This window comes from Rhinatrema bivittatum, chromosome 6, assembly GCF_901001135.1.
Source record: "Rhinatrema bivittatum chromosome 6, aRhiBiv1.1, whole genome shotgun sequence".
In the NCBI taxonomy this organism is placed as follows: domain Eukaryota; kingdom Metazoa; phylum Chordata; class Amphibia; order Gymnophiona; family Rhinatrematidae; genus Rhinatrema; species Rhinatrema bivittatum.
Window position 1 is genome coordinate 209,220,827 of NC_042620.1, and position 144,179 is coordinate 209,365,005.

The window sequence follows — 144,179 nt, forward strand, 5'->3', positions numbered from 1 at the left end:
AGCAGAGCGTTGCAATAATCGATTTTTGAGAATAGAATTGTTTGGAGGACTGATCTAAAGTCCTGAAAATGGAGGAGAGGTTTCAGCCTTTTCAATACGTGTAGTTTGTGAAAGCATTCCTTCGTTGTGTTTTTGACAAATTGTTTGAGATTCAGATTATTGTCGATGGTGACACCAAGGTCTCTGACATGTGTGGGTGGGATCCAAGATGGTGTGATTAGATTGCTGGCGGCCTGAAGGTTGTCATCGAAATTGATCAGCATAAGTTCCGTTTTTGAAGTATTGAGAACTAAGTTGAGGCTAGTGAGTAGGGAGTTTATGGACTGTAGACATTTGTTCTACTAATGTAGAACAAATGTCTTTATGATGTCTTTATGTCATAAACATATCATAAACAAATGTCTTTATGATGTGCTGGGGGAGTTCTCACCTCCAACGGAAGGAAGAGAGAGTGCAGTTTGCTGATGTGGTGGTGGGATTCCCACTCTCATCAGCAGGAAGAGAGGGTGGCATGGCTTTATGATGTACCAGTGGGGTTTCCCACCCTCCTGCAGGCAGAGAGCTCTGCACAGGCATGGCAGCACAATTTGATGACAGGCCTGTGGGAGTTCCCATCCCCCACCAGCAAGAAGACTGGTATGCCGGCAGGGTTTCCACCCCCACCAACAGAAGGGAGAAGCATGAGGGGGGTGGGGTGGAGCTGAATGAGAGGAAAGGGAAGAGAAGAAGGTGTGGATGAGTTGAGAGAGGAGGGGAGGAAAAGGGCTAAATGAGAGGGGAGGGGAAGGAAGGGGATATGAGTGAATGAAATAATAGAAAAGGGGAAGAGAGTGCAGGTGAATGAGGGAAGAATGAAGAAAGGAAGGTGGGATCAGTTTCCACTGTACTGTTGGCAGGGAGGCCAGGTCTCACCAGGAAAAGAAGACCTGGGTAGACCCAGCAAGTGAGGAAGGGATGGAACAGTAGAGGGAGGAATGAGAGGGAAAGGACGGAAGAAAGAAAGGAGAGTGAGAAGGAAGGGAAGGGAAAGGAGTGAATAAAGGAAGGTGTGAGTAAGGGAGTGAATGAAAGGGATGAGTGAATGGAGAAGATGGGGTCAGAGAAGGGTGCGGAGTGGGGTGAAGGAAGGGAAGAAAAGGAGGGGAGAAAGATGAGTGAGAGAGAAGGGATGGGGTAGCACACCTGGGCACCAGAGGCAGCGGCAGAAGATAGGGAGAGACCCAGGGGAGCCACTGTGACTGAAGAAAGGAAGAAGAGAGAGAGAGAGAAACCCTGGCAGGGCTGCTGGTGGAGCCCATTCAGACGGTGGTGGAAGAAGGCAGGAGGCCTTGGCATGAGTGAGAGTGTGTGTGAGAGAGAGCATGTGTGAGAATCAGAATGAGAGGAATGGAATGTGTGTGAGAGAACTCTAATAGAATGATGCCCTCGTAAATCATAGTTGTGAAATCAATTATATGAAAAGACTTTACCATCTCCTACACTTATTACATGTGAACCATACCTCAATTAGCATTCTGGATGTGTTTTCTGTCCCTTTGTCTGGTCACTCATATTTGTGAATGTTTAAACTGTAAAGTGTTGTGATCTAGTGATTCTCACTTGGAACAACGGTATATACAAATTTGAAATAAATAAATAAATAAACATGTGTAAGAGTGAGGGAGTGTGTGGATAGTGTGATTGTTCATTAGTATTTCCTAAATCAAAGTGGATGCCACCTGGTACTATAGATGCTGCAATAAAGACATTTATTGATTTAGTTATGTTAGATTTAGAAAAAATTGAGCAAACAAAAACATCTCCACGATACAATTTAAGCCGTGCACAAACAGAGGCTCTATACTCGTTGAAAATGGAGAATACCATAATTATCAAAAAAGCTGATAAGGGAGGATCAGTGGTCATTCTAGCTAGGGATAAATACGAGGCCATGGTCATGGAACACGTGCAAGACACGTCCACGTATGAAGCACTACCTCAAGATCCGACTGCACAACTACAACTTAGAATTGATCAACTAACAGAAGATGCTTTAGCTGAAGGTTTTTTAACCAGCAGGGAACTTAAATTTCTGCGAGTAAAATTTCCAATTTCACCGACTCTGTATATGGTTCCCAAAGTTCACAAAGATATGCAGAATCCGCCGGGGCGCCCCATTGTAACCACGATAGGTTCCCTCCTGGAACCACTTTCCACCCTCATTGATGTGATCATACATCCAATGGTAGAAGAAGCATTATCCTATTGCAAAGACACTAAGCATATGTTATCAAAATTACAGAAGATCCGAGTGCCAGATTCAGTTATATTAGTCACCTTAGACATAAAATCTCTGTATACATCGATACCGCAGGAAGACACTTTAGTAATTTTAGAAAACTATCTAGAGAACAGAGAACGTCCACACCGAATACCAACTTCTTTCCTAATGGCTATAGCTAGACTGGCATTATGTGAGAATTTTTTCGTCTTTTTGAATAAGTGGTACAAGCAAATCAGTGGCACAGCAATGGGCGCAACAATGGCCCCAAGTCTGGCCAATTTATACGTACGACAATTTGAAGAAGAAAAATTGTTTTCTCATACACAGTTTGAACCAGTCTCTGATTGGACACGTTACATCGACGATGTATTTTCATTTGGCATTCAAGTGTACAGGAATTAGAACTTTTTTTGCAGTGGTTAAATACCCTTGATGTACATTTACAATTTACCAGCACTTACCATTGTACAGCCATTAATTTTTTGGATATAGCTATCCGCTTGGTCAATGGACGTTGCATTACCACATTATACAGGAAGGAGTGCGAGAGGAATACCCTATTACATTATTCTAGTTTCCATCCTCAACAGTTACGTAATAATCTTCCGATTGGGCAGTTTCTCCGGATACGGAGAATTTGCAGCACAAAGGCTGAATTTGTTCGGCAAGCAGATATTCTTAAAACACGCCTACTTGTACGAGGCTATCCAGCGCGATATATTAAAAAAGCTTACAAGCGTGCATACAATGCGGAACGCCAATGGTTACTTCTTGATACACCTAAAGAAAGTGAAGGTTTAAGGGTAGTTTGCACCATCCCTTATTCTAATTTATCAGATAATATAGCTAAGTTGATTCGCTATCATTGGCCAATTTTGAGGATTCATAATATTTTTAAAGAATCTCCAATCATAGCGTATAGTAGAAGTAGAAACGTGGGGGATTTGGTCACGCATTCTTTCTTGTCTATTGATAGCCCAATTGATATGAATAAAATCTCAGGGCATTGGCCATGTAAACACTGTTCTTTATGTAGTCAAGTGATCGAGGGGGTAGAATGGATTGATAAATATGGTAAGGTACATAAATCAAGACAGTATTCTTGTTGTGATACATCTCACGTGATATATATCATAGTGTGCCCCTGCAACCTGTATTACATAGGACGTACAAAACGTCAAATCCGTGTGCGCTTGATTGAACATCGCAGTTGCATAGCTACAGGTAAACTCATGGCTCCAATGGTGGCCCATTGTTTAGAGAAACAGCATAGTTTTCAACAGCTGACATGGCGAGTTCTGGAAGTAGTAACTTTACAACAACGTGGGGGTGATCCCAATACAGTGCTTAATTTAAAGGAGCAACAATGGATATTCTGGATGCGGACAGTGAGCCCAAATGGTTTAAACAGCATGATCGAGTGGTATTCTTTATAATGATTGTGAAAAACGTGGTGACGTTACGTATGCAAGGGGTTTAAAATGGTGGCGGGAAGTGGTAAACCGGAAGAGAAGATCAAAAAAAACGCCGAGACGTTACAATGGTGGAAAGACTGAGTAAGTAGTTCTGCAGGTGAGGACAGTGTTAATACAGTTATTTCAGCGTTTAATATAAGTTTGTTTTGGCGCAGAATGTTGCCCTTGAAGAAGGACGATCCCGTCCGAAACACCGTACAGTGTCGGGCACAGACACGGCAATGTGGAGAGTCATCACGTTGCCATTTATTTTCGGATGAGTAACCTGGGCACAAACAGCTTGAAATATCGGCATCACAAGTTAAGTGAGACTTTATAATTTATCAAGAAAAGTAAAAGCACGGAGCACTTTAAGTTTTAAGCACAAAAAAATTTTCAAAAAATATGGACTGACCGATGATTAAAAATAAGGCAGAGTGAAAAGCTGGTACAAGTTGCCGCACAAGGATGCCTATTATGAAGGTCAATTAGAAAGAGGTGGCGCTAATTAGTGGTAAAATAAGAGCAGGAGGGTTGTGTTATGAATACAGTAGTGTGTATGTATAACAGAAAGCAGAAAGTTTGTGTGTCTCCCTATCTTCTCCCAGAAGTCAATGACAATCTCAGGGTCATTGGAAACCAAAAGTTCCCAGGTGTGGAGAACATGGAATATTTTTTATCTTTATTAGTTGTAATTATTGGGTATTACTTGATGTGTCTTCTGTTTTTAAATATTTTATTGGTGCTTGGGAAATTTTTTAAATAACTTTATGAGTTTTTTTATTTCTGGAAGTTCTATTTGTCACTTGTTTTAAAATATTTATTTTTTAGTACTTTGGTTTTACTGTTATGCTTGATGTTTTATATTTCTTGATTTTATTGTTTGATATGTTATGTGGAATGGTAATGTTTCAGTTTTTCCATTGTTGCACTGCATATAGAATCTAGCTTGCTGTGGTTTACAGTTCAGTTTTTGTCTGCACATTTCTATTTATACTTTATGGTCTCTTTATTCTGTATTTGATGAGGGTCTGTCTGTGTTCTGCATATGTGACTGAGGTGAGATATTTGGCTAGCATATAGTTTCTGTGTAGAGTTCTGTAGCAGCTTGACTTTTCTGTTTTCCTAATAGGTGTATTGGTATTTTAAGCCCTGGTATAATCTTTGCAGTGTTACTTTTTGAAGGCAGTTAGTGCTGTTTTGGTATAGGAGGTTTATTATATTGTCATTTAGTCATGACTTTCTGAGAGCCAATTCTACACCCAACTCTTTTTATAATAGGCTTAGGGCTTCAATTGTCTTTTTTGCAGGGTTTTGTGGATGGCATCATAGCATAATATAATATATATTATTGTGAGATTTTTACCTCAGAAGACTGTACTTTGAATGTCCCTTTTCATGTAAACTATTATTAATGCTGCTTAATTTTTAAATGTATGTGAGAAGGGCCAGGGCCGGGGAACTAAGCTTTAAGGTTCACCTAGAGAGCCTAATACCCTTGCACCAGCCCTGAGAAAGTGTGCCACACACAGACCCTCACAATTCACCCATCTCCCATGACCCCAGGGTGCAGATGCTGAGGAAGTGTGGGAGACTACTACTTTTAACAGAAGGCTTGGGTGTAACCTGCACAGGGTGGCAGTTACTATCCTAAAAGATTTGCTGGTCAGACAGGATGGACCATATTGGTCTTTATTTGCCATCAGGTGGTTACTGTTACTATGTCAGGTGGTAGATTTCCTTGGAGTGTGGCAGGATTGCCAGCTTCCTAGAAATATTATCACTGGCACCCTATCTGCTACTTCTTTGGGAAACCTGACCCCTGTCTTCTCCTTTTCCTTGACATTTCAAATTACCAAACAGGCCATAAGAAGAACATAAGAACATGCCATACTGGGTCATACCAAGGGCCCATCAAGCCCAGCATCCTGTTTCCAACAAGGGTCCAACAGTGGCCAGATTCCAAAGGGGACCCCTTTACCTTCTCACTGATCTGATCTGCGCTGTGCTTCCGGGTGGGGGCACTATCTCACCCCTCACCTCAGGCAGCAGATTGCCTTGAGCAGCCCCTGGCTCTGTGATATAGTTTATTTTTAAAGTCATCCATTTGTCACAAAATGCATCTAGCAGTTTCATATACTGCTGCAAACACTTATTTTACAATTTTAAATTTGCTTCTGAATACCCTTTGTCCATGTCAACAAATGTGTGAAAATTTGCACAAACAATTTGATATGCATACATATTTTTGTTAGTTGTTCATGGAAAAAATGTACTGTGCAAATTAACTATCTTTAAATGTGAATGCATCCAAAACATTTGACACATTCCTCTGTCTGTTCATATAGTACTGGGAGAAGTAATATCTTTGTTAGAAGGAATGAAGGGCAGTGATATGCAAAGAAATGCTAAGGGTGAACACTGTTTATAAAGAAAGTGGTTCTCCGATGGCCTGGAGATCTGCTTTCAATTCCTGACTTGGCTTCTGCTCCTCAGGCTGGCCAGGGCTGGGGATGTTGCTGGGAAAGCATTCACAACTTAGGAGGAATTCCTGGTCATCACACATCAATAATACCTACCTACAGGTCATCCATAAAGCGCCAGGCTCTTAAGAGAGTTGTGGTTTGTGCTTCTTGGCCATGGACCGTGCTAGGGAAAGGATACAAGCAAAACTCATGACATCTGATGCCCTGGTTGGGCAGGGGTTAGTTTTGCTGAAGTCTAAAAAGTGAGCATCAGTGAAACTACAGGCTGTAAAATTAATTAGAAAGAACTATAGGAGAAAAGAAATAGACTTGTAGATGGTTTGATTCTGCTGTTAACAAAAAGAAAAAGTAGAATGTGTCTTTTGTGTCTAATCTAAGCCCTGGATGCAAGTGAAATATGAACTGCAAATTCTGACCCTGGAGTAGTGTCAGCAGATATAGTATTTTGCCTATACAGGTGACCAAATGTATGCAGTTAAGCCTAATGAAAATTCATGTAACGGGTTCTAGTAATGAGACCTGCTTGTTTTGCTCATAGATAGCCATTTACCATCTCTGACAAAAGAACTGGTCTTTAACGTGCAAGTTGTAATGCAGTCTACATAATTATCATTGTTACTTATGTCAACCCCCTCCCCTTCACTGGGCAGACTAAATGAAGAGGCCATGCAGTTCCTAGGATACTATAAATGCCCCTGACCTCTGATTCTCTCTGTCATAGCATTGCACCAGTAGCTCCTTGGATGCTGAAGCTCACGAGAGGGGAAAAGGCTTTTAGTGCTGTGGTAGGGATGCTCAATTCAGTCATTCAAATTCACCCACATCTCATTCACTGATACTCACTGTAGAAGAGTTCAATAGGCTGGCAAGGAACCAAATAATGCAGCAGGGAGCCAGTAGCGGTGTTCAACAAAAAAGGGAAAAAATGTGCAGGTCTTTGGTGAGACTTTACCTTGAGTATTGTGTTCAGTACTAGAGGCCGTATCTCAAAAAGGATAGAGACAGGATGGAGGGGGACCAAAGAAGAGTGACCAAAATGGTATGGAGGTCAGCATCGGAAGATTTATGAGTCTAAAGGATCTGAATGGGGCGGATTTTAAAAGGCCCGCGCGCCGGCGCGCCTATTTTGCATAGGCCGCCGGCGCGCATAAAGCCCCGGGACGCGCGTAAGTCCCGGGGCTTTCAAAAAGGGGCGGGAGGGGGTGTGTCCGGGGGCGTTCCCGAAACGACGCAGCGTTTCGGGGGCGAGCCCCGGCGTTTCGGGGGCGGGCCCGGGGGCATGGCGCCAGCCCGGGGGCATGGTCGAGGCCTCCGGACCAGCCACCGGGACCGGAGGACGGAGCGGGGCTGCCGGCGATGCGCGCAAAGTTACGCCTGCTTTCAGCAGGCGTAACTTTGCCGACAAAGGTAAGGGGGGGTTTAGATAGGGCCGGGGGGGTGGGTTAGGTAGGGGAAGGGAGGGGAAGGTGGGGGGAGGGCGAAGAAAAGTTCCCTCCGAGGCCGCTCCGATTTCGCAGTGAACATGCAGCTCGCGCTGGGCTCGGGCCGTGCAGGTTGCACAAATGTGCACCCCCTTGCGCGCGCCGACCCCGGATTTTATAAGATACACGCGGCTATGCGCATATCTTATAAAATCCAGCGTACTTTTGTTCATGCCTGGTGCGCGAACAAAAGTACGCGCTCGTGTATTTTTTAAAAATCTGCCCCAATATGTATACAATGGAAGAGAGGAGGTGCAGGGGAGATATGATATAGACCTTCAGATAGCTGAAAGGTTTTAATAATGCACAATTGTTAATCCTTTTCTGTTGGAAAGAAATCAGTAGAACTAGGGGTCATGAAATGAAACTCCAGGGAGGATGACTGAGAATCAATGTCAGGAAATATTTCTTCACGGAGAGGGTGGTGGATGCTTGGAATGCCCTTCTGGAGGAGGTGGTGAAGATGAAAATAGTGAAAGAATTCAAAGGGGCATGGGATAACACTGTGGATCCCTAAAGGCTAGAGGATGGAATTGAAGAAAAATGCATGGTGGTAACCTGCTAATACGGCGGTTACTAGCCTTAACCAATAAGCCTTCGTACTGTTGATGCAATTCCAAATAGGCTCTCTGCTTCAATGGCAAGGGAAAAAGAGGAATTGGATTCAGACAGCAACCCATGAGGGCCCAGACTTTTATGGTCTGGGGAACAAATAAGCATGGGAGTAACTTGCTGATGTAGCTGTCACTATCCTTAACCAATAAGCCAGATTCTTTTGATGCAACTCCAACATTGCTCTCTGCTTCAATAAGAAAATGCCATACTGGGTCAGACCAAGGGTCCATCAAGCCCAGCATCCTGTTTCCAACAGTGGCCAATCCAGGCCATAAGAACCTGGCAAGTACCCAAAAACTAAGTCTATTCCATGTAACCATTGCTAATGGCAGTGGCTATTCTCTAAGTGAACTTAATAGCAGGTAATGGACTTCTCCTCCAAGAACTTATCCAATCCTTTTTTAAACACAGCTACACTAACTGCACTAACCACATTCTCTGGCAACAAATTCCAGAGTTTAATTGTGCGTTGAGTGAAAAAGAACTTTCTCCGATTAGTTTTAAATGTGCCCCATGCTAACTTCATGGAGTGCCCCCTAGTCTTTCCACTATCCAAAAGAGTAAATAACCGATTCACATCTACCCGTTCTAGACCTCTCATGATTTTGAACATCTCTATCATATCCCCCCTCAGTCGTCTCTTCTCCAAGCTGAAAAGTCCTAACCTCTTTAGTCTTTCCTCATAGGGGAGCTGTTCCATTCCCCTTATCATTTTGGTAAACCTTCTCTTTAGCAAAGGCTAAAGGAGAATCAGATTCAGACAGCAACCACAATGAGCCCTCTGACTTTTATAGTCTGGGAAACTGAGAAGTTTGGATAAGCATGGGGGTAACCTGCATGGCGTGGTAGATACTACCATAAGCATGATGGGCAGACAGGATGGACCATTTGGTCTTTTTCTGCCATCATTTCTATGTTTCTATCTTGAAAAATTAAATCCATGCCAAATTGTAAAAATCATAAACAACCAAAGAAAAATCATAACCACAAAAGCCATAGTGTGTTTATCCATGGTGCAAACTCTTCTATTTTTCCTTTCCCCTAATCATTATTCAATACTTCTTCCCTGTAGAAGATGGGAAAATTACTTTCTTCCAAAATAATCTACAAGAGAATTGAGATACAGATTAAGACAAGAATATCCCTTCTTCAAAAATTGGTTACAAAACTCCTCTCACCCAGTAATCTCTGCCCCCCTGTTGACAGGTTGCAGGTTAAAACCACAGCATAAGCCGGCCTTTCCAGAATGGAGGGATAGTCCACTGGTAGTAACTGGTCAAAAAATGCAAAACTTCCCAAAACTTCTCCAAACAACTCTCAAAATCCTCCAATGGTGAGCCGTGAGACCCACCAAAAACCTCCAAAACCCCTCTCTCTCCAATACTCCATTGGCAGAGGAACCAGAAGGAATTACCTCTGCCAGTGCTCAGGAAGAATATATATATATATATATATATATATATATATATATATATATATATATATATATATATATATATATATATATATATATATATATATACTCCCTGAGCCCATCCCAAAAAGGGGAAGATCTAAAGCTGGGGGGACTATCCCCAAGAGTGCAAAACCCTCCCGTAGCTAGAGAAGGTTTGGCAATGGTTGCAAAGCTACCATTACACTTGATTCTAGTATTTATACTAGAACTTCCTACGGTATCTGTGCAAGTAAACTTTAACCCCCCATTTGTCTCTGAGACCTAAGGTTATCAGACATTTAACTTTAAGATACAGCTCTTCCTCTTACACAGCAGCACACTCATTATTATATTTTGTGATGGCGGGCATGTATCCATTATCTAGCTGAAGCCTTTCTCCTCAGCTCCTGGGGAAACCTGTACGGTAATAGACTGAGTACAGCTTGCAAAGAACTTCATTCGGAGCACTTAGTTTCAGTCTACACTTCCTGCCAATGTAATAAGCTGAGCATGAAATTCAGCGCACAGTTTCTTAATACACAAGTTACATTTTTTTTTTAACTCACAAGGCAGTAAACTAATGCTATGCACACAGCAGAAAATGTGCGCAAAGAAAAGCCTTAGCATGCAGAAAGCATGATTTACAAACCGTATTTTATGCAAAGAAAACATGGTTTACGTTCACAAATTGGGTTTTCTGTGCATAAAATATGATTTATGAGCACCCGAAAAGGCTCTCTGCACAGAAAATATGCTTTTTGCTTTCTGCGTATAAAATCTCAGCTAGTGGTCCTGGCACCAAAACTCTGGCTTCTGCCCAGAGACTAACACTAGCCTTGGAAACATCACTCCACCTCAGACCAGGAGAGAAAGTTCCAGCACCAAAGTAATGTGAGTTAAGCAAGTGCGGGGCTTAGCTAATGCCTTCATTATGTTATGCCTGTCGGTCGCAGACGGCTGTGACCGCGAGTTCTCACTGCTTGCACCATTCTGTCCTCCCCGGGTCTGCTCGCAGCTCGGGCCTGCCTACACCGCCGCGTTCCTCGGGGCTCCTCACGGCAGCATGGACGCCGCTACTTCCTACTTCGATGTCGGGCCATCCTAGGCACGTGCGCTCATCATCGGCCCCGCCTTTGCAGCCTCTTCGGCAGGAACCTCAGGGGCGTTCCTGATTGATGATGTCATCGGACTCCTGAACTTAAGCTCCATCTATGCCCCCAGCTAGCCAACTTGGCAACAAGTTCAGTTCCAGTCTCAACTCCTGCCTTGTGCTCCTGAGACTTCACTACGAGCCTTGCTCCTGGATCCTGGCTGGGGGTCAGTGTGCGCTCCTATGGGGACTTGCTCCTCTGGCCTACCCCGCTCCTCAGACTGGTCCTGTGCCTCTTGGGTCCTACTCTGCTACAAGCTTCTGCTACTCGGTTCTCCCTTGGAACACTGCGGCATCCTGTGAGTTCTTTGGCTAGTCTTCCCCCCTCCTCGGGGTTGTGCTTGTGTTCCAGCTAAACTGTTGCGCTCTCCCGCTCCTCGGGTCGCGCTCGCTACTCAAGAGACTATCTAGAGCCTCCCCGCTCCACGGGGCTTGCTCCATTGAGTTCAACGAGTATCAGCTGTCCCGCTCCTCGGGCCTGCTTCCCTACTAGACTGCCGTCATTCCTCTGTGCTCTGGGTTCCTGCCTATGTCAACAGCTGAGACCGGCTCTGGGCTTTCCCGCTTCGTAGGTGGGCCTGTGCCTCAAAGTCTACGCCCACTACGCTGCAGCTCCGGCCCTCGGGCCGTCCTCCCGGAGAACCTTCAGCATGGCTTATCCTGCGCCTGTCGCTTCGCAGCCTGACCGGCGCCTCTCTCCTCAGGGTCTCACCCCACATAACTACTGACTGTCAGTCACTCTCCAGGGGCCTCTCCCCTAGTGTGCTCATAGCTCCCTGCTGTGCCTGTACCTCGCCTCCTGACAGTGCGGACCTGTGGGGCTCCTCCCCACAGGCTGTAACAACTCGCACCTCAGGCCAAGGGTCCACAAACCATAACACATTAGAATGGGATTTCCATGTCAGAGTGCTACATAATAGGCACAGTTTAATGCTTGTAAATATGTGCATTCTCCTGCGTGAATCTTATTACAGCAGGCCCTTTGACAGTAACACGGTAAATGATAACATAATAAATGTTGACTGTGTTGTCAGTTTTTGAGAAATTGTAGATGTTCTGAGATGTCATTTTTTATGCAATGCTTTGAGCGATTTTATTTCTGGAAAGTGATTCCTAAATGTTATTAAATAAATAAGTGTGAATAGAACCATCCACTCTACCCGGGGGGGGGGGGGAGTGTCTTCCTCTCTGCTTCCTCATTGTTATGAACTCTCACACTTGACTGTCCTTATAGCTTTGGTCAAGAAGGGTAGTGCTCTTGCAATATCCTGGACTCGCATGACACACAGAAGGACATTAAGATGTGTTTCAACAAAGCAGAGAATAAAGCAGGCAAAATACACTGAGAATAGTGCTTTCCTTTATTTTTAAAAATATACATTTTTGCGTGACTTTGTCTGTGATCTCTTCGGACAGGCCTGACTGAAGGAGGAGCAGGGAGGGAGGGAATGAAGGAAATCACTTTTAATATTGTGAAATTGCTTTCTGCCTGTAATGTGCTATGCCCAGCTGTGAACCACTGCAAACTTTATGAAATGCTGTTTAGTAGTGTAGTTAAAAAAGATATTACCCTGCAATGTGTTATGCAATTTTCTTCTCAAGAAATCCTTTCAGTTTTAATTAGAAAAAAAAAAAAGAAACAAGTGGTGACAGGGATGAAGACTGAACATGGATGGGTGAGCTTGAATCAAACTCTTTCAACCCCTTTCTCCAGGACGTTTAGTCAAAAGTATCAAATACCAAGCTGTGACATGTCCCCAAACCGGACTTGCGCCAAGTCCACTCTAACTTGTTTATTGTTTAAAGAGTTAAAAAGTAACACTAACCAGTTGTCCATTCTTTCTCTCTTTCAGCATTGTTTTCACAGCCACAATATTTTGCTTCCTTTGGTTGGCTAAACCTAGTATTTTTACCTTGTTGCTGTCCAGCTCCAAACCACGGATCCATGAAGGCTTGCTGGATGCGAAAGGATACGCTGACACTGTAAATCAGCGGGTAATAGCAGTATTTGACTGTCAGAACAGCACAGAAAGCAGTAATACTGGAAAGGAAAATGCAGGCTTCGTTTTTTTGCTGCTGGTATTACAGTAAGAATAGCAGCTCTAATGGTTACATTGAAGCTGCTTTAAATAGCTTTGTTTCCCTTGGGTATTACTGAGGGGGACAGGGGCTGTTTATAATGTTTGCTTGGTTTTTGTTTTTTTTTTTAACAACAATTCTTGTTACCAGTTTCAAATCCTAACACAAGCATGGTCTGCAGCCTTCTGCTGAAAAAGCAATGAGCTAACTGATCTTCCCCTACTTGGCAGGAATCAAACAGAATCGCTCCCTGAAGTTATAAAAAAATACGTACTTTTCTGTGCAGGCGCAACGTGTCTCTGTAAGAAACACAACTTTTGAACTATTTTTGGTTTTTCTCTTCAAGATGATACCATAAACTAAAACCTAGTACTTTTTGAACTGTAACAAAGTACTGTAACTTGATTGATTGCAACACTGCAAGGCAGATTAAGCAGAAATCCTACAAACCATCTACAGTAATCCTGACCCATAGACAGCTGCATAAAGATTGCTCACTACCATACTCATGTGATGGGACGCAGTTGGTTATAGTGTGCAGTAAGCAAATGTCAGTGAGACAGTTATTCAGTGATGACTCAAGATCATGAAATTTAAAAAAAAATGAAGTTTTAATTCCCTGTCAGTCGGCAGCTTTCCTTCTTCCAACAGGTTTTTTTCCGTGGTAATAAACTCTTAATTTTACCTTCCCTGTATTGGCTCGCAATACAAGAAAGAATCAAATACAAAATTGCAATGCTAATTTTCAAGCTCCTCAATGCTGATTTTTCCCATTGGGCTAACTCTTTGCACAAAATTTATCAGTCCACACAAGCCCTAAGATCACTCCAACTTTACTTTCTTGAAGTTCCATCTCCTAAGACAGCCAGACTGCACATTACCAGAGGATGTGCCTTTTCAGTGGCTGGACCGACATTTTGGAATACACTTCCATTGAATTTGAGACAATCAGAATCACCCCAGGGTTCTGAAGGAACTAAAAAATAAAATTTCAGAACTATTAGTAAAAATTTGTAACCTATCATTAAAATCATCCATTGTATCTGAAGACTAGAGGATAGCTAATGAAACCCCAATATTTAAAAAGGGCTCCAGGGGCAATCCAGGAAACTACAGACCAGTCAGCCTGACTTCAGTGCCAGGAAAAATAGTGGAAAGTGTTCTAAACATCAAAATCACAGAACATATAGATAGACATGGTTTAATGGAACAAAGTCAGCATGGCTTTACCCAAGGCAAGTCTTGCCTCACAAATCTGCTTCACTTTTTTGAAGGAGTTAATAAACATGTGGATAAAGGTAAACCGGTAGATGTAGTGTACTTGGATTTTCAGAAAGCGTTTGACAAAGTTCCTCATGAGAGGCTTCTAGGAAAAGTAAAAAGTCATGGGATAGATGGCGATGTCCTTTGGTGGATTACAAACTGGTTAAAAGACAGGAAACAGAGAGTAGGATTCAATGGACAATTTTCTCAGTGAAAGGGAGTGGGCAGTGGAGTGCCTCAGGGATCTGTATTGGGACCCTTACTTTTAAATATATTTATAAATGATCTGGAATGAAATATGACGAGTGAGGTAATCACATTTGCAGATGATACAAAATTGTTCAGAGCAGTTAAATCACAAGCAGATTGTGATAAATTGCAGGAAGACCTTGTGAGACTGGAAAATTGGGCATCAAAATGGCAGATGAAATTTAATGTGGATAAGTGCAAAGTGATGCATATAGGGAAAAATAACCCATGCTATAGTTACACAATGTTGGGTTCCATATTAGGTGCTACAACCCAAGAAAGAGATCTAGGCGTCATAGTGGATAACACATTGAAATCATCGGTTCAGTGTGCTGCGGCAGTTAAAAAAGCAAACAGAATGTTAGGAATTATTAGGAAGGGAATGGTTAATAAAATGGAAAATGTCATAATGCCTCTATATTGCTCCATGATGATACCGCATCTGGAATACTGTGTACAATTCTGGTCGCCGCATCTCAAAAAAGATATAGTTGCGATGGAGAATGTACAGAGAAGGGCAACCAAAATGATAAAGGGGATGGAACAGCTGGCCTATGAGGAAAGGCTGAAGAGGTTAGGGCTATTCAGCTTGGAGAAGAGACGGTTGAGGGGGGATATGATAGAGGTCCTTAAGCTCATGAGAGGTCTTGAACGAGTAGATGTGAATCGGTTATTTACACTTTCGAATAATAGAAGGACTAGGGGGCATTCCATGAAGTTAGGAAGTAGCACATTGAAGACTAATCGGAGAAAATTCTCTTTCACTCAGTGCACAATAAAGCTCTGGAGTTTGTTGCCAAAGGATTTGGTTAGCGCAGTTATTGTAGCTGGATTCAAAAAAGGTTTGGATAAGTTCTTGGAGGAGAAGTCCATTAACGGCTATTAATCAAATTTACTTAGGGGCGGATTTTCAGAGCCCTGTTCGCCTAAATCCGCCCAAAACCGGGCGGATTTAGGCGAGCAGGGCCCTGCGCGCCGGTGAGCCTATTTTACATAGGCCTACCGGTGCGCGCAGAGCCCCGGGAATCGCGTAAGTCCCGGGGTTCTCCGAGGGGGGCGTGTCGGGGGCGTGTCGGGGGCGGGCCCGGTCGTCGCGGCGTTTTGGGGGCGTGTCAGCAGCGTTTTGGGGGCGGGTACGGGGGTGTGGCTACGGCCCGGGGCGGTCCGGGGGCATGGCCGCCCTCCGTACCCACCCCCAGGTCGCGGCCCGGCGCGCAGGAGGCCCGCTCGCGCGCGGGGATTTACTTCTCCCTCCGGGAGGCGTAAATCCCCGGAGAAAGGTAAGGGGGGGTGTAGACAGGGCCGGGCGGGTGGGTTAGGTAGAGGAAGGGAGGGGAAGGTGAGGGGAGGGCGTTAGAGGATTCCCTCCAAGGCCGCTCCGATTTCGGAGCGGCCTTGGAGGGAACGGGGGTAGGCTGCGCGGCTCGGCGCGCGCCGATCCAGGTTTTTAGCAGATACGCGTGGCTCCGCGCGTATCTACTAAAATCCAGCGTACTTTTGTTTGCGCCTGGAGCGCAAACAAAAGTAGGCCTATTCGCGGAGTCTGAAAATCCGCCCCTAAGGGAATAGCCACTGCTATTAATTGCATCAGTGGCATGGGATCTTTTTAGTGTTTGGGTAATTGCCAGGTTCTTGTGGCCTGGTTTGGCCTCTATTGGAAACAGGATGCTGGGCTTGATGGACCCTTGGTCTGACCCAGCATGGCAATTTTTTATGTTCTTATGTTTTTATGATTTATCACAAATCCTGTGTTGGGAGGGAAGAGAGGAGGGAGAAAGAAATGGAGACCCTCTGTGGAGGTGCACTGATTTGTGAACTATTTAAACCACTGTAAGAGGGGGCATTATGAACTCAGGTTGAGGTTTGTGGTGTGAGGTGGGTTTTGGGGGGCAGATTAACATGCACAGTCGTACGTAAGAACAGCACCATTACCATCAGTGAAGATTTAATGTGATTTAGAGTGATGAATCGTGAAAGAAGAGTAGATTTTACTATGTTCTCTCTTCCTAGCAGCTGCATGTCAAATTGACCCCCAGAATCCAACTCAGCCCCCAAATCTCACCCTGAGTTACTAGTGCCCCCTCTTACAGTAGTATAAATAGTTCTCTCTCTGTGTGTGTGTCTCTCTCTCTCTGTTATATTTATAGCAAAATGGTGAATCTAGGTCTAAGTTAGTAAAGTGTGTTTAATTATATCTTAAGTTGGTATTCACTTTCTTCAAGTGAGAGAGAAGGGAGAGAACATGTTATAGAATCTGGTGTTTATGCAATCACTCAGTGCTTCAAACTCATAGTAATATTATATGTGATAAATAAAGAAATCTCTCATTATTGGAACAGCTGGCCTTGAAAGTGCAAGTGTGATATCATAATTATTTTTCCCTGTAACAATGCCCTTTCCTCAACCAGCCTAATAACCTGGAATGGGGATTACACATGGGTAAAGCATGATGCAGCCATCCTGCCCATATTGTAGTGAGACCTTACATTAGAGTTCACAAACTCAATCCTTGGTTTTCAGAATTTCCACAATGAACATACATAAGATCTATTTGCATGTACTGCCTATATTTGCATGTGAATAGATATCAATCCTATTCATTGTGGAGATCCTGAAAACCCAACTGGGTTGTGGCTCTGGAAGAGGAGTGGGTTTGTGCACGAGTGGTGTCATGCTGTGACCCACCAACTCCCAGCAGGTGTTGAGTGTCCCATCCGTGGCAGGCCCGCGACCGGGCCTACTTACCTCCGGCGCCCAGCTCCTGGTCCTGGCCCATCCTCCCTCGCAGCTGTGGGCAGCCACCTATGCTCCCGAGTCTCCGTTGTCTCCTCGGCCGTTCCTGGCTCCACCGCAGACCTCCCCCCAGCTCCCAGCGTGTCTCCCCACGTGTCCTGCAGGGAGACGCCGCCGTCCAGTGTCCTTCTGCCCTCTAGGCGCGCGCACGTACGTCTCGCCATCTTTTAAAGGGGCCGCGATGGGAAACTAACCCGCGGCCCCAGATGATGTCACTGGGCCCTGCTACTTAAGGCAGGGCCCGCCACTAGTTCCTCGCCTTGGCAACACGTCTCCACGCTTGTCTTGTGCTCGTTGCTTGTTTCTGACTCCGTTCCTGGTTCCTGTTCCTTACTTGTTCCTGGTCCCTTCCTAGCCTTGCTTGGACTGACCTCTGGCTTGATCCTTGCTACGTTTTGGACCACGCTCAGGACTGACCTCTGGCTTTGACCCTTGCTACGTCTGGACCACACTCAGGACTGACCTCTGGCATTGACCCTTGCTATTTCTGGACCATGCTCAGGACTGATCTCTGGCTTTGACTTTTGCTATGTTTTGGACTACGCTTTGGACTGACCTCCGGCTTTTGACCCTTGCTCTGTTGAACGCCGTACCTCGCCTACTCAGCTGCCTGCCCTGATGCCAGCCTGTTCTTCATTACGCCTTTTGGTATCTTGCTGGACTTGGCCCTCTCAGGCTATTTGGCTGGCTAGAATGATAGCCAAACAAATGGCAATGAATATTGGCCTCTATAATTTCATCTATGGACAAGGCATTCAGTATTTAAAATCCATGCATTCTTTTAATCGTGTAATATGGATTAAAGCATTATTATTACTGTATATCTGCAGGAATCCTTCTGGGATCCCTTGCTGGACAGGAGATAAACCAAGGGGGAAGAAAAAGAATGGCATGACTGACTGGAAGGAATAAATAGCCTTTACCATTCTGACATAAACTTCCAATCATACATTCTCTGTAGCCACAAAGAATAATATTATCATAGTCAGTGTCTTCTTCTCTTGTATTGTTTACTTATTGAAATGTTTATACATTGTGTTGCCCACATATACATTGGCTTGACTTAGTTGAGCAATCTTCTAGACACAGGGGGGTAGATCTTGAAAGCTAGCCATGTAAGAAAGTTAGCCGGTTAGAACTTATCTGGCTAAGTTACGATGTATATTCGGAGGCACAGTGAAGCCGATTAATATAAGCGAATATACAACACACTTAGCAGAGTAAATCTACCCAGTTAAGTTATGGCACATCTAAACTTACATAAGAACATAAGAACATGCCATACTGGGTCAGACCAAGGGTCCATCAAGCCCAGCATCCTCTTTCCAAGAGTGGCCAATCCAGGCCATAAGAACCTGGCAAGTACCCAAAAACTAAGGGCCGGATTTTAAAAGGGTTAAGTGCATAAGGTACGCGCGTAACCCTTTAAAAAACCCCCTGTGCGCACTGAGCCTATTTTGCATAGGCTCGGCGGCGCGCGCAAGCCCCGGGACAGCGCGTACTTTTGTATAAAATCCAGCGTACTTTTGTTCGCGCCTGATGCGCGAACAAAAGTACGCACACGCGCTGTCTTTTAAAATATACCCCTATGTCTATTCCATGTTACTATTGCTAGTAATAGCAGTGGCTATTTTCTAAGTCAACTCAAATAATAGCAGGTAATGGACTTCTCCTCCAAGAACTTATCCAATCCTTTTTTAAACACAGCTACACTAACTGCACTAACCACATACTCTGGCAACAAATTCCAGAGTTTAAATTGTGCATTGAGTGAAAAAGAACTTTCTCCGATTAGTTTTAAATGTGCCACAAACTAACTTCATGGAGTGCCCCTAGTCTTTCTATTATCTGAAAGAGTAAATAACTGATTCGCATCTACCCATTCTAGACCTCTCATGATTTTAAAGACCTCTATCATATCCCCCCTCAGCTGTCTCTTCTCCAAGCTGAAAAGTCCTAACCTCTTTAGTCTTTCCTCATAGGGGAGCTGTTCCATTCCCCTTATCATTTTGGTCACCCTTCTCTGTACCTTCTCCATCGCAATTATATCTTTTTTGAGATGCGGCGACCAGAATTGTACACAGTATTCAAGGTGCAGTCTCACCATGGAGCGATACAGAGGCATTATGACATTTTCCGTTTTATTCACCATTCCCTTTCTAATAATTCCAACATTCTGTTTGCTTTTTTGAATGTCGCAGCACACTGAACCGATGATTTCAATGTGTTATCCACTATGACGCCTAGATCTCTTTCTTGGGTTGTAGCACCTAATATGGAACCCAACATTGTGTAATTATAGCATGGGTTATTTTTCCCTATATGCATCACCTTGCACTTATCCACATTAAATTTCATCTGCCATTTGGATGCCCAATTTTCCAGTCTCACAAGGTCTTCCTGCAATTTATCACAATCTGCTTGTGATTTAACTACTCTGAACAATTTTGTGTCATCTGCAAATTTGATTATCTCACTCATTGTATTTCTTTCCAGATCGTTTATAAATATATTGAAAAGTAACTGACTGAGGGTGCTTGAGCAAAGGTAGGCCGAAGCCTAATAAGTCCACGTCCAGGGAGTAGGCTTGGAGAGTTGTCCAATGACAGGCTTGGATCAGGGCTGGCGGCAATGCAAAGGTTGTGGCAAGCAATGTTGAGATCTGATCACGGAGAAGTCAATAGCGTTAGTCAATCGAAGCAATGGTCTGATCACGGAGAAGTCAATAGCGTTAGTCAATCGAAGCAATGGTCTGAACACGGAGAAGTCAATAACATTAGTCAATTGAAGCAATAGTCTGATCACGGAGAAGTCAATAGTGTTGGTCAATCGAAGCAATGGTCAGGGTCTGGAGATAGGCTATAGCATAGTCAGGCATAGCGGAGGTCTGGGTCTGGAGATAGGATGTAGCGTAGTCAGGCAAAGCGAAGTCGAAATCTGTGCAATCAATCCGAAGCATAGGCAGAACAGGAACAAAGAGAACAGGAACCAGGAACAACGAGGATCAGGAATGAAGGGTAGAGACAAATCTCTAGCAGCAATGAGTGCTCGAGAAGCGAGGAGTCCTGTTGCAAAGCCTGAGCTTAAATACACTGAAGAGTTTGATGTCATCATCCGGGGCTGCGGACAGGTTCCCGCCGCGGGCCCTTCATAAGGATCAGTGATGCGTGTGCACGCGCCTAGGGAGGTGCGCGGCGTGGGTAGTGGCGTCTCTCCGCAGACCACGTGGAGAGGCCCAATGAGCAATGGTATCCTGACCTGAAGCGCTGAGGACTATGGCGGAGCCGGAGGCACCAGGGGAGGCCTGAGATCGGAGCTGGTGGCCCACCACCGCTAGCATGGAGGAACCAGAAGCTGGAGTCCTTGTAGAAAAGTGAGGGGGCCATGCCACGGGTCTGCCACGGACAGCACGTGTAGCATTCAGCCCTCTCCTTCAACCCTTGGCAGCATCATATTCCCTCTGACTCCACCCCTCTCCCCCCCTCCAGCATCTTCAATTTCCATCTCTCTCTCTCTCTCCATCCCCTGGTATCATTGCTTTCTCTTCCTCTCCCTCCACTCCCTATGCCAATCACCTTCTGTTCCCTTTCCCTTTAATCCTGGCATCACTTGCCCTCTCCCTCACATCCTGGCATCATCATCTTCCCTCTCCCTCACCCCCTGGCATCATCACTTCCCCCTCTCTTTACTCCTCTCCCCCACTGACATTATCATCATCAATCTTCCATTTCCCTCACCCTCTGGCATCACCTTCCCTCAACCTCACATTCTGGTCTCCTTATGACCTTCCCTTTCCTTCCACCTTTCCTCCCTACCCCCTTGAATCATCATCTTCCCTCTCCCTCCTCCCTTCTCCCCCCAACTCCTGGCATCAATTTCTCTGTCCCCGATCTCCTGGCATCATCATCTTCCCTTCCCTCTTCCCCCACACACTGTAGCACATTCATCTGTCCCTTTCTCCATGCCACCCCCAATTCCTGAACAGCAAAGATCTGGGACCAGGCTTATCAAGTGCTGATTCTTCCTCCTTTGCCAGCCTACCTCTGCAATCTGAACTGCATGGGGCTAGCAGGTCTCACAAGTCTTCAGAGTTCCATGCAGTTTGTGTTGCACAAGAGAACTAGCAAAAGGGAAGCAGGGGCAGCTGCCAATAAGCGTTGCTCTCCGATGCCCCCTGCTGGCAGGAAGACATTCTGCAGGCCAGGAGGGAAACAGGACATGAGACCGCAGCAATGGGACACTAGTGTGCCATAGCACACCGATTGGGAAACAATAAGGCCATCGCGGAAAGATTAAATGATTTCTTTGCTTTGGTGTTTACTGAAGAGGATGTTGGGGAGGTACCCGTAATGGAGAAGGTTTTCATGGGTAATGATTCAGATGAATTGAATCAAATCACGGTGAACCTAGAAGATGTGGTAGGCCTGATTGACAAACTGAAGAGTAGTAAATCACCTGGACCGGATGGTATATACCCCAGAGTTCTGAAGGAACTAAAAAATGAAATTTCAGACCTATTAGTAAAAATTTGTAACCTATCATTAAAATCATCCATTGTACCTGAAGACTGGAGGATAGCAAATGTAACCCCAATATTTAAAAAAGGGCTCCAGGGGCGATCCGGGAAACTACAGACCAGTTAGCCTGACTTCAGTGCCAGGAAAAATAGTGGAAAGTGTTCTAAACATCAAAATCACAGAACATATAGAAAGACATGGTTTAATGGAAGAAAGTCAGCATGGCTTTACCCAAGGCAAGTCTTGCCTCACAAATCTGCTTCACTTTTTTGAAGGAGTTAATAAACATGTGGATAAAGGTGAACCGGTAGATTCACCTTTACTCCTCTCCCCCACTGACATCATCATCATCAATCTTCCATTTCTCTCACCCAAATACTTGGATTTTCAGAAGGTGTTTGACAAAGTTCCTCAAGAGAGGCTTCTAGGAAAAGTAAAAAGTCATGGGATAGGTGACGATGTCCTTTCGTGGATTGCAAACTGGCTAAAAGACAGGAAACAGAGAGTAGGATAAATGGACAATTTTCTCAGTGGAAGGGAGTGGACAGTGGAGTGCCTCAGGGATCTGTATTGGGACCCTTACTTTTCAATATATTTATAAATGATATGGAAATAAATATGACGAGTGAGATAATCAAATTTGCAGATGATACAAAATTGTTGAGTAGTTAAATCACAAGCAGATTGTGATAAATTGCAGGAAGACCTTGTGAGACTGGAAAATTGGGCATCCAAATGGCAGATGAAATTTAATGTGGATAAGTGCAAGGTGATGCATATAGGGAAAAATAACCCATGCTATAATTACACAATGCTGGGTTCCATATTAGGTGCTACAACCCAAGAAAGAGATCTAGGAGTCATAGTGGATAACACATTGAAATCGTCGGTTCAGTGTGCTGCAGCAGTCAAAAAAGCAAACAGAATGTTGGGAATTATTAGAAAGGGAATGGTGAATAAAACGGAAAATGTCATAATGCCTCTGTATCGCTCCATGGTGAGACTGCACCTTGAATACTGTGTACAATTCTGGTCGCCACATCTCAAAAAAGATATAATTGTGATGGAGAAGGTACAGAGAAGGGCTACCAAAGTGATAAGGGGAATGGAACAGCTCCCCTATGAGGAAAGACTAAAGAGGTTAGGACTTTTCAGCTTGGAGAAGAGACGGCTGAGGGGGGATATAATAAAGATGTTTAAAATTATGAGCGGTCTAGAACGGGTAGATATAATTCGGTTATTTTACTCTTTCAGATAATAGAAAGACTAGGGGGCACCCCATGAAGTTAGCATGGGGCACATTTAAAACTAATCGGAGAAAGTTCTTTTCTACTCAACGCACAATTAAACTCTGGAATTTGTTGCCAGAGGATGTGGTTAGTGCAGTTAGTATAGCAGTGTTTAAAAAAGGATTGGATAAGTTCTTGGAGCAGAAGTCCATTACCTGCCATTAAGTTCACTTAGAGAACAGCCACTGCCATTAGCAATGGTAACATGGAATAGACTTAGTTTTTGGGTTCTTGCCAAGTTCTTATGGCCTGGATTGGCCACTGTTGGAAACAGGATGCTGGGCTTGATGGACCCTTGGTCTGACCCATTATGGCATTTTCTTATGTTCTTATGGTATAGGTTATTCGTCTAACTCGCTCTGCCCCCAATCCACCCAGTACATGCCTACTTTTTGTGGGTGTAACCTTTAGTCATATAAGGGACTTTCGTGGCTACGCAGGGACTGCTGAACATAGGCGCATATTCAGTGGCTGCTACTTAGCAGCACAAGTTCTGCTTATCCAGCTAAATAGCACTGAACGCGCACTGAATATTGGGCCCAATCTTTTATCTTTTTTCAGAACAGAACATACTTATGCTCAGTGCTCATGCTCATAGTATATTACTAAGAAACCATCCCTAACTAGAATTTATACTTTCCCTTTTCAGTTTTTTTGTTCCCCAAAATGTCACATGGTAAGCCATAACAAGAGTTTTCCATATCATATATGAAGAGGAGGGGTTCTCAACCCAGTCCTTGGGACATACCTAGCCAGGAAGGTTTTCAGGCTATCCACTATAAATATGCATGAGAGAGATTTGCATGAACTGCCTCCATTGTATGCAAATCTATTTCTACTGCGAAATTTGTAGAATTTGAATTAAATGTGCATTATGAAAATACTTTTGTGAATCGCTTGGTGGTTGCAATATGGAAAGCAGGAGCTTAATTGTGATTTTAGGAATGAGATGAATTAAAGGGATTAGTACATTCGGGCCAATGCAATATTGGTGCACGTTAAAGGGGCGCGCATGATTGAGCACCCGCTCCCTTAATAGGCACCTATCCATCTCTCTGGGGCGCCCAATGTTACATGCAAATGGGCTGCCGCGGTAAAAAGGAGGAGCATGGGGAAATTGTGTGCCCCTGGTGCCTCCTCGGCAGTGGGCACCCGGGAGAGGTGGCTGTTAGCCACTTAGGGAGATGGATGCTTAATTTTAGAGCATCCGTTTTCCTAGCCAGGCCGCTGCCACACTTTTTTAAAAAAAAAATTTTGGGGGGTGGGGCATTTATAGTTTTTTTTTCCTCCGACTTAATATCGCCAGAGCTAGCATTAATTTTTGAGAGAGCCAGAGGCGCACTGTTTTTTTTTTTTGCATGGAGGGAGAATCGATAATAGTCTGATCAACATTCCTTTGCATGTGATGTGCGCTATTATCCACACGCAATAGGACATGGTTTTGGACACGCTAACCCCCGTTTTGCATCGGGTGATATGGATGCCCATCCAAAACGCGCATCCAGTTGAGGGTTAACCGTGTGCTGCAGCCAGCACGCGGTATAGCATCGGCCCGATTGTGACTCTGTAAGCAAAGAATGAATTCACTCCAACAAGCTGGAAACAGATATTTAGCATGGATTCAGTTATCTCGTTGATAAAGGTTAGAAGATGCACTTTTAGTAACAAGCTCTAGGGTCACAGGACTACCACTACCACGGCCCTATCAAAATGGCTATGGTACTACAGAGATTTCTGTGCCTGCAAATAGAATGATTTAAAAAAAAAAAAAAAAAAAAAACCTGATAGGGAATGTTTGTTAGCAAGTAGGGGGGAAAGGAGAACCAGAAGGGCTCCCATTCCCACATCCAGAATTTTATCCTGCATGCATATATCTCCCAGTCTGATGGAGTAGTTTAGTTAAGCTTGCAGGGTTTATTTGTTGGGATTTTTTCAAAATTTGTTTCTTTATTTTCCTGCTTATAAACTCCCAGAATACTTAAGAACCAGGATAGATTCACTTGTGCCTTAGGAACTGGTCACGCAACGCCAGGTATATTCTTAGACACTGCCAGTTCTTTAATAAATGTGACTGATTTTACTGCCTTCACATCTTTGACCTCCAGAGTATAAGTAACTGGGGAATAGTGGTGAGGTCACATTCATGCCTACTGATGTATTTTAAGAAAAAGCAAACTTATTTTTGGGACTGTTGAGGGTGGAGATGGAGGAAGAAGGCTGAACCTTTCCTTCTGGGGTTCTGTTAAACAGTCTGAGCCTCAGCTTCGTATAATTTGCAGCAAGCAGAAATGACCGAGTCTCTCCTGGAGGCTTATTTTAGAACTCAAGCCTTCTAAAAATGTATCCATTTAAACTACACATGCATTTAAGCATAAAGGACCATATGTTTAAATGTGTTTCTCTCCCATTCTTTGCCTATGGCAAACATATTTGAAAAATAGAGTCATAAAGCATTTTCCTTCCAGCCAGAGGACTGTGGTTTGTAATGCTGCACACAAACATGTACTTGTCTGAAGCAACCTAAATCCATTGTTCATAAAGGAAACAGATTGAATCAGAGGCATTAACTCTTGCCATATTGGAAGAACATGACTGCTGTTCCTGTAAGGTTATGTGGCGTCCAAAATGTCCCTCCACCCGTCGCGCACGGAAGTGAATGGTAATGTGTATTTTAACACCGAAAGTCATTTTTGATCTAGACTTGAAATGCTCCCAGTGAATCTCTATATTTACAGCTAAGTTTCCCTTCTTTCTTTATTGGCAAAAAGCATGAACTTTGAACTCTTGTCGCTGAACTCTAAAAGGGATTATGGCTAAAGGAAAGTGAACATGTTTATGCCTCTGAATCAAGTTCACAGAAAGTGAGGAACCGCAAAAATGACAACTGATAGGAACCAGAAGGGCCAGGCTGGCTCAGTGGCAGCGCAGTGCACTGCCGCGAGGAGAATCCTGGCTTTGAGTCCCACCCCTGCTCTTCTGTTCCCCGGGTCTGCAAGTGCCAGGGTAGCTGCAAAGACAGAATTCACAGCCCCTGGGGAAGGAAACATTTCATAATCATTGTGCAATGCCAACGCTAAGTGACTGCTGGATTTCGGACCCAGGATCGCAGGGTCCTAGAAAGAGCCCGGGTGCACAGCCCTTGTCTGAGAACGGTCGTTACAGTGACTGCCAAAGTAAGTTGGGAGGGGATATAAAATAGATCCAAGCCCTGATTCTAATTCAGCTGAAAGTCCACAGGAGCAGAAGGAAAGTGCTGAGTGAAAAAGAACTGGAAGACCTATATCCTCTGCCCAGTTTGCAATACAAGGAGTCTGTCTTTCCACACTTTCAAGGCTCCTCTGTGCTTTATTTCAATTAATCAGGGCCGGCAGAAGCACTAGGCAAGCTAGGCCTAGGCCTGGGGTGCCACCACTCGCAAGCCAATGAGGCAGGATGAGGCGGCCGCTTCAGGCAGCAGAATTTTGAAAGGGCAAAAAGTGCCCCATTTTTTTAAATGGCACTGGTCATCCATTGCCCCTACCATGTGACACGGGTTGGCCAATGGTACTGGTAGCCCCTGTCACATGGTAGGGGCTAAAGGCCACCAGCGCCATTTTGGTTAGTGGCAGCCGACGGCCCGGCAGTGACAGATCACTCCCGGGCCCCCCGCTGGACCACCAAGGGTTTTTGTGAGTCTCGGGGAGGTCAGGAGAGTGGAGGGTTATTTTATTTAAATTTGGGTGGGTGGTACAGGGGGTGGGGGAGTGGAGGCATGTGGTCCCCGCCCCTGGAGTCGGGGCTGCGACCAGGGTGGGGCAGTGTCAGCACAACCATGGGGGTGGGTGGCTGTGCAAGGCAGAAAGTGCCTAGGGCGCCTAATCCCCTTGCACCGGCCCTGCAATTAATTCATTCATTCATTGATTACTGCATTTAGCTCACTCCTTTTCATTGTAGCTCAAGCAAAGTTACATCCAGGTACAATAGGTATTTTCCCTGTCCCCAGAGGGCTCAAAATCTAAGTTTGTACCTGATTCAATGGCGGGCACATTTACCTGTTCTATTCCACTCACAATGCCACAGACCTCCACCATCTCCCCCCTCAGCCGAATAGACCCAACCTCTTCAGCCTCTCCCCACAGGGGAGCCACTCCATCCCTTTGGTTGCCCTTCTCTGTACTTCCTCCAATGCAACCATATCTCCTCTGAGATGTGGTGACCAAAAGTGCACACATCACTCCAGATGCAGTCTTACAATGGAACGACGATGACACAGAAACATGATGACACCATCCGCCGTACTTTCCATTCCTTTCCTAATAATTCTCAACATTCTGTTTGTACCTAAGAACATAAGGCTTTCCATACTGGGTCAGACCAAGAGTCCATCCAGCCTAGTATCCTGTTTTCAACAGTGGTCAAACCAGGTCCCAAGGGGTAGACAGATTCCAAGCTGCTCATCCCAAGAATAAGCAGTGGATTTCTGCCACTCTCCCATAATAATTATGAATGGACTTTTCCTCCAGGAACTTCTCCAAACCTTTTTTAAATTCAGTTATACTAACAGCTTTCATCACATCCTGAGGTGATGAATTCCAGAACATAATTATCCATTGAATAAAAAAATATTTTCTCTTAGTAGTTTTAAATTTATTACCTAATAACTTCATTGTGTGTCCCCTGGTCTTTGTACTTTTTGAAAGATTAAACAAGTGATTAATGTTTACTCGATCCATTCCACAATTATTTTATTGGCCTCTATCATATCTCCCCTCAGCCATCTCTTCTGCAAGCGGAAGAGTCTTAACCTCTTTAGCCTTTCTTCATAGGAAAATTGTTCCATCCCCTTTATCATCTTGGTCACCCTTAGAGAAGGGATGAGACTCCTGCTGAATATACTTGGATAAAGTTATGCAGTCCACTGGCTGGGAATTTGAAAATTGCACAAATTACATAAGCGGCATCCTCTGCCTCCCAATCCCCAAAGTTGAATTTACTGTAGCGGCTGAGCCAGCCCATCCCCTTCCCGATCTCCAGAAACAAACTGATCTAGCAGGCTGAGCCAGCCTTCTCCCAGTCAATCCCCAGTCCCTAACTCCCATAAACCAGCAGGAGGAGAGGCTTTCCCCCCCTCCTGCTGGCTTGAGTAGTAAATGCTGGTGCATCAATTTATTCACTTCTTTTCCCAGTAATTGGTCCCTTCACTGACAGCTGTATGCAAGTGTTTTTGGTAAACTTTTAAAACCGTCTTTACAGGCTCTCTTTCTAATTTTGATGGTGAACACTGTTCATATGGGGGGGGGGGGGGGCGATATTCAGACCCTAGCAAACTGCACAAGTTAGCTGGATAAACTTATCCGGATAACTTGGCTCTGCCACTGAATATGCTCGGCTATCTCATAGATAAGTTTATCCTATCTGGCTAATTTTAGGGAAGCCAAATAGCAGCCCTAGATTTATCTGGCTTAGCCAGATAACAATGAATATCGGTATCCAGTGAAGTGGTTCCAACCATGAATACCCCCGTCCTGCCTCTCACTTAGCCGGCTAACATATTAGCCAGAGAAAAAGTTGGCCAGCTATGTGGCAACCAGTAATTGTGCCCAGATAGTCAAAGCAGTGCCACTTAACCAATTAAGTCTAAACTTATCTGGCTAAGTGGTGCTGAATATCAAGGCCATGATGACCTGAACTGCTCACATTTTTCATCATGCAGATGCATTGCTGGCTAATTAAATTTCAAAACCATGAAGCAAATGTTTCTTTAACCTGGTTGCAATTAATGCTAAGCATATAACACACGCAATTATTTTCATTGCACAGGTATAACTTGGAAAATGCAACAATAGATATCTCTTAAGAGAATAAAGGCCCTTGCTTTCATTCATGAGGCCACGTGAAATGAATGTTCAGAGCGCAGGGATCTGCAGATTTCCTGTTAGGGATAAGTATGAATGGATATTTGGAAGATTATCCCAGGAACCTGTTTGAGAATTCAGCTGACTAGAAATTGTGCTTTTGCACCAGCAGGAATATACATCAATGAGGCTGACGTACTAAGCTGAGAAAAGGTTTGTACGCTAATGCAGGGGTGGCCGTCTCCAGTCCCCAAGAGCCACTGTGGAAATTTTTTATATTTTTCTCTAATTTTCTAAGACCCTGGTGATTCTTTCCACAATTTTAAAATAGACAAATATGAATCTATTGCAGTACAAATCTGCCAAGTTTATTTGACGTAATATTTACATAGGAAAAATATCAAGTGGAGAAAAGAACAACCTTTAACAGGCTCTCAGTGGGTCTTCTCTAAAATCCAGTGCGCGGTTTATTGTAAACCTTGCCGTTTATAACAATTGTGTGGGTAATAAAGTTGAAATCAACAAATAAACGTAAATATATACGGCCTGGTTTTTAATCCCCCACACACATAAAAAACGGGGGTTACGAGCGTGGCCGGGCCTTGCGCGTGCTGCGCGCATCTTCAAAGGGGCCCAGCAATGAGTGTAGCACCCGCTATGCGCTGAAGGGCCGGGCCCAGATAAAGGGGTGGTCCGGGGAAGGGACTGTCGGCGCGTGCAAGTTGCTACTGCTCTAACAGAGCAGTAAGCAACGAAATAAAATTTTAAAAAAGGTAGGGTAAAGGGTTTAGGGGGTGGGAAGGACAGGGGAAGAGGGAGGGAGTATGGGCAGGGGGATAGAGAAGTTCCCTCCCAGTCCGTTCCTTAATTGGAGCGGCTTGGTAGGGAACTGGGAGATGCCCATTCTCGCCACCCTGCAACATTTGCTATAATCTACCCCCCCCCCCCCTTGTGTATGCTGCCCGCATATACGCGCACGGATTACAAAATCCAGTTCACATGTGTGTGCGGCCCACCGATTTTTAACATGCGTGCACATGTTATAAAATCGGCGTGTTCATGTGTGCGCGCTGGGTAGCGCCCGTGCATGGACATGCGCACCCTTCTTTAAAAATCTACCCCGTAATGTTTTTGCAGAAGGGGAAAGAAAACTGATTGAGGCAAAGCTGCGGGTAGATTTTGGGCTTGATTTACTTTCCTCCCATTCTCAGAGATGCCAAAAACGTGGTCCCCCCAGTGAGTGAGATTGTCGCCCAAAGAGTGCTGTTTTTCAGGCAGTGTGTCTGGGGTATAAATCTGGGCTCTCTTGGTCTTTCTGTAAGCTGCTCTCTTTACCATGGGAGGCAGATTGTGTTTTCTCTGTCATGGGACAGTAAACACAGTCAGAGGTTGCTAGGCTCAACAGTTTGGGAATATATCACTGAGTCCCTCCCGGCTTCCATTCTCCCTCTCTCTCGGTTTCCTGTCTCTGCCCATGTGTGGCTCCAGGCTCTGCTCTCGCCTCTTTTTTTCTCTCCATGTGCACTTTCAATTGGGCCGATACAGTAAAATCGCGGGAGATCGGGCGAGCGCACGCTCTCCCGGCGCACGCACAGGCCACTCTCCTGTGCGCGCGATACAGTATTTTAATTTATTTAAATTAGGCCCGGCAGTAAAAAGAGACTCTAGGGACACTAGCGCGTCCCTAGCGCCTCTTTTTTGACGGAAGCGGCGGCTGTCAGCTGGTTTGACAGCCGACGCTCAATTTTGCCGGCGTCTGTTCTTGAGCCCACTGACAGCCATGGGTTCGGAAACCAGACGCCGGCAAAACTGAATGTCCGGTTTTCGACCCGCCAGCCGTGGGCCCATTTTAAATTTTTTTTTTAAATTTTTTACTTTTTTAAACTTTCAGGACCTCCGACTTAATATCGCTATGATATTAAGTCGGAGGGTGCACAGAAAAGCAGTTTTTACTGCTTTTCTGTGCACTTTCCCGGTGCCCGGAGAAATTAGCGCCTACCTTTGGGTAGGCGCTAATTTCTGAAAGTAAAATGTGCGGCTTGGCTGCATTTGCATGTTGCGGGCGCTATTAGGTTCGGAGGGGGGGGGGGTTGGACGCGCGTTTTGGACGCGCTATTACCCCTTACTGAATAAGGGGTAAAGCTAGCGCGTCCAAAACGTGCGTCCAAATGCCGGCCTGTATGTGTGGTTCTCACGCTGGGGTCAGGAGAGGCAGCAGACAAGAGGTACCGAGAACAGGCTAAGAGTTGGACAAGCATAGTCAGATCCAAGGCAATGGTGAGGTCCAGGCGTTAGGCAAGCGTAGTCAGGTTCAAAGCAAGTGATCAGTACCAAGAGATCAGGCCAAAGAATGGACGAGGACAGGTGGAGAAACACTGGATGATTCTAGCTGGGTGAAACAGGCTGGAACTCAGGAACAAGGCAGACTGTAACGCAGGAACACTGGAACAAGGAGTAACATGTATTGCACTAGGTAGGAGACCCATTTTAGAGGGTCTGGCCAGACCGCAGCTGGGTTTAAATGCTCAGTTGTATGATGTCACTGCAGCACGCCAGCCCTGGAGGTTCCCGCCACAGCACCGATTTAGGGTGTGCATTGCCGTGCGTGCCTAAGGAGAGACACTGGAAGGAATGGGATGGCGGCATTGGAGCCACATGGAGCACTGGGGCCTACTAGTGAGTGCAGCTGGCCCTGCAGCCAGCCAAGCATTAACACAAAATATCTCACCTCAGTCACATATACAGATCACAGATAGATTCTTCCCAATAAAGTGACCATAAACTATAATAAGAAACCTGTAGACAAAAACTGAACTGGAAATCACAAGTCAGACTCCATATACAGGACAACAATGGAAAAAAGAAACTGCTATTCCTCACGAAGCATCAAACAATAAAATCAAGACATATAAAACATCAATCACAGTAAAATCATACTAAACAAAACAAATATTTCAGAACAGATGATGATGAATGGAATAATATCCAATAATTTAAAGTTCATAACAATTTTTAAAAATTAACAAAACACCAATAAAAAATTCCATACCAGTTGACATCAAATAACAGACCATAATTAAACCTAAGGACAGAAAAACTCTGCTCCCCATACCTGTGAACTTTTAATTTCCAGTCTCCCTGCAATTATTGTGGATTAATTGTGAGAGGGGAAGGGCACACAAACTTTCTCCTCTGTCACACACACACACATACACCCATAACTCTGTCACACACCTACCTGCACGCATAGACTCTCTTTCACTCACACACACACACACATACACACACAGACATACGTGCACACAGGCTCTCTTGCACACATGCACAGGTTGTCTTCACACACATAGGCTCTCTTTCACACACACATAGGCTCTCATTTTCTCTCATATACACACCCATGCTCTCATACATACTTCCTCTCTCATACACACGTGCTCTCTCTCCCTCACACACACATGCAAACAGGCTTTCACTCACTCTCATACAACTTTCACCCTCTCTCATATATACCCATGTTCTCTCACACATTCCCTTTCTCATACACATAGGCTCGCTGCCCCTCACACACATATACAAGGCTGTTGCTAGCTTTTTTGCTGCTCTGTGTGAAAAATTACTGTGCTTCCCCCCCCCCCACCCCACTTCACTCAGTGCCTGTCCCAGGCCCATGAAATAAAGCCCAGCTCCGAAGTACAATCTATTTTTTAAACTGCCCCCCCCCCCCCCCCACACACACACACTCACCCTAAAACCCATGGATAGGGAAGGAAATTAGGTGCCCTTGGCAAACCTTCAAGCCTTGCACACACGCACCCCCCCCCCCCCCAACATCCTTTACGGACACATACAATTAAATTATGCATTTATAATACATTTTACATGAAAAAGAGCATTCAAAAGTACAGTCTGCTGAGGCAAAAATAACACTTACAACGTGCATATTATATTTACATGCACTCCTGTGGTGCCAACCAGAGAATTCTGCAAAAAAGACACTTTGAGCTCCTATGGAATTAGACTTTTTGTAATGCATATTGGGTGTGAGCTTGGCCCTCAGAAAGCCATGAACAAACAGAATTACCATTACAATATAGTAACCCTTCCATACCAAAATAACCTTAACCTTATGAAAAGGCAACACTGCACATATTGGGGAAGATTTTAAAAGCCTATGCGCATAAATCCAGGTGGATTTTATTTATTTATTTATTTAAAAACTTTTCTATACCGTCGCTAAGTTATATACCATCACAACGGTTTACAAATAGGCACATAGACTAAGGTAAGTAAATGTGGGATAACTTACATTCTAACAGGTGCCAATAAAGTTCGGTTACAATTTCATAAATAAAATCATTATTTGAGTAATGATGGTCACGCCCCGGGACACATGTAAGTCCCGGGGCTTGAAGAAATGGGCGGTCCGGGGGTGGGGCATGGGTGGGTGGGCTGGGAGCGGGGCAGGGGCATGGCCAGAGGCCTCTCCACTGCCGCTGGGCCGGGGGGATTGCGCACCGGCACTCAGCTGGTGCGCAAAAGTTACGCCTGCTTCTGGCAGGCGTAACTTCAGAAATAAAGGTACCGGAGTTTGGTTTTTTTTGGGCTAGGGGGCGGGACAGGTAAGGGAAGGGAGGGGAAGGTGGGGGGGGGGAGGGAACAGGGAAAGCCAGCTGGTCTCCCCGAGGGCTCAGCGCACACAAGATGCATTAATGTGCACCCACTTGCGCATGCCGACCCCTGATTTTATAACATGCGCACACATGTTATAAAATCGGGCATACATTTGTGCGCGCCGGGTAGCGTGCACAAACGTAGGCCGCATGTGTAGGTTTAAAAATCCGGCCCATTACACCAGGCCTTAGAACACCAATAAAATTCTTATTAGGAAACCAGGCTGCTATAGATCCCTACACAGAAATTACATGCTAGCAAAATACCTCACCTCGGTCTCATATGCAGATCACAGAGAGACCCTGACCAAATACAGCATGAAGACATCAGAAAGTATAAACAGAAACGTGCTGAAAAGAAACTGGAACCCACAACTAGCCAGCCTCTACGTGCAGAGCAAGAATGGAAAAACAGAAACAGAAATTACCATTCTTCATAAAAACATTAAATAATAAAATCAAGGAATATAAAATAATCATAATAGTAAACTCATATTCATAAAAAGAATATTTCAAACAATTAATGAATAGAATATACAAAATTTCCCAAATATCAAAATATCTGATGAATAAAAAATCCAATAATTAAAAAACTTTTTATTCCCCCTAAAAAATTTTATATTTCGAAAGAGAATTATCAAATTATACCCAATAATTAAAGCTAATAAGGATTAAAAAAAAATCTCTTGCTCTCCGTCCCTGTGATCTTCTGATTTCCAGTAACCCTGAGATTGTCGTGGATTGGGGGGAGGTAGAAACGTCCAAATTTTATCTTCTCTCTTACACACATACACAACAACAATGCATTCATTCTCTCACACACTCCCTCTCTCTAACATACACAGGCTCCCTCTCCCTCACATTAGGTATATGCTTGGTGCCTGTGAGAGCTTAGGCACATGAGCATACACATAGGCTCTCACACAGACACATACACACACACAGGCTGTCACACAGACTTACACACACACACACACACAGGCTGTCACACAGACTTACACACATGCACAGACACAGGCTCTCAGACACACACAGGCTCTCAGTCACTCACACACATGGCTACCTGTTGTCTTCCGGCTGTGGTGGGATGAGCTCCACCACAGCCCCGGGCCTCCTGATGTCTTTGGGCTGGCCCCACAGACCTTCCTGCTTGGGGGTGAGGGGGGGAGAGTGTAAGCTGTGTGCGCATGTGGGGCGCGCGCACACACAACCGAAAGATGGGCCTCTCCGACAGCTACCAGCTGCTTGAGCACCAGCGGCTTGTAGCCTCTCTGCTTTTTTGACTGCCAGTGGCCCTGTGGTCTATCCTGCCGCCGCCAGCTCGCCGCCTCCCCCAGGTGTGCTGCCCCGTGCAAACCCGGTCGCGCTGGGCCTGCACACACAGGCTTTCACTCTTTCACATGCACATAGGCTCTCATATTCTCACACACACTCACACATCTGGACCTCCCCCTCTGTCTTTGAGACCTGGAAAAATGGTGTCTGCTGCTGTCCTGCCATGCCGCTCTTCGGGTCACGGCAAGATGGTTCTGCAATTGCCTTGCAGCCTGTCTTTGGACCATGAATTTCTAAACAACATCATATGAAGCCAACTAACTTTGCCAGTGCCAAAGTAGTATTGTACATTAATGAGACCTCATATGTGTGGCGGGCTATTCAAACACAAGCCCTGCTGCCACTGTTAGAAATAAATGCGGTGATCGGGATAACTTGTGCACCGTCTTAGTGTTATAATCATTGGTCTCACAATAGAAAGAATATGTAACCGTGAACTTGTAACAGTTTACAAAGCAGTGGGTTATTGGTAGTAAGTTATTTTTGCACTTATCGTAGCGCGGTGTTGCAGGTGGGGTAAAACACTGGCTCTGGCCCGACACGGCTCGTGTTTCGGAGAACCTTCTTCAGGGGCCGCTCAATGCCATTGCTAAAATATAATGAAAACAAGTTTACAAACCACCCGATAAAAATGACTATAAACGCCAACCTTAGTTGCTTGATACCTACAATTCCCTTGACTGCCACCAGTTCCGCTACTAGGCTGCAAATGTATTCGGGCAGCAGGATCCGCCATCTTACCTCGGTGGTTAAATACCTACCACAGTACTGCCACCGGAACTGCCACAGTACTGCCACCGGAACTGGTGGCAGTCAAGGGAATTGTAGGTATCAAGCAACTAAGGTTGGCGTTTATAGTCATTTTTATCGGGTGGTTTGTAAACTTGTTTTCATTATATTTTAGCAATGGCATTGAGCGGCCCCTGAAGAAGGTTCTCCGAAACACGAGCCGTGTCGGGCCAGAGCCAGTGTTTTACCCCACCTGCAACACCGCGCTACAATAAGTGCAAAAATAACTTACTACCAATAACCCACTGCTTTGTAAACTGTTACAAGTTCACGGTTACATATTCTTTCTATTGTGAGACCAATGATTATAACACTAAGACGGTGCACAAGTTATCCCGATCACCGCATTTATTTCTAACAGTGGCAGCAGGGCTTGTGTTTGAATAGCCCGCCACACATATGAGGTCTCATTAATGTACAATACTACTTTGGCACTGGCAAAGTTAGTTGGCTTCATATGATGTTGTTTAGAAATTCATAGATAGAGTACACCATATTTCAACAGTTTCTTTAAAATACGTTGTCTTTGGACCATGGCAGGATAAGGTTTTCCTTAACTTTTGGGGAGTATTTACTCAGGGTCAAGCGGCCCCTTTAAGTCATGGTGGCCCCGCAGTCCCGGGGCTGCCATCGTACATTTTGGGGGGAACATTTACTGCTGCAGTATTTTTCCCAGTGGTATTTTACCACTGAGGAAAATACCATGGGATCACACATGCACAATACCACCACTTTGAGAATCCTCCTCTATTTTACCCTCTGAGAAAAATACCATGGCTCAAATCTACGCTATGGGGTAGATTTTCATACAGGGCGCCCTCGCGTACTTTTGTAGGCGCATCAGGCGCAAACAAAAGTACGCTGGATTTTAGTAGATACGCGCGGAGCCGCGCGTATCTGCTAAAATCCTGGATCGGCGTGCGCAAGGCTACCGATTTCGTGTAGCCGGCGCGCGCCAAGCCGCTCAGCCTACCTCCGTTCCCTCCGAGGCCGCTCCAAAATCGGAGCGGCCTCGGAGGGAATTCGCTAACGCCCTCCCCTCACCTTCCCCTCCCTTCCTCTACCTAACCCACCCCCCCGGCCCTGTCTAAACCCCCCCTACCTTTGTTGGGGGATTTACGCCTCCCAGAGGGAGAAGTAAATCCCCGCGTGCCTAGACACAACCCGGGGGTGGTTCCGGAGGGCGCGGCCACGCCCCCGGACCACCCCGGGCCGAAACCACGCCCCCGGGCCCGCCCCCAAAACGGCACCCCGCTCGGCCCCGCCCCCCTCGGAAAACCCCGGGACTTACGTGAGTCCCGGGGCTCTGCGCGCGCCGGCAGGCCTATGTAAAATAGGCGCACTGGCGCGCAAGCCCTGCTCGCGTAAATCCAGGCGGATTTACGCGAACAGGGCTCTTAAAATCCGTCCCTAAGTTTGTAGCCGAGGCAATGGAAAATGAAGTGACTTACATGAGGTCAGAAAGAAAGTCAGTGGGATTTGAAACCTGGCTTCTCTGATTCACAACCCTTCTGCTCTAACCACTAGATTATTCCTCTTCTTTGGTGAATGAACGCAACAAGAGGAAGATTGTTAGCTCAGTTTGCACTGACCAGAAGAAAGGAACATAGTTTTCTAAAGCTAGTCAATATATGTAGTTAGTCAAGTATGAGAATAGCACCTACTATTTGTATATCTAGACTAAAATTATGACACATTAGCATAACATTCTTGTAAGGCATATAAAGAACTGTGGTAGCTCAAGTGGTGCGTGGCTTGGTAACATCTGAAACAAGTAGACTCTGGCTGTAGCTTAAGTGCACTTTTATTTACAGTGAAAAAACAAAATGGCAGCAGACCTTCTGTTCAGGTATTTCAAACAGGCGGTACAAACGGAAAACAAACACTTCAGGCAGTTCACCTTTATCTCAAGCAACGCACAGTCTTTAAACCATAAAGTCTTTAAACGGAGAGTCTTAACCAACCTTAGACGTAGCAGGTCTTGGCATATGCAGGGACTCCATCAGCAACCTGGGGCCCCTCTAACCCTCCTAGGCTCTCAGGTATTATACTCTGGTGAAGGGCTCCTCCTTCACCCAGGATACCCTACGGGTCTCAAGTTCAAGGAGGACTGGGCGACACTGCTGTGCCCAGTCCTTTAAGGTAATCTGAGGGAGTTTTCTATTCACTCCCTCAAAGATTACAACAAAAGCAAGATAAAGCACCAAAAACTGATTAAATACTTCTATAGAACTCAGTGTGGTTTGAAGTATGTGGACTGTTAATAAGTTGCTCTTATGGTAGTTAAAAGATTCCTCCCAAAAACTGGAACACTCTTTCAGAAAAAAAAACATCTTCTTCCTCCACAGGGCACTACTACCCTCTTGTATCCCTGGAGCAAGGACAAGGCTTTTAAGGCTGTGGCAGTGCAGGCAACATGGTCGCCAGCAGGACCTCCAAGCCATAGAGCTTGGAAGGCTGAGCAGCAGGGAACTTGGCCCATGGAGGCCCCCTGCTGTCAGGTAGTGAGCATTGCACACAGGTCCTCATACCAAAGGCTTGAGTAAATAAAAGGTCTTAAGATTCTTTCTAAAAGATTTTACTGATGATGACTCAGCCCGAAGATTTGCAGGTAAAGCATTCCACGTAGTAGGGCCTGCTACCAGAAGAGCATGCTCTCAAGTGTCACAGAGATGTAGAGAGTGGAGTGGCAGAACCTCTAAAAGATTCTGCGCTGCTGATCTTAAAACATGTGACAGAGTATAAACATTTAGTATTGATACTCAACAGGATGAACCACTGTCCCCTAAAGGCTTGTGCACTATAGTTAGAATTGTAAATTTCATTCAGCAGAACAGCGGTAGTCAATGCAAAGAAAAAGTATTGATATGTGTTCACTGTATCGAGCACCTGTAAGAACCCTAGCTGCTGCACACACTGTAGAGCTACAAGGGTGAAAGTGGGTAATCCTCCATAAAAAGCATTACAGTATTCTAGGCCCAGTAGAACTAATTGTTAACAGCTCGTGGCAAAAAAGAAAACAAAGTGTCAAAAACAACACCTAAATTGCTAGGAATTTGGAATGCACCAATTGCCCATCTGCAATGATGTGGGAATGTCATGACTTTGATAAAACTATCATCTCAATTTTCTCTATGTTATTCAGTAATCTATTTGCAGACATCCATTGCTTTATTGCTGAGATGTAAATCACAAGCTCAGAAAGAGTGTGCGAAATGGAGGATGATATCGGAACAAAAATTGTATGTTGCCAGCATAGGGGTGATATTCAACAACAAGACCAGCCAATAATTTGCAGATGAGGTGCAAATATGTAATAAAAAGTATGGCTGATAGTGCACAACCCTGTGGTGCTCCATTGAAAGGAGCATGCTCTCAAAAACTACTCACAAATGTATTGTTAGTCCAATATCAATGTATCACCTATGACTTGTCTATTGAAACTATATGACTAACACACCTTTTGGTAGACTTAAAACATAAGCAGTATTCTACCTCCAATAGCATTTGTACCATCAGATGGTAAGCAAATAAAATCAGAAGGAAAAACAGTTCATTGTACTCACTAGCAGAAGAAAAAATGGGATGTACAAGACCCCACACATATTTTTGATCGAGAAAAACATATCATGTACTTGTGAACCTGCAGAGAAATTAAAGTGCTGTTTCAACACAGGCCTAAGTACCTAGCATGCCCCTCTTCATCAAATCCTTGAGGTTACTGCTCTGTTGGCAATGTCTATTTAAACATCATATACAATACGATAACACATGATGTTGTCAAAACTAGCCATCCTCATTAATCTCTTTGATAATTCCAGTTTGAAAAACACCACTTTTTACTAATCCCAGATTGTTTTGTAACCAAGGTCCTATTCATCAAGGTCTTTTCCTCTGTCATTTTTTTAAAACTCCAAATATAAATTTTTTTGGGAAACTCAAAATTTGGCTTTAAACTGAAGCACAGAAGCAGCAGCTTTGGGGGAACAAAGCTAAGCAAAAATGAAGGCATAAAATAAAATAAATTGCATGTGATTTTTAAAATACATCTTGTCAGGCTAAATATTAGACAAACTGTATGAGTAAAGTTATTTTAGGTGATCAGAATACTAAGATTTTGCGATAATCTGGACATCATTACTTTAGAGGAAAATCAGGCAAATGCTTTAACAGATGTCCTTTAATGTGGGTCTCCAAGTATAATATAACTCCTCTCCCAGCACTTTCTTCTCCGTCCAACTAAATGGAATGTACGTCAAATGATATTGCTGTTCTACTGCATCCATGCAGGTGAATGCTGCCACCCTCTGGATAAGCTGTCTAACACTTCGGAAGAATTTCAGGTTGTGAAAACATTCTTTCTACAGAAACGTAAAGGAACAAATGTTAATATTTTGTTTTAGGGATTTCAAACACAAAATTAATTTGGTTTGAAAAAGTCCAGAAGAAATTAGTGAAAGACTGTAATCCTAAGAAGTCTTTGTAGCTTATATATAACAGTTGATCTAACACAATCACTGATGTAGATCACTATCATTGATTAACTGGATTATTCAATAACAGTGAGTTTTGTAATCTAGAAAAACTTTACTTCATCACATATAATATTTTCTAGGCAGTGTGACCTTCATATGCCTCTTTCTCTAGCAATAATTACTACTAGCTGGATCTGAATAATATGGACCCTGGCACTCACTGGTTAAAGCATCTTAAGCTCTAACCCAAATTCCTTTTGTATTATGTTTTAATTACCTCCTGCCTTTACCTTTCTTCCAGCTTTTAAGCTTCCCAAGTTTTTACTCCTTGTTAAATGTAACTTTGCCTTATTCACCTCTCTTGTTAATTACTTTTATTTATTGCTTCAGTTATACCCTTGTTTTATGTAAACCGATCCGATATGGTTATTACTATGAAGGTCGGTATAAAAAAGTGTTAAATAAATAAATAAATGGTGTTGAAGACTGCGAAAATGCCAAGTTTTGTGTTTGTCTCAAAAATAAGAAAAACAGAGTTTACTTGATGATCTCTGCATTTCTTTGGATGCTCAACTTCCTTAGTATCCTTTTGCTGTTTCTAAGAAGTGACCTAATATTATTTAATAAGGTGTGGATAGTGATAGCAAGTTTATAACATATTAGGGATGTGAATCGTGTCCTCGATCGTCTTAACGATCGATTTCGGCTGGGAGGGGGAGGGAATCGTATTGTTGCCGTTTGGGGGGGTAAAAATATCGTGAAAAATCGTGAAAAAATCGTTTAAAAAAATCGAAAAAAATCGAAAAAACCGGCACATTAAAACCCCCTAAAACCCACCCCCAACCCTTTAAATTAATCCCCCACCCCCAAATAACTTAAATAACCTGCGGGTCCAGCGGCGGTCCGGAACGGCAGCGGTCCGGAACGGGCTCCTGCTCCTGCATCTTGTCGTCTTCGGCCGGCGCCATTTTCCAAAATGGCGCCGAAAAATGGCGGCGGCCATAGACGAAAAAGATTGGACGGCAGGAGGTCCTTCCGGACCCCCGCTGGACTTTTGGCAAGTCTCGTGGGGGTCAGGAGGCCCCCCACAAGCTGGCCAAAAGTTCCTGGAGGTCCAGCGGGGGTCAGGGAGCGATTTCCCGCCGCGAATCGTTTTCGTACGGAAAATGGCGCCGGCAGGAGATCGACTGCAGGAGGTCGTTCAGCGAGGCGCCAGAACCCTCGCTGAACGACCTCCTGCAGTCGATCTCCTGCCGGCGCCATTTTCCGTACGGAAAATGGCGCCGGCCATACGCGTATGGCCGGCGCCATTTTCCGTACGAAAACGATTCGCGGCGGGAAATCGCTCCCTGACCCCCGCTGGACCTCCAGGAACTTTTGGCCAGCTTGTGGGGGGCCTCCTGACCCCCACGAGACTTGCCAAAAGTCCAGCGGGGGTCCGGAAGGACCTCCTGCCGTCCAATCTTTTTCGTCTATGGCCGCCGCCATTTTTCGGCGCCATTTTGGAAAATGGCGCCGGCCGAAGACGACAAGATGCAGGAGCAGGAGCCCGTTCCGGACCGCTGCCGTTCCGGACCGCCGCTGGACCCGCAGGTTATTTAAGTTATTTGGGGGGGGTTCGGGAGGGTGGGGGATTTAATTTAAAGGGTCGGGGGTGGGTTTTAGGGGGTTTTAGTGTGCCGGCTCACGATTCTAACGATTTATAACGATAAATCGTTAGAATCTGTATTGTATTGTGTTCCATAACGGTTTAAGACGATATTAAAATTATCGGACGATAATTTTAATCGTCCTAAAACGATTCACATCCCTATTACTCCAGTGGCTGGGAAGCCAATGAAGGGATAGCAACACTGGAATGATATGTTCTCGCATTTTTGTGCCTGTAAGGAGATGTGCGGCAATATAAATAGTGTTATAATAGTCCATGGCAGAAAAGATCAATGACTGAAGCCCTGTGCGAAAGTCTTCAGAAGTAAGAAAAGGACCAAGATGGTATAGCATATGAAGTTTCCTGAAAGAGTTTCTTATAACTGTTTTGAAGTGCAGTCTCATAGAGAGAGTGGGATCAAAAGTGACACATAGATTCCATACCTAGTCAGAAATTTTGATATTAACACGATAAAAAAAAAAAAAAAAAAAGATGTGAGAGGATATTGTTAAACTGATGATGTGAAAGTATTAAGATTTCTGTTTTGTCCACATTCAGGGACAAACTATTACATCTTAACCACGCACAGATAGAATAAAGCCAGTAATGCGAATTAAGTGGTAAGATCCCATGTTGATTTGAGTGGGAAACAAAACTTATAATGCACCCCAGGTTACATAATAAACGGCAAAGGGGAGTATGGTAAATGAATTCTTATCCGGCTAACAATTTTATCTGGATATTTCTAATATCTATCTACCCTTTTGTGACTCAGTCCTGTAAGGCCTGTCTACAAAAAGCATATGCAGTGTAAATATCCTGAAAACCAAGCTTGCTTGCAGGCCTTGTGGGCTGTCATCTTGAGAGAATTGACACGTAGAAATGAGATGGCAGAAAAAGACTGTATGGCTTATTTGCCCATCCACACTAACTACTCAGCTCTATAATCCCTACCACTCAGAGATCTGCTGTGCTTGTCAATTGGTATTTAAATACTGAAAAATGGAAGTTGTAAGCTAAGAACTCAATATTCAAAAGGTCTAGGTGCCTAACTGTAATAATTAAATGCCTAGACTTTTGAAATAAGTTTGCCAGTGCCAACATTTAGGAACCATAAATCAAAAAGTTCCACCTTAACAAGGGGTGGGACCAGAGTGGGAGAATGAAGCTCTGTGCTTAGAGATGATTTCTAGCACTAGGCTCTTAAATCGATGGCTTAATTTAGGTCATCCCTATACCCGGCCTAACTTTAAGCATCTCAGTTTAAGGCACCTAAAGCTAGGCACCTATATTCAGAAAAATATTTTAGGCATCTATACTGTCTGAATGCAGATGCCTAGTTTTAGCACCTATATCTATTGGGTGCTCAGTGCTCTTTTGAATATTATGCTCTAAAGTATCAAAATAACATTTCATAATAGCAGTTAACAAACGTAGGTACTTTTCAGCATAGAATGTAGCATACCCACTTTTTAACCTTGCTGAAGTTAGCTAGCAACAGCAGATATAAACTGGTTAAGAACTTGAGTCACTGCGATATTGCGTAAAATAATTGTGGGCATTTATTGAAGCCCATTCCTTGCAGAGTTCCTCTGAAACTGCATGGGAGTGAAAATACTTTCATTCTGTCTCCTACATGTGTAATTTCACTTTGAAAATTGGTGTAACTTATGTGCATATTTGCCATCTTTCTTATGTGGGCTGTTAACAAAATTACCCCGTAGTGTTTGAAGATGAAAAATGCTGGATCATCTTTTTGTAGCATATGATCACTTTGAAAATTATTCCTCCGAGACTACCCATACAAAATTACACTTGCTAATTTGTGCCCAGGAAATTCAGGAAAATGTTATGCACGTTTTTGGAAATCCAAAAGTATGCAACATGAATCCAAACTCCTCCCCAATTCCACTAGCAGGAACACCTCCTCTCAGTATAGGAAAACAAACAAAAAATATGCCATACTGGGTCAGACCAAGGGTCCATCAAGTCCAGTATCCTGTGTCCAACAGTGGCCAATCCAAGTCACAAGTACCTGGCAAGTACCCAAACATTAAACAGATCCCATGCTACTAATGCCGGCAACAAGCAGTGGTTATAACCTATTGATTAATGGCAGTTTATGGACTTCTCCAGAAACTTATTCAAACCTTTAATAAACCCAGCTACGCTAGCTAACTTAACCACCCCCTCTGGCAACGAATTCCAGAGCTTAATTGTGCTTTGAAGGAAAAATAATTTTCTCCGGTTTCTTTTAAATATGCTACTTCCTAAATTCATGGAGTGCCCCCTAGTTCTTGTATTGTCCAAATGAGTAAATAACCGATTCACATTTACCCGTTAAGAACATAAGAACATAAGAAAATGCCATACTGGGTCAGACCAAGGATCCATCAAGCCCAGCATCCTGTTTCCAACAGTGGCCAATCCAGGCCATAAGAACCTGGCAAGTACCCAAAAACTAAGTCTATTCCATGTAACCATTGCTAATGGCAGTGGCTATTCTCTAAGTGAACTTAATAGCAGGTAATGGACTTCTCCTCCAAGAACTTATCCAATCCTTTTTTAAACACAGCTATACTAACCGTTCAAGTCCTGTCATGATTTTGTAGACCTCTATCATCATATCCCCCCTCAGCCGTCTCTTCTCCAATCTGAAATAGCCCTAACTTCTTCAGCCTTTCTTCGTAGGCCAGCTGTTCCATGCCCTTTATCATTTTGGTTGTCCTTCTCTATACTTTCTCCAGTGCATCTAGATCTTTTTTTTAGATGCGGTGACCAGGACACAGGCCATACGTGCATGTTTATGTGCAAATCAGGCAGGCAATTTTATGACAAGCCATTTCCGTGGGAAAAATGCCATTTTTAAGGGCATCATCACCTTTGAAAATTACCTTCAATACGTCCTCTTGTGTGTCTTCCTTCCAAGGCATAAGGTGTTGCACTCAGAAAATTGAGGTTTCCATCGTTAAAGCTTATTTTGTGCTAAAAAAAAAATGCAATACAGACTCAAATTTCTCAAGCCAGTAGTATTTATTATTCGATTTCCTCATTCATTATATATTCCATGCAACAAGATTTTTTTCATCTTGCTTTTCACAAAAGGATTATTCAAAAATGCCAAACGTGTCAAGGATTAAGGGATACATTTTCAACAGTTTAGTCAGGACCTGTGTGAGTAAAATACCTGTGTGTGTGTAGTCTGGTTGAATGCATTCAAGTGGATGTTTCAGCCACCTAATAGCATGCAAACATACATTTTGCTACACAAAAACCAGAAACGTCCTAGGAGTGTGTGCTATAAATCTATATGCATAAATTACATTTTCAAAAAGCAGGCATAGAACTGGCATACCAATAACATGTGCAATTTACGCCATCATTTTTAAACAGGAAAAGCTACATATTTATGCCGAACTGCCTAAATCCCGATATGCAAACACCTAATATGCAGTTATATTGTGTTGGAAAATCAAGTTTTCCACAAAGGACTTGGAAGTTAGGCACATTACTGAAAGTCTCTTCATAATTCTGACCGTTCCCATTGTGAAACCTAATCTTTTGGGTTGTTTTTTTTTAAAGCTAATAATATTGGCCAATTTTAAAACCAGTAGAAAATAAATTGATTTGTCTTCTTCTGTGCAAACTACATTGTAATCTGTTGTATGGTTTTCTTGTTTGGAATTTCATAAAATTCAAAGAAGCCGAAAAAAGCTGAGCTCTATATGCCACTAAGAGGGTCATTTTCCAAAGGTATCGCCCGCGAAAAGTCCATTTTCGCGGGTGATACCTAAATCGGGGCAGAGTCCGCACCGGAAGGGGAGGAGTCGGGGCGGCCTCGGGGTGGACTCCGCGACGACTTCGCTGACAGTAAAGGTAAGACTCCTTATTGCCGCCAGTATTGTGCTCAATAGCACCACCTTTCACAGTGGTGCTATTGGGTGCGAAAGCTGGCAGCGATAGCACCGCGGTCATGCGATCACTGCCGGCTTTCGCAGGCCCACCTCCCGTTACCACGTGATTCATAGAGCTGTGCGTCATTAGAAAATCCAGCTCCAAGTCAGATGCCTAGTTCTGAAAATCAGTGCAAAACTCTCAAATTTTTTTCCCTTTCCCTAATTCCTCCCCTGTTGCCACCCACTCATTAGAAACCTAAATTTAGTGGCCTAGTCAATCTGACAGCTGAAATTTTGGGAATCAGCCCTAGTGCATTTTCAAAATGGCCAATTTAGGGGGCTAATTTCAAAAGTTAGGAGCATAAACTCTTTGAAAATTGACCGCAAACGTTTTTGGGGTTTTTTGATATATGCATTTTTTCTGTGTACTTTTAAAACCGTTTTTACAGGCTCTCTTTCTAATTTTGACGGTGAACACTTCATATGGGGGGAGAGGGCAATATTCAGACCCTAGCCAACTGCACAAGTTAGCCTGATAAACTTATCCAGATACCTTGGCCGTGCCACTGCATATACTCATTACTCGGCTATCTTATAGTTAAGGTTAAACTTATCTGGCTAAATTTTAAGACATCCAAATAGCAGTCCTAGATTTATCTGGCTAATCCGGATAACGATGAATTTCGGTATTTCTTTGGCTATGTTATCCAATGAAGTGATTCCATCCCTGAATGCCCCCGTCCTGCCTTATCCAGCTAAGCTTTTAGCCAGAGAAAAAGTTGGCCAGCTATGTGGCAGGCAGTAATTGCACCCAGATAATCAAGCAGTGCCATTTACCTGATTAAGTCCAAAACTAATCAACTAAGTGGCCCTGAACATCAAGGCCATAATAAGTTATAACTTGAACTGCTCACATTTTTCACCATCGCAAATGCATTGCTGGCTAATTAAATTTCAAAACCATGAAGCAAATGTTTCTTTAACCTGGTTGCAATTAATGCTAAGCACATAACACACACAATTATTTTCATTGCATAGGTAGAACTTGGAAAATGCAACAACAATAGATATCTCTTAAGAGAATAAAGGCCCTTGCTTTCATTCATGAGGCCACGTGAAATGAATATTCAGAGCGCAGGGATCTGCAGATTTCCTGTTAATCATAACATAGCATATGAATGGATATTTGGAAGATTATCCCAGGTACCTAGCTGAGAATTCAGCTGACTAGAACTTGTGCTTTTGCACATCAATGAGGCTGACGTACTGAGCTGATTAAAAGTTTGTGCGCTAATGCAGGAGTGGCCGACTCCAGTCCCCAAGAGCCACTGTGGAAATTTTTAATATTTTTTCTCTAATTCTTTAAGGCCCTGGTGATTCTCTCCACAATTTTAAAATAGACAAATATGAATCTGTTGCAGTACAAATCTGCCAAGTTTATTTGACGTAATATTTACATAGGAAAAATATCACGTGGAGAAAAGAACAACCTTTAACAGGCTCTCAGTGGGTCTTCTCTAAAATCCAGTAGTTACAATCAGACTTATATATGGTTTAGCATACAGAGTCAGCATGAGTCAGGAATGCATATCTTAGATTGTGATTAGTTAGCAGGTCAGCATGACCTAGGGCCTAGTTCTAATTAACTATACAGCCCAGCACATTTTTGTTACAATAAGAAAGGATCACGCATCATCATATCTATTTTCTACCAATAACATTACCTTTTTCTAGCAAGCATAGCAAAAATCAGGAAAGAACATTATAAGCTAAATTGAATTATATTGCACTACATTGCACTACATTGAACAGAGAGAAACAATAAAGCTTTTGATTTCGCCACCACAAATGGGCCTGGTTTTCAGGATATCCACAATGACTGTGCATGAAATACATATACCATGGAGGCAGTGCATGTAAATATGTGTCACGCATATTTATTGTGGATATGCAGAAGATCCTGTTTGTGGTTCTTGAGAACCAGAGTTGGCCACCCCCTGCAATAACAAGTACAATTTCCCGGGGTCCCACACCTAAAGGTGGGATGTACACATGCGCCTGTGTTATTTTATCAATGTCGAAAGGGATGATAACTTTCAAACCGGTGCGCGGGCGCACATATGTCGGCCTGGACCCAGGTATGTGGCCATTTTATAACGTACACGTACATAGGTGCGCATGCTATGAAATAGCCTGCCACATGCACATGGGCGCCAAATTTTAAGTGGAAGCTCGCATGCGCGCACAAATCCCACTTCTACTGCGGAAAATCGGGGGATTTTAAAAGGGGCGTGAGCCAACGCCATGTCCAGTTTTACCAGTTCGTCTCCAGTTAAGAGAGAAGTTCTCCAACTCCACTCCCCGGTTTAATAGCCTTCACCCCCCCCCCCCCCCAGTTAGCCCTGACCCCTAAAACCCCACAGATCTGCCTAGTTTTCTTTACATTTTAACTTACATAGCATCCATAGCAGAAGTAAAGCTCCGCAGCAGGGGGCCTTGTTGCACACCAGGTCGCGTCAGTGTTTACAAACACCTATTAGGGTCATGCCCCCGAAATGCCCATGCCCACGCCCCAGCGCTTAATCAAAGCTTTCGAGATATTGTGTGTGTCTCAGCAGCTTCTAAAATCCGCTCAGTGCTCATGAGCCCGATTTCTATGTGTATCCCCTAATTAGTGCGCACATCAGGCTTTTAAATTCACCTCATTTTTGGTATCATGCATACATTTTACCAAGTTAAAAAAGGGGCAGTCTAGGAGCATTCTGGGATGGGTCCCAAAGTAGGTAGGGTAAGTTGCTATTTTGTATGTGATACACATGTATACATTACCAAACCTGTTCGCACATTTATATACCTGGAAAACGACTCATGTACGTGAAATTGGACTTGTCTGTTTTCTGCAGTTTGGGCGGGAAGTCCGAGTGACGTGGGAGGCTTGGAAGGTGAGGTGCTAGAGGCTGTAGGTGAACTGATAGAGGTATTGGCGAGCGGTGATAAGTACATGTGCATACTTGATAAACTAGCTGCTTCTGCCTTTAATTCTTGGTGTGTAGTTGCACAGTATCGTAATTATTTCACAAGTAAAATATACACGCTTATGGGTAGAGAAAATATGCATTTTATTATGTTGGAAATTAAGGTGGTAACTTTCAACAGAAGTTATGCCCGTAAATGTAGCTACCATTGTAGCAATTTTCAAAAGTCATTTACTTGAGTAAAGTGCACTTAAGCGAGTAAACCCTATGGACAATTCAATGGCATATACTGCAGCAATTTTCAAAAGCCCATACTATAGATGCATGCTAAAACATCTACGCTTACTTTTGGAGCAGAACTAAGCTGTGCGGCAGAATCAGCTCAGTGAAGCAAAGTTCATATGTGGTTTTACAATTCACTAATACATAGGGGCAAATCTTTAAACTTATGCGAGGGCACAGATTTGTTCATGCAACCCAGCGCGAACAAATCTATGCCCGATTTTATAACATGCGGCGCTGCCGTGCGCATGTTATAAAATCCAGGGTTGGCGCGCGCAGGTGGGTGCACAATTGTGCAACTTGCGCGCGCCGAGCCAAGCAGCCTGCCTCCGTTCCCTCCAAGGCCACTCCGATTTCGGAGTGGCCTTGGAGGGAACTTTTTTTGGGTCCCCCCCACTTTTCCCTCCCTTCCCCTATCTAACCCACCCCCCAGCCCTAACTAAATCCCCCCTACCTTATTTCATGGAGTTACGCCTGCCTGTGGCAAGTTACGCCTGTGGCAGGCGTAACTTGCGCGCGCCGACGGCTCCCTGCTGTGCCGGAGCACTCGTCCCCACCCACAGACCACCATCACGCCTCCGTCCCCGCCCACAGACTGCCGCCATGCCCCCGGCCAGCCCCTTATTCGAAGCCCCGGGACATACGCCCGTCCCGGGGCTTGCACACCCCGCCGAGCCTGTGCAAGATAGGCTCAGCGTGCGCAGGGGGAGCTTGGGGCAGGTTTTCGGGGGTTATGCGCATATCTTACGCACGTGCCCCTTTGAAAATCTGCCCCATAATGAGCTGCTTTGCATCGAGCAACTCATGACATATTCAATTAAATATATGATGCAAAACAGAAAGTGAAGACCACGTAGCCAACACACGCACAGTAGTAAGCAACAGAAAGGCATGTGTCAATAGACGGAGGCTTTCCTTGAAGAATCTACATCAAAAGCAGGTCCTCACTAATTCAATATTTTAATGTAAATCTTTAGTGACATTAGGGCTCCTGACAAGGTCCATGTTCATCTAAAGCTTCATCAGGAGGAACAGGACAGTGATTTAAATCAGTATAGATCCTATCGCAAGTATACTACACATATTTGCACTGGCGGGAAAATGTTGTAACATCTGCTATGCATGTTCAAAGGAAAAATTGTGAATGATATCGCACATAGCAAGCACTATTTGCTATTTTCACAAATGAAGCCAAACTACAAAATTTTTATTGCTTTGGCCCATCGGCCTCTATATATGAGAACATTAACAATAAATTCCTAAATAATGTCACTTTTAATTTAAATAAAATGCATCAATGCTATTATAGATGCTGTGATTCCTTTATAAAAAGTAATCATGATGCAGCTCTAGCAAATAGGACTGTTCGCTCTCTAGTCCTCATTGCTTTAAAATTTCTTCTGGTCTTCAGGGTGGAAAATCTCTCATTCATGGTGACATTTGTCTGCAGTGACATAAAGAATACGTGATTGTTATGACAATATGAGCAAAAATTAATATAGTCCAGTTTATGTCAAAGTAATGCAAATGCTTTTTTTTTAAGCACTGTTTATTTTTTGCCCTTTACTATGTGAAATCTTAAACAGTTTCTTAGATCATTGGCAATGTGTTTGTGATAACCTCTGAGGCAGGGTACTCTACTGCCAGATAATTAAAAACCAGAGGCCTTGAGCCACAGATTAAAGCATTTAAGGTCAAGACAAGGGCAATTACCTAGCAGTACTGCCTGCTGACAAAATAACTCTCACCACTAGAAAATGGAATTTTACAAAAATTGTTAAAAAGTCCATTGTTTTGAAATGTGTTTTCTTTAAGTAGCTGCTGTGTTTAGAAGGCTTGGCTCTATTCACCCAGATTTACTGCAGGTCACTGTCTTATTTAGATACCAAAATTTATGGTTACACGCTATTTTTTTTTTAACTATTAAGTCGGGGCATACCTAATAGGGCCATCAACATGCATTTGCATGTTGAGGGCGCTATTAGGTTCTGCGGGTTGGACGCGCGTTTTCCGCCTCTTACTGAATAAGGGGTAAGGGAAAACGCGCGTCCAATGACAGGCCTGTTAACCAGCTACAGTTTAAAATTGGGTAAGTGAGCTGGATAACTTAACTCCTCCCCGAAACACCCCAAGAACACCTAGGGGCAAATTTTAAAAGCTATGCGCGGGCGTCCTTGTGCACACGCTACCTGACGCGCACACATGGATGCCCAATTTTATAACATGCGCACACAAGTGCGCGCATGTTATAAAATCGGGGGTTGGCGCATGCAAGGGGGTGCACACTAGTTCACCTTGTGCGTGTCGACGCCCGCAGCCTTCACCCGTTCCCCCACTCTATTCTTCCTACCCCTTCCCCTAACCTTCCCCCCCCTAGCGCTATTCTAACCCCCCCCCGATCTTTATCTTACCTCTTGCGCCTAACGGCATGCGATCCTCCGACACAGCAGCAAATGGCCGCTATGCTGGAGGCCTCTGGCCCCGCCCCACCCCCTCCCCTTTTTCGAATCCCTGGGACTTAGACGCATCCTGGGGCTTTACACACGTCGCCGGGCCTTTATAAAATAGGCCCGGCGCGTGTAGGGCTTTGAAAATCTGCCCCCTATTGTTTTTGTCAGGCTAGACTTTAGCTAGATAATGACTTATTCGGCTAAAATCTAGCTAGATGAGACACTGACTATCCAAAATCTTGCCATTTAGATGGATAACTTTAAGTTATCCATCTAAATGGTTTTTGAATATTGACTTCCCAGTTACGGTCTTAGGAGTACAACTTCATTTCAAGCTTTCCATGTTTCTCTACATTTTCAGTATCATTCAGAAATCATTCTTTTTTCTTCTAAAAGAAGAAAAGAAGATGCCATACTGGGTCAGACCAAGGGTCCATCAAGCCCAGCATCCTGTTTCCAACAGTGGCCAATCCAGGCTACAAGTACCTGGCAAGTACCCAAACACTAAGAAGATCCCATGCTACTGATGCTAATAAGAGCAGTGGCTATTCCTTGAGTCAACCTGATTAATAGCAGTTAATGGACTTCTCAATGAACTTATCCAAACCTTTTTTAAACACAGCTATACTAACTGCACTAACCACGTCCTCTCTCAACAAATTCCAGAGCTTAATTATGCGCTGAGTGAAAAATAATTTTCTCCGATTAGTCTTAAATGTGCTACTTGCTAATTTCATGGAGTGCCCTCTAGTCCTTCTATTATCAAAAAGAGTAAATAAGTGATTCATATTTACCCATTCTAGACCACTCATGATTTTAAAGACCTCTATCATATCCCCTCTCAGCCGTCTCTTCTCAAGCTGAACAGCTCTAACCTCTTTAGCCTTTCCTCATAGGGGAACTGTTCCATTCCCTTTATCATTTTGATTGCCCTTCTCTGTACTTTCTCCATCACAACTATATCTTTTTTAAGATGTGGCGACCAAAATTGTATACAGTACTCAATGTGCAGTCTCACCATCGAGCGATACAGAGGCATTATGACATTTTCATTTTATTCACCATTCCCTTCCTAATAACTCCTAACATTCTGTTTGCTTTTTTGACTGCTGCAGCACATTGAGCTGACGATTTCAATGTATTATCCACTGTGACACCTAGATCTTTTTCCTGGGTGGTAGCTCCTAATATGGAACCTAACATCATAACTACAGCATGGATTATTTTTCCCTATATGCATCACCTTGCACTTGTCCACATTAAATTTCATCTGCCATTTGGGTGCCCAGTCTTACAATTTCGCAAGGTCCTCCTGCAATTTATCACAATCAGCTTGTGATTTAACTATTCTGAATAATTTTATATTATCTGCAAATTTGATTACCTCATTCATCATATTCCTTTCCATATTAATTATAAATGTATTGAAAAAAATACTGGTCCAAGTACAGATCCCTGAGGCACTCCACCTTTTCCACTGAGAAAATTGACCATTTAATCCTACTCTATTTCCTGTCTTTCAACCAGTTTGTAATCCATGAAAGGACACCACCTCCTATCCATGTCTTTTTAGTTTCCTTAGAAGTATCTCATGAGGGACTTTGTCAAACGCCTTCTGAAAATCCAAATACACTAAAAGGTAGATATTAAAAACATAAGTGCGTGCGTACTTTTGTTCTTGCCACCGGTGCGAACAAAAGTAAATCCGGGGTCGGCGCGTGCAAGGCTGCGCAAATTCGGCAGCTTGCGCGCACCGAACCGCGCAGCCTGCCTCCGTTCCCTCCGAGGCCGCTCCGAAATCGAAGCGGCCTCAGAGGGAACCTTCCTTCCGCGTCCCCCCACCTTCCCCTCCCTTCCCCTATCTACCCCACGCTCCAGCCCTACCTAAATCCCCCCTACCTTTGTTGGGCAAGTTACGCCTGCTTGAAGCAGGCGTAACTTGTGTGCGCCGCCTCGCCATCCCCCAGCACAGGCCGCAGTGCCGGTGGACTCAGGACCGCCCTCCCGGCCCGCCCCCAAACCCGCCCCTGACCCCGGACACGCCCCATGACACGCCCCTCCCGCCCCTTTTACAAAGCCCCAGGACTTACGCGCGTCCCGGGGCTTTGCACGCGCCGCCGGCCTATGCAAAATAGGCGTGCCGGCGCACAGGGCTTTTAAAATCTATCCCTAAATCTACCGGTTCACCTTTATCCACATGTTTATTAACCCCTTCAAAAAAAAGAAGCAGATTTGTGAGGCAAGACTTGCCTCAGGTAAATCCATGCTGACTCTATTCCATTAAATCATGTCTTTCTATATGCTCTGTGATTTTGTTCTTTAGAATAGTTTCTACTGTTTTTCCTGGCACTGAAGTCAGGCTCACTGGTCTATAGTTTTCTGTATATTCATTATTATCTATGTCCTCTACAGGAATCTCTTGCTTTGAAACCAGTTCATGCTTTTGATATTTCCAGGATTGACTTTTGCAACTCTCTTCTTCTTGGACTATCATTCTCACAACTTAAGCGGTTACAACTACTTCAGAATATGGCTACTAAGGTTATCTATGGATTAAAGAATTTGATTACTCTTTGTTACGCTTGTCAGTCGCAGACGGCTGTGAATTCTCATGCTCACCTCTTTTTTTCCCCGCTTCATCAAGTCTGGGAAGAATGGCGGTCTCTGCCAGTCCTCACCGTCCTCTCTGGCGTTCCCGGGACAGTGCCGACCACCACCTTGGACCCAAAGTTACCTAGATGCGCATGCACACAAGGGCCTTATTTGAACACATCATGGCGGGAACCTTACGTGTGTCCCCGCCTGATGACGTCAATCTGCTAGTGTATTTAATCTGACCAGCCCTAGTCTTTCTTGAGTTAGCAAGGAGTTCTGTCTTGCTGAATTCTCCACATTCAAGAGCTTCCTGTTCCTGACTCGGTCTTGGCATCCAGGACGCTCTGAGTACCCGCTCCTCGGGGGCTCCCGTGCAATCCCGGCTATACACTCCTCGGAGGCCCTTCCTGCCTGATTGCTACTAAGATCTGCTTCTCAGGTCTCTCTCTCTCTCCAGGAACCATCTACTGAGTACCTCTACTGACTTCTACTATACAGACCGCATTGTGGATTCTACGCGGCGTACCCTGACCCTCGGGCCACTACCACCTTTCTTCAGTAGAAGTCATTCAGCTTTCCTGCTCTGCAGAATATCTACACACCATCTACAGGAGCCATTTCCAGGTTCCAGCATTGCTACCAGTTCCTCAACATCTACTGTACAGACATCCTCGCCATACCCTGCTCCACGGGCCACTACCGGATCTGTATTCCTGAGGTGCCTACACTCATCAGAGGGGATCCCTGGCGTACCCCGCTCCGTGGGCTACTACCGGATCTTCTCAGCTGTGTCTCACTCTGGGTAATTCCCATTGCCCAGGACTGTACTACTTTATCTCCAATTCTCATTACTTTTTCCTTCCAACATAATAAAGTCTCCACTTCTAGCTGTGTCCCACGCCACTGAGACTGTGCCTGCTGATGGTGAGGCTCACAGGGCTCCTTCCGTGGGCAGAGACATCTCTCATCTGAGCCCAGGGTTCACATCCTTCTTTAAACATAACACTCTTACACACACTATATTGGTTACCTGTTATCTGAGATATTAGGCTTAAAATTCTGTGCCTGACCTTCTCTTCATTCAGGCTTTCCTCTGTATCTCTCAAAACTCCTGATTCCCTATACTCCATCTTACTCCCTGCATTCTTTGCAAAAAAAATCTTCTGCATTTTCCACCTCCTTTAGTCACCAGAGAATTGTCATTCAGTTGTTTCAGCCCTCTTGAATGCCCTCCCTTTGGACATCCTCACTGAAATAAACCTTATGAAAATTTTGGAAGGCTATAAAAACATGGGGCCCAATTTTTAAAGTTAGCCAGATAAGTAACTTAGCCAGCTAAGTTACAAAGGATTCTCAGTGACACAGCTTTGCAGCTGAATATCTGTGTACATGCTGCTGCTTAACCACATACATTTTATCTGGCTGTTAGACCTGCTCTATGGCTGATCTAAGTTACCCAATTAACTTAACTGGACAAGAGCAAATATCGCTACCTGATATGAAGCATTGCCCTGATCCGCCCACTGCCCACCCACTTACTATCTGGTTATCTCTTTAGCGGGATTTAAGTGACTTATTCGGCTAAGTGGTGGCCACTGAGCATAACCGGATATTCAGCGGCCGCCACTTAGCTGGATAAGTTACACTTATCCTGCTAAGTAGCACGGAATGCGCTCTGAATATCGGCCTCATGGCTTTTTAGTCAGGTTTTTATTGCTATGCTCTTCAATTTTGATGCAGATTCGCCAGTTTATTTGTTGGACTATGTCCATTCAGAATTGTTTCTATTTTTGGATTTTGTGTTTTGTTAGATAACATAGTTTGCCCTTCATATGAATTTACAGTAGACTTGTTTTTTATGTATATTTTTATTGTAAAACCACTTGGATGTATTGCTTTACAGGCAATATATTAAATACAAATAACAACAGATTTCACCCTGGTTAATTTAGATTTGTTCTAAACATTTACCCCCTAATTTGTAGACACCATCAGTATTACAATGTGCCAATGTGGGGTAGATTTTAAAAGCTGCGCGAGCGCATCCATGTGCGCGCGCTACCCGGCGCGCACACATGGACACGCGATTTTATAACATGTGCGTGCATGTTATAAAATCGGCAGTTGGCTCACGCAGGGGGGTGCACAATTGTGCACCTTGCGTGTGCCGAGCTGCGCTGCCTTCCCCAGTTCCCTTCCCCCTAGCCTGACCTTCTCACCCCTTCCCCTAACCTTTCCCCCCAAAGCCCTACTCTAACCCCCCCTGACTTTTATCTTAACTTTTGTGCCTGCCTCTGGGTAGGCGCAAATTGCGCGCGCTGGCAGCCTGCCGGCACTCGATCCTCCAACACAGCAGCAGTGGCCGCTGTGGTCGGAGGCCTCCGGCCCTACCCCCTTCCAGCCCCGGACTGCCCCTTTAGTAAAGCCCCAGGACTTACACGCTTCCCAGGGCTTTACGCACGTTGCCGGGCCTTTTTAAAATAGGCCCGGCACGCATAAATCCTCTGGATTTACGTGCGTAGGTTTCTTAAAATCCGGCCCATTGGGGTAGATTTTAAAAGGTTGCGTGCAGGCATACATGTGTGTGTACTAGCCGGCGCTATGTACGTCTGATTTTATAACTTGTGCACGCAGGCGCACGCAAGTTATAAAACCAGGGGTCAGCGCGCGCAAGGGGGTGCACAATTGTGCACCTTGCACGCGCCCCTGTCCCGCCCCCGCACCGCCCCACGACTTACACGCATCCCAGGGCTTTATGCGCGTCGCTGGGCCTTTTTAAAATAGGTCTGGCGAGCGCATCCCTTTTAAAATCCTGCCCTTTTTTTTTTTTTTTTTACTTTAAACTAAGCTGCTTTGGAAAAATCATAAAACAAACAAAGGAAAAAACCAACCAAAAACTAGCAATCGCCTTGCTATGGATTTGAACTTTGCACTACCTGATTGCCCATTGCTCGGAAATTGAATCTCAGGAATACGCCTCTTGGCTGCCGCTTGGCAAATGGCATTGCAGTCCTTCTGCGCCTTAAAACCGTCTGCTTGTATGCTGGTGTCTGAGATCTGCCAGAAGGGAAGAGTAGAAAGAGCAGAGGCTAATTTTGCTAACTGTAGAGCACCAGGACAGAAAATACCGCTGTACAAATCATCAATACATTACTGAAAGTCTTTCCTTTCAGGAATAGACATTTACATTCATCTTAAGCTCTCTCTCTCTTTAATCTTGTTTTATGTAGCAAAGCATGATTAGAATATTTCTCTATAGTAACGGAGCTAAGAAAATTGATTGTAAGAGTTGCTTTGCTCCCTTACCCATTGTTTTGCCTTTTCCAGCTATAAGAGTAGAGTTTTGTATTTCTAAGACCACCCCTAAGCCTTTTCTCCATCCAGGGTGCAAGGATTGGTCAGGGTCTCCATATAGAACTTGGATTGAGCATGTGCAATGCATGGTTGGATGTGGTTTGCTTTTTGGGAAGGAGAGGAGTGATTTTTGCGGTTCCCAAAATTCAAGCCCTCCGCTGTACCAAAAGGGAAGGACATTGCCCTGCAGTCTAGTTGCTTTCACAGACGTTGTAGAGGGACTATCCAGCCTGAGAAAAGGTTTTCTTGGCCTGCTCCCAGCTCAGGAGGGCAAACACCACTGCCTGAGGGGACTGGAAACTACATTTGGCCTGTGTACAGTTAGTAGTAGGTACTGTGATTGCCTAAGGGTTAGAATTATTTGAGAAGATTTTTGTTACCCTGGCCCCTTCCTTACCTACTTTGGGGAAGACATTTTTCTCTCTTTCCCAAAGTGACTCAGCGGCTGAAGATGGAGAAAGTTTGTGGCACTTGGGATTTCCATTCTTCTTTGTATTCTTATGATTTTTGCTGTTTTGACTTGGATTCTATTTAAGTTACAGTAAATGTATTATTTTAACACCAGTCCCAGTCTCCCATTTGCCTTGGTTCAAGTATTCTCACCTATAGAGACTGAGAGAATTGAGAGACTGTTGTGGAGTGGATTCCCACATATACTCCTAGGGCCCGCAGAGGCTTGGCCCAGCAGTGGCACCCCAGCACCCCAGTGGCTATAACTGTACTTGACTGGAGAAAAGAGTGAAAAGGTCTGGGCCATTGAGATTGGCCCCGGGGACTGTGTGGCACCTACATTCTGGCTCTAAACCAAGAAGAGAGGGTGACAGGATGATACTACCTAGCAAACATTTCCCTAAGTCATTTCAGCACCGATATTCAGTAAGTCAGTGGGATAAACCATAATCAAGACCATGGCCCCCATTTCCAGTACCTGGATCACAATCTATTGTGATCCAGAAGTTTCCAGTGTTGTTCTGGCAGCGACGCTGGAAGCAGTCCCAGAGTTATGTGGCTAACTTAACCGGATACACAGCAATATTGGATAAATTAGCTAAATAACTTTATCCTGCCCCCAGAACACCTCCTGAATGCCTTTTTATCCAGCTATAGTTTAGTCATTTAGCTGAACAACTTACGAATTATCCGGCTGAATGGCTGTGATTATTGACATCTTCTTTATCTGTTTCTAGCAAGCAAAAGCTCTGCAATTTTAAGGAAACATCCTAGTAGATTTAATAATCAAAGTCCACAGTTTGTTACAATGATTATCACCTTAAATACTACTTTCCTGACCTGAGACCCCCCTCCCACACCACCCACACACACACACACACACATATGCACATTCACACATGTATGAGCGCTCACACACACAAATACTGAAAAGACAAAAGAAGACTAGGGTTGCTCCCAGAAAGAAAGTCTCAGGTGGGAGCATTTGATTCTATTTTAAAAGTGCCTGGATACCCCTCTATCAGGGAATATTTTAAGACTCTCACTATGTTGAAGTATGAGCCATACCATCTTTAACTAAGAGCTTAATTAATCATTCCTGAACATGTAAATAAATAAATAAATAAATAAATAAATAAATTTCTTATATTCCACAATTTCCAGGTTAATTGATCAGCACAGATTAAATAAAAATATGTACAGTTCAAACAAACACATAAAACATAATAAATGCAACATTACAACTCATATGTGTGTAATAAAGCTCAGAATATAAACTGGAATGGTTCACTGCAACAAAACAAGAGGCCACAGTATGAGACTCAGGAGCAACATCAGAACATATTTCTTTATGGAAAGGGTGGCAGATTCAGGAAATGACCCCCACCCCCAGTGGAGATGGAGACAAAAAGAAAGCCTGGGACAGGCACAGGGGATCCCTAGTCACGAAGATGTCAAAAGAAAACCAGAAATCAACTGAAATCTGTCATGCTGTACCAGGAAGTAAATTGTCCAGTTTTCATCTGCCATTATTTATTTACTTAAAAAGATGTATTACCTGCTTTCTAGTCCAAGGTGGGGTAAAGAAAACAATCATAAACTTATGAACCAATCGCCACATAAAACTAAAACATAAAAAAATAACTGCTGTGCCAAGGTATTATTTGGGATGAAACAGCAAGAGCAGAAGAAAAAGTCACGGTCATATTTTAGATTTCCTGTTACCCAAGGGGAGTCTTCTCCTCCTGTGCATGTTAACATATTCCCTGCTGCTCAATCTGATGGTTTTTATAACACACTAGCTGGATCACAAGGTGCAAAAGGATCATAAAATTACAATCTTTTTTTAGGCCCAGAAGCAGCTCATGCATAGTTACAGTTCAGTCCCACTAGGATATAACAAACAGAGAGCGCTAAACTTGCTAGAAGCATCCCTGACTGCTCAAATTATGACCTCTGACCCATCACAGTACAGCCCTTCAGATGCCCAACTGGAGAAATGGCAGCATTTCTTCTAAGCAGCATGATTTTCAGCAAGTTGGAGAGAGTCTCCCAGGTATGAAAGCAAATGTTTGGAAATAGCACAATCTGAGTTTAAATGGCAGGTCGTAGCAAATCAAAGCCAAAATTGCTGTAACACCACAATTCATCTGATATACTTGCTGACACCTACAGTGAGGAAAAACGTTTTGCTCTCATATACCAGACCTCATATAAGGGCATGAATTATAATGCTAAATAGCATAGAGTTAATATGCCAGATGTTATAATCATAGGTCATTAATGAGTGTTTTTAGTTTGCTTAGTGAATCTGATGCACCAAATAGTGAAAATAAAATATTATGCACTTGCACAAATCGTGGAAACACGTATTTTTCAAATTATCAATTTTTCAATTTCAGTTGCAATTTCAAGCTTTCAATAATGTGAACTTAGCTTGTTGGCATGGTGAAGAAACGCCATGTTCTTCATGCGAGGCTAGTATGGGAAAAAGCCCGACACTGGATCTGTGTTTCAGCTTGTGCCTTCATCGGGGGCCGAAATAGCTGTCAATATAAATGCACGCGGTTACAAACAACATATACCAAAATTCAAGTAAATACTTATCAAATATCGAGGACGAGATCACTACACCAACAAGTTCCGAGGCGGCTTTAGGTGGCGGCATATGCTGTTAATGCGTTTCTTCAGCCAAAAGAGAACGTGAACGCGCCCTTTCTTAAACTCACTCTCAACCAATCAGGGGCGGATTTTAAGAGCCCTGCTTGCCTAAATCCGCCCAAATCCGGGCGGATTTAGGCGAGCAGGGCCCTGCGCGCCGGTGAGCCTATTTTACATAGGCTTACTGGCGCGCGCAGAGCCCCGGGACTCGCGTAAGTCCCGGGGTTTTCGGAGGGGCCATGTCGGGGGCGTGTCGGGGGCGTGTCGGGGGCGGGACCAAGCGCAGCACCGTTTTGGGGGCATGTCGGGAGCGTTTCGGGGGCGGGTCCGGGGGCGTGGTTACGGCCCGGGGCGGTCCAGGGGCGTGGTCGCGCCCTCCAGACCCGCCCCTAGGTCGCGTCCCGGCGCGCTAGCGGCCCGCTGGCACGCGGGGATTTACGCCTCCCTCTGGGAGGCGTAAATCCCCCGACAAAGGTAAGGATGGGGTTTAGACAGGGCCGGGTGGGTGGGTTAGGTAGGGGAAGGGAGGGGAAGGTGAGGGGAGGGCAAAAGAAAGTTCCCTCCGAGGCCGCTCCGATTTCGGAGCGGCCTCGGAGGGAACTGAGGTAGGCTGCGCAGCTCGGCACGTGCCGGCTATACAGAATCCATAGCCTTGCGTGCGCCGATCCCGGATTTTAGCGGATACGCGCGGCTCCACGCATATCTACTAAAATCCCGCGTACTTTTGCTTGCGCCTGATCCGCCAGCAAAAGTACGCCTATTCGCGTGGTCTGAAAATCTACCCCATAGTGCAGTACGTAAAGAATAACGTCAAAAACACAGGTGGACATTTAAACTAAAGAGTACCATTCAACTGCTATGTTGAGACCCTGCGGTTGTACAGAATTCAATTTAAAAATCAATTGTTGTTCTCTGATATTCAATATTTTCTGTGGATCACCCCCCCTCCCTGATAGTTGAATATGTTATTAATGAGACGTCCCCTGTGTGTCCTCAGCATTTACTTCGTCAGCTTAGTTACCTTACTTATTCTTGTAGAGAGACAGGAAAATGGACTATTTGTGGAACTTCTGATACACCTACACTGTGTGTTTCTGCAATTCCTATACAACCTTCAATGACCTGTACCTTTAATCATTTTGCTTCTGTTGTTAATACATGGCCACCTCCTTTTTCAGGCCCTTTATTTCAAATACTATCTATCACCCTCCATCTTAGATCCACGAACTGATGTTTTTCCAAAAGACAATGTGCTACAATTGGAGCTTGAGTCTTTCCAGTTTGAATATCAGAGAACAACAATGGATTTTTAAATTGAATTCTGTACAACCGCAGGGTCTCAACATAGCAGTTGAATGGTACTCTTTAGTTTAAATGTCCACCTGTGTTTTTGACGTTATTCTTTACGTACTGCACTATGATTGGTTGAGAGTGAGTTTAAGAAAGGGCGCGTTCACGTTCCCTTTTGGCTGAAGAAACGCATTACCGGCATATGCCGCCACCTAAAGCCGCCTCGGAACATGTTGGTGTAGTGATCTCGTCCTCGATATTTGAAAAGTATTTACTTGAATTTTGGTATATGTTGTTTGTAACCGCGTGCATTTATATTGATAGCTATTTCGGCCCCCGATGAAGGCACAAGCCGAAACACGGATCCAGTGTCGGGCTTTTTCCCATACTAGCCTCGCATGAAGAACATGGTGTTTCTTCACTGTGCCAACAAGCTAAGTTCACATTATTGAAAGCTTGAAATTGCAACTGAAATTGAAAATGCAATTGAAAAATTGATAATTTGAAAAATACGTGTTTCCACGATTTGTGCAACTGCATAATATTTTATTTTCACTATTTGGTGCATCAGATTCACTAAGCAAACTAAAAACACTCATTAATGACCTATGATTATAACATCTGGCATATTAACTCTATGCTATTTAGCATTATAATTCATGCCCTTATATGAGGTCTGGTATATGAGAGCAAAACGTTTTTCCTCACTGTAGGTGTCAGCAAGTATATCAGATGAATTGTGGTGTTACAGCAATTTTGGCTTTGATTGATTTGGCTGCTACCTCATATTGAATTCTCAGAGAGTTCTTACGAGGTTGTAGCAAATCCCATTTTGGGACATCATGATTTGAGATATGTTTCCTGCTGATTAAAAAAATAAAACAGGGAAAAGGAACAATTTAAATCCAACAAGGGTAAAAACAATGTCTAATAAAAAAGACCTCTATACGAATATTATAAATAGTGAACAAGAGAAAACAGAATACTCACGTTTTGCCTTGGTTGGCCCACCAGTTAGAAACATTAACAGTTAAAATAGCTCCAGAGGCTGGCACTTCTGGCTCCACTTGCCACCTGCCCAAGAAACTGACATTTGTAACATTCTGTTTTGTAACTCATTATTCTGACAACTTGGAAGAAATGCAAGTTGCTACCTTCTTGTCTTCAGTCGTCTGACTGCAGCATTTATTGCTGTTCGTTGTATTCTTACCTAAATGTACAAAACAGAAAAAAAAAAAGCACAATTACTACAGCTTTATAAAATCTGTTACATATGTAATTAACTGTTGCTTTGAAGAAAGCTAAACATGACTTTTGGTTTGTTCAACCTAGCCCGTTATGTCATGCAGCCACTTCATACAAAATTAACAAAAGCTTTTTTTTTTAATGCAGGCAGTTAGCATAGATCTTCAATAATAGTCCTTTGAATATTTTAAGCCAGGCAGAGAAAGGAAAAAATAGTGCACTAAACAAAACAAAATTATTATGTATGAAATATTACAAATGGATGAGAATGTTGAATTAGATTCCAGAAAATCTGATGTGCTCAAACACATGGTATTGATTCCCTAGAATCTGATGTAGGCCATTATTTATGAAGATACACTAGGAATTAGTGCATCAAAATGCATTATATTAGTGAATAGGCCCCTGTGGTAACATGGCGATAGCTGCTTGGGAAACAGCCAGAAGGAATAAAGAGGCAGTCTCTGGTTGTTTACTTTATGTGCAATTTATTTACAGTGAAAGAAAAGTTAAACAAACATATGCAGCTCACCTCAAGTTCAGGTAGCACACACACATCACATATAGCAGGTCTCTTCATAGAATGGTTCCTTCTGCTTCCCAGGACCTCTCTAACCCTTCCAGGCCCTGAGTTCTTAAACTCTGGTGAGGGGTTCCTCCCTTTACCCAGGATTCCTTGTGGGTCTGGATTTTAAGGATGATCGGGCGAGATAGCTGTGCCTAGTCCTTTAAAGCAGTTAGAGAATTTTCTATATACTCTCCCACATACTTCCCCCTTCAGCCAGGGGTGGATTGTGGGAAAATAGTGGCCCGGGGGATTTTTCTCCATACTGGCCCATGGGTACCCAATTACACATACAATTTGGTGAGTCACCAAATACAGAATAAAGGGACCATAAAATATGCACAGAAATGCACAGACAAACTGAACTGGAAATCACAACAAGTTAGACCTTATGTAATGCAGCAATGGAGAAACAGAAAATACCATCATTCCTCATAAAACATCAAACAATAAAATCAAGAACTATAAAACATCACAATAGGAAAATCATACTAAAATATATATTTTAAAACTGCAGATGAATAGAACATCCAGTAATTTAACTCAGGGAAATTTTCAAAAATTTGTATATAACACCAATAAAATATTTCAAAAAGAGCAGACATCAAATAATATTCAATAATTAAAACTAATAAGGATTTTAAAAAGCCCCTGCTGTCCCCTTCTGTGGGAGCTCTTGATTTCCAGTCACCCTGATATTGTCGAGGATTAGGAGATTATCCTCTCTCTCTCAAACATACTCACATGTCCATTCATTCTCACACATACACTGTCACATACATACACATTCATGCTCTTATATCCACCATAACCTCTCGCTCTCACTGACATTGACACACTCTCCCCCTTCACACACAAACTCTTACTCACTTGGATTTTCTCATACACACTCAGGCTCTCACACTCACTGGTTCCCTCACATACACAAACACCACCCACACAGGCAAGCTCCCAGTCATTCTCACACACACACACACTGACCCCCAGGCAGGCTCCAATTCATTTTCACACCACTCCCTCCCCATCCCCCATGCATGCACACATTCATTCTCACACACACACAGACCCCCAGGCAGGCACCCATGCATTCACACACATACACCCCCAGGTAGAGTCCCATTCATACACATGCACACACTAAAGGCAGACCCCCCTCTAACTAACTGGGTTTCAGGATATCTATAATGAATACATAGGAGATACGTTTACATATAATAGAGACTAGACATATATATATTTATCATAAATATTCATTGTGGATATTCTGAAAACCCAACTGGCAGTGGGGGCACAGGACAGGTTTGGGTTAGGGAAGCCCTGCCATAGAGTTCACATCAGAAAATATTAGGGATGTGCATTTGTTTTCGACGAAAAAGGAAATATCATATCTCTATTTTCTATTTCGTCACGATTCAGTGGACGACGAAACGATAAGAAAACCCACAAATTTCATGTGGTTTTCTTATCGTATTTTGGGGGGAGAAAGGGCACATTAAAAAAAACCCAAACAACTCAAACCCACACCAATCCTTCAAATTTAATTAATTGCAACCCCCCTACCCTCCCGACCCCCCAAGACTTGCCTGACCGCCCCCCAAGACTTACTGAAAGTCCCTAGTGGGCCAGTGGGGTCCCCAAGATGGCACCAGCCATCCATTGCTCCTATCATGTGACAGAGGCTGGCCAATGGCACCGATAGCCCCTGTCACACAGTAAGGGCAAAGGACCATCGGTGCCATTTTGATTAGTGGCAGCCGACAGCCTGAGAGGGGGAGATCGCTCCCGGGACCCCGCTGGACCACCAGGGACTTTCGGTAAGTCTTGTGGGGGTCAGGCAAGTCTTGGGGGGGGGGGTCGGGAGGGGGGGTTGCAATTAATTAAATTTGAAGGGTTGGGGGGTTGGTTTTTGGTTTGTTTTTTTTACATTTGAAGGGTCAGGATGGGTTTTGTGCTTCGGTTCAGGGTCAGACGAAATAAAATCGACCCGAACCATGGGAAAACAAAATTTCCCACGGTGGGCCGATAACGAAGGCCAAAATGAAAGGTTCGGCTGAATCACATTTCTAGAAAATATTAGTTTGACTAATTCTTTATAATAACCATAAAGCTTGAAACAATAAGACCTGTGGTATTTAAGAATGATTTACTATGTAAGAGCTTGTAGGAAACAATTACCTGCTAATGCAGGTAATTATTTCCTACAAGCTCCTACCTGCTAATGGGATACAGCAATACCAGGCTATAACTTGTTAAGGAAGGACAGAGTGGATAGAAAAGGGGGAGGTGTGGCTCTTTATGTCAGAAACAATATCCAAAACTCACAATGAGCACCAAGTTGCTTTAGAGGAATTCCTAAATGCTAATTGAAAAACCACAATTCGAATCCTCCGTAATGAATTATCTATTTGGGCTTATGATCCTTCTGATCTATGGGGATCTATGATAACGATATATGAAACGTTCCTCTCTCTCCCTAAAAAATTTTTTTCTTAACATATACATTTATCTAAATGTTGCTTAACTTGCTTTACCCGGTTTAAAAAAAAGGGATCAGAAGGATCATAGACCCAAATAGAAACAATATCCAAGCATTTGAGCTGCAAGGAAGTTGGGGCAGGGAAGAAGCACTATGGGTCGACCTAAAAAAAGAGCATCCATTTATATTGGAGTGGTTTACAGGCCTTCAAACCAAAAGGAAGAGCTGGACAGAGATCTGGTTGAAGACATCCATAAGATAGGTAAGAAGGGAGAAGTGGTGATCGTTGGTGGCTTTAATATGCCAGATGTAGACTGGAAAATCCCATCTGCAGAATCTAAAAATAGTAGAGCGATAGTGGATGCCATGCAAGTAACTTTGTTCAAACAAATGGTAATGGAACCCACGAGAGAAGGAACTATACTCGACTTAGTGCTCATTAATGGAGATAATGTCTCTGATGTCCAGGTGGGCACCCACCTCAGCACCAGTGATCATCAAACGGTATGGTTTAATATCACTAAAAGAATATGGAAAAGAAGCACAAAGACCCGAGTTTTACAGTTCAAAAACACGGACTTTGAGGAAATGGGGAAGTACCTTGAGGAAGAACTAAAAGGATGGGAGAACAAGAGAGATGTGGATCAGCAGTGGATCAATCTAAAAGGAGCAATCACCAAGGCAACTACTCTATATGTTAGAAATGTAAAGAAAAGCAAAAGAAAATTGAAACCTATCTGGTTCTCAAAGGAGGTGGCTGACAAAATTAAAGCTAAAAGAACAGCATTCAAGAAATATAAAAGATCCCAAAGGGAGGAACACAAAAAAGAATATTTGATTCAACAGAGGGAGACGAAGAAATTAATCAAGTCGGCAAAAAGTCAAGCAGAAGAGAGGATTGCCAAGGAGATAAAAAATGGTGACAAAACATTTTTCAGATACATCAGCGAAAAGAGAAAAGTCCAAAGTGGTATAGTTAAATTGAAAGGTAGAAATGATCAATGTGTGGAGAGAGACGAAGAAATGGCAGAAATATTAAACGAATATTTCAGCTCTGTGTTCACTAAAGAAGACCCTGGAGAAGGACCATCTCTACACAACAAGAAACTGGAGGGAAGTGGTATAGATGAAAATCCTTTTACAGTAGAAAATGTATAGGAAGAGCTAAAGAATCTGAAAGTGGACAAAGCCATGGGACCTGATGGGATTCATCCAAGGATACTGAGGGAGCTCAGAGATGTGCTGGCGGGTCTGCTGTGTGACCTGTTCAATAGATCCCTAAAAATGGGAGTGGTGCCGAGTGATTGGAGAAGAGCGGTGGTGGTCCCGCTTCACAAGAGTGGGAACAGAGAAGAGGCTGGTAACTACAGACCGGTTAGCCTCACTTCGGTGGTGGGAAAAGTAATGGAGTCACTGTTGAAAGAGAGAATAGTGAACTATATACAGTCGGAAGAATTGATGGACCAGAGGCAGCAGGGATTCACCAGGGGAAGATCCTGTCAGACAAATCTGATTGACTTTTTTGACTGGGTAACCAAGGAATTGGATCAAGGAAGAGCACTCAATGTCATCTACTTGGATTTCAGCAAAGCTTTTGATACGGTTCCGCACAGGAGACTGGTGAATAAAACGAGAAGCTTAGGAGTGAGTGCCGAGGTGGTGACCTGGATTGCAAACTGGTTGATGGACAGAAGACAATGTGTGATGGTAAATGGAACTTTCTCTGAAGAGAGAGCGGTTTTAAGTGGTGTACCGCAAGGATCGGTGTTGGGACCGATCCTGTTCAATATCTTTGTGAGCGACATTGTGGACGGGATAGAAGGTAAGGTTTGTCTTTTTGCGGATGACACTAAGATCTGCAACAGAGTGGACATGCCGGAAGGAGTGGAGAGAATGAGATGGGATTTAAGGAAACTGGAAGAGTGGTCGAAGATATGGCAGCTGAGATTCAATGCCAAGAAGTGCAAAGTCATGCTTATGGGGAGTGGAAATCTGAATGAACTGTATTCGATGGGGGGGGGGGGGGGGGAGAAAGGCTGATGTGCACGGAGCAGGAGAGAGACCTTGGGGTGATAGTGTCTAATGATATGAAGTCTGCGAAACAATGCGACAAGGTGATAGCAAAAGCCAGAAGAATGCTGGGCTGCATAGAGAGAGGAATATTGAGTAAGAAAAGGGAAGTGATTATCCCCTTGTACAGGTCCTTGGTGAGGCCTCACCTGGAGTACTGTGTTCAGTTCTGGAGACCGTATCTACAAAGAGACAAAGACAAGATGGAAGCAGTACAGAGAAGGGCGACCAGGAAGGTGGAGGGTCTTCATCGGATGACATACGAGGAGAGATTGAAGAATCTAAATATGTACTCCCTGGAGGAAAGGAGGAGCAGGGGTGTTATGATTCAGGCTTTCAGATACTTGAAAAACTTTAATGATCCAAAGACTACGACAAACCTTTTCCGTCAGAAAAAAATCAGCAGAACCAGAGGTCACGAGCTGAGGCTCCAGGGAGGAAGACTAAGAACCAATGTCAGGAAGTATTTCTTCATGGAAAGGGTGGTGGATGCCTAGAATGCCCTTCCGGAGGAAGTGGTGAAGTCTAAAACTGTGAAGGACTTCAAAGGGGCGTGGGATAAACACTGTGGGTCCATCAAGTCTAGAGGACGTGAATAAAAAGGCAGCAAAACACTGCACGGAGCGGCAGTAGCCACAGAGGCATTCACGGAGCGGGATGCCAGTGGTTGGTGTTCCACCTTCATGGAGTGGAAGGATGGAGGGCTGCCATCTCCAAAAAAAAAAAAACAACACAGGGGTGGGTAAGAGTATGGGGCAGGGGTGTGGCCTGCTTGTTGCAGTGGTTGCTACCCCTAATTGAGCTGGATGTTCACTTGGATGCAGATCCGGCGCTGCTCTCTACATTGGTGGTGGGGTGGAGGGGAATTAGGGCTGGAGGGTACTGGAAGCCAATAGTAACAGGTGGGTGATAGAAAAAGATAAAAAAAAAAAAAAGGATAAAGTGCGTGGCTTGCTGGGCAGACTGGATGGGCCATTCGGTCTTCTTCTGCCATCATTTCTATGTTTCTATAATGCTGCAAGATCAAGCATTCCATGTATTACTGCTTTCTGTATTAAGTACTAGGTTTTTAATGCTTTCTGATAGCTACTAAACAAAGTGTAAGCAAAAGCAGAAAGTCATATCCGGTCATAAATAAAAGGTAACTATCCTAGCTCTGTCCTCCTTAAGCTCCTATTTGTTTATTCTTTTAAAAGCAAAAAACAGGATGTGGGCAGGCAGGTTAGAGAAGAGGGATGGATTAACCTATGACTAAAACAAGTATATTGGTACACTTGTTCTGCCTTTACATTATACTTGAAAATATGTATATATGTTACCTTGTTATGCTGTCTCTCTATGTCATCTTATTGATATTGCACAGCTTGGTTTCTTTGCTTGTTGTAGAGCTCTCTCTCCTAATTATCTTTTGAATGATTCTGAGTTCCTATTTGGATCTTTTCTATTTTGCTTTGTTTTTCTGTCTGCTTTCTTTTGCCTGTTCTCATTGATCCCTTGCCACTAGGAATGCCCAGGACAGTTTGCTTCCTTTGATTGCCTTCAGTTGGAACTGGGCTTTCTGCAGGCTAGCAGCTCCTCCTTATTCAAGCTACACAGAAGCACTGCTTTTCACCATTCACATTCTACAGCTTCTATCTCAGCTCCAGTTGCCTCCTTCGAACTACTGAGCTTCCAGACAACTTATTACAATGGTGACAATCTCTCTTGTCTGTACGGCTACTCTTGATGTCTTCTCATTCCGTGAGTGTTTAAATTGTTCTTCATTCAAATAAATATTTCGTATTCAAGGACTGGTTTTCTCTAGTATAAGGTTTAATTGACTGTATAGGCACTCAAGTTTAGGATTGAAAGATGAGGGCAGTACAACACTAGTAATTATAAAATGGATGAGACTGAGTCTATTCTGATCTGATGCAAGCACTCTTTGGCATACATATAAATATTTATGACTGTAAAGTTCAAACCTAATTTTGATGCATCTCTCATTTGTTCTATTCCTCATTACTTGATTGTATAAGTCCATATGTCTTGATGAGGAGTCTGAGCATTGGAAAAGATTTGCTGCTAGTTAATGCTCAGTGGCTAGTTAGCTCTCTGTTTTGTGATTCTGAAGTTTTGTCCACTCTTCCTTCCTCCAAAGAGGGCAGAAGTTAACTAAAATCTAGCTTAGAGTTTCAGTTCCTCTAGGACCTTGCCTCTTGCAAAAGTGACCCCAGTAGTATTTTATTTTTGGACGAAAAGCATTTTATTTTAGTGACCGGAAGCTTCTCTGAGGTTTTCAGAACCTGTAAGTCACCCCTGGTATCACTCAGACAGACAGTCTCAGTGGCTCTTTTGGCTTAACTTGGAAGAAAGAGAGGATTCCCATCAGGAACCATACTGGAGTGGAAAAATGAAAGCGAAGAGCTACCAATCTGGTGCTCGCTCAGTGGAGACAGAAGAGAGGTGCCAACCTGGTAAGAAGTGGAGAGGTGAGTAGATGACCAAGTAATCCCAAGGGGTGGCTCTAAGGTATGGAAGGGAAATCCTTAGAGGCTTAGGGAAAACCTATTCATAGTAACAAGGAACAGCCCTATTTATGTATTTATAAAATGAATGGTTGTACTAAGCTAGTTTACAAACCTAACTTACTCTAATAAGCCTGATTGGTTCTAGGTCCTTCCCTTGCTGATAACAGGATACAAAACATCCCAATAATCCTCATTTCTCATTTGGATCACAAACTGTCTCAGCTTGCACATATGAAAGTTTGCTCATAGATCCTAGCCATAAAAGTCCAAAAGGGAACAGAGGGGACCTCTGGGAAGCATTCGTAGAACCAGACAGATCTGAAGAAATATATTTCTGTAAAATGAATGTGACAGGAAGAAAATGAGAAGAGTGGCACACTTTTATTTATCAAGCAATTCACTAAAGTTTATGTTGAAATACCATCCTGGAGTCCAGACTATTATTGGTACTTAGACTGCATAACACCTTGGGACTTGGAGGTTTATTATCCCACACCCATTAGAGAGAATCTGCATTCAGAGCAGATAGAAAGTAAGACAAGGACTTAGTTCCAGTATTGAGAGTGAATGCCTTCACCTAAAGGATAACCTGGGTCAGGGTTATATATTTATATTTTTTTTATTTATTTTATTACCTGCTATTCTTTAATAAAAAAAATTCAGTCAAGGCAGGTACAGATGAGCAAAAGGCCATTTGGAGCTTTACAATAGATAGTGTAAGCAATTTTATAGTAGCAGCAATTTCATATTTTACGTTGGCATTAAAGGTGCTAGTGAGATGCTGATTAAGTTTATACATATAGTGGAAATACGGGAAATTTTATTCCAGAAATAGGTACATGTAGCTAATATTTGATTGATAATACAGTAACACATGACCAATTTTTCATCAAGGATCTTTTGACATCTGTAGTCTACTCTGCAAAATACTCTACTCCCAGAAAACAATTTAATAAATGTCCCCTGAGTAGCTCTTGGCATGCCCTCCAGGATATCATTGTATCTCTACATTCAAGAATGAAAACATTCTTTTGGTCCTGGCAATCAAAATGACCCATCTTCTATGACAGTACATTCAATAGCAGTTTTCAAAAGAAAACTTCTAGGGATGTGCAGCTCTAAAATTTTTGGTTTGGTTTATTTATTTTTTTCATTTTTATTTAGTTCGCTTAATGTTTTTTTTTTCCAGTTCAGTTAATTTGCCAAACTGAAAAAAACATCAAACAAAAAAAGGCCTGAACTGAATAAAAAATAATGGGCGCCAGCAGCCCTAGATGAGCTGTCCCTGGCCAAATAACTGTCCAAGCCTGGCACCAAGGTCTAGATCTGCTGCTAAGGCCTAGGCCTGGTCTGGGCCCAGTGTCAAAGCTGAGGCTAGGGAGGTACGGTGCCTTCCCCATATGTCACTGCTGGAGCTGGGAGCTCCCAGCCTGCCCCTACTTACCCCATTTCCCGGGTCCAGCTAGTAAAAGGGCTCCTGTCCAGCTTCCAATGCTTTAAAAATGGTGCCATCTGCTTGGAGGATGGTGCCAAAGTGATGTCACTTCCGCACCTTCCCCCAGTGTGGTTAGCACCATTTTGATGTACAGCCATAGAAATGTATAGCTATATATCAAAGAGGCGCTGGCCACACTGGTGGAAGACGCCAAAGTGATGTCACTTCAGCCCTGTCCTACAGGTGATCCAAGTTGGGAACTCCCCAGTCCCAACAGTGACACATGTGGAGGGCTCAGTCCATGCCTAGGCCTCATTTCTGGGCCTAGGCTTAGACAACGGGGCTAGGCCTTTGCCCTGGGCCTGGCCTGGCCTGGGTAGGCTTTTGACCAGGAAGACCAGGTCAGGGGTGCTAGAAACCCTTTTATTTATGTATTTATTTTTATACCATGAATGTAAAAATACCTGAAAATTTTGGGGTGTTTTCATGGAAGGCTATTTTCATTTCATCCTATGCATTTTTAGCATTTGTTAGAAACAAATGCACATCCCTACTAGCTAGTTATGAAACTACCTATCAAAAAACAATAATAATTTCTGTGCCCTTTCTATACAATTTCACAGTGGGTTTTTTTTAATTTGTCTTTTGGTTTTATGAAAAAAAATACCAGAGTAAAAAAGGGGATGAAGATTTCAATTATTTTTATCCCATAATAGTTAAATAAAACTTTTATGAGAGAAAAAAATCTCTTCCGGAAAATGCCTGATTAGGGCCTGAAACGTGACCCATATCTTATAAAAACAGTAATCAGAACAAGGGAAAGAAAGTTCCACTGACCCCTCTGTTCAGGTTTTTGTTTTGTCTTCTTTGGAATTGCCTTTGCTGGAGTGTTGATCTTCTGTTGAATGGTGCAGTAGTTCTGCTGTCGAAAGAAAAACATCTTTAACAATTCTAAAAGAATGTGGTCCTTAAATTTAACATAGAGATTAGGACGTCTTCGGCCATGATTGCTCAAATATTACATGGAAATGCACACATCTAAGACAGCAGATAAAGGTGAAATTGCTTGCTTTTTACCTATAATTAACAATCTGAAATGCAAATGACATTTTAGCCCAGACTGAGTCACTAAAAATTAGGTTGTTATATTGACTGTGTGTGTGTGTGTGGGGGGGGGGGGGGGCAATTTTGTACATTTTAGAAAATGAGGGGGGCAACTTTCAAAAGCCCATGTTGCTTCAAAGTCTGCAGCTACCTAAATTGTAGCTTATTTTCGAAGAGAAATAACACATGCAGTGCCTCTTTGAAACTTGCTAAACAGAGGGCAAAACACCAGATGTGCATTTTAAAATCCAAATGTGTGTGCGTTTGTGTTTATTCCCCTGATCCCAACACACCCCCAGTAATACCTCATTTTAATCCAGCTAAAAAGGTCAACATGTGCTTTTACCTGCTCTAAGGGGATCAATTTTCAACCAAGGCAATCTAGCTGGGTAATTACTTAGATACCTGCTTAAATTCGTTACAAAATTGTTCTGATAGTATTTCAAAGACAGGCCACTTGTGTTGTGGCACTAATATAACCCTGATCCACCCAGTGATTAAAATATCACAAAGCTCCAGTCAGATTCATGTGCATGTGCATCAGGTTTACTATACTAGTTATATAGATAAAAACACATTAAAAGGCATCCACTCTGATCTCCTGGTATGTCCGATTTTTCATTAAAAAGAACCTCAAGCAGAGGTTCAGGCTTCCTTATTCAGGCCAGAATAAAAGAGTCATGCTGAGCAGAACACACTCTTAACACTATTTTAAAATTAGTATAATACTGATTATGGTATTGAATGAATCAGTACTGGAAAAATCCTGGGCTCCAGGTCACTTGGGCACCTAAAATTCAGTTCTGGGCCAGGAGAAGTTGTGGTGGCTGTCCCTGGCAGAGCTTGTACTCAGGAGAGTAATGGCAGCTGGGCCAGGGTGGTGGCAGCAGGGTCAGGCGGTGCAGCCAGGCCGGGGAGAGTTGCGAGAGCTGCCAGCACCAGTGCCCGATTGTTGAGCTGTAGAGAAGAGATTGGAGGAAAGGAAAGAAGCTGGGAAAGAGATGTGGTTGGAAAATGCTTGGAGCAAGGGAACGGAGTGAGAATTCTTGGAAACAAGGGAAGAAACTAAGAGCAGGGTGGTGGTAGGAGGAGAGTAAAAGAAAGTGTGATTGGAGGATGAAGCTGTGAGGAAGGTTTTGGAGGAAAAGAAGGGGCTGTGGGTGGTCTTAGGGTTGTAGGAGGCCCTTGGAGCCTCAGAGGTCAATTTTAAAAGAATTGCTTTTACAAACATTCCCACATTACACATGTATGTGGGCCGTGCAAAACAATGCAGATTTTAAAAAGCCTCAAAGTACACCCGTATATACTCATGCGTGCATCAAAATTAAGAGGGTGGAAAAGGGTGGGACCAACAGTTACATGCATAACGCCATATTTTAAAATTGGAGACTGCGGTGCGTGTCGGCTGGTTATCCACATATTTTTACTGCTGATCCAGATGAGGAGCAAGTTTGTAGATCTCGAGTATTAAGGCTTACAGGACAGGGTGAGGGGGCTCGAATGAAGACCTTGCTATTAACTGGGCAAACCGGAAACACTGGGATGTCCTTCACACAAGCATTTTTAAAAGGTGCCTTCATATGCATGTAAAAGCCAACAAAGTCCTAGGAAAGATACGCGAAGTCCATTTTCTCAAATAATGTCTGAAGATTAGGCACATACTTCTGCACGGGAGGTGTATTTTAAACATGCTCACGCAAGTGTGCGCACAATTTAAAATTGAAGCATATCTCCACTTGAGCGCCGATATGAGTGTTATGGGCGCATGTGTACACATTTTAAAATGTGCCTGTTGGTGTTGATGACCTATAAGCAATTTTTTTATTTATTTATTTTAAGTTTTTCTATACCGGCATTCGCGATAAATATCGCATCATGTCGGTTCACAATTAACAAGTGGATAGGAACAAAATCAAAAAATAACATTTAGTAATAAATAATAATAATAATAATAGTAGTAAAAAACATAGATCAAGAGAAGGCTAAGGAATGCAGTTACAATAAAACAAGGGAATAAAATAACTTGGATCTGAGAAAAGAATGCAGGGGTTTAAATTAACAGAATATATATGCCAGTCAATGTGCTTATAGCATTGATGAATTGCCCTTATGAGGTAGGGATGTTAATTACCATGATTAAGGCAAAGTCTGGGCGACTGGTTGATAATGTAATAAGTTCAGTTTAGTTCAGGAAAAGCTTTCATGAATAGCCACGTTAAGCAAGTTGAATATTTTCAATTTCACTTTGCCCTATCCATGAAACTGTACTAAAAGTTGTATCAATGATCTTTATTATAATCTTAAGGGGAATTAGTTATAGCCAAGTGTTAAGTTATGACTTTGTTGGTCTTGATATTTGTGTTCTATTGTTTGTTGAATGTTTGTATCCAGATTACTGTAAAAGTTATTATACTGTATGTTTTGTAATCCCACCTCAGGCCTTAAGGAAAAGTGGTTTATGCATAAATAAATAAAATAAAATGCAAATAGAGTTCCTGCCTTGCAAAAACTTCAGCCAGAATAATCTGTTGCAAAATTTGGGGGCCTCCTAAATTGTGGGCTCCCAAGCAAAATGCTCAGTTTGCCACCTCCTAAAGCTGCCACTGGAAGGGGGGAGCAAAGATTCATGGAGAAGGAGAAAAGTGAAGCAAAGAAAAGAAGCTAAAAAAAATAGTTAAAAGGGAAGAGCAAAACAGCCATAAAAAAAAGAAGAAAGGGTGACAAAAAGATTTTCTAAAACTTCTTCACTAGTATATAAGTTTTCTAAATAATTGTCTATCTGGGATTCTGCCAGGTGCTTGTGAACTTGTTTACCCACTGTTGGAAACAGGATATTGGGCTTGATGGACCTTCGGACTAACCCAGCATAGCAAGTCTTATGTACCTCTGGTACCAATTTTGGAGCCTGGACACTTGTTGAGAAATGACACCAAAATGCTTATGTGAGTCCAGCTATTTACCAAAGAAAACAAATTCCCAAACTGTGCTGAGATTCCAACACACCAAACTAACGTTTTTCAGCCACATATCACATATAAGGTTTTTCTAATTTCTTACCGCCTTGTTGTTGTGCCTTTTGGTCCAAATCTCTTTTGTCCTTGTGGTTCCATCATGTTAGAGTTATTTACATGTACTACTTCTTTCTGGGTTTCCTAACACATATACAAGCCAAATATATCAGATACAATATTAAACAAGAGGTCTTGCATTGCTAGAATTTTCAGATTCTAAATATATTATATGATTGTTTTTTCATAAACTTATACCAAATGTTTCACACTGCACATGGACATGACAAAATTGCAAATATGGCCAAGGCACCATAGCTCATATTAACATAGGGAGAGTAACTTTAAAACTAGCGTGCAGGAACACATTATCGTGCATACATTGGCCCGCTCCAGGGCTCTTTTGCATTGTCTATGCCCCGATCTCTCTTTCAACACCATGTAGACAGAACTGATAATCTATTCACTTTGACTACAGCAATAGCTAGAAACTGTGGGTTCCAACTCAATTTTACTGATAAGTGGTAAAAGTATTAAAAGCTGAATGTGCCTGGTGGAAGCAACGCTCCAGTCCATCTCTGGAGCGTTGCTTCCAGAAAAAGAAAAATGTTAGAATTCAAGAACTCAGTTGCATTGGCCAAGAAGTTATTCTATTTTAATCAGAACCATGAACTAGGTTTTAATCCCAAAGTCTTTTTTGGGATTGCAAAAATGACCCATCTATGTCCAACAAGATGAGAGGGTTTTCCCCAGACATTATTACCTGTAATGATTTTAAAGATTATTTGAATTCTAAGGTATATTACCTGTTGGTCACCTTCCAGACAGTACCATCTTGGCACACTTATTTTTCAGATGCTCCTACAGCATTATGGTCACATTTTGGTAACTCCTATGTTCTCGAGATCATTCAGATTATTGCTAAAATGAACCCTTCTTTCTGTTCTTTATACATCTGCAGTGTGCCCACCTTGAACATTTCTAGAGATTTAATTGCTCTGGCTTTCACTAGCCTTGTGAATATATCAGTGTCTAAGGGAGTGGTTCCTGCTAGCCTAAAGCATTCTGTGATTAGGCCGCTAATAAAAAAAAACCTGGCCTAGATTCCTCTGCCCTCTCTACCTATAGGCAAATTTCATCCTTGTCATTCCTTAAGTTATTAGAAGCAGCAGTCCTTAAACAATTGTCCGAGTTTATTGAAGAACATCAGATTTTAGACCACAACCAATTTGGATTTAGGGAATCTCTCAATATGGAGATTTTATTGGTCTCTTTGTTTGATAACATTAGATGTGGTCTGGACAGTGATCATAGTTATGTTAGACATATCATCTGCTTTTGATTCCCTTGACCATGACATTCTTCTTTCTCGATTGAAAGAATATGGTAAATCTGGCCAAGTTTTGGCATGGTTCACATCCTATCTTTCTAATCATTTATGTCAAGTTATGCTTGAGGAACCAGAGCTCTTTGTAGAATGCCAATTCTACAGGTGTACCTCAGGGTTCTGCCTTTTCATCACTTCTATTTAACATCTATCTGGCACCAGTTTGCAAGATCTTAGTGAAGGATACAGAATCTTTGCAGATGATATCCAATTTTTTATCAAAATGAGTTCAACTTGTTCTGAAACAGTGAGCTCAATTGGTATTTGTCTGACAGCCATTAAGTATTGGTTGCAGCACAATAAACTCTCACTTAATGTAGATAAAACAGAGGTCTTGGTTATTCAACATTCAAACAGTCTTAATGTCCCTTCAAACATAGTGCTGGAAGATCACAAATTTCCAGTCATTCCACATTCCAAGAGTCTTGGTGTTTGGATTGATTCAAGGCTATCTTTTAATCACAGAAACATAGAATCATAGAAATGATGGCAGAAAAGGACCAAATGATCCACCCAGTCTGTCAAGCAAGTTTATGCCAGTATCCGCTGCACTGTGCAGGTTACCCCCATTCTTATCAGTTTACCAGACTGTAAATGTCAAGGCCCTCAGATGCTGTTTGAATCCAATTTCCCTTAACCGTTGCTGTGAAAGTAGAGAGCAATGTCGGAGTTGCATCAAAAGTATCAATTTTAGTGATTAAGGGTAGCAAGCACCACATCAGCTAGTTACCTCCATATTTATTTGTTCCCCAAACCGTAAAAGGGTTATGAAATGAAACTCCAGGGAGGATGACGTAGAACCAATGTCAGGAAATATTTCTTCATGGAGAGGGTGTTTGAATGCCTGGAATGTCCTTCTGGAAGAGGTGGTGAAGATGAAAGCAGTTAAGGAATTCAAAAGGGCAGGGGATAAACTCTGTGGATCCCTAAAGGCTAGAGGTTGGAAATAAAGAAAAGAGTGCATGGGGGCAACTGGGGGTAACTTGCTGGTGTGGCAGTTGCTACCCTTAACAATTAAGCCTTGGTACTGTTAATGCAACTCCATCATTGCTCTCTGCTTCAACGGCAGTGAGAAAAGGGGAAATGGATTACTGTCTGAATCCATTTCCCCTTTTCTCACTGCCGTTGAAGCAGAGAGCAATGATGGAGTTGCATTAACAGTACCAAGGCTTAATTGTTAAGGGTAGCAACTGCCACACCAGCAAGTTACCCCCAGTTGCCCCCATGCACTCTTTTCTTTATTTCCAACCTCTAGCCTTTAGGGATCCACAGAGTTTATCCCCTGCCCTTTTGAATTCCTTAACTGTTTTCATCTTCACCACCTCTTCCAGAAGGACATTCCAGGCATTCAAACACCCTCTCCATGAAGAAATATTTCCTGACATTGGTTCTACGTCATCCTCCCTGGAGTTTCATTTCATAACCCTTAGTTCTACTGATTTCTTTCCAATGGAAAAGGTTTGATGATTGAGTATCATTAAAACCTTTCAGTATCGTAAAGTTTGTATCATATCTCCCCTGCACCTCCTTTCTTCCAGGGTGACCATATTCAGATCCTTCAGCCTATTCTCATAAGTCTTCCAATGCTGACCCCTCACCATTTTGGTTGCTCTTCTTTGGACCGCCTCTTTCCTGACTTTATCTTTTTTGAGATACAGGAACCAGTATTGAATGCAGTACTCCAGATGAGGCCTCACAAAGGACCTGTACAAGGGCATTATCATCTTTTTTTCTTATTGGTTATTTCTCTCTCTATGCAGACCAGAATTCTTCTGGCTTTAGCTATGACCTTGTCACATTACTTCACCATCTTCAGATCATCAAACACTATCACACCAAGGTCCCTCTCCCAGTCTGTGCACATTAGTCTTTCACCACCCATCACATAAAGCTCTTTTGGATTGCCATATCCCCAGATGCATGACTCTGCACTTCTTGGCATTGAATCTCAGCTGCCAAATCTATGACCACTCTTTGTTTTCTTAAATCACTTTTCATTCTCTGCTCCTTCAGATGTGTCCACTCTGTTGCAGATCTTTAGTATCATCTGCTAATAGACAAACTTTACCTTTTATCCCTTCCGCAATGTCACTCAAAGATATTGAACAGGACCAGTCCCAACACCGATCCTTGCAGCACTTCGCTTAACACCGTTCTGTCTTCAGAATAGGTTCCATTCACCATCACACGTTATCTTCTATCCGTCAACCAGTTTGTAATCCATGCCATCACCTTGGTGCTCACTCCCAAGCTTCTAATTTTATTCACAAGCCTCCTATGCAGGACCATATCAAAAGCTTTGCTGAAATCCACGTAGATCACATAGAGTGCTCTTCCTTGATCCAGTTCTTTAGTCACCCAATCAAAAAAATAAATCAGATTTGTCTGACAGGACCTTCCCCTGGTGAATCCATATTGCCTTGAGTCCAGCAATCCTCCTGACTGTAAATAGTTCACAATCCTTTCCTTCAGCAGAGTCTCCATTAATTTTCCCACCATCGAGGTAAGGCTAACCAGCCTATAGTTTCCACCCTCCTCTCTGCTCCCAGTCTTTTGAAGCGGGACCACCACCTCTCTTCACCAATCAATTGGCACCACTCCCATTTCCAGGGATCTATTGAACAGGTCTTTCAGCAGACCCACCAGCACATCTCTGAGGTCCCTCAGTTTCCTGGGATGTACCTCATCCGGCCCATTGGCCTTGCCCACTTTCAGTTTTCCTAGCTCTTCCCATACATTCTCTTCTGAAAATGGAGTTTCTTCTACTCCACTCCCATCCACAGTCTTGTTATCTAGTGACAGTCCATCTCCAGGGTCTTCTTTAGTGAACACCGAATTGAAGTTTTTGTTTAATATTTTGACCATGTCTTCATCTCTCTCCACACATAGGGGCGGATTTTAAAAGGCCTGCGCGCCTATTTTGCATAGGCCGCCGGCGTGCGTAAAGCCCTGGGACGCGCGTAAGTCCCAGGGATTTCGAAAAGGGGCAGGAGGGGGCGTGTCCGGGGGCGTTCCCGAAACGACGCCGTGTTTCGGGGCGTGCCGCAGCGTTTCGGAGTCGGGCCCAGGGGCATGGCGCCGGCCCGGGGGCGTGGTCGAGGCCTCCGGACCAGCCCCCGGGACCGGAGGACGGAGCGGGGCTGCCAGCCGGCATGCGCAAAGTTATGCCTTTCAGCAGGCGTAACTTTGCCGACAAAGGTAGGGGGGGGGTTTAGATAGGGCGGGGGGGGGGGGGGGTTAGGTAGGGGCAGGGAGGGGAAGGTGGGGGGAGGGCGAAGGAAAGTTCCCTCCGAGGCCGCTTCGAAACTTATCTAAACCTTTTTTAAACCCAGCTACACTAACTGACTAACCATATCCTCTGGCAACAAATTCCAGAGCTTAATTGTGCATTCAGTGAAAAATAATTTTCTCTGATTAGTCTTAAATGTGCTACTTGCTAACTTCATGGAGTGCCCCCTAGTCCTTCTATTATCCAAAAGAGTAAATAACCAATTCACATCTACTCGTTTAAGACCTCTTATGATTTTATAGACCTCTATCATATCCCCCCTCAGCTGTCTCTTCTCCAAGCTGAACAGCCCTAACCTCTTTAACCTTTCCTCAGAGGGAAGCTGTTCCTCCCCTTTATCATCTTGGTCACCCTTCTCTGTACCTTCTCCAGTGAAACTATATTTTTTTGCGATGCGGTGACCAGAACTGTACACAGTACTCAAGGTGTGGTCTCACCATGGAGCAAAACAGAGGCATTATGACATTTTCTGTTTTATTGACAATTCCCTTCCTAATAATTCCTAACATTCTGTTTGCTTTTTTGACTGCTGAAGCACACTGAGCCAACAATTTCAATGTATTATCCACTATGATGCCTAGATCTTTTTCCTGGGTGGTAGCTCCTAACGTGGAACCTAACATTGTGTAACTACTGCATGGGTTATTTTTCTCTATATGCAACATCTTGCACTTGTCCACATTAAATTTCATCTGCCATTTGGATGCCCAATCTTCCAGTCTCGCAAGATCCTCCTGCAATTTATCACAATCCACTTTGATTTAACTACTAATTTGATAACCTCACTCATCGTATTCCTTTCCAGATCATTTATAAATATATTGAAAAGCACCGGTCCAAGTACCGAAGCACTCCATCCTTTTCCACTGAGAAAATTGACCATTTAATCCTACTCTGTTTCCTGTCTTTTAACCAGCTTGCACACATACAATCTCTCACTGGCAGGTAAAAAAATCATACATGTGACACTCAATGCAAAAGACTGGAAAGCCCCTCACTTCAAAATCTATTGCTGAGGTTTCTTCATTCTCCAATGCAGAAAAAGCATTTTGTAGGGATAACAGTGGGAAGAGTGGGTTCATCACAGGCCTTATTCTGCCAGAGCCCACTGCTATCCAATTGATCCTGGGTTTTTGAATCCTGGATGTCTGACATCTCTGTGGGAGTGGGAGTTGATGCACAGGATGCTGTAAAGTTGGGGAATGTGGGTGGCTGTCACATGTCTTGTTGTACCAGAGCCCACTGTAAACCATTTTTTCCCGGGTTTCTGAAACTTCTGTGCGAGATAGGCGAAGGATATTGGATGGTTCAAGGAAGGGGAGGTTAATTGAAATCTAGACAATTCCTCCCTTAGATGAATCATTTCCATTAAAATTGCAGAGAGCTGAAAGCATAAAGGACATCCTTTGATTCTCCAAATAATATGCCTTGGGACATAAGCACTACAACTGTTGCATTGAATGAAAGACATTTTTGTTAAATTATCACTAATTCCTTAAAATCATATAGATAAGGTAAAGTAAAATTTAGGCTATAGCAAAGAGGTTTTTTTGTTTGTAATACTTTTTATTAAAATTTTAAACACGGCTTTATTTATTTATTTATTTATTTCGAAGTTTTTTATATACCGCGGCACGTTAATAACATCACCTCGGTTCACAGTCAACAGTAAATTAGCAACAAGCTTTACAATCGAAAAGAGAATAAACTCGTGAGTACATAATAAATCAATTAAGAACAAATTTAAAGACATAGTTAAGCACTAATCAAATTAACTTAAAGATAATCATAATCTATTGAAAATAAAGATAATATAATCCCAAATAATCTATTTGGGGAAGCATATAAAATCCCAAAAGATCTATTGGAGAAGCAGTACAAGTAATGGGTATTTCAGAAAATGGAGAAGATCATTGTGAGTATGCTTGTTCAAACAGCCAAGTTTTGAGGTTCTGCTTGAATTTTTTATGGCAGGGTGCATTTACGGCTTTCATAAATGCAGCCAGTATAAATACAGCCATTATAAATTAGAACAAGAATAACAGAAGAAAAGACATGCCAGGCAGAGTTGAAACATAAAACCCCAATCCAACCTTGCAAATTTACCCTACCCACCCACTCAGGTATATCAAAGGGATATCCCACACAGGTATATCAAAGGGATAGGATGATCACCTGAAATTTTCTTTTTAGCAAAGATTTTTAATAGGTATTTGAAATAAAAATTAGAAGTATTAGTGTTAGCCAGTAAAGATTAACAGATAGAATATGAAAACCAATTTTAACAAGCAATATGACAGTTTAAGTTACTATTTATCTGAGCTGTAAGGAACTACTATGTAATGGGAGATGAAGTAATTTAAGCTAATTATCCAGGAGTCCAGGGAATACTATATAAGAAAAGTAAACTCAGGGGTGGGTGGGTAGAAAGGTAAGGAGAGAGGAAACTAAAGTGTTGAGATTACTTGCAGGAAAAAAAAAAATTTTTTCAGGTACCTTGTAGCTGCCTCTCACAGGAAGAACTGCAAACAATGGCTAATGCTGCTCCCAAATGCTTGTCTCTAGACCAATCAAATCTACAAAGAGCCCCTCCCCTTAGACATGCTGGTAAAAATTATGAATTTTTTTTTCTTTTTCAGCCCCAATACATACTTTAGGACTTTTGTTCACAAGTAAAATCCCCCCCCTCCCCCAACAAGGCACAAAATATTCCAAAAATCAGATAAGAAATATACATACGACTTCTGGTATGACATAAGCGGCATCGGGAGTCGGGGGAAAGAGCTCCTCAGCCCCTTCTCTACCATAGCTGACTTTACCTGGGCCCTTGCTTTATCGTCTCGCTTGTGCCAGAGTGTAAGACCGGGGGACAGTCCAGGGCGTTGAAACGCCGCGTTTGGTGCCGTCCTCGGTCCGGTATGAGACAGCGCAGGACCCGGACTCCCGCAGAACGCAAGCCTAACACCATCAAAATGGCAGCGACACCCGAACCCACTAAAACGCTGGCGACCGTCTCAGCGGAGGTGGTGAACCAGATCTCGGCCAGCGTTACAGCAGCCATGGATGAGCGGCTGCTGAAGATCCAGACGGCAATGGAGGACATTAAACATAATTTGCAGGGACAGTCTCATCGCCTTGATCGCGCGGAAGAGCGCCTATCTGATCACGGGGACTGGTTAGCAGAGGCCGAAAATCACATGCGAGCTTTACAGGCCCAACAGGCAACGCTGCTGAATCGCCTGGAGGATCAGGAGGACCAGAATCAGAGAAACAATGTCAAAATTATTGGGCTCCCTGAGATTTTAAAGGAAGAGGCACTGCAGGAATTCTTTGAGCAATGGCTCCCTGCTCACCTAAAGCTAGTGATTCCCAACGATCAGTTCCGTTACGAAAGAATTCACTGGGTGGGCCCTTTGAGAGATCAAGCAACCAGACTGAGGCCTGTGATGGCTAGAGTGCTGAATTGGACTCACAAAACCTTGCTCATGCGAGCCTACTAGCAACAACAATCTGTGGAATATCAGGGACAGCGAATACTCCTCTTCAACGACTTCTCCGCCAGCATGCAGCGCAGAGGAAGGAATTATCCCCGGCCTGCACTAAGCTCCATAAAAGGGGCATCCATTTTGCCTTATTGTATCTGGAAAAACTAAGGGTGCTGCATGAGAACAAGGTGCTTTTCTTCACGGATAAGGAACAGGCGGCACAGTTTTTGGCCACACTGCCTGCGGCGGCCGCACCCTGATAGCAATCAGGCTTGGGCTATCTGCAGCTGCTCTTCACTAGTCCCACGTTGGTGGGAGATGTGGGTTACTTTGTTTGATCATGCCCAACGATTAATGAAACTCCTGAGTGTTGAGACAGATGGCATGGTTTCAGTCCCTGTGTTTTTTGTCATAGTGGTGGGTACTTAGTAGCCACTGCGTGCAGTATCAGGGTTCACTCAGTGATTTCTACTGTTTAATGGTTCATCTAGTTTCAGGGATGTTACCCTTCCTGTATTGCCTTTTGCAGTGTTGCTGTAATTTCTGTTTCACTTCCTTTTTGGAGGGGATGGGACCCAATTTAGTTCTATACAAGCTACGGGGGAGGGGTCTGAGGGGGGTGTCCCAGCTACATCCATTAGTGGGTGGGGAGTGGGAATACCCTGAGCCTCAAGGAGGAAATGCAGTGGATTATGTTTTATTGGATGAGGTGTATGTGTGCATGTGTGGGGAGTTGTGATGTGGGATACAGGGGGGAGGGGAAACGGGGGGGGGGGGGGGGTTGGATAAGGAACGGGGACTCAGAAAGTGTTTTCCACAGAAGGGGGGGTCACGCAATCTATGGGATTTAATTTCCTTGGGGCTCAGGCTGGGGGCCCCCAGGTTTGTTGTGGCCAAAATAAGCTACGTGGGTTCCAAGAGTGCCCATGGATATGTTATCTACCATGTAGGTGCTTATGGATAAGGTAAAGATTACTTCCCTAAATGTTGACGGGATCCACTCGCCTATAAAGTAGGGGAAATTGCTAGCAATGTTTAAGCGCATGCGTGCCACTGTGGTTTTCCTCCAGGAGACTCATCTCTCTGATAGGGAACATGACAAGCTACGGAGGGACTGGGTTGGACAGTGTATGCACTCTTCCTTCTCATCGCGGAAGCGCGGCGTGGCTATCCTTTTTCACAAAAATGTGCCTTTTCAGGCTGATCGGATTCTCCATGACACTGAGGGCCGGTATGTCGTAGCAGCGGGAACCCTCTATGGCCAAAAGGTGGCATTTTGTAATGGGTATGCGCCCAATGTGTATTCCCACGGTTTTTTTTTTTTTACCCTTTTAGCCCGTCTCCGTGAGCTCAGTAACTACCAATTAGTAATAAGGGGAGATTTTAACACCGTGATGGATAAGGCCCTAGACTGCAAACCACCCAGGCGGGAAGGGCTGCGTGATAGACCCCGGGGGGTGCGTTTTTTGGCTCAGGAGCTTCAATTGCTAGATGTATGGCGAGTGCTCCACCCAGGAGAACAGGACTTCACCTTCTTTTCCAATCCTCATCAGGCCTACTCTAGACTGGATTACATTTTGGTTTCTGCGGTCATGTTCCCAAAAGTGGAGGGCGCCACTATCGGCACTATTTTGCTTTCCGATCATGCTCCTGTGTCACTCAGCGTGGAGATGGGTTGCTCACCACATCCCCCGTTTTCCTGGCGCATGCAGCCGGACCTACTGCATGATAAGGTATTTCATAAATATTTGACCCGCTGCTGGGAGGAGTATTTTAAATTTAATGACACGCCCGAGGTTTCGGTGGACACACTGTGGGAGGTGGGGAAGGTGGTAGCTAGAGGGCAGATTATCGCGTATGTCGCCAAGCAAAACCGCTCTAGGAACACGGAAATCTTAAGTCTTACTCAGGTTCTCAAGTCCATCAGGTGCAGCATGCCAGACATATGTCACCTCAGGCCCACCAACAGGTTACGCAGGCATGGGAGGCCCTCAACAACTTATTACATCTATGTGCATCTAAATCCCTGCGCTGCTACCAATACCAATTGTATAGATATGGTAACTGGCCCAGCAGGCTGCTAGCTAATTTGGTCCGGGGAAGAAGGCACAGGGCTACTATTACTGGTATTAAGGACAGGTTCCGGGGAGCATCAGGTGGAACACAATGCTATAGCGGCCTGGTTTTTGGAATATTATAGTTCCCTGTACTCCTCACGCCCCCAGAGTATGGACCTCACTGAAGATTTTTTCTCTGACTTCGCCTGGCCCCAAGTGAGGTCTGACCAATTTACCAGGTTAAATGCTGCCATTACAGCAGAAATGGAGAAATTTACTCCATCATCCAGGGTCTAAAACCAGGGAAAGCCGCGGGGCCGGATGGACTTGGGGCGGAATTTTACAAGATACTAAAATTCCCTATACTACTGAAATTGGCAGGGTTTTTCAATCACTTGTCGTCCGTTGGTCCATTAGCCCCTAGTATGAATCAGTCCACGATTGTAGTTATCCCGAAGCCAGGGAAAGACCCCCTAGAGGTGGCGTCCTATCGGCCAATCTCTCTTATCAATGTGGACGTGAAAATTTTCGCAGCTGTTATGGCGGTGAGATTGAATATGATCTTGCCTGGACTTATCCACCCGGATCAGACGGGTAAAGGGACGACAGGGGTCCGCCATGTCCAACGCCTTATCATGGCCCTGAGTTACCCATCCCTTTCTGATGCTTTGATCTTAAGTCTAAATGCTGAAAAAGCGTTCGACTCAGTGTCCTGGGATTACATGTTTTGGGCTTTGCAGAGGTATGGGTTCCGGGGGAGGGTTCTGCAGTGGCTGACGGCCCTATACAGTAATCCCAGTGCCTGCGTATTGCTCAATGGTGTTCTAACAGAGTCCTTTCCCTTGCGGTGTGGGGTTCGGCAGGGGTGCCCTCTATCTCCCCTTTTGTTTATTTTGGCGATTGAGCCACTGGTGACCTGCTTGCGCCACGACACTGCTTTTGTGGGCCTGAGCACTGGGGGCCATTCACTGAAGGTCGCCCTGTTTGCAGACAACATCTTGTTATTTGTGGGGAAACTACATGTCAGGGTCCCCACTATCGTTCATTACTTTAAACAATTTCAGGATATTGCAGGCCTAACGATTAATTATTCCAAATCTGAGGCTTTAGCCCTAGACCCCAGTCTTCCCCAGACCTGGGATGGAGTTTTCCCTTTTACATGGGTCCAGGAGAAACTGAAATACTTGGGGGTGTGGCTGCCTAGGGACTTACGTGGTTTATATGCACTGAATATACGGGAGACTTTGGCCTCCCTTGAATTGCAGTTGACATCCTGGCGACAGCTCCTCTTATCAATGTTTGATAGGTGTGCCCTGATCAAAATGACCATTGTGACTAAATTGCTCTACAAGCTACAGATGCTGCCTTGTTGGTTGCAGGTCACTGATTTGAGGAAATTGAAACGGGTCTTGACGAAATTTATTTGGGCGGGGTGGCGAGCGCGTATACCTTATGCCACCTTGGAATGCTCTAGGGACCAGGGTGGCTTGAGTTTGCCGGATTTCCGGCTATACAAGATGCATTCCAAATGGAAACTTACTGGATAATAGAGCATTTATCATAGTTCAATTAACTGAAAAAAAAGCAAAAATGTAATAGAAGCCTGGGTATATTTGGAAAGACAACTACAGAATTGTATTTTAAAGCAGAAATATATTTCCTATCATGTATTTACAAAATTTGTTAGAAGACAGTTATAAGCAAAGTTTATTTTTAAAAACTGTTAGATTTTGTTAATATAACTTACCTCATGATTTAAATTACTTGTGTCATTTTCAACTATTCTTGTTGTATCTGGACTATTTTCAGCAATACTTTGTTTTGAATCAAAATATCTTTGCTGTTTATATCTTCTTCCAAGACCGCGGGGACCTAGGGAGAAAAAAAAGAAGGCCTGAATTTTTTTTTAAGGATCTGACTAACTTTCCCTTAGCCCAATTAGAACAATCCAGAACCCTGTTTACAGCCATTTATGAGAGAGGGGGCATTCTGAGGCCTCCATATGCATCACCATCCCTTCTCCCCGCTTCCCCAATTCAAGCGTTTTATTCTCCATCCATAGATTGAGGCTTCCTCCAAACCCCAGTATACTTGCAACTCTGAATTCAATACTAACAGATCCTACTGGATTCATGAGCAATCCTCCACACGGCTGCACACAGTTGTGAGGATTGACCAAGCAAAAACCGCTAGACCGGAGCAATTAAACACTGAGTCCAGCCTTTTCTCTTGCAAACTTGAAATTGTATTAATATAACAACAAATAATATCAAAGTAGACTGCCTTAGCACAGGGCAGTGTACATCCCATACCTTCATACAGCCTCTCAGAGAGGGTCAGGAGCTCCTTGCTCCTTGAAACGGGGCCTCCCTATCTCAGCTGGACTTCACTCTTATTTCCCTCTGGCTGGTCATGCCCTCTGAGCTCCTCCTGTCCTGCACGGACACGCCCATACAGCAGTCTCCCTTTTGGGGATTTAAGGTGGACCAGGTATCTAGCCTGGTACTGCACAGGTTTATAGGGGACACTAGGAGCATTCTCTCACATACCCTTCCCCTCAGCTTAGACCAAGCATCCTTACTTGCTCTGGATTATAACAAGTGAAGTGCTTCATATCGTCAGTGCCCCCTCACTGGCCCTCTTGCCCCCTAGATTTGGGCCAGGGGTTCTAGGTCATGCTCAGCCCCTCCTACTAGGGTTACCCTAGACAGCATTACCACCACCACCCAGTGTGCCATTCACACAGTATGTACCCCCACTTTTTTTTTTTTTTTTACTGAGTCCTTTGCTGGCTCTGGGTTCAAATTCCACAACGGAGATTCTTGGACTAGCTCGAGGTTACGAAGTGCTGTCTTCTCTGTTCCCAGCTGTGAGTGCTTCCTGGTATCTGGTGTTTCCTTTGTAGAGTCACTCTTTGGCTCTTCCTCTGGATTCTCCGCAGCACCTCCCTTTGGTCTCTCCGCATTTTCCTCCTTTGTGATCTCTGCAGTGCCTCCCTCTGGGCTCTCTGTGGTTTCCTCTTCTGTGGTCTCTGCAGCGTCTCCCTCTGGGCTGTCCATGGTTTCCTCCTTTGTGTTCACCACAGTGCCTCTTGCTGGAGTCTTCACCACACCTCTCTCTGGGGTCTCAGTGGCAGCAGCTCCATCTGGCTTCCTTTCCATGTCTGTGCTAGGACAATCGGTGCTACATCCTGCAGGTCGCTTTATGCTGCCTCCTTCTGGACACTCTGGGTTGCTGTTTCTTGGTATGGCTACAAAGCTCTACCAAGTTCTTGCAGGATCTAGCCCTTGGCCCTCCTTCTGCTCTGTTGCCTTCTTCTTTGTGGGCTCATGCCCCTCCAGGTCTGTTTTAGCATTCTCAGGCTTGTTGCTTCCAAGGCTCCCTGGAGTGGAGTCCCACTGAATGGTTGAGCTGCAATCAAGTACCTCCCTCAGTTGCTGGATTCACACCGGGCCCTCTACAATGGCTCTCTTAATTTAATTGCCAGTGCTTCTCACTACCATGAGGTAACACAAGTTCCTTGCTAAAATAGTGTTAATAGCAGCACAGCGGCTGGGCACTCAAGGCAGAGGCCATGGACGTTGGAAGGCAGCGTTCCCGCCTCTTTCCGGGCGTCCATGCTCGGAGGCCCCGACCTTGGACATCCGGCTGGGCGCTCAAGGCGGCGGCCATCAATGTTGGAAGGCAGCGGGTCCTCCCCTCCAATCATGGATGCCTGGAAAGAAGCGGGAACATCCATGAACGGAAGCCACGACCTTGGACGTCCGGCCGGGCGCTCAAGGCAGCGGCCATGGATGTTTGGAAGGCAGCCGGGCCTCCAATCATGGGTGTCCATGCTTGGAGGCCCCGACCTTCACAGACACCTGAACGTCCTTGCACGTCCTTAAGTGCCCGGACGTGGAAGGTTGGGGGTGGCCTCCGATCAAGGACGTCCAGATGCTCAGGGCAGCGGCCATGGTGTCCATGCAGGGTCTGTAGAAAAGAACCATCCACTTACCTGCTGGAATGACATTTGAAATGACATTTGAAATGACAGGTATGGCGCCAGCGCACCTGGGATACTGTATAGGTGCTGTATACCGCTCTATACAGTAAAATGGATTGCGAACGCCTACTGCTTCATAGGTGCGCTTTTGACGCTCCTTTGCCGCCTCTTGGATTTGCGTCTAATTTGAATACTGAATCGAGCAGCTTGCGAACTAAAATATGTGCGCGGCAAACGCACGGGCGCCCGGCTCTGCTGCACTTTTTTTTACACGTCGGTACTGGATCGGCCTGTTTGTCGTTCCAGTCGCTGCCTCCATTCGTCTATAAGGGCCAGCCTTAATGCTTGCAGACCACCCTACAGTCATGTTTCCAAACTGCTGTATTTTGGTGATGCTCTCTCCTTTTTCCCTCTCTCCTCAGAGCCTGAGTTTATTAGGGCCAGGCCTTGTGTATACACAGTGATCTCTTCAGTCAGTAGGACTACACCCTGTTTCAGCCCTGTGCACAACTGTGGGCTTTTTTTTTTTTCTCTTTTCTGCTAGAACTTTTTTTTCAAAGCAGAAAAAAAGTAAAACAAAAAACCTGTCTCACTGGCTTTTACTATACTTTTGTTGCTGTGCTGACTGTGGACAGGGCTTGCCCCTTTAGTCCAATACAAAAACCTAACCCTTGTTTCTCTACCCAGGCCCCTCAGACCTCTGACCTTTTCAAAGACAATTTCACTCTTCTCTTTTTGTTTTCTCTGTGCTCTGCAGCCCTAGCAGTGCTGCTTGGTTTAAGTGTTCTCTGTGAGCCACACCCTTTTGCCTTCAGCTGCTTCTGGTAGGCACCAGAGCAAACATTTCTTTCTTCCAAACAAACTTTACTCTTCTCTGTGCTCTGGTGCACAATACAGTAGTACTTGCCTTCAAACTTCTGGCAGGCTATGCATACACAATTTTTTTTCCTTCCTTCTGGAGGCTTTGGGCTTTTCTCTATACAAGGTTTAGAGGGAAAAAAAATCCTACTTCTGACACCATATATGAGAACTGGCTGAGCAAAATCCTCTGGGCTGGAGCAGTTAAACACTCTGACTCCAGTTTTTTTTATCTTGCAAACTTAAACTTTTATTAATATAACAACAAACAATATCAAAGTAGACTGCCTTAGCTCAGGTCAGTGTACATTCCTACCTTTATACAGTTCTCAGAGAGGGTCAGGAGCTCCTTGCTTCTTGAAATGGGGTATCCCTATCCCAGCTGGGCTTTCACTCTTATTTCCCTCTAGCTCAAGGGTGGGCAAGTCCGGTCCTCGAGGGCTGCAAACCAGTCGGGTTTTCAGGATACCCCTAATGAATATGCATGAAATAGATTTGCATACAACTGAGGCAGTGTGTATGCAGGTCTCTCTCATGCATATTGATTAAGGATATCCTGAAAACTCGACTGGTTTGCGGCCCTCAAGGACCGGAATTGCCCACCCCTGCTCTAGCTGGTCATGACCTCTGAGCTCCTCTTGTCCTGTAGGATCCTGGCCACAGAACACTCTCCCTTTTGGGGACTTAAGGGGGACCAGGCATCTAGTCTGGACCTGCAGAGGTTAATAGAGGAAACTCGGGGCACTCTCTCACAACAGTATATGGCATTTTGAAGTAGTAAATCAGGAATGACCAACTCTGGTTCTTGAGAGCTACAAAACAGGCCGGGTTTTCAGGATATCCACAATGAATATACACAAGGTAGATTTGCATACACTGCCTCCCTCATATGCAAATCTCTCTCATGCTTATTCATTGTGGATATTCCAAAAACATTGTGGATATTCTGAAAACCTAGCCTGTTTATGCTTCTCAAGGACCAAAAGTTGGCCAACCCTGCAGTAAATCATCTTAGTCAATCCTTTTTCCAAGTTGTTCCTTGGTCTTTATATTCAAGTCGAAAAGAAACCAGAAAGAAAAAAAAAGACTTTTTCATAAACTGCACATGCACTGAAAAGTATATAGCGATACTTAGTGGTGCTGTACAGAAGACAGGGCAATCTTAGTAGAAAAAAAATATTGTGGATTGCTGCTTTAGCTTCAATAAGAAGAAAACTGATGAAATCTCCATTTCCGGTGTTAGTGTGATGTATACACACTCACACAGGAAATCTCCATTGTACTACTGGTACAATGCAGATTTTTGTATTTTGCTTCAGAGCTTTATGCTCACCTATCATTATATGAAGATTAATAACTGCAGCTGAACTCATAACTGAGGATACTACTAAACCAGAGTGAAATAGGCCACATTCACAAGCATATCATACTGTGCAGCATGTGGATATGCAAAATAACCAGCTATTTCAGATAACCAAGCTAAATTTCCCACAAATTACGTAAAGTGATGCAAACCAACATTTAAGGTTTTGATTTAACGTACAATTCTAAATTAAAGACGCTGACACACAAGAACAGTCAAAACATAAAATCCTTCAGGGTCAAGCTAACAGGCAGGGAAGTGCAGTGCCCAAGCTCTGACTGTGGCCTTTCTTCACCAAGTCTTTTCGTGGACTAGTTCTCCCTATTCTAGCTTTTAAAGAAAATGTTCTCCAGTTCTCTCTGGCTACAGCAGACTCTCCTAACAGATGCACAGCTACCTCGTAGTGCCGAGTCTTTACTTAATCCATCAACCAACCAAATTAATGGCTCTAGAAGAAGCAAGAAAGGCTAACAGAAAATAGCAACTTTTCCTGCTTCTACAATAACAGCTGGAGATCAGCTGCAATCAAGTTGACCCCTAAGCATAAAATCATTTGCTCACTATTACTTCTCTTTAAAGCTGCAGTTAAAACTTAGGCTCTCGTAGATTGTTGGGGGAAGTCCTTCCAAAACTCATCGAAAGATGCAGAAGGGGAGGGGTAGACCCCTCTATCATCAGCAGCTACTGGGAGGGAAAAGTTCCTCCTTCATCCCCACAGAAATCATTGGGGGCAGGGGGATTAGTCCTTCCTCTCCCCCAAAAAATCATCAGATGATGTGTGGAGGGAGAGGAATACCTCTTTTCCCCCAGAAATCATCAGATGTGCCAGGCTCCTGACCAGATCTTCCCCTCCCCATTTGGCATTCAATGTTGTGTCTCCCCTCGCCTGTGGCCCTGCCATTGCTATCTTCTTCAGCCAGGTCCTACTGCAAGAAGATGAGTTAAAATCACCATGGGTCTGTCAGCTGGTGCCTGCACTCAAGAAGCCTATGGCGCTCCGTCCCCCAGTCAAACATGGGCTTCCTGTTACCAGGGAAACCATTGCGAGAGGTGGGGCACCACAGGGCCTGTGAGCATAGGTGCTAGCTCACAGATCTCACGTTGAATTTAGCTCAATTTCCTGCTGCAGACTTAGGATAAGAAGAAAGTATCGTAAGGCTTGGGATGACAGCAGCAACACTGGCAACACTCTGGCACCTTTGGAAATTTTGCAGCAGAGGCAGTTGCCTATGCCTAAATCCAGGCCAGGCTCTCTTTATATAGCAGCCAGAAGAAGAGCTGGAAATTTTTATAAAATTGCTTTTTTTGTTCTTTTCTCTACATTGCTATTGGTTTCAGCATTAATCTTTTTCTAGTGAAGAGCATGACCTTACCTAGGAAAACAATGCACACACACATTATCAAAAAAAAGTTCTAAATAAAATAAACTGATGCAGATATGACCATAAAGTGATGCACTTTCAGTAGGGTTCCAAGTTGGTACTCTATTTATCCACTTTTTATCCTGCACAAGTCCAGCTGATATTCGAATATAAGTTACCTATGTGTCTGAATATTAGCTTGTTATGCAGCTAAACAATGGTGTAAAGTACATGCTTTCATATATACATACTGTATGTTTTTTTCTCCTCCAACCAAATTACACCTGGGAACTGCTCTTTTTCCTACAGCTAGGAATATATGTATTGTGAAACTGATTGACAATCTTCTGCATAAGTTGACTATGCCTTTAGAAACCGCCTTCAAAATGATATAAAAAGTGAGTATCTTTCTGATTTCTATAAAATTAAAACTGAACAGTAAAGATGAAACAAACTGACCTAAAAGATGAAACTGCAATAATACTCAGTATTATATTACTAGTGGAAAAGCTGGTCAAATCTCATAGCGTAAAAGGTGCAGTTGCGTGGGAGGGATGTTGGTAGGGTGTCTAAATGTGGGAATTGTGGGATGGGGGACTAGGTGTGAGTGGATCAGGGTGTGGGTTCTCTATGTGTGCATGAATGGGTGGGGTGTGTCTTTCAGTGAGTGGGTGGGGAGTGTGAGTAGATTGGGTATGTGTTTGAGCTCCATAAGTGCGTGTGCATAAATGAGTGAGGGAATAGGTGGGGGAGGGGGGTGACAGGATCGAATAGGGGGAGGGGGGTTTGAGGGTGAGGGGTGAGGGAAGTGTGGAGTGTGCATGGTCCAGTCTATCCTCCTTTCACTGACCACCAGTGACAGTCTCTGTTTTCCCCTTTCCTTCTCAATATCCCCTTCAAGTCTTGCCTAACCTTCCCCTGCTTCCCTAGTCTTTGCCATGGCCAACTTGTCCAATAGTAGATACTCCTCCAGGCTAGCAGAAATTGAACTTCCCTGACAGCTGCACTGCAGAGGTTCCCTGCATTCCCTCCGTTGGAGCCATGGGGTTTCGGTTTCCTGCCTGCCATGTCAAACGGTGTCATTTGTGCTGCATTCTGTTTGGCAAGTGAGACCTGGCCTCCCTGCTAGCTGTGCCACACAGGTTCCTAGACATTGCCTTCTTGCCATTAGGTGGGACCTAGGCTGCCTTCCTGCCATGCAGCTCAGTGTCTCTGCCACTGCCATCAGTTCGGGTCTGGTCTGCACATCACACATGAGTACAACAGACACCAAGCACACAAACCACTGCCTTTTATTAATGGTGGGATATTAAAACCTGATTGGGATAGGTCTTGCTATGTGGAAGACCTGGGTTTGTTTTCCATACCTTATTCCTGTTCCTAGACTGGATGGGGCTTGGGACACTGCAGTATGGGAGGTAAGGAGGGAGTCTCCCACCCATTGCTGAACAGTGCCACCTCCTGGTTGACTTGCATCCTGGTGCACCAGGTTCTAGAAGGCACCATAATCTGAGGCTCTCAGCCAGAGGACTGTCACTGCGTTAGTTGAGCTACAGTAGGAGGGGAGCACAGGGCAAGACCTCTGGGAGTTGCAAATGAAGGCTTATGGTGCTGTAGTCCATTTAGGGCAAGTTCCCATTGAGCTCAAAGCCCAAAGATGCAGGAGGAAACTACTGGGCAAAAAACACCCTAAGAAGAGCAAACAAAGCAAATATTTACCTTGTTGATTTTGCAGCACCCCAGTAAGAAATTCAGTTTTCTGGTTTACGTTTCTGGCTTTGAACTGTTGCCTCGTTTTGTTTAATGTAGGATGTTTGTTTGTTTGCCTATTCCAGCGAAGCTTTATGATGTCATCTAGATTGGAAAACATAAGTAATTTGCCATGGTAAAATTTGCAGTTTCCTGACAGTATTCTGCACTTTCAAATTTTTAATGCCAAAATAAACACTTGTGTAAGACGTTTAAAATGTATGTGTTGTAAGACAAAACCTTTATACTAAACCACTATCATAATTTTTTTTTTTTTGAAAGATGCACACATTTGATTTCACCAGGTTAAAATGCATCTCTCCCTAAGCCTGATCCTCTTTCCCTTAAAAGGTAAGAGAAGCCATGCAATCTATTGTTTGACCAAAATTGCATTTGTATTTTAATTGTTTTTCTTTAACTAGTCCCTTCACTCATTGTGATTCCTGTCATTGGATTTGTTTAATGGATATTCCATGGGAGAAAAAAGTTGATGAAAAAACAGAGATGGCTAAGCAGTGCTTGGGAGAAAATTTTCATGGAGATTTTACAATTGTTAAGGATGTCAAAATCTATGGCCTTTTACTCAGTGTAACCATTAAAACAAACTGATCCCTAATACCACACTTACCACACTTTAACCTTAATATTTGAGTAGGTATAATTAGTGGAGCTAACAAAAAGGACAAATACCGTAGGTTATGATTAAATAAATTATACGCGTCTGAAATTTATCTAACTGGAATCCAATCTGGGGCATAGAAATATTTCTAGAACAGCCATGATGGAAATGTTTTCCATCATTTTTTTTATTCTGCAAAATTCTGAACTAAGTATCCACTTGAATAGCTGGAGATATTCCTCCCATGATATTTTTGAAAGAGGAAATGGCAAATACTCCACAGTTCGCAAAAACATATTAAATCCAGCAAGCTAATTTCACTAATATATCTAACCCTGCCTGTATGCAAAAATACAAGTACAGTCTATGCCAGAGATTGGGCAGAGTCAAAAACAGGGTACTGCAAAAACAAGAGAGAACTGGAATCAAATACATGAAAATATACATTCTCATACAGCCTCTCCAGCATGGCAGGAATATCAACAAAGTGGTGACTAGATCTTTTACAATACCATGTTGGAGAAGCTGTAATATAGAAAAGAGACAGACACAAACAGGTTTTGAAGTTGCTCCAGAATAACCATCTTTTTGAGAGGAAGTAATATGAGAGAGGAGTTGAATTTTGAATAAATGCATAGATAAGACTTACACAGTGTGTCTAGTTGAAGTAGCAAATGAAGATCATTAATCAGAATTCGAAAGTTACAGCCAGCGCCGCAAACAAATGTTTAAAGACTAATGGGTGAATTTTAAAAGTGTTGCTCGCGTTAAAAGGCTCATATACATGAGTATCTGGGCCGCGCATTAGCAATGCATATTTTAAAAGCCGCAAATTACGCAAGTATATGTGTGTGTATGAGTAAAAAAAAAAATAGATGTGGAGTTGGGGGTGTGTCAGAGGCATTCTGGAGCGGGACACAAATTTACATGCGTAAATCTAAATTTTAAAATCGCTAGCCACAGCATGTGGCGGGCTGTTAGCCGTGCAAGGTTATTTCTGCTCTTGATGAGGTATAAGTCTGCATAAATATCTGTTTAGGCCTAAAACGACTGGTCGAGGGGACTGGAACAACTGAGGGAAGTATAGGCTGAAGAACCATAAGGGTATGAATAACCTTGAAATGAACAGGGAAAACTGGTGGACTAATTGGTAAAACTGGGAATGTCCTTCTTGTGAGCATGTTTTAAAATCCACTTACCTATGCATGTTAAAGCCAATAAAGTATTAAGAGCCCCGGAGTCAGGGAAACCCACTTGCATAGTGGCATGGGACTGCAAGGCATGACTCAGGACAAGACAATGATTAACCTTCTCCTCACTGTCCTTAACCAGGTGCTTAATGCAGCCAAAACGGAACTCCTTCTTATCTCTCCAGAAGACGTTGACCACCACCAACAGTCGCATGCTAACATGCAAATCACACAAGCAAGAGACCTGGGAGTTATAATCGATAGACATCTGAGTTTAAAGAAGTTCATAAACCACACTACCAAGGATTGCTTCTATAAACTACAGGTGCTGAAAAGACTCAAGCCTCTACTATACCACCACCACTTCAGATCTGTTCTCCAGGCTATTTTGTTCTCTAAGGTAGATTATTGTAACTCTATCCTTCTAGGTCTCCCAACATCTACCATAAAACCCCTTCAGATGCTCCAAAATGCAATGGCGAGAATCCTAACGAACACCAAGAGGAGAGATCACATTACGCCTATCCTCAAGGATCTGCATTGGCTCCCAGTTAACTTCAGAATCCTTCACAAATCTCTCACTATTATTCACAAAAGCATCCACCACCAGGTCCCCCTTGACCTGCAATTTCCGCTCAAACTTCACATTTCGGCTAGACCCATTAGGGAAGCGTATAAGGGATCTCTACCGCTCCTCCAAACAAAGTGGTGCACCGATCAACCATCAGAGAACGGACCTTCTCGACAGCGGGTCCTTCCATCTGGAATGCCGGACCTCAGGCAGGAATCTTGTCTTCTGACTTTAAAAAAAAAACTTAAGACATGGTTGTTTGGACAAGCCTTCCCCTAAATTAAGTGCCATAGCCTAGCCTTGCCATAGATCAGACGTAGGCCTCTCAAGTACCTACCACATCTATAATTGTAATTAGTCTATTGAATACTTTCCCCTCTGCATTTCCATCTTCCCAGTTGCATTCCCTGTTTTAATGTAACTTTTTGCTCCTTCTGGTTATGGTTCACCTTTTATTGTTGTTGTTAATGTCTCTGTTCCCTGTAAACCGATTTGATTTGATTTGTATCACGAAAGTCGGTATAGAAAAGCTTTAAATAAATACATAAATAAATAAATAGACTAGAGTCAGCCTTCTGCCTAGTCAGCCCCCTCCCCCTGCAGGTTGAGCCCTTGGGTTCTGAGGGCCATTACATCTCTGTGGTAGCAGTAGCTCATAGTGGTGAATCCACACAGACAAATGCTTGGACAAGGCTGGCCGGAGATAAGGCTTGGATGAAGGCAGGAAGGACAAAGGAGACAGGCTTGGCAGACAAGCCAGTTTGATACTGGACAGGACTTGGAACTAGACAAGACAAGGGTGAGACAAGACAAGAACAGGACTCTGGTACAAGAAAGATTGGTTACTGGAACAGACAGGACAAGACTAACAAGGCAGACTAGGGCAGGACTTAGACAAGGGAAACATCAAACAAAGAACACAGAAGCCCAAAGGTAGCAAGGCTTAGAACAGGCAGAGGAGACCCAAAAACCTCAAGGCAAGATACAAGAGAGAATAAGCCAGAGATCTCAAGACAGGGAAAAAGGCAAGATAGGCCTGAGGGCCTCAAGGCAAGGCAGAAGGCCTGTAGGCCACAGGGCAAGAACAAAGGTCAGGTCATGGAGCCAGAGGTGACACCATAAGAAGATATGGTTACTATGGCAAAATGGATGTGGCAAGGGCAGTGAGGAGAAACTTGACAAGACTAGTGATGAGGCTCACTGAGGGCCTCTGCTGGGGAGGCTTCATGAAGGTAGGATAATACTGCATAACAGATGGAATCCTAACAAAGTCCTAACGTAGATAAGCAAATTAAGGCCTGGATTCACTATTCTATTACAGAATGGTGAATCCAGCGAAAATGGGGGGCGGGCCTGCGAAAGCCGGCAGCCATCGCAGCACCGCGGTGTTATCGCTGTCGGCTTTCGCACCCAATAGCGCCACCGTGAAAGGTGGCGCTATTGGGTGCGCTACTGGCGACAATAACGTGGCTTACCTTATCACCGCCAGCGAAGACATCGTGGAATCTGCCCCTCGCTGCCCCTCACTGCCCCAACTCCTCCCCTCGCCACCCCGACTCTGCCCCTAGCAAGCTATCGCAGGCAATAAGCTTTACAAAATGACCCCCTAAGTTTGCTCAAGTAACCATTTAAAGTTAGGAGCACACATATGTGCAGCTGGCATATTTTAAATCATACGTGTGCAATTGCACACACAATTTAAAATTCCTACGTATGGGCACCCGTGTGCTTATTTTAAAGATCCCATCTAAAGGGGTAATTTTGTAACAGCCTGCATACATTTTAAATCACATACATATATAAGTTACTTCAATTTACAAAGGAAAAGTCTGTGCATATTTTCCCTTTGCAAATTATCCCGCTAAAAGTATTCTTGTACATTTATACCTGCTAATTTGTGCAAAGATATTTTTTCTGGAAAAATATATGCATATTCACCTACTTTAGAAAATGCAAAAGCTTATGCACAAGAACAAACTCCCCCCCCCCCCCCCCCCCCCGTTCTGCCTTAACTGCTTATGCACACAAGGTGGACTATTTTATAACACTAGACATAGGCTGAAATCCAGGACCTTATGTAGGTCCTAGACCAAAGTCTTGGTGTTCTACATTTGCCTAGGCCTAAGCAAGGCTGAAGCTTCAACCTGGCCTAGGCATTGGGAGCCTGGTACCAGCATCAGGCCTGGGTCCAGATTGAGTCCCAGGCATTGGGACCCAGTCTCCAGCCCATGCCCTGGCATTGGGCCTGGGTGCGGACGAACAAAGGCCTAGGCATCTGGACTGGGCCAGGATTCATTAAGTGGGGTGGAAGGGAAACTTCCTGAGTCTGTGCCTTTGCTCAGTTCTTGGCCTAGACTCTGGCATCAGGCCAGGGTTTAGGCTAAGACCCTGGAGTTGTGCCTGGGCGTATGCCTCAGCCCCTTTATCGGGCTGCAGCCTATGCTTAAGTGAGGCCCAGGCCTTGGGTCGAGGCATCAGAGTCACACTCAGGCACAGCCCTGAGCCCCTGCTTTTGGTCTATTCCTATTCTCTAGGCAAGGCCCCAGCTTTGGGACTAGGCCTAGGCCCAACTGGCAACTTATTATTTTTAATCAGTTTTCAAAACGAAACAAAATTCCGAAGAAATTTCATCAGAATTTAACTCATTACATTTTGAAAATGACCTGAAACAAAATAAGAAATTTCGCCTCATTTCCTATTTTGTTTCTCCTGAATGTTCATCCCTAATGGCAGCTCAAATAATATTGAAATAACGACTTGTTCTCCAAGACAACAAACCTATGCTTAGGATAGCAGATGACATTATAACTGAGAACCAAATTTCACCCTGGATTTTGATAGAAACAGGATATGGGAAACGTCTTTTCTAAATACCATTGATAGAGATTTATGAACTGTTCCTGATTATATTTAGCATGATCTTTGACCATTAAGATATATTTATGTAAATGAGAGGAAAAGTACAATTTTGGTTATGTGTATTAAAAAACATGACTATATAACAAGTTTTTCAAAATTCATTAGCAAAGCTTGGATGTATGAGGAATAGAATATCCAGTGCATGTATGAAATGAGTATGGGGTGGTTTACCTTGAAAAAGTAGCTTTTCTTCATATTTGTCTTTGAATATTGTTACTGCTTTCTAACAAACTAAGATGTGTTTCCAAGCTTTTTGTTTCTATAGTTGAATCTAATCCATTGATAAAATTGTAAGTGTGCAGAAAACATTAAGAAATCTCAGTTTTAGCAAGATCTGACCAATTATTTTTTGTGGCCTCCTTAATATCATAAGAAGCCAGTTGTGCATGTATAGATCTAAGCACAGAGCACTCGATGCTAAAAAAAAAAAAAAAGACAATATAAATTAACATCATGAGAAAACCTCAATAAAAATCTCCTTGCAGTAACTTTGAGATAGGGGAGATGTGATAGAGACCTTCAAATACCTCAAAAGTTTCCATGCCCTGGAGATGAGCCTCTTTCAACATGAGGATTCAGGAGTAATCTTAGGAAATATTTCTTTACAGAGAGGGTGATGGATGTGTGGAACAACCTCCCAGTGGAGGTGTAGAGACAAAAACATTATCTGAATTCAAGAAAGCATGGGATAAATACAAGGTATCTATAAGGAAATGATGGGAATTATAATGCTAAATGGGCAGACTAGATGGACCATATGGTCTTTTTCTTTAGTCAGGTTTCTATGCTCTGGTCAGCCACATTGGAAGGCAACTGATGCTAAAGTTACTGCAGCTGTTTCTCTGTAACTTTCTGGATCTTACTAACTACATGAAATGTATTTGTCATGCTTCTATTACAATCCTTTGGGTATAAAATTACAACATCATTTTTTTTCTCTCTCTCACTGTTATGACAATTGCTGCCTTAGAAAACAGATAATACTCTACTCCTGAAAGGTGAAGAAACCACCGCGTCTCTAGAAAGCAGAGAGAGGAAGAAATAAATGGCTATTTCCCATCAATATATAATTCACTGAACCAAAGAATTCAGAATGATCATAGTTCTCCGTTATACTTAGATTGCTTTACTTCATGACATACATTTGCATAAATTACCTTCTCCTATATAATAAAAGCCAGTGCCTTTCGTACTCCCATAAAGAGAGTCAGATTCTGATAAAGTCTCTTGTCAATCAATCAACTTTTGAATCAGGAGCCGAGCAGCCAGTTAATCACACTGCTTGCCAGCAGCTCAAAGCTTCAGTTTTGTTTCCCTTTGAGCTGCTAAAAGGAGCTCCTAACACCCCCCAACACACACACACACACACTTACATACACACACACACACACTTACACACACGCACACACACGCGCACACACACACGCGCACACACACACACACACACACACACACACAGGGAGGCAGAGATGTTCACCCTTTCTGCTAAGGGAACAAGCTGCAGAGGGAAGGAATGAGACTTGGAGGCAATGTTAAGGCTGGGAAGGAATTAAGGATGAGGGAATGGAACTGAGGCTGAGGGAGGGACTGAGATGGATGACTGAAGCTTATTTCATTTCTTTTATTTCTTATATACTGCCAAATCAGATACAAAAATCTACCCAAGGTGTCGAACAACATCAGATAAAAACAATTTTAACAACATATTGGTGGAAAGCACCGAAGGAAGGGTGCATCAAATGGAGAAAAAGGGAGAAAGGACACAGGGAATGAAGAAATAACCTGAGCATTTTTCGAGGGTTAAAAACCTCATTATTGCAAAGCATGCTAAGGATACTAGGGAGCTCCAAACTAATTTTCATCCATAGCAAAACTTTTGCATGTGCTGAGGCAAAGGAATGTATGGGATAAGCCAGGACCATTTTCCAAGGTGGCAGCAGTGGGCAGGATTGAGTTGGGATCATTCCTATCCCAAGAAGACAAACCAATCTATGAGGAAAGCTTGGGTGGGAGGAGACCCATTGTGGGGTAGTTATCTTTTTACAAACAATGGGCTTGTAAAATCTCTCTTGCGCCCCTGTTTTCACAAATTTGCACTTTGAACTGCTTTGCATTGCAGCAGCTCATTAATGTGGAATTTAAATACAATTTTGTGCATAGTGGACTACATGTGAAAGTTTCCTATTGCAAAGCCCGCAGTTGCAAATTAATTTTTTTCACAAAAGGGGATTTTGCACTAATAGTGGTGCAAAATGCTTAAAATGTTAGCACAAAGCACCCAGAAATGTGCAAAAAATACTATTTTTCATCCAAGCCCCTTCTGTGAAAAAACTTTGCCGCTTAATGCATCAGCCTGAGGAACATCTTTTGGAACTTGTGTGTACTCCATCCAAACCAAAGAGAGAATGGACTGAGTGTATGACATTTCCAATGGGAATTCTTTTAGCATTTCAATATTCTGCAGTTGGACTCAGAATGAGTATGAAAAGACACAGGAACCTTGTTATTGCCTTGTGTGTGTGAGGCCGATGATGTACAATGCTCAATTTCTTGGGAAAAACACCATTTGTATTTAATCGAGCAGTGAAAATGCATAAGGCCTTTGGATAATTCTCCCAGGCGCTGGCAATAGACGGTCTTTCATATGCCTGATAGCACCAGAAGAATCATCTGAAACTGTCCATTCCATTATAAATAGTTTGCTATTGAATGGCCACTTTAAGAGGGAGGCGTAATCTACAAATCAAGAGTACATTAAACTAAAAAAAACCCAAAAACTTTCAAAATATAGTTTTGAATCTTAATATACTTAGAAAACAAATATAATCGCTAAAATGTAATGTAGAGTTTTAGACTACTGCTTTTAATCATCATGGCTGGCAATGGGTAGCTTTCTTGAATCTTGACTTCTTCCTTTACATTCACAACATATAGCACTTCAAAATTTTTCATCTAGGATGGAGGGCTTATATTAGAAGTTTTTCTTTGATGACTCAGCTGGGGCTATGTGCACATGGCATGGTCATTTTTTTTTTCATGCTTACAGACACTGGAGTCTTCAGGAGCCTGAGGCCAAATGCAAGTTTGCGTTCACTCTGATTTCTTGGCTCATTGCACAGTGTCATGTCTCCTCACTCATATGACAACACACAGCAAACATCATGCACTCGGCAACCTTCAGGCCAGTCTTACAACCCAAGAAAGAGATCTAGGTGTCATAGTGGATAACACATTGAAATCGTCAGTGCAGTGTGCTGCGGCAGTCAAAAAAGCAAACAGAATGTTGGGAATTATTAGAAAAGGATAACACATTGAAATCGTCGGTGCAGTGTGCTGCGGCAGTCAAAAAAGCAAACAGAATGTTGGGAATTATTAGAAAAGGAATGATGAATAAAACGGAAAATGTCATAATGCCTCTGTATCGCTCCATGGTGAGACCGCACCTTGAATACTGTGTACAATTCTGGTCGCCGCATCTCAAAAAAGATATAATTGCGATGGAGAAGGTACAGAGAAGGGCTACCAAAATGATAAAGGGAATGGAACAACTCCCCTATGAGGAAAGACTAAAGAGGTTAGGACTTTTCAGCTTGGAGAAGAGACGACTGAGGGGGGATATGATAGAGGTGTTTAAAATCATGAGAGGTCTAGAACGGGTAGATGTGAATCGGTTATTTACTCTTTCGGATAGTAGAAAGACTAGGGGGCACTCCATGAAGTTAGCATGGGGCACATTTAAAACTAATCGGAGAAAGTTCTTTTTTACTCAACGCACAATTAAACTCTGGAATTTGTTGCCAGAGAATGTGGTTCGTGCAGTTAGTGTAGCTGTGTTTAAAAAAGGATTGGATATTAAAGTTCTTGGAGGAGAAGTCCATTACCTGCTATTAAGTTCACTTAGAGAATAGCCACTGCCATTAGCAATGGTTACATGGAATAGACTTAGTTTTTGGGTACTTGCCAGGTTCTTATGGCCTGGATTGGCCACTGTTGGAAACAGGATGCTGGGCTTGATGGACCCTTGGTCTGACCCAGTATGGCATTTTCTTATGTTCTTATGTTTATTCATGCTCTGATTATAATACTGAATATCTGGACGTTAACTTAATTACTGTGCTTCCTGTTCAGCTATTTTTGCCTTCTACGAAGCCTCCTTCTTGCGCTCGGATTACATCACATAACCCTACTTATTTCTATCATTCCTCCTGCAAAGCAGCAATGGGGTCAATATTCAAAGCACGTTCAGTGCTATTTAGCCGGATAAGCAGGACATATATGGCTAAGTAGTGGCTGCTGATTATGCGCCCACGTTTAGCAGCCACTGCTTACCCATATAAGTCCCTCATACAGCTAAAACGTTAGCCACATAATATGTGGGCAGGCAGTGGGCGGATCAGGGAAGAGCGAGTTAGCCGTAAAACTTAGGTGACTGCTGATATTCGGACTTAGCCGTGCCATGGTAAATTAGCCGGCTAAGTTCTAACCAGCTAACTATCTGTTTAACTAATGGTCTGATTTTAAAAAGCGCATGCATGTAAAAATCGGGAGTTATGCGGGTGGCCGGGCAACCAGAGATTACTTCTGCTCTGGAGAAGCAGCAAGTATCAAAATAAAAAATTTGGGGATAGAGTTAGGGTAGGTTTAGAGGGGGAGGAGGAGAGGGGAGGCCTGATTGCATCGCTGCATGTATTTTTCTAAATTTCCCCCCCCCACGCATGGAGCTGGCCATGCACCCGCACATGCGTGCATGGACATGAAAATCCAGTGCGCTTGAGACCCATATTTTATAATATGCATGTGCCGACGCACTCATATTAAAAAATCAGTACATCCATGTGCGCATGCCAGGAACTGCGCCCACATGGACGCACATGCATGAGTATTATTTATTTATGGTTTATTTTTATAATTTATTTAGGTTTTTTAAACCGTGACATCAGTAAAAATCATCACAACGGTGTACAAAATTAAAACAGGAGAAATACAATAGCAATAAAAGAATATAACAGCTAAAATTACAAAGTGGATATAATTAAGATATAGCTGTTAAATTAGTCTAAGATAATAAAATCATAAAAACAATAAAACGGTAATAACACAGTACTAAAAAGAAAGAGGAATCATAGGGTCTAAATAATACTTTATATACTGATATTCGATCAAGATATCACATCGGTTTACAGGAAACTGTTAGGTCAAATAAGACATAGGCTTCTTACTTTTACAAAATAACTTAGTAACTTGATTGCTTAATGACAAACTTAATAACTTAACTTAACCCCCCACCCTCCTGACCCCCCAAGACTTTCCAAAAGTCCCTGGTGGTCCAGCGGGGGTCCTGGAACGATCTCCTGGACTCGGGCTGTCGGCTGCTGGTATTCAAAATGGCGCCGAGGGCCTTTGCCCTTACTATGTCACAGGGCTACCAGTGCCATTAGTCGGCCCCTGTCAGATGGTAGGAGCAATGGACGGCCAGCGCCATCTTGTTTGTTTATTTATTTATTTATTTATTTAACATCTTTTCTATACCGTCGTTTAGTAGTACACCATCACAATGGTTTACAGGGAGCATGTAAATTTCCATTTGGTTAAATTCTTACTACCAAAGTGCCAAAACATTTATCGGTAACAATTTTTCATAATATAAGGTATATGATGTGTATCTGGATCCTGTCCTTTTATATGATTAATAGGAAAACCATACAAGAATTGAACTTTATACTGCATATCTCTTAAATTATTCTATATTAATGATGATGAATTAAAATAATAAAATATATATAATTACACTACTAGGTGACTTAGCTATCTGTAGATGTTAATTCGCTTATCCATTTAAACTTCATGTTCCCCATTCTCATTGTAAAATGCTTTTTTGAAAAGCCATGTTTTTAAATTTTTTTTTAAAGAGTTTTAAATCACTTTGTAATCTTGTTTCGAGTGGCAATGAGTTCCATAATGCTGGTCCGGCTAGGGAAAGGGCTCGCTCTCTAACTTGGGTTAGTTTTGCTGTCCTGATTGAGGGAATGGTTAGAGCTCTATTGGCTGATCTAAGATTTCTTTGTGGGACATGTAAGCGTAGTGTTGTGTTTAGCCAGTCTGCTTTTTCTTCATTGATCAGTTTGTGAATTGTACAAAGTGTTTTATATTGCACTCTTTGTTCTATCGGCAGCCAGTGTAAATCGGCAAGTGTTTGAGTGATGTGTTCTCTTTTGCTTTTGTGCTCTTACCATGTGACAGGGGCCGACCAATGGCACCGGTAGTCCCTGTGACATAGTAAGGGCAAAGGCTATTGCCCGAGTGCAGGAGATCGTTCCAGGAGCCCCGCTGGACCACCAGGGACTTTTGGAAAGTCTTGGGGAGGTCAGGAGGGTGGGGGGTTATAGTAAATTAAATTTCAAGGGTTGGGATGGGTTTTTTTGGGGGAAACGAATAGAGATGTGAATCGTGTCCTCGATCGTCTTAACGATCGATTTCGGCTGGGAGGGGGAGGGAATCGTATTGTTGCCGTTTGGGGGGGTAAAATATCGTGATAAATCGTTAAAATCGTTAAAACCCGCTAAAATCGTTAAAACCCGCTAAAACCCACCCCCGACCCTTTAAATTAAATCCCCCACCCTCCCGAACCCCCCCCCCCCAAATAACTTAAATTACCTGGTGGTCCAGCGGCGGTCCGGAACGGCAGCGGTCCGGAACGGGCTCCTGCTATTGAATCTTGTTGTCTTCAGCCGGCGCCATTTTCCAAAATGGCGCCGAAAAATGGCGGCGGCCATAGACCAACAGGATTCGACGGCAGGAGGTCCTTCCGGACCCCCGCTGGACTTTTGGCAAGACTTGTGGGGGTCAGGAGGCCCCCCCAAGCTGGCCAAAAGTTCCTGGAGGTCCAGCGGGGGTCAGGGAGCGATTTCCCGCCGCGAATCGTTTTCCGTATGGAAAATGGCGCCGGCAGGAGATCGACTGCAGGAGGTCGTTCAGCGAGGGTTCCGGCGCCTCGCTGAACGACCTCCTGCAGTCGATCTCCTGCCGGCGCCATTTTCCGTACGGAAAACGATTCGCGGCAGGGAAATCGCTCCCTGACCCCCGCTGGACCTCCAGGAACTTTTGGCCAGCTTGGGGGGGGCCTCCTGACCCCCACAAGACTTGCCAAAAGTCCAGCGGGGGTCCGGAAGGACCTCCTGCCGTCGAATCCTGTTGGTCTATGGCCGCCGCCATTTTTCGGCGCCATTTTGGAAAATGGCGCCGGCTGAAGACAACAAGATTCAATAGCAGGAGCCCGTTCCGGACCGCTGCTGTTCCGGACCGCCGCTGGACCACCAGGTAATTTAAGTTATTTGGGGGGGGGTTCGGGAGGGTGGGGGATTTAATTTAAAGGGTCGGGGGTGGGTTTTAGCGGGTTTTAGTGTGCCGGCTCACGATTCTAACGATTTATAACGATAAATCGTTAGAATCTCTATTGTATTGTGTTTCATAACGGTTTAAGACGATATTAAAATTATCGGACGATAATTTTAATCGTCGTAAAACGATTCACATCCCTAGAAACGAATGCATATGTAACTAATGAACAGATTGGGGTACCCCGAGAATGGATGCAACGGATTTGGGTCCTGACGAATACGAATACCGAATGGGACGAATCCGTCCCTGCTGCACATCCCTAGCATGCAGGATGGAAAGCAGCTGACAGTCAACTTAAAGAGGCACAAAGATAAGCTGGTCTACCTGCTTTGGAAATGCGCTTCATGCCCCATGTGCTGGAAGGTCAGCATCTGTTGCTGATACAGGGCACCTAGTGATACACTTCCTTAAAACAGTATGACCAGTAAAATGTTGACATAAGGTATGAAAATATTTATTGGAACTGAGCTCCAGAGAAGGCCCATTGAATTTACATCCTGATCTCATCCTTTGCTTTAAAAAATGTAGTTCCCAGTCCATTCTCCAGTAGTTTGTCATATGATTTATCATTATGGTATCTATAGGCAAGTCTAATAAGAACTAGAATACCAGCAGCTCAATTTATTTTGACTTCCAATGGTAAAAACTATTAAATGGGAGGAGTTTTCAAAAACTCAAATTAAACAATTAGAATAAAGGAGGGGAGGTTAATTTGTTTAATTATAAACTGAATTAAACCCCCACCCAAAAAATAAAATCACCATCAACTATTTTTTCTAAAATTGCCTACTTACATAAGACCCATGGCATGATTAATGCGGAGTACACAATATAAATAATATTAATTACAAATTTGTCATACCAAAGCAATAATAAATATAAATCAAAATTCACAGTTAGAAAATAAGCTCTGAGGGCTCTTAAAAAAAATCATAGCAACACAATTTATGAAATATGGATTGACTTGAGACTACTCTGACTTGTTACCCACTGGCTTGTTGATAATATCACTAAATTTAAGGTTTTTCATTTATTTATTTAGGCATTTTATATCCTGTGGTTCCAAAAGGAGATCACAACGGTTTACAAAATCTGTGTGCATATTCATGATCAACATTCACATTCTGGGACAACGTTCATATTCTGCGTCAGCACAACAGCAAATACATATCCAAATTCGTATTCCTACATTTCAAGTTCAGCACACCAGCAGCTTCAAATTCTAATTCTCCTAGAGGTACACATTACATCATTCAGTTCTTATTTCTTGCTTCATTGACAATATCTCTGGTATTCACAGTGGAGTTGTATAGGTATTTTTTGTTAAGTCGTATGCATTTTTAAAGAGCCATGTTTTCAGTTCATGCTGAATCTCTTGCTTTCTGTTATCTGACGCAGTGACTCCGAGAGGGAGTTCCACAACTTGGATCCCACTATGGAGAACATTCAGTCTCTTATTTGTGTTAGGTATATGTTCTGTGTTGAAGGCAATTTTAGAAGTCCTATGTTTTGTGATCTTAGGGCTCCCTTGCGATGTGTACGGTTGAAGTGTCACTCCTATTAATCATGGGTTAATATTGTTGATAATATTGAACATTAAAGTTAATAATTTATAGTGTATTCTGGATGTTACAGGAAGCCAGAGCAGTGCTATCAGTGAGGGGTGATGTGGTCAAATTTCTTTGTTCCTAGTAAGAGTGTTGAGCTTCCCTCCCGTGCTAGGGCCGCACCCGGACCTGCTCACCTGGCGCGACCGTCTACCAGCTCCTCTCTCAATCCCAGGCCTTCTACCTTGCAGCACTCCTCGTGCTGGGGCTCGGTGTCCTCCTCGGTGTCTGCCCCACCCCCTAGCATGCACGGAAATCGAGCAAACTTAAAGGGCCACGTTTGGGGAAACCCTCAGGCAGCGCCTGATTCTGACGTCACCTAAGCCCTATATAAAGGCAGGGCTCAGACACTAGCTCACTGCCTTGGCAATCGGGTCGTTCACTCCGGTGTTCTCTAGTTTGCCAGTTCCAGTGTCTTCTGTTCCAGCTTCATCTGTTCCAGCATCTCCTGTGTCTCCTGTTCCAGTATCTCTCCTGATAGTACCTTTCGGATTGATCTCATGGTACTGACCTTTGCTTGCCCCACCTCGTCTGACTGCTCCCTGGATCTGACCTCTGCCTGTTCACTGACTTCTCCTGATCGCTGCCTGGAACTGACCTCTGCTTGTTCACTGACTACTCCTGATCGCTGCCTGGAATTTGACCTCTGCTTGACCTGACTACTCCCGGATTGACTACAGACTGACCTTTCTGGACTGATACTCTGGCCTTGACTCCTGGATTGCTTCGGCTGACCTTTCTGGACTGATACTCTGGCCTTGATCCTCACTATTCACTCAGACTCTCTCTTCTGGCCTCCTGTGACCTCTGGACATTCTTATTTATTTATTTATTTATTTAGCGCTTTTCTATGTTGCTTGGACATCGACCGCGCACCCTTGTTCGTGGTGGGCACTCCTCTGCGCTTCCTCTCTAGGAGACCCTGTGAGGCCCACCTAAGACCAGGCAGCCCAGGTAACCAAGGGCTCAACCTGAGGGAACCCCGGGTTGCTATTGGCGAAGCTCCAGCTAGCCTCTGCTTCCTCCTGTGCTCCACCTCCAGATGGCAGATGCTCTCTGGGTCTGACCGGAGGGCCGTACCAATCCTGCACCAGGCCAAGGGTCCACCTCCAGCGCAATAGGTTGCCAAGGCCATGGACTCGGCGGAGTCTCCTGCCTTTTAGGCCATCCCTGGCCTAGCTGCTCATGTCCGAGAACAACAGCGAGCCATGGAAGCATTGGCTTCATTCGTGGAGAGACTACGGTCTCAACTAGAGGATTCTGTTAAGGCCAACTCAGGGGGCTTTACTCAAACCCTGCCCCCGCAGGCATCATTGGCCCTTCCTGCTCCACCCCATTTCAATGGGGATCCGCGCCTCTGCCGAGGCTTTCTCAACCAATGTTTTATGCAATTTGCACTACAGCCTGCGCTGTTTCCAAGTGAAACCATCAAGATCACCTTCATCCTCTCACGCCTTCAGAGGAAAGCCCTGGCATGGGCTTCCCCACTTTTGGAGCGTTCTGATGACATCCTCCATCACCTCTCCCACTTCATCTCTGTGTTCAAGCAGACCTTCAAAGATCCCGGCCGACAGGCGGTTGCGGGTCATCATCTTCTCCAACTCTGTCAAGGCTCACATTCGCTCACCAAATTCACAGTGGAATTTAGAACATTAGCCACAGAACTGAGATGGCAAGAGGACTGCCTATGGGCAATCTACCTAGAGGGCCTGCCTCAGGTTCTTATGGACGAGCTGGCTGTTCTAGAGATTCCCACATTTCTCAAAGACCTGATTTCCCTAGTTGGCAAGATTGACCATCGCCTATGACAGCGACACCAGGAAGTAAAAGTCCTCCGGCCTTCTGCCTCATGCCCAGCTCATGCTGCGAGCTCCCAGTTAAAGGCCTTACTGGCACCTCCTCTATCTCCAGAGGAATCGATGCAAATTAATCGCGGATGCCTGTCTCCGGAAGAACGTCTCCGACGTAAGAAACAAGGCCTTTGCCTTTATTGTGGTGGTTTCAGGACTCCTCCTGCAGTCCTGCCCTGTACGTCCAGGAAACTGCAAAGCCTGAGCTCAGTGGGGGTCCCGAGCTTGAGTGCTAATGTTACTGGCCCCCAATTATTACTCCCTGAGACCCTCTTTAGGGAGTCACGCTCCTTTGCCACTACCGCACTCGTGGACACTGGGGCGAGTGGCAATTTCATTCTGGATGATATCATCACACTACTCTAGATCCCGCTTCAACCCCTAGAAGTACCTCTCCGCATTGCATCAAACTAGGGAGAGCACCTCCCTGGACGTATTACTCATCGCACAGTGGCCTTCCGCCTTACCGTGGGAACCCTCCATGAAGAGGAAATATCATTGTACGCTTCCACACATCCAGTAATCCTAGGACTCCCTTGGCTTCAAGTACACGGACCCCACTTTGACTGGCAATCCCTGCAGTTAATTCAGTGGGGACCCCAGTGCCAGAACCACTGTCTGTGACAGGTATCTCCAGCAGTTACCGTTCTGAACTCTACAACTCTTACCGTGTTTCCTGCTCCGTATTCTGACTTCAAGGATGTGTTTTCTAAACAAAATGCTGACATCCTGCCTCCACTCCTAGAATTCAATTGTCCCATTGAGCTCCTACCGGGTACCACACCTCCCAAGGGCAGAACTTGCTATCTCTCGCTACCGGAAACCCAAGCAATGTCTGAGAACATTAAAGAGAACATTAAAGAGAATCTGGAAAAAGTACATTAAAGAGAATCTGGAAAAAGGATTCATAAGACCCTCCGATTCTCCGGCAGGAGCCGAATTCTTCTTCATAAAGAAGAAAGATGGCAGTTTACGTCCTTGTATTGACTACTGTGGGCTAAACGCCGTGACTCGCAAGGATTGTTACCCTCTGCCACTCATTAGCTAACTATTTGATCGCCTACAAGGAGCCCAGATCTTTACAAAGTTAGAGCTCCGAGGCGCATAAAATCTGGTATGGATCCAGCCAGAGGATATCTGGAAGACCGCTTTCAATACAAGGGATGGCCACTACAAGTATGTAGTAATGACTTTCAGACTTTGTAATGCCCCTGCGGTCTTTCAGCGTTTGATGAATGAGATCTTCCGGGACCTACTATACTCATTTGTCGTGGTATATCTAGACGATATACTGATCTTTTCAAAAGACCTGAAGTCCCACCACTCACCATGTTCAAACAGTCTTCCAACGCCTCAGAGACAATCGTCTCTATGCAAAATTAGAGAACTGTATCTTCGAACAGACTTGTCTTCCATTTCTGGGCTATATTATCTCCAATCGTGGTTTTACCATGGATCCTGAGAAACTTCAAGGAGTTTGAGATTGGCCTCAGCCTATAGGTCTCTGCGCCTTACAAAGATTCCTCACATTCACAAATTATTACAGGAATTTCATCACTAACTACTCCATGCTAGCTGCACCACTCACAGCCATGACTAGGAAAGGTAGCAACCTTAAGTTTGGAGCCCCAAGGCTCAATCTACTTTCCACACCTTGAAAGAGGCCTTCTGCACCAGACCCTGTCTACGTCACCCAGACCCTAACCGCCCCTTCATCGTCGAAGTAAACGCCTCCACCATTGGGGCTGGGGCGGTCCTGAGCCAATATTCCTCCAAGGCGGTCTTAGTACCCTGCTCCTTTTACTCACACAAATTTTCTCCAGCAGAGCAGAACTATATGATTGGGGACCCTGAACTCTTAGCTGTAAATTGGCCCTTCAGGAATGGCGCCCCTGGTTAGAAGGCACACAGCATAAGTTCACGATCTTTATAGACCACAAGAACCTCGAGCACTTAAAGGAAACCCAGCTTTTGAACCCCAGACAGGCCCACTGGGCACTGTTCTTTGAACATTTTAACTTCGAACTCCGCTGTAGTCCAGCTGCAAAGAACACCCGAGCGGATGCTCTCTCTCTCTCTCAAGCCCGAGGATATGCTCAAAACTCCTAGACACATCATCGTCCCAGCTTGCATAACCCTTGCAGTTACCAACACGGTGCCAGCTGGGAAGACGGTGGTCCCATGCCGTCTCCAAGAGCGCGTCCTCCGCTGGACCCATCACTCGAAGTTGGCCAGCCATCCAGGCCGGGCTCGGATCCTTGAGATGTTAAGAAGACATTACTGGTGGCCTAGCATGGTTAAAGACTCCTGTAGTTATGTGGACTCCTGCCCCATCTGTGCACAGCAAAAACCTCCGACTGGCCATCCTTGGGGACTCCTCCAATCCCTTCTGGCTCCCACCAAACCCTGGTCAAGCATCTCTACTGACTTCATCATTGATCTACTCCATCAAAGGGCAACACAGTCATTTGGGTTATTATCGACTGATTTTAAAAAATGGCCCACTTTGTTCCACTCCAGAGTCTTCCTTCCGCTCCTGAATTGGCAAAACTCTTTTTGAACAATGTATTCCACCTACATGGATTACCCAAAGAGATCGTTTCTGATCATGAGCCACAATTTGCTGCCAAGTACTGGAAATCCCTGTGTAAAAAGTTTGATATTTCCCTGAATCTGACCTTGGCCTACTACCCTCAAGCAAACGGCCAGGCCGAGAGGACAAACCGTTCCCTGAAGAAGTTCCTAAGATCCTACGTCAGTGATCAACAGGAAAACTGGTCCAACCTCTTGCCGTGGGCCGAGTTAACCCACAATATTTATTTTATTTATTTATTTAGAATTTTTATATACCGAATTTCCTGTTAGGAAACAAATCAATCCCCACATCGCCTCTGCCACTGATGTCTCTCCCTTCTCCATAGTATTCGGTTGCCAGTCACGCCTGCCTCTACCAGTGCTGATTTCCATACCCTCACCTGCAGCTAAGTCTATGGCACAGACAATCCACCGTCTCTGGATCCAGGTCAAGGAAAAACTGAGCTAGGCTGCCAAAAGAGCCAAACACTTCACGGATGCTCATCATCACACAGCACCCTTTTTCCGGCCCGGCCAGAAGGTCTGGCTGAACTCTAAACACAGCAGACTATGTCTCCCTTCTCAATGTCTGGCTCCCAGATTCATCGGACCATTTCGATCACCCGACGCATAGGTGCTGTTACTTACCAGCTACAACTTCCCACTTCCATGGGAATACACAACACATTCCATGTGTCATTATTAAAGCCATTTGTCCTCTACTGGCCCTCTCAAAGGCCTCCTGAGCCTACACAACTGGATGCTGAACCTGAGGACATCCTCCAAGTAAAAGAAGTGTTGGATGTCCAATGCCAGAGGGGCCATTGGGAATACCTCCTGTTGTGGGAGGGCTTCAGGCCGGAGGAGAACTCCTGGGAGCCCTCCCACCACATCTACGACAAGGATCTCCTCACTGAATTCCACCAGACCCATCCTGAGAAGCCCAGACTGGTAAGGGAAGGCCTAGAAGGTGGGTACTGTTGCGCTTCCCGGTCGAACTAGGGCCGTGACCGGGCCTGCTCACCTGGCGCGACCATCTACCAGATCCTCTCTCAATTACTGTTCTGCTTGACCGCAGCATCCACAAGCATCCCCAGGCCCATCAGGGCCTTCTACCTCACAGGGCTCCTCGCGCCGGGGCTCGGCGTCCTCCTCAGCATCAGCCCCACCCCCTAGCACGCACGGAACTCGAATGAACTTAAAGGGCCAAATGCGGAAAAACCTCGGGTGGCTCTCGATTCTGACGTCACCTGAGCCCTGTATAAAAGCAGGGCTCAGACACTAACTCAGTGCCTTGGTAATCGAGTCGTACCCTCTGGTGTTCTCTAGTTTGCCTGTTCCAGCTTCTCCTGTGTCTCTTGTTCCAGCATCTCCTGTGTCTCCTGTTCCAGCGTCTCTCCTGGTAGTACCCTTCAGACTGATCTCACGGTACTGACCTTTGCTTGCCCCTGACCTTGTCAGACTGCTGCCTGGATCCGACCTCTGCCTGTCCACTGACTACTCCTGATCGCTACCTGGAACTTGACCTCTGCCTGACCTGACTACTCCTGGATTGACTACAGGTAATGACCCCTGCTTCGGCTGACCTTTCAGGACTGATACTCTGGCCTTGATCCTCGCTATCCACTCGGACTCTCTCTTCTGGCCTCCTGTGACCTCTGGACATTCTTGCTTGGACATCGACCGTGCACCCTTGCTTGTGGTGGGCACTCCCCTGTGCTTCCTCTCTAGGAGACCCTGTGAGGCCCACCTAAGACCAGGGGCCCAGTTAACCAAAGGCTCAACCTGAGGGAACCCCGGGTTGCTATTGGCGAAGCTCCCAATAGTGTAATCTCACAAAGCTCACAGGAACTGCAGAAAAAGTGGCCTTCTGTTCCCCTCGTCACATCAGTATTAATGGTGCTAAAGCAGCTTTTACTATTTGATCTTTGAGACTGGGTCCCTGGGAATATGCAATTAAAGGGAGGTCAGAGAATATTGGGTACAAAGTATTACTGCTGGCCATTCTTTTGAATCGCTATGTTGGAGTATTATTGACTCCGTAATCCCATCCGCATGTGGTGGAGATATATAGTTTATTTTGAATTTTAAGCAGCATCAATGGATTTTTTCATTTGGACTCTATCCAACCCAATGGTATGAATGAAAAGAGTGGCATACTCTAATTTGAAAGATTGCCTTGATATCAATTGATTGGTTGAGCCACTTTTGACAATTGTTTGGTAATTGGCTCTTTGGTTTCTCCAAATTGACTGACACTTTCTCCTTGTGAACTGATTGGTGCTCTCTACGGGTAATGTTTTTAAATAATAGAAGGGTGTGCTTTTGCAGCTATGGTGATAGCCGCATTACAGGCTTAAGCAAGCTTTCATGGCGATACTCAATCCTAATGTATTTTATAACTAAAATTCTTATTTTAAACTGGAAGGTTATTTACCTAATCGTATATTTTGTAGCTTTACTGAATTTATTTTAGCATTGTATAAGCCCTTGAAGATGAAGTCAAAACATTGTCGGGCTTGCTGAGTTAATGCTGCTACTAACCTGGACATTGCACTTGAAAAAATATTGAATAAAGGCTGTGAAAAGTTTGGACCGCTGTTATCATCTAGCGTTAAGTGAACTTTTATATGCAATTTGTAAAAAGAATTTTAAAAAAAGGTTTTTGGATAAAGCAGGAATTTTGGACACTGAGATCAAAGATTAAATCTTTAAGGAGTATTACAGTGTCAACGAAACCATTGTGTTTATATTGATACAATGCTCCCACACAATACTCAAAATACTGATGATGATCTCAGTCTATTCTAAACATTACCTGTATTTTTGTAGTGATTCTGTGAATAGTGTTGAATGGTGACAACAGATTTCTTCAATGGACTTACACCTAACACATTTCTCCATCCCCCAAAACAGCAGATTCCTCCATGGTAGTTATTAGTGAGCAGGTGGGGATTTTTATCCTACTTTCAAAATATCAGTGTGTGTTTTCTATCCTATCTATACCAAATTTTCATACATGTCAGGGCAACAGAAGGACTCCACAGAGTTGTTCCTTTTAATTTTGATCCATACAAATGTGCAGACTGCAGCTGTGCATCCCAGAAAGTAGGCTCCTTTAGATCAGGATGGAACTTTTTAAGGGGTTTTCTAGTGGATTTGGCATCCGTGAAAGGTACTGGATGTTGAGCTCTGGAAAACTAAATCCTCTGTCTAAAACTCTGGTCCAGTAAAGGCAGTGGCAGAGCAAATTTTCTCACTTTGCTCCTCAATATGTACCCTATTTTGGAAGATCATCATAAAGGAGAGGAGGTAATTTAGTTTCCATGCCCATGTAAATGTAAGCCCATCCACAGTAGTTCTGGTTGGGGTGATCTTGTCCTTTGTGATGTGGGCACCACTGGAAAGTGGACTAAGGTCACCAACTCATTTTGCATTGCTCTGAAGCTGGCAAATGGTCAGTCTGTGAGGAAAAAAAGACTCAGAATAGGCCTGGCTTTTTCACAGTGGCTGTGCACATTTCTATTGAAATAGGATTATAAAGATGATGCGTTTAAGCTGAAAATGTGGAACAGCCAGATTCTGCACACAAGAAACTGGGTCACTCAGCAGTTCTGTATAGTATTAACAATTTGGCTCTGCTGGACTTAAATCTAGATAAGAGACAGAATCCATTCACCAATCCACTGACTCATCCAGCCCCCTCCCCTTTCAGAACGCCATCCTAAAAAATAAAATCATGACACACCGCTGATGTGACTTGTTAAGCACTTAAGGTCATGATTTACTAAGGCTCTTCTGTCTATCGAGGGGGAAAAGCTAGTAAATCTGACCCTTATTCCTTTAACAAAGTGCCTGCAGCATTATATGCCATATTTCATTTTACGTCTGTCCACAGCTGTGGCCCCTACTTAGAAAGTCTGGAAAAAAGCTATTCCTGTGCTTTCCCTGGTTGCCAAAAAATGTAACTTCTCATTTTATGCCACTAAATTAAATTGCTAAAGTGACTGAACATGACTAGTCCTCTTGCTAACAACAGCACAGCTATATATAGAAAGCATCATGTGTTTAAAATACCACTTCCTTTTAATGAGCTTAGTGGAGAGCTATTTAACCTTTTCATACGCCGAGTGGATAAAACATAAGGGGCTGTGTCTTCTTTATAATATTTATTTTTACGCATATTGGGAGAGGGAGGGGGAAGAAAGAGGTGTCACTCTTGCCTTCCAAGCAGATTTACCAGGCAATTATAAAGATTTCACTGCAACAGTTCTAGAACGGTGAACTAAAAAAACTTTGCTGAAAATTAATCATCAGGTCAGGAAGGCCAGCAGAAGGGTTTCTTTCGGTGGCAGAACCAGAACCAAGGGCTTCATAAGGGACAAAGTGGTGCTTCTCCTTTGGGGTCCATCATCAAAGGAAAAATCCTCCCACTCAATCACGATGCCAGTTTTGACAGCCCAGTTGGGCCTGGTACTGGTTCTCCCTTTTTGTTGCCATGCTCTTTCTGACTGGCTATCCTGACCTGCAGGAGCTGGCTTTTGCGCTGGACGTGTGACTGCTGGGTCAGACTTTGTCAGTATATGGGGCAGCCAGAGAGAGAATTCTTGTCATCATGATAGGCCCCAAAGCACAGAACAGAATAAGACTAGGCAGACAAGGAGACGCTGAAAGTGTACCCCTTCTAGCCTCTGTCTTCTGTTCCCCCCTACTGTTCCAGTTCTGCCTGAAGGGCAAGCTTTTTTCTCCAGTACCATCTTTAACACTAGGTGCCTTCTTAGGAGGAAAAAAGGAAATAAAATAAGGGGACATTTTTTTTTTTTCTGTATTTGACCAAAGCTCCCTATCTAACTTTCAAACATACTGAGTGGCAGAGAGCTGAGAACTGCCAGTACATGACACTTATGACAGCATTTCAATGATAGCATTATGAACTCACCCAGAGACATGTTCATCGATTCCGAACTGACAGCCATTCTCTCAGTTAGTTGGTCACAATCCAGTTATTAACTCTTTTTGTTTTTCTTCGAGCGTTTGGTCTTGGAATGGTGCAACTGGGAGGGAGCAAAACCCACGCCTGTAACAGCACCTGCAGCGACCGGACCTGCTGCTGTCAATGTCAGTCTCAGGGGGGGGGTCCTGAGGGCGCATGTCTGCAACGTTCCCATGGATTGAAAAATGACAGCTGTGTGAGCTCCCCAGGCATAGTGCCAGGGTACTGCTTCCCGTCCCAGCCACTACTCCAGATGGACAGGACATGTCTGCATCTCTCTCTGATATGGAGTGAAAGAACTTCTAGAAGGAGAAAATAGGAAATGCTTGAGCCCAAAACAGATACTTTCCTAAAAAGTATTGCTGGCTGTGATTAGTTATTTTGCATTAAGTGAAAACTATGAAAATATATTGAAGAAAATGAATTTTACATACCACGAGTAAATATGGAGAACACAGATCAAGTTTAGAGCTGGAGCAGGTATTTTAGCACCCAGAGCTGGCAAGCATGTGTGTACCCTCCCCCCTTCTAAGATCCACCTCCCTCTCCCTTCCTCTCTCGCCTTGATCCTCCTCCCAGACTTCTTTCCCTCTCTACCTTTCACCCCTCCAACCCAGATTGAAGAAGCTGAGCAGGGGTCTTACCTTCTAGGATCTTCATTCCTTGCCTGAACACACTTGTATTTCTGTCACTATTCTGCCCCCTAAGGGGCTTGGAGCCCTGGGCAGCTGCATTCGTCCACCCCTAGTTATAACTCTGGATCAAGGCAAGAAGTGTGCTATCCCTGTCCTTGCAAATGGGCTTTTTCAGTAAGGGGCAAAGCACCCAGAAACTATTGGCTAAAATGTACAATACTGTTCCTTTCTTTTTTCTGTGTGTGAATGTCTTACTACATCTGGCCAGATTTTAAGGTGATTCCAGAATTTTTTCAGGTGGGATACTGCATCTCAGTGTGAAAAAAAATGTTGCCAACAAATGTGAAAACACTAAAGTTTCAACATTGCAGACCAAAATTTGGTTTAGTGAAGTCATGTAACAAATGAGGGTTCATGCAGGCAGAGTCCAACAACTTTATTTTAACTTCTAAACAACTGTGACATGGCAGAAGGAGCCCGCTTACTCATGGTTTTAGGTCTCAGTGCTCTCCAAAACAAGGGGTGTTTCAGTTTCTCTATGCTGCAGGCCTGGGGATACTAGCACAGTCCAGAAAGTACAGCAGTGTCAGTTCCACACTGCATGGGTAGTGTGTAGGCATGGGTGGGTGCCACCTGCTTTTCCTGGGAATAGATGTCCTTCCTGGGCGGGTTAGGCTGACCCTCTCACCAGGGTGTTGTCCCCCCACCCCAGCATGGGTTTCCCTATCAGGCCCGGCACCACTAGGTGTGCAAACTAGAGGTGTGCATTCGTTTCTTAGGTACTGGTAATCCGCAATTTATAGGGCCATATTCGTTGTATTCGTGGGGAAGCGAAACGTATCGCGATTCCTCACGAATACAACAAATCTTCGCCGAATTATTCAGCCGTCTAAAGGAGCGAATTTAAACAAACCCCCCACTCTCCTGACCCCCCCAAGACTTACCAAAACTCCCTGGTGGTCCAGCGGGGGGTCTGGGAGCCATCTCCTGCACTCACGCCCTCGGCTGCCGGTATTCACAATGGCGCCGATAGCCGGCACCATCTTGTGCTTCTACCATGTGACAGAGGCTGACCAATGGCACCGGTAGCCCCTGTGACATAGTAAGGGCAAAGGCTATCGGCACCATTTTGATTACTGGCAGCCGAAGGCCTGAGTGCAGGAGATCGCTTCCGGACCACCAGGGACTTTTGGCAAGTCTTGGGGGACCCTCCTGACCCGGGAAACTAATAAGAATTATCGCATTAACGTATCGGGGGCCCCCCTTGCCGAATGCAACATCTCTGCCCCCGACGAATACGAATCCCGAATGCAACGTATGGCGTCTCTCTGCACATTCCTAGTGCAAACTGTGGGGTGGCATCAGGAGCAGGGAGAGGCCCATGCTGCTCTGGTGGACCCGATCCCACTGGTGGCAGAAGAGGAGGCCCGTGTGCTGCCAATGGACCGGATTCCACTGGTAGAAGAAGAAGAAGGTTTGTGGTGCCACTGGTGGACCCGATCTCACCGGTGGCGGATCCACCAGAAAAAGAGGAGGCCCGTGGTGCCGCAGGTGGACCCAATCCCACCGGCAACAGAAGAAAGAGGTCCATGCTGCCAAGAAAAAGCAGCGTGGCTCCGCCAAAATCAACGGCTTGGTCAGTAATGCTTTAGTAAGTGGAGAAGCAGTGCGGCCCCGCCAGAATGAGCAGCGTTGTCAGCAAGGCTGTGCTGCTTTTCCACTTACTGTTAGGTGCACCACCCGCAGGGCCCAGCGGTCGGCTGCAGTCACCTCCCGCTGACCCGCCAAGGCAGCCCTGGGCTCCCTGGCCGCGGCCGGGAGCCAGCATCAATGCTGCACTGCTTCTTTTCCTCTCGATACAGTTTTGATGCAGCAGCGCTCCCCAGGCTGAGCCACTTCACTGACTCTGCACTGCTGCCTTCCTCTCGGGCCAGGAGCATCCCTATGTGTGCGCGCCTCTCCCCAGATTTAAAGGGCCCACGGTGGAAATCACCCGCGGCCCTTACTGACGACATCACAAGTATTTCCCTACTCAAGGCAAGCTCTGACAGTCAGAGCTTGCCTTGGCAACAAGTCCCTTCGCTCTCTTTAGCTGCACTTCAGTACTCCGGTACTTTAGTCTTCCTGCGTTCCCACCTACCCTCACTCCTGACTTCAGACGGACCTATGCCTTCTGACCTTCTGCCTGGACCTGACTGAGTTTCGCCATCTGCCCCCGACCTCCGGCCCAGACCCGACCTCGAGTGCTATCTCCTGGTCTTCTCTTCATGGGATCATCTATGCAGAGGCCCACCTAAGTCCAGCTGGCCCTGGTACCCAAGGCCTCAACCTGTGGGAATTGAGGGCTGGTATTGGCCAAGCTCCTGCTGGCCTCTACTCCCGGCTTGGCCTCGCCTGCTGATGGAAGGAACCTGTGGGAGCATCTCCCACAGGCAGCGCTAACTCCTCCTCGGTCCAAGAGTCCACTCCTCCAACAGGTTGCCAAGGCCATGGACCCGGCGGAGGCCTCCGCTCTCCAGGCCATTCCGGGACTGGCACACAGCAATAGCGGTTTCTCGAGGCTCTGGTGGCCTCCATCAAGCGCCTAAATGCTGATGCCTCCACTTCACCGTCAGCACCACTGCCGATTTCTTCAGGTCCTTCTCCGCAGGCCGCACTGGTAAGTCCATCCATTCCTCTACCAGCATCATCACGTTACAACAGGGATCCGAAACAATGTTGGGGTTTTAGCAAACAATGCTTCATGCATTTCTCCCTACAACCCATGGCATTCCCAGATGACGCCACCAAGATTATGTTCATCCTTTTGCGTCTGGAAGGCAAAGCCTTTTCATGGGCCTATCCACTCTAGGAATGTACGGACTTCCTTTTGCTGGATCTCCCGCGCTTTATCTACTTGTAAGAGGACTTTTGATGACCCAGGGAGACAGGCCACCGCCATCATGGACCTGCTGCATCTCAAACAGGAATTTATAAATGATTCCTGAAATAGAAGAGCGGTGGGAAGCTCATGGAGACCTCATATATTAAATGCCCAAAAGTTAGGCTAATGAGAGCTTATAATGGCGTAAGCTTGTCTTTATTTATAATCATCGGTCTCGATGAGCACATTTGAGAGGGCGCCATATAAAGTATAGCTGCCCCAATTATGCACTTAGAGTCAATTGTACTATGATATTGTACTTAACTTGCGAATTTTAATCTCCGGCATCGAGGTCCAAATGCTACTGAAGTTGATGGTAAAAGTGGAAGAAACCGACTTTAATCCGACACGCCGTGTTTCGGAGGAAACCTCCTTCCTCAGGGGGTCGGGTGCCACTGTTACCTGCTTTTGTCACAGACCGGAGATGCTTGCCACTGTTAAGAATAAAATAGATACAAGAGAACAAGTGCATGATGAAAAACCCACCGCAAGGAGAAGATGGCAGTGACAATGGAAAGAACACTTACTATATGTGAAGCGTTGACTCAGTTTGTCGCGCCCGAAGGCGACTCTATATGATTCTGCAGGTAAAACAATGCATAATCAAGTACTGAAACCTTACGTTAGGTGTTTTGAACCGGGAAACCTTGCACATATATATATTACCTCGTCGCGATGCTGGAGTCGCTCGCTGGACCGTGTGTATACTATCGGCAGCGAGAGACGTCTGAACGCTAACCTTTAAAGACAAAAAAGGCGCCAAAGGTATGGGTGTGTCCAAATAAGGGCACATACGTCACAGTCGAGGCCATTTTGGAACAAGGGCTGTCCATAAAAGGGAAGTGACGATATCGGCAGCCATTTTGAAAAAATTTAAATTAAGGGATTCCCCCTAACGTGACTATCCATGAAAGGGAAATGACGTAAAAAGAGGCCATCTTGAAAACAGTTGACCGAAAATATACCCCAACCTATCCTTGTATGGATGATGAAAGGGATTTGACGACATCGGCAGCCATATTGAAAGGATTTTTAAATGGGGGAATCCCCATAGCACGACTGTCCATAAAAGGGAAATGACGTAGGAGGGAGCCATCTTGGAAACAGTTTGCCGGGGATATACCCAAACCTATCCTTATATGGATAATGTCGTCACTGTCCGCCATTTCTAAAGGGGGAGGGGGGGGAACACAAAGAAAGGCAATCAATATAGGCAAAGGCTAAATAAGAGTGTACCACTCTATTTTCTCGTTGAGGCCCTGCGGTTCCACAGATTGTAAACGATAGATCCATTGGTGTTCCTTCAAATTCAACGTGGAGAGTCTGTCTCCCCCCCTCCATGATTGTGTGATTTGTTCAATAATCAGCCACTGGAATTGTTCAAATTTATGTTGATGGGTGACACAATGTTGTACCATGGGGGCCTTGACGTCTAAGTTCTTGATGCGGCTACGGTGTTCAATTAGCCGGACTTTAATTTTACGTGTAGTTCTACCCACATAAATTTTTTGGCAAGGGCAAATGAGTCCATATACCACAAAATCAGAGTTGCAGAGGACGGCTTGTCGCCGTGTAATTCGAATCTGGGTATTAGGGTCTTGCCATTCAACACCAGTGATGGCTAAGGTACAAAAACTGCAATTTCCGCACTGTGTCTGACACGGGGGGCCGGGAGTGATATCCAAATGTTGGGTGGCGCGTACCACTTGTTGTTTAATATTAACCCCTCTGCTGTAAGCAAACATGGGTGGAGAACGGAAGATGTGATGTGGACTCAGGACGTGCCAATTACGCTGAATGGACTGCCGAATTTGTTGTGTAAGATCCGTATGTTCTAATACACATACTGTTTGTGACATCTGTTTACGACTCCTATATTGTAATAGGGAATCTCGAGGAGAAAACTTGGCTCTTTTGAAAGCCCTTTTGATTGTAGCTGTTGGGTATCCCCTCTCCATGAACCTATCACTAAGGATTGCACTTTGATATAGGAAATCTTGCTGCATAATTGGGGCAGCTATACTTTATATGGCGCCCTCTCAAATGTGCTCATCGAGACCGATGATTATAAATAAAGACAAGCTTCCGCCATTATAAGCTCTCATTAGCCTAACTTTTGGGCATTTAATATATGAGGTCTCCATGAGCTTCCCACCGCTCTTCTATTTCAGGAATCATTTATAAATTGTTGATGTCATTTATTTCCTGATATTTGTGGATCCATTCATATTTGCATCTCAAACAGGGGCAGCATTCGCTTAGTGACTACACAATCAAGTTTCAGATGCTCACCGCCGAACTTGGATAAAAGGAGGATTATATCTATGCCCTATCTTCTTGGACGGTGTCTCACCCCATCTCAAGAACCTGCTGCCCGGGAGCTTCCTGAGACCCTGGAAGGCCTCATTGACCTCACAGGCAAATTGACAGATGTCTCCAGGAATGCAACCAGGAGTTCAGGACTCCACTCCGCTCTGTTCCCAAGCATCCCTGCTCTCCTCCTACCATCGTGGTTTTGATTTCTGGAGGCACCTCCACCAGCAAAACTAAAGAACCCATGCAATTGGGTTGAGGGCAATTATCTCCAGAGGAACGTCAACATAGGAGACAAGCAGGCCTCTGCCTATACTGTGGCGCGGTGGGACATCGGTTATCCCAGTGCCCGATCCACCTGGGAAACTTCTCGGCTTAAGGTCAGTTAGGGGCCTGATCTTAGGCCCTGTCTTTCCGGCCCCACAGCTGCCTCTTCCAGCCACCATTACATGGGACTCTCGCTCTTTCCCAATACTGGCTCTGGTAGACTCCAGAGCGGAAGGAAACTTCCTAGTCAAGGACCTCGCTATCCACCTAGATATTGCGACTGAAGATATAGAAACACCCCTGGTTGTCACTTCCATTCATGGAGACCATTGCCGAGAAGGGTCACCCAAATCACCACCCCAGTCCTTGTGAGGATTGGCACTCTCCATGAGGAGAAGATAAAGCTCTTCATTCTAGACAGTTCTATGCACCCCATGATCCTGCACATACCCGGGCTACAGCGCCACTCTCCCCAATTTGACTGGGCGGTACTATTGCTCACACTGTCACCACTCCTGCATGAAGAGAGGTGGAGCCGCCCCTACTGATACCCCTGGCTGCCATGACACCTGGAATTCCAAAGCCCTATGCAGACCGCCAATGTCTTCTCTAAGAAGAAGGCAGACATCCTTCCACCTCTCCAGAGATTCAACTGCCCTATAGATCTACTCCCCGGTACTGCTCCTCCACAGGATAGGGTGCACCCCCTCTCCATTCCGGAGACAAAGGCCATGGCAGAATACATCCAGGAGAATCTGGCCAAAGGATTCATTCATCCTTCCTCTTCGCCTGCTGATGCAGGGTTCTTCTTCATTACAAAAAAGGATGGCCGCTATCGAGAGCTCAACACCATTACCCAGAAGGACAAATACCCATTGCTGCTGATTAAGGAACTGTTCAACCGTCTCCAAGGGGGCGACCATTTTCACTAAGTTAGACCTATGAGTATCTTGTAATGTCCTTCGGCCTAAGCAATGCCCCTGTGGTGTTCCAGAGAATGATGAACAACATTTTCCGAGACCTCCTATACTCCAAGGTAGTGATCTACTTCAATGATTTCCTCGTATTCTCGAAGTATTACTCATGCCGTCCATGGCAGACCTGCGGCAAGGCCCCCTCACCTTCCTACAGTATCTCCAGCTCCTGGTTCCTCCTCGCTGGTGGCAGTGGGCCGTCAGCTTCGTCCTCAGGCCTCCCCCAGTGCCTCCGGCCCCGCTACAGTCCCTGGCGTTCCCGGTCCAGCCACCGCATCCATTGCTTCTAGTTGGGCCTCTCCACGTGGCCTGTGGAGAGACGCTCCCTCTTGGCACCGCACCCTTCCCTAGGCGCATGATTCAGCATTGCTTAAGAAGGGACCGCGGAGGGAACCTAGCCAAGGCCCCGGATGATGACGTCAACAGAGTTACTGTATTTAAGTGCAGGCTCCGCTCCCTAGCTTTGCCTTTGCAACAGGTCCCTTCGCTGGTCGAGTACTCGTTGCCTTTTCAGAGATTCATCTCTATGTTCCTGCTCCTCGCTGTTCCTGGTTCCTGTCTCCTTGTTCCTATGTTCCTGCCTTGCTCCTTCTACAGATTGCCTACACGGACTTTGACTCTGCTTCGCCTGACCACACCATTGACTCTCTCCAAGCCCGGACCTCTGCTTCGCCTGACCACGTCATTGACTCTCTCCAAGCCCAGATTTCTGCTTTGTCTGACCACGCCACTGACTCTCTCCAAGCCTGGACCTTTGCTTCGCCTGACCATGCCACTGAATCTCTCCAAGCCTGGACCTTTGCTTCGCCTGACTATGCTACTGCCTATCTCCAGACCCACACCTCTGCTTTGCCTGACTACGCTCTTGCCTATCCTTGGATCCAGACCTTGCATCATCTGTCTACTCATTGACCTTCATGTTCAGACCTCTGCCTTGCTTGCCACCGTCTCCAGATTGCCGCCAGCCCTTACTCAAGCCTGTACCTTGACGCCTCTTAAGCTTATCGCTTGGACTTGGTTCATTCAGGCTTCGGCCTGCTCTTGCTCGAGTGCCCCCTGTCTGCTTCCTTTCCATTGGTACCCGAGTTTCCAGTACCCTACCTCTTCCAGCATAAGACAATACCATCTTTCATCTGCTGTCTCTGGGCTGAACCAATCTCCTCATTGACTCTACACAGAGGCCCACCTAAGTCCAGCCGACCCTGGCACCCAAAGGCTCAACCCGCAGGAAACGAGGGCTGGTAGTGGTGAAGCTCCAGCTGGCCTCTGTCCATTTATTTATTTATTTATTTTATTTTATTTCTTTTACTATACCGATGCTCAAGACTAGGTCTTATCGTACCGGTTTACAATGTAACTGAGGGGAAACCAATTAACATCAAGGTAGAAAGTAAAGTTACATTAAACAGGGAGCGTAAAACCTGGGCAATGGAAGACAGTACAGAATTTAAACTAAGAAACAATTAGAGAGAGATAAATATATAATCAACAAAAACTATAAGATACATAAACATAGATTTATCCTAGGCAGTTATTAGCATGGCATCCATCAGCCCATTCCACCTGCCGATGGTGGGGACCTGTAGGTTCCTACCTACGGGTTGCTTCAACCCCATCTCCGCCCAAGGGTCCATCTCCGGCGCAACAGGTTGCAAAGGCCATGGACTCGCTGGAGCCACGTGCCCTCCAGGCCATCCCAGGCCCTGCATCCAAGGTATAAGAACAGCAGCAGTTTCTTGAGGCACTGGCCTCCTCCATTGATCGTCTTCACGCCCAGCTTGATGCCCTTACCAGTAATCCAGTTTCTATGCTGGCTCCTACTCATCCACAGCCATCATCATTGACGCCTCGTACCTTGCTGACCCTACCAGTGCCCCCACGCTTCAAGCTCGGCAGAGGGTTTATCAACCAATGCTATATGCACTTTGGTCTGCAGCCTTCTGTCTTCCAGGATGAATTAACCAAGGTCACCTTTATTTTATAGCGTCTTGAGGGGAAGGCGCTGGCTTGGGGTTCACACTTATGAAAATGATCAGCCTCTACCCTAAGGGAGCTGTCTCAGTTTGTGGCTGTGTTTCGACGGACCTCTGAGAATCCTGGACAGCATGCCGTGGCAAGCATCAACTTGTTTCACCTCCGTCAAGGTCAAAGAAGCCTCTTTGACTATACCATTGAGTTTCGGACTTTGGCCTCTGAGCTCGCCTGGAAGGAAGACTGATATGAACTATCTACTTGGATGGGCATTCCACGCAGCTGAAGGATGAGCTGACTGCAAGGGAGCTCCCTTCCTCGCTTGAGAACCTTATAGACTTGACAGGCCGAATCGACCATCGTCTCCAAGAGGGTCACCGGGAGAGTCGGATGCCCAAGAAGCCCTCTCGGGTTCCATCCCGGTCGCCACCAACTACCAGCCCTGCCTCAGGTAGGGTCGCTATTGTGGCCAAGATGGAAGAGTCCATGCAGTTGGGCCGTGAGCGGCCGTGAGCGGCTGATCCAAGAAGAGTGCCTCCAGTAGAGATGGTGGCCAGGTGCTCCGCAGTACAGACTTGCCCTGTCCATCCGGGAAACTTCCCGGCCTAAGTTCAGTAGGGGTCCTGAACTTGTGCACAACATCTCCAGCTCCTCAATTGTCTCTACCGGTTACCCTGATCTGGGACTCCCGGTCTTTCCAGTTCTTGCTTTGGTGGATTCCGGAGCAGGAGGCAATTTCATCGTTAAGGATCTAGTTCATCTCCTGGGTATAAAAACCCATCCTTTGTAGACCTCCCTGTGTATAGCTTCCATCTAAGGAGAACCGTTACCTGGCCAGATCTCCCTCACCACTGAGCCAGTTCAATTATGCACTGGCGCTCTCCATACGGAGGAACTTAAACTGTTGGTATTGGAAAAGTTGATACACCCAGTAGTCTTAGGGCTACCTTGGCTCCAATGTCACTCACCCTAATTTGATTGGGGTTCTCTGCAACTGGTGGAGTGGGATCCCGCCTGCCACCAGTCCTGTCTACGGAAAGTGGTACCGCCATCTGTAGTTCATCTGGCTACCACCTCTTCAGGTATACCTGCTCCTTATGCTGATTTTGAAGATGTATTCTCCAAGCAAAAGGCTGATCTCCCACCTCTTCGGAGGTTTGGTTGTCCCATTGACCTCCTACCTGGGACCACGCCTCCCCGAGGGCGCACCTATCCTCTGTCTCTTCCCGAGACAAAAGCTATGACAAATTACATCCAAGAAAACCTTGTGAAGGAATTAATCCGCCCCTCTACTTCTCCTGCTAGGGCAGGATTCTTTATTGTGACTAAGAAGGATGGGTCACTTAGGCTGTGTATTGACTATCATGGCCTGAACTCCATCACCCGTAAAGACAAGTACCCTCTGCCACTGATCTCGGAATTATTTCACCACTTGCACGGAGCATCAATATTCACTAAGTTGGATCTACACGGTGCGTATAATCTGGTGCAGATCCGCCCCAATGATATTTGGAAGACCACCTTTAACACACAAGATGGGCATTATGAATACCTGGTGATGCCCTTCAACCTCTGAAACATGCCCGCAGTTTTCCAACAAATGATGAACGAGATCTTTAGAGATTTACTGTACACCAAGGTTGTGGTCTATTTGGATGATATCCTTATCTTTTCTAAGGATCTGGCCACACATCATACTGATGTCAGTACCATTCTCCAATGCCTTCATGAGAATCACTTATTTGCAAAATTGGATAAGTGTTTATTTGAGAAATCCAGCCTGCCTTTCCTCGGATATATTATCTCCCAATGAGGATTCTCCATGGACCCTGCCAAGTTAAAAGGAATCCAGGATTGGCCACAGCCCATGGGCCTTAAGGTGCTCTAGTGCTTCCTGAGTTTCCTGAACTACTATCGCCATTTTATTCCACACTATTCCACTCTGGCCGCCCCTCTGACTGCATTGACTTGCAAGGGCCAAGATACTCGGAATTAGACTCCAGAAGCCATCAATGCCTTTCACCGCCTTAAAGAAACCTTCCAGGCGGGGTCTTGCCTCCATCACCCAGACCCGAACCACCCATTCCTAATGGAAGTGGATGCCTCCGCCATCGGAGCTGGGGTGGTATTGAGCCAAAAAACTGCCTCCGGATCTACAGTACCATGTTCTTTCTACTCGCATAAATTCTCATCTGCAGAGCAGAATTATAGTATCGGAGACCGTGAATTGCTCGCCATCAAGTTAGCCCTCGAGGAATGACGCCAATGGTTAGAGGGTGCGCAACACAAATTCATCGTGTTCACTGATCACAAGAACCTGGAACATTTGAGCCATGCCCAGCGTCTCAACGCTCGTCAGGCCCGATGGGCCTTATTCTTCTCCAGGTTCAAATTTGAGCTTGGTTACCATCCAGCTGAGAAAAACCTCTGGGCAGATGCCCTCTCACGCTCGTTCGAGCCTGAAGATATCCCGGAAGAACCTGCTCACATAATAGACCCTGCTTGCATTTGTCTATCCGCTACTCACCCAGTTCCTACTGGGAAGACTGTAGTGCCTCGAAGACTCCGAGAAAGAGTCCTTTGATGGGCTCATGATTCTAAGTTCGCTGGTCACCCAGGGTGAGCGCAAACTTTGGCGCTGCTCCAGAGGTTTTTCTGGTGGCCCACTATGGTCTCTGACGCGAAAGCATACGTCGAATCCTGTAACGTGTGTGCACAGCAAAATCTCCTGGTTGGCCGACCTTGGGTTCTCCTCCAGCCACTTCCAGCTCCCAAGTAACCATGGACCCAACTGGCTACGGATTTCATCGTGGACTTCCCTCCATCTAAGGGCAACATCGTCATATGGGGAACCATAGACCGATTTTCAAAAATGGCCCATTTCATCCCTCTACTGGGCCTACCATCTGCTCCTGAACTGGCATACCTATTCTTTAGTCACATCTTCAGATTACATGGCCTACCCAAGGACATTGGTTCCGATAGAGGTCCACAATTCGTTGCTAGATATTGGCGTGCTCTCTGCCGAAAATTCGGCATTAACATCAGTCTAACAACTGCTTACCACCCTCAAGCCAATGGACAAGTTGAGCGAATGAATCACTCCTTAAAGGCCTTCTTACAAGCTTACATCAACAACCACCAAGACAATTGGTTCAGAACTTCTCCCTTGGGCAGAGTTTTCTCACAATTCCCACATCGCCACAGCTACAGGCACATCTCCGTTCTCCATCGTCTATGGAAAGCAACCACGACCACCACTGCCCATACCTCTGCCAGTGCCTTCCCCTGCGGCTCAGGCTACCGCAGACGCCCTCAAGGCTTTATGGGAACAGACAAATCTTTGCTTACATCAAGCCGCTTCCTGGGCCAAGAGAACTGTTGACAGTCACTGACGCTCGGCTCCTGAATCCCTTCCTGGCCAGAAAGTGTGGTTGAGCACTCGATATAACAGATTCAAGATACCTTCTCAATGATTTGCTCCAAGGTATATTGGACCTTTTACGGTCACTTGACGCATTGGAACAGTTACTTACCAGCTTCGGCTGCCTCCTACGCTGGGAATACATAATACGTTTCATGTTTCTTTTCTAAAGCCAGAGGTCTTGTCCTGGCCTTCCCGAAAAGCTCCTGAACCACCTCCTTTGGTGGAGGAGACTGATATAACCTACAAGGTGTATGAAGTCCTCGACATCCGTCATAGGGGCCGCCGGTGGGAATAACTCCTTTCTTGGGAGGGTTATGGACCCAAAAAGAATTCATGGGAACCAGCTCGAAATATCCTGGACAAAACCCTCCTCCTGAGCTTTCATCGTGCCCATCCGGGCAAACGCCGCCCCCAAGGAGGGGCATAAAGGGAGGGATACTGTTACGAGTGCCATCCGCAGCAGACCCGTGGCACAGCCCCCTCACCTTGCAACAGCATCTCCAGCTCCTGGTTCCTCCTCGCTGGTGGCAGTGGGCCGTCAGCTTTGTCCTCGGGCCTCCCCGGGAGCCTCTGGCCCCTCTGCAGTCCTTGGCATTCCCGGTCCAGCTACCGCGTCCATTGCTTCTCGTCGGGCCTCTCTGCGTGGCCTGCGGAGAGATACTTCCTCTCGGCGCCGGGCCCCTCCCTAGGTGCTCATGCGCGTTTCAGCATTGCTAAAAAGGGACCACGGCGGGAACCTAGCTGCGTCCCCAAATGATGATGTCAACAGAGCTACTGTATTTAATTGCAGACTCTGCTCCCTAGCTTTGCCTTTGCAACAGGACCCCTCACTGGTCGAATACTCGTTGCCTCTTCAGAGATTTGTCTCTACCTTCCTGCTCCTTGCTGTTCCTGGTTCCCATCTCCTTGTTCCTACATTCCTGCCTTGCTCCTTCTACAGATTGCCTACATGGACTTTGACTCTGCTTCGCCTGACCACACCATTGACTTCCTCCAAGCCCGGACCTCTGCTTCGCCTGACCATGTCATCGACTCTCTCCAAGCCTGGACCTCTGCTTCACCTGGCCACCCCATTGACTCTCTCCAAGCCAGGACCTCTGCTTTGCCTGACTACGCTACTGCCTATCTCCAGACCCAGACCTCCACTTCGCCTGAATACGCTACTGCCTATCTCCAGTCCCAGACCTCTGCTTTGCCTGACTAAGCTCTTGCCTATCCTCAGATCCAGATCTTGCATCATCTGTCTACTCATTGACCTTCATGTTCAGACCTCTGCCTTGCTGGCCAAAATCTCCAGATAGCTGCCAGCCCTGACTCAAGCTTGTACCTTGACACCTCTTAAGCTTATTGCTTGGACTTGGTTCATTCAGGCTTCGGCCTGCTCTTGCTCGAGCGCCCCCTGTCTACTTCAGTTCCATTGGCGCTCAAGTTTCCAGTACCCTATCTCATCCAGCATAAGACAATACCATCTTTCGTCTGCTGTCTCTGGGCTGAACTGATCTCCTCATCACCTAAGTCCAGCCAGCCCAGGCACCAAAGGCTCAACCCAAAGGGAACAAGGGCTGGTAGTGGTGAAGCTCCAGCTGGCCTCTATCCATCAGCCCACTCTGCCTGCCGATGGTGAGGACCCTTAGGTTCCTACCTAAGGGTAGTTTCAACCCCCCTCAGCCCAAGGGTCCACCTCCGGCGCAACACGAAGGACCTATCAACCCACCATCAAGATTCAGGTCCTCCAGCGCCTATGAGAAAACCAGCTATATGCTAAATTGGACAAATATTTGTTCAAACAAGAAAATCTTCCCTTCTTGGGATATGTTGTCTCAAGCAAGGCTTCTCCATGTATCCCAGTAAGCTCCTGAGTAACCACAACTGGCCCCAGCCCACTGGACTATGAGCCCTCCTATTGTTGCATCCGTCGGTCGCAGACAGCTGCGACCGCTCTGCCTTACCTCTTTTCTTCCATTTTCCTCCTCCTTGGGCAAGATGGCTGCCTCCGGTGCCGAGTGCTGAAACCCTCGGCGTCTCCAACTCAGCATGGGTGTCCCAGTCCGCCATGCTCCTTCCCGTGGCCTCCTAGGGTACGTGCGCGCACGTTGCCTACGCTCAAATACACATCATGGCGGGAAACTCGGGGGCATCCCCACCGCATGACGTCGATACCTCCGAGTATTTAAAGTCTCCACTATGCTACCATCATTGAGTTAGCAAGGACTTCGGTTTAAGCTACTCTGACCACTCTGAGCTCTTCGCTTAGACGCCTCGCTACCCTCCAGGGATCTCACTCCTTATGAAGCTCTAGGCACCCGCTCCTCAGGGGCCTCTCATTTCCAACCACCCTTCGGAGTTTCTACTAACTAGACAACCGCTCCTCGGGGGTCTCTCTCTCTATTTATTTCAGGATCTTCTAGACTATCGGGTACTCGCTCCTCGAGGGCCTACCAGTCTGTGTATCCTGCACCATGGACCTTCGGTCCCAACATCATCATTTCCAGGAAAATGCCGCACTATGCTCCTGTGAGTACCTCTACAATCCGGTGCTCCAACTCCACCCACCAGGCTCGGCCTTGCCCGCACTGTGGGTTCCTAGCTATCTTGAACATCTGGGTGAGACTTCTACATCTGAGACTGAATGTATTGGTACCTTGTGGACTTCAGTGCCTTCCTTCCTGCCTCATACCATCTATCTACAGCAGTACAATACAGTTTTCCACCTACAAGTGTCTGTTCTCTGAGGTTAGCCTATTGTTGTGTAATCTCCCACAGAGGGCCACAGTTCATTGCCTGATATTGGTGATCATTTTGCAAGAAGTTTAATATAACTTTGGACCTAACTACTGCTTACCACACTCAAGCCAGCGGACAAGCAGAGTGAACTAACCAGTCTCCGAAGAACATTCCTTCGAGCCTATGCCAAACGATCAGCAAAATAATTGGTCTCATCTCTTGCTGTGGGCAGAATTCTCCCACAACTCCCATATTATACCTCCACCGGATCATCTCCCTTCCTCATCGTCTACGGCAGACAACCGCTTCCCCCCGCTGCCAATTCCCCTGTCAGTTCCTTTTCCAGCAGCTCAAGCCACTGCAGACAAACTACACCAGCTCTGGACCTGCACCACCAAGTTGCTACAGGAAGAGGCAAGTCAGGCTAAACAATCCACAGACACCCATCGCAGACCAGCACCCCAGTTTAAATCCAGTGATAAATTGTGGCTCAACACCCACCACATCTGGCTCAGGTTTCCATCCCAGAGCCTGGCGCCCCTATACATCAGCCCATTTCCCATCATCAAACAAATTGGACCGGTAACTTATCAACTCCGCCTCTCTCCTTCACTGGGAATCCATAATGTCTTCTATGTGTCCCTCCTCAAGCCTTTGATCCTTTCCTGGCCATCCCAGAAGATCTCTGTACCACCGCAGCTCTCTGCAGACAGCGACACCATCTACCAAGTACACGATGTCCTGGACATCTGGAGACAAGGCTGTAGATGGGAGTACCTCCACTCCTGGGAAGGATATGGGCCCGAGGAGAATTCTTGGGAGCCAGCCACCAACATCCTCGACAAAAAGTTGATCAGACAGTTCCACGCTGCTCACCCCAAGAAACCGAGAATCCCTGGAGGGGGGGCTTAGGGGAGGGGGTACTGTTACATGCACCAACCACAGGGCCCTGTGGTCGGCTGCACTCATCTTCTGCCGGCCTGCCAAGGCAGCCCCAGACTCCTTGGCCGCAGCTGGGAACCGGCAACAATGCTGCACTGCTTCTCCTCCTGACGCTGTTTTGATGCAGCAGCCCTCCCCGGGCCAAGCAACCTTGCCAACTCTGCACTGCTGCCTTCCTCTCGGGCCAGGAGTGTTCCGCGTGCACGCCTCGCCCCAGATTTAAAGGGCCTGCGGCAGGAATCATCTGCGGTCCTTACTGATGACATCACAAGTCTACCCCTACTTAAGGCAAGCTCTGCAAGTCAGAGCTTGTCTTGGCAACAAATCCCTTTGCTCTCCTGAGGTGCGCTTCAGTGCTCTGGTACTTCAGTCTTCCTGTGTTCCCATCTACCCGTGCTCTAACTTCGGACAGACCTATGGCTTCTGACCTTCTGCCGGGACCTGACTGAGTATCGCCACCTGCCCTGACCTTCTGCCTGGACCTGACTATGAGTATTGCCATTTGCCCTGACCCTCTGCCTGGAGTCAACCTTGTGTGCTATTGCCTGGTCTTCTCTTCATGGGATCATCTATGCAGAGGCCCGCCTAAGTCCAGCCAGTCCCAGTACCCAAGGACTCAACCTGCGGGGAACAAGGACTAATATTGGCGAAGCTCCTGCTGGCTGCTCGGCCTTGCCTGCCAACGGAGGGGACCTGTGGAGGCTTCTCCCACAGGCAGTGCCAACTCCTCCTTGGTCCAAGGGTCCACTCCTCCAACACTTACTAAGGCGCACGAGCGAAGATATGCTGGAATTTTTAATCTTGCACGCACTTGCGTGTATGTTACAAATTACACCAAGTATGCTCCACATTTTAAGAGGTTACTTGAACACAGCTAGCCTGCATGTGGCTTCCATAGGACTTTGTCAGTTTTTACACACATATGTCAGGGAATTTTAAAGCATGCTTACGCGAGGTACATTCCCAGTTTTGCTATTAGTCCACCAGTTTGCCCAGTTAATATTGAGGACTTTCAGCTCTCTCTGGTTATTCATCCTGCACGCCTCCCAGTTGACCTGGACCCCTCACCCTGTTCTATAAACCTAAAATTAGAGATCTACAGATTTTGTTCTTATCAGGAGCAGGAGTAAAGTTACGCAAATATCTAACATGTATTTGCTGCGGTTTTCGGTTTTAAAATACGGAGGTACATGTATAAGTCTTGGCCTTGTTCCAGAACACCCATATCCCATCCCTTTTCCTTCCCCTTATTCCTCACGTATGTTTGGATACATACGCATGTATTTTGCAGCTTTTTAAAATCTGCATTGCTTGCGAGAGGTCCACATACGTGCGTATGTACCCTATCTATGTGGGCATTTTTGTGCGAGCAATGCTTTTAAAATCAACCTATGAGTTAACTGGTAAGCTCCTTTCATCTCCCCAGCCCATCTCCTCTCTCTCAACTCTTCCAGCCCTTTTTGCATCCCGCCAGCTGATCTTCTCTCACCTCCAAGCCATTTTTATAACTCCCACTTATCCTCTATCATCCCTTCCCTCTCTCACCTCCTCCCTCCAACCATTCTCTTACATCTCTCCTCCCCCTCCTAGCTGATCCCCTCTTAGCTTCCAGCTCCTCTCTTACATCTTCAGGTCAATCTTATGTCATTCCTCGTAACTCACCCTCAACAGCCAATCCCTCTCCAGCTTATCCAGCCCTCAAAAACTCCTCCTGCATCTGATCTCTCCCTTCAAACAGCCCCTTCCTCCAAGCATCTCCCTGGCCAGGGTCAGTAGTACTATTCTCCTTTGGGACCTGGGTCAAAGGTGGATAATAAGTGGGGAGAAGAGAGGGCAGGCAGATAGAAAGGAGCAATGCTTTTCTCGTGGATAAATTCATTTGTGCATGAGGAGAGAGGAACATTGGCAATCTCCACCTGGTCCATGCACACTCAGCCCTCCCTTCCCTCTTGGCTAGTTCTACAGTGATCTGCAAGTGGCAGCAGCATTCGTAATCAAAGTTAGCACAGGGCCTGTGAGCCAGTGCACGGGGCTTCATGTTGCCACAGAAACTCATGCAAGTGAAGGACCACTGCAGGGCCTGTGAGTACATGCTGGCTCCTACTGCTGCTGATGCTTCTGGTGCCTGATGAGCACTGCCATTTGAAGTACTTGTGGCCCCAACTGAAGGTTTTGTGACCCCCATTTTTTTCTCCCGACCCACAGTTTGGGAAGCCCTGCTCTAGGTACTAGAAGGAAGGATTAGAAGGATTGTAGATAATGCCTTTTTTCAGTCCTTTGGACAACTGTTCATTCGTTTTCGTGCTGTCCTTTTTTTTCCCCTTCTCTTTTCAGAGTTTTTCACTTCCTCGCTGTCCCCTTTCCCCTTCCCTGTTTATTGTATTTCTCCTCAGTTTTATGTAAACCGCTATGATGTCTATTTGAATAACGGTATAGAAATCTATTAAATAAATAAATTAAATTAATTAAATACAAACTGGTTAAATACATAAGGATTTATAGGAAAATATCTTGTGTTCTTTACCCCCCCCCCCCCCCAAGTTTCTCTCATTACTTAGTGTTTGCACCATTATTTTTCTGCAGTTTTTCATTTTTCTTTTCTTTTTTTTTTTTTTTTTAACTATATGATGGGCATTATATTCCCTTGGGGAGTACAAGAAGGCAGTAAAGAAAAACTGGGAAGGAGATTCAGTATAAGAACATAAGAAATTGCCATGCTGGGTCAGACCAAGGGTCCATTAAGCCCAGCATCCTGTTTCCAAAAGAGGCCAAACCAGGCCACAAGAACCTGGCAATTACCCAAACACTAAGAAGATCCCATGCTACTAATGCCAGTAATAGCAGAGGCTATGCCCTTAGTCAACTTGATTAGCAGTTAATTGACTTCTCCTCCAAGAACTTATCCAAACCTTTTTTAAACCCAGCTACACTAACTGCACTACCCACATCCTCTGGCAACAAATTCCAGAGCTTAAACGTGTGTTGAGTGAAAAAGAATTTTCTCTGATTAGTCTTAAATGTGCTACTTGCTAACTTTATGGAGTTCCCCCTAGTAGTCCTTCTGTTATCCGAAAGTGTAAATAACCGATTCACATCTACTCGTTCAAGACCTCTCATGATTTTAAAGACCTCTATCATAGCCCACTCAGCCGTCTCTTCTCCAAGCTGAACAGCCCTAACCTCCCAGAAGGCATAGGGGTTCTGAAATGGGAGGAACTTTCCAGGCTTTGCCCTGTCGAGAGGACATGGTGGGAGAAGGGTGAAAATTTGTCTGAAGAAGGGGTAGGGCAGGAACAGGAAGGAGTTTTACTAGAACCAGAAGAAGAGTCAGAGGAAATTCAGGTGGAAGTGTGGAGCAGCCCCGAGGATGAGCTGGAACCAATGAACTTGGGAGATGAGTGGTGGAGCCCCCCCTCCATAAGATGACACACTCTTGGAGACTGCCGGTCAAGAGTGGGGTGGGGTGGATGTAGTTGCAGCCATAATGAGAGGGGAAGCACAAACCTCAGCTGAAGACTATGATAGGAGGTGGCAGTAGGGACTGGTTCCCTAAGAACCAGGTCCATAGAGCGCAGCCAAGCTTAAGCTGTGCAGAAAGCAACCGTGAGCAACGTGCAGGAGGATTAAAGTGAGAGTTGCTGTCTTACCGTATGAGTTTGAGCCTGATGTGGTTTCATAAGTAAAGCTATAGAGATTTTAAACTACCGGGATAATTAGGGACTATGTGTTCATAAGCCCACCTCACCAACTTGGGCGAGAGGATTTGAACCATAGCTGTGACACTGGAAGAAAACGGCTAAAGTATAGGCAATAGAGACTGCTATACCTGGCCTGAGAAGCTTCAGAGCTGGAACCAGGGAAGCTACAGGGAAAAGTTGGGCAGTGGGCTATGGAAAAGCACCCTCCAGAGGCTTAACCAGTGGTTCAGTTTATGTAACCAAATAATTCCAGCCTGATTGCGACTGGGGGAGTGGCCGGCGGTGTTTAAATATTATGGCAGCTAAAATGTTAATTTGCTAATTCTGACACAGTAAACCCACTGTAGCCATGTGCTGAACTACCTTTGTTTCTAACCACTTGTTGCATACTTTAATGGTTCAGAACTTTTGTTTGTATTCTTTATTCCCAGGAGATGGGAAATAGCATTTTAGAGGTCCATATTCAGAGGCATTGAGCTGGATAACTCAGAAGTTATCTAGCTAAATGAATATTTGGGCACGTATCTGGCTAAAATTTGGCAGCATAACTTAGGAGCATTCCAGGGGCTTTTTAGGTAGGATTTGCATTAGACGGATGACTCAAAATTCAGAGTTAGCCCGATAATTTAGCCAACTGAGTCTGGTTGGGCTAAAGAGCAGCCCTAAAATTAACTGGATAAAGTTTATCCAGCTAACTTTCAGATAGCCAGATAGATTGAATAATGTGGCTGCACTATTGACTATACCTCCGAAGTTAGCCAAATAAGTTTACTGTTTTCTGTATTTGTACTGTTTGTTTAATTACGCATATTTGGGGACCCGAAATAGCTAATTAGGTGTCAGCGCCATTTGAAGAATTATGGTACTCCTAGCCCAGTCATTATAGTACAGTGGTATGAATGTAATTGGTAGTAGGCACCACTAGATGGTGTTTTCAGTCATCATTCCATTTTCTATGCTCATTGCTTCCCTTTTGTAATTTGATATTATTTGCATTTGTTTTCTGTTTAGAGGCGAATTACAGTACCAAGGAAAGTTTACACTGTGGAGCAGGAGGAATGCCAATGGTTCAAAAAATAAAAATAAAAAAGGCAACAGGGAAACACAAAGCCTCTTACAGGTACAGCCCAAAACTTAGCAGGCAAAGGCGCATAAAAAAAATCACGTTTCCTTTTTTTGTAAAAAGAATGGTGTCAACACCGTACCTAAGAGAAAGGATGGTTGTGTCCCTAACACATTTTCAGGCCAATAGAGTAAAAAATGTGGGAGAGCCGGTGCTCCGTGTTGAGTGCCCACTCTCCCGACACGAGCCCGAGCACCTCCCCTGGGCGCGTGATTCTCTATTTAAATTAGGTGTCGTGCTAATAAGGAGGATCTAGGGACAATAGCCCATCCCTAGCACCACCTTATTAGCAAAGAGGTGGCTGTCAGTAGGTCCCTTCAACCAACGCTCTATTTTACTGGCGTCGTTTTCTGAACCCGCTGACAGCCATGGGTTAGGAAAACGGACGCCGGTAAAACTGAGTATCTGCTTTCTAACCCGCTGACCAGCGGGCAGATTTTTTTTTTTTTCCTCCGACTTAATATCACCAGGATATTAAGTTGGAGGGTGTATAGAAAAGCAGTATTTTCTGCTTTTCTGTACACTTTTCTGGGTTGCTCAGAATTTAACGCCTGCCCTTGGGCAGGAGTTAATTTCTGAGAGTGAAATGTGCGGCATGCCCGCATATTTTACTTTCAGTATCCTGGGCAACTAACTAACAGGCTCATCAACATGCATTTGTATGTGATGAGCGCTATTAGTCTTCAGGGGGTTGGCTGCACGAGGGGTAATATATGTGCGTCAGAAACACTCGGCCAATCGTGTGGTAAATGGTGCGCTCGGCTGAGCGCACTATTCTGTATCAGTCTGTTTGTGTTTAAGAAGTGTGTCTTTATATGCAGATTTATTAGGGACTTTCCCTGACCTCTCTTCTTGAACGTTGTTGCTGCTGTTTTCAATAAAAGTTACTCCATGTTAGCAAATACTCAAGAGTTAAGCTAATCATCAGAGTTGGATGTGGGGCTAAATGCCTCTAGGCATTTAGCCCCACATCCAACTCTGTAGTTGGATGTGAAATTTGCTATTGTTTGAATCTCTCCATAAACCCACAGGCAGCTTGAAAGATCAAAACCTGATAGCCTTGCTGTGGAAGGAAGGATTTTGTGACCATGGCAAAGGATGGAACCTAATCCTCACACCATCATTCCATGACAAAGAAGTAAGAGCACGGTAGACTTGACCAGATATGATGTTGAGCTATAAGGCAAGCAGGTGGTGAATGCCATCTGTTTGTGTGTAGTGGTAGCTTTGCTGGCAGTGAAGATATGGAACATGCCAATCAGATGATTTTCTCTTGCCAAACATACAATGGGGACAATGTTGCTCAGTACTGAGAGCCGTAAAAGTGCCATTGGGTATTAAGATCCTGATATAACACAAAAAGAGTGTCATTGTCAAAGGGTCTTCTGCAGGAACAGTAGTGCTTTGCCCGCAGAAATGGCCTTTTGGAAATTGTGTGGCCAATACGTGCATGAAATAACACAAACACACTAAGGGGTAGATTTTCAAAACTTACTTGAGCGCGTCCATGTGCATGCGCTACCCGATGCACACACATGGATGCACAATTTTATAAAATGTGCACATTGGGGCGCACACATGTTACAAAATGCCGGGTCAGTGTGCACAAGAGGGGGTAAAGTTATGCAATTACATGCGGCAACGCATCAGGGCCTTCCCCAGCTCCCTCCCAGTCTGCACCAATTAAGGAGCAGACTGGGAGGGAACTTCCCAACCCCCTATCTTACCTCCCTTCCCTTCCCACTATGCTGCCCTCCCCCTATCCCTATCCTAACTAGCCCGGTTTTTTTTTTATCTTACCTTTTGCTCTTGCCGCTGTGCCGGGCACCTCTAACCCCCCCCCCCCCCCCCCTCCAGACCATCCCTTTTTCAAGCCCCGGGACTTACATACGTCCCGGGGGTTTACACGCGTGGCCAGGCAGTTTGAAAATTGGCCCAGTGTGCGTAAGGCCTGGGCTTTTACGTGCACCAGGGTTTGAAAATCCACCCCTATATGTGCATAATCTTACACATAAGGGAAAGAGATTTTGAAAGTGAGACATTCGTGAATACTTTTCTATATTAAATCTCAGCAAAATAATGAGTAGCAAATAGTAAGTGCAAATGTGCATGCATAATTTTGCAGGGATAATTTTCAAAGTGGAATTATGCACGTAAATCCACTAAGAAACTTGGTGTAACATTTGCTTATAACTCCATAATGCATTTCATGTACATGATGACTGGGCCCAAACCAGACAGCAATATTGGGCCACCAAGAAACATCATGGGGTATGGATCTTTCCCTATGAATTCCTGGGTGGAACTTACAGCTTTCCTGAACAAACGAATGATCCCATCAGCAGTCTGAATTTTCCTAAAATTCCAGTTGCTCAGCTGCAGTGATTCCAGTGGAGAAAAGTTTGATCTAGCAGGTTTCCTTTACAAGTTTCCTCTTTATTAAATAAATGTATTCCTGTATAAGGTATTTAAATACTGAGATTTTTGCAGGATCAGGCATTGGATTTACCATGTTATCTTGTCATCAGAAACAGCAATGTGCTACTTTTCAAGGGACTGGGATATGGTGGTGCAGTCATTATTTTCACATTAAAAAAAAATGTACGAAGGGATAACAAATCTATTTTAAGGAAAAAGGATTAGCATTTTTCTTTAAAGATTCCGAGTGTAATAGTCTTTCCACAGCTAAAACTACTGGTGTATTTTCAAATATTTGTGGTAATTAGCACAGGCACAGAATCAAGAAGACTGTTGACAATTTAGGCTTTGTTTATCCAGGGAAGGAAGCAATTTATAATGGTGGAAGATAAGATTTGCTAGGCATCAGTACTTGCAATAAACTATTTCTTTAAATTGTACTACTCACTTCACCTTGCCTCATTTCAGGTTCTTGTTTTCAGGATGCTTGATACAGCAATAAAGAGGGAGTCTCGCATGGTGCCTTACATTAACCACATGGATTGGCTGACTCAAGGTTGAAGATCTGGTAAGGCATCTTGAATGCCACAATGATTATTCCTGAAAAGGGTCCCGTGTAACTGTTTTGTTAAAGGGCCCAGCAGAGTAACTGCTTAGGATAGTGGGACTCCTAATCCTTTTGCATTTATTTATTTGTATTTCAGACACTAGTCATGTGATTGATATTTAATGGGGAATATTGCCAGATTCTCTATCATGTAATATTTCAGATCTACTCAGATGTGTGTCAGATGTCATGTCATCAGTATTCGGACAACTAAAAGCATCAGCAGATACAGAAAGATATTTGGATAACTGTATTCTATACATACTTTTTTGGCATTATACTTTGATGTGTATTAAAGGTGGCTTTAAATTTCGCTGTTTTCTGTCCCTGAATTGGTAAGTAATTCTGATAATTTATGTGAGAGAGGCGGGGCTTCAGAACACATTTTTAAGTTTGATAGACATTTGACTGACATGTGTGGGTTCTGCTAGCAAGGAGTATCTTGCAATAAAGTCTTCCGTTACTTTTCAATAACTCCTTAGTTGGAGCAACATTTATAAAGGGATTGCTCCTTTTTTGTTGTCTACAAGGACAACATTTCTAAACCGTACCCTAATGTGGGTACAGTAGATCATCATAGCAGCGCCAGGCCCCACCTTTAAATTTCCCTCTGTACCTCCTTCCTCTCACTGGTCTTTGCCCAGAAAATAATGCACTTGGAGGCAGAAATAATGCACTTGGAGCATAGCTCCCTGCTTCAACGGCAGG

General features: G+C 44.7%; 1 protein-coding gene across 3 annotated transcripts; it reads right to left on the reverse strand.

Moving 5' to 3' along the window:
• Positions 1-50,171: 50,171 nt before the first annotated feature.
• On the reverse strand, positions 50,172-119,592 carry LOC115093971 (UAP56-interacting factor-like). 3 transcript variants are annotated; one of them, XM_029606510.1, is made up of 9 exons: positions 119,396-119,592; positions 95,699-95,833; positions 88,160-88,284; positions 76,244-76,338; positions 72,920-73,001; positions 62,936-62,991; positions 62,772-62,855; positions 56,963-57,083; positions 50,172-50,425 (listed from the first exon to the last, which is right to left on the reverse strand). In XM_029606510.1, exons 1-9 carry the CDS (start codon positions 119,430-119,432, stop codon positions 50,318-50,320), a joined length of 843 nt encoding a protein of 280 aa, XP_029462370.1. In that variant the 5' UTR covers positions 119,433-119,592; the 3' UTR covers positions 50,172-50,317. The 3 variants fall into 3 exon arrangements, with proteins under 3 accessions (XP_029462370.1, XP_029462369.1, XP_029462371.1); XM_029606509.1 differs by having other exon boundaries at positions 72,920-73,004; XM_029606511.1 differs by lacking the exon at positions 95,699-95,833 and having other exon boundaries at positions 72,920-73,004.
• Positions 119,593-144,179: the final 24,587 nt, after the last annotated feature.

Coding starts and splice junctions, on each gene's coding strand:
- LOC115093971 (XM_029606509.1), bottom strand. CDS start 119,432: ATGGCTGTCAGTTCGGAATCGATGAACATGTCTCTGG. Junction 88,285..95,698: donor GGTGCTGCAAAATCAACAAG/GTAAATATTTGC, acceptor TTTTCTCCCTAG/GTCCCCGCGGTCTTGGAAGA. Junction 62,992..72,919: donor ACAAAAACCTGAACAGAGGG/GTCAGTGGAACT, acceptor TTGTACATTTAG/GTAAGAATACAACGAACAGC.